Source organism: Malus sylvestris, chromosome 3, assembly GCF_916048215.2.
Source record: "Malus sylvestris chromosome 3, drMalSylv7.2, whole genome shotgun sequence".
NCBI classification, from domain to species: Eukaryota; Viridiplantae; Streptophyta; class Magnoliopsida; order Rosales; family Rosaceae; genus Malus; species Malus sylvestris.
Genome location: NC_062262.1, coordinates 332,532 through 447,921, shown reverse-complemented (window position 1 = coordinate 447,921; position 115,390 = coordinate 332,532). Strand labels below are relative to the sequence as shown.

At 38.3% G+C, this 115,390-nt stretch overlaps 10 protein-coding genes, 1 long non-coding RNA gene and 1 pseudogene across 13 annotated transcripts; 5 read left to right on the top strand and 7 right to left on the bottom strand.

The window, feature by feature from the left end:
- Positions 1–2,324: 2,324 nt before the first annotated feature.
- On the bottom strand, positions 2,325–5,815 carry LOC126614264 (phosphatidylinositol N-acetylglucosaminyltransferase subunit A-like; annotated as a pseudogene).
- A 7,589-nt stretch (positions 5,816–13,404) lies between these two features.
- Positions 13,405–19,555, top strand: LOC126614280 (uncharacterized). The gene is made up of 3 exons (XR_007620333.1): positions 13,405–13,864; positions 17,411–17,563; positions 19,409–19,555. It is a non-coding gene; the product is annotated as an uncharacterized LOC126614280 (long non-coding RNA).
- On the bottom strand, positions 19,102–21,036 carry LOC126614268 (transcription repressor MYB5-like). Its single transcript, XM_050281851.1, has 2 exons — positions 20,400–21,036; positions 19,102–20,203 (listed from the first exon to the last, which is right to left on the bottom strand). The coding sequence occupies exons 1-2, from the start codon at positions 20,756–20,758 to the stop codon at positions 19,438–19,440; spliced, it is 1,125 nt and encodes a 374-aa protein (XP_050137808.1). The 5' UTR covers positions 20,759–21,036; the 3' UTR covers positions 19,102–19,437.
- A 2,457-nt stretch (positions 21,037–23,493) lies between these two features.
- LOC126614274 (peptidyl-tRNA hydrolase, mitochondrial) lies at positions 23,494–26,448 on the bottom strand. Of its 2 annotated transcripts, XM_050281857.1 has the most exons (9): positions 26,100–26,448; positions 25,724–25,928; positions 25,529–25,613; positions 25,381–25,448; positions 25,053–25,103; positions 24,896–24,969; positions 24,378–24,436; positions 24,216–24,292; positions 23,494–23,770 (listed from the first exon to the last, which is right to left on the bottom strand). In XM_050281857.1, exons 2-9 carry the CDS (start codon positions 25,829–25,831, stop codon positions 23,639–23,641), a joined length of 654 nt encoding a protein of 217 aa, XP_050137814.1. In that variant the 5' UTR covers positions 25,832–25,928; positions 26,100–26,448; the 3' UTR covers positions 23,494–23,638. The 2 variants fall into 2 exon arrangements, with proteins under 2 accessions (XP_050137814.1, XP_050137813.1); XM_050281856.1 differs by having other exon boundaries at positions 25,724–26,447.
- Positions 26,449–27,219: 771 nt separating this feature from the next.
- Positions 27,220–35,266, bottom strand: LOC126614258 (uncharacterized). The gene is made up of 20 exons (XM_050281839.1): positions 33,835–35,266; positions 33,283–33,486; positions 32,639–32,743; positions 32,460–32,525; positions 32,214–32,378; positions 31,703–31,777; positions 31,463–31,617; positions 30,964–31,099; positions 30,816–30,885; positions 30,585–30,712; positions 30,439–30,495; positions 29,559–29,744; positions 29,374–29,466; positions 29,086–29,171; positions 28,934–29,000; positions 28,777–28,843; positions 28,562–28,698; positions 28,257–28,348; positions 28,064–28,130; positions 27,220–27,783 (listed from the first exon to the last, which is right to left on the bottom strand). The coding sequence occupies exons 1-20, from the start codon at positions 35,059–35,061 to the stop codon at positions 27,619–27,621; spliced, it is 3,348 nt and encodes a 1,115-aa protein (XP_050137796.1). The 5' UTR covers positions 35,062–35,266; the 3' UTR covers positions 27,220–27,618.
- A 14,887-nt stretch (positions 35,267–50,153) lies between these two features.
- LOC126614259 (uncharacterized) lies at positions 50,154–58,666 on the top strand. The gene is made up of 20 exons (XM_050281840.1): positions 50,154–51,557; positions 52,160–52,363; positions 52,965–53,069; positions 53,206–53,271; positions 53,353–53,517; positions 53,899–53,973; positions 54,056–54,210; positions 54,613–54,748; positions 54,822–54,891; positions 54,999–55,126; positions 55,216–55,272; positions 55,846–56,031; positions 56,164–56,256; positions 56,451–56,536; positions 56,627–56,693; positions 56,782–56,848; positions 56,928–57,064; positions 57,367–57,458; positions 57,585–57,651; positions 58,015–58,666. The coding sequence occupies exons 1-20, from the start codon at positions 50,331–50,333 to the stop codon at positions 58,177–58,179; spliced, it is 3,348 nt and encodes a 1,115-aa protein (XP_050137797.1). The 5' UTR covers positions 50,154–50,330; the 3' UTR covers positions 58,180–58,666.
- A 1,264-nt stretch (positions 58,667–59,930) lies between these two features.
- Positions 59,931–61,293, top strand: LOC126614271 (ethylene-responsive transcription factor ERN1-like). The gene has a single exon (XM_050281854.1). It carries the CDS (start codon positions 60,190–60,192, stop codon positions 61,030–61,032), a length of 843 nt encoding a protein of 280 aa, XP_050137811.1. The 5' UTR covers positions 59,931–60,189; the 3' UTR covers positions 61,033–61,293.
- Positions 61,294–62,467: 1,174 nt separating this feature from the next.
- Positions 62,468–65,658, bottom strand: LOC126614263 (tubulin alpha-5 chain-like). Its single transcript, XM_050281847.1, has 5 exons — positions 65,287–65,658; positions 64,363–64,577; positions 64,076–64,275; positions 63,308–63,816; positions 62,468–63,014 (listed from the first exon to the last, which is right to left on the bottom strand). Exons 1-5 carry the CDS (start codon positions 65,397–65,399, stop codon positions 62,702–62,704), a joined length of 1,350 nt encoding a protein of 449 aa, XP_050137804.1. The 5' UTR covers positions 65,400–65,658; the 3' UTR covers positions 62,468–62,701.
- Positions 65,659–70,464: 4,806 nt separating this feature from the next.
- On the bottom strand, positions 70,465–73,703 carry LOC126615368 (uncharacterized). The gene is made up of 5 exons (XM_050283190.1): positions 72,684–73,703; positions 72,013–72,560; positions 71,159–71,442; positions 70,781–70,836; positions 70,465–70,596 (listed from the first exon to the last, which is right to left on the bottom strand). Exons 1-5 carry the CDS (start codon positions 73,701–73,703, stop codon positions 70,465–70,467), a joined length of 2,040 nt encoding a protein of 679 aa, XP_050139147.1.
- Positions 73,704–81,110: 7,407 nt separating this feature from the next.
- LOC126614270 (mitochondrial dicarboxylate/tricarboxylate transporter DTC-like) lies at positions 81,111–84,469 on the top strand. Its single transcript, XM_050281853.1, has 6 exons — positions 81,111–81,408; positions 81,674–81,757; positions 82,231–82,292; positions 82,483–82,844; positions 83,650–83,864; positions 83,968–84,469. Exons 1-6 carry the CDS (start codon positions 81,292–81,294, stop codon positions 84,022–84,024), a joined length of 897 nt encoding a protein of 298 aa, XP_050137810.1. The 5' UTR covers positions 81,111–81,291; the 3' UTR covers positions 84,025–84,469.
- Positions 84,470–84,843: 374 nt separating this feature from the next.
- LOC126614272 (uncharacterized) lies at positions 84,844–87,817 on the bottom strand. The gene is made up of 11 exons (XM_050281855.1): positions 87,519–87,817; positions 87,399–87,429; positions 87,255–87,268; positions 87,115–87,165; positions 86,952–87,021; positions 86,584–86,653; positions 86,411–86,478; positions 86,179–86,302; positions 85,691–85,730; positions 85,516–85,583; positions 84,844–85,132 (listed from the first exon to the last, which is right to left on the bottom strand). Exons 1-11 carry the CDS (start codon positions 87,750–87,752, stop codon positions 85,120–85,122), a joined length of 783 nt encoding a protein of 260 aa, XP_050137812.1. The 5' UTR covers positions 87,753–87,817; the 3' UTR covers positions 84,844–85,119.
- Positions 87,818–88,502: 685 nt separating this feature from the next.
- Positions 88,503–104,436, top strand: LOC126614256 (mediator of RNA polymerase II transcription subunit 13). Of its 2 annotated transcripts, XM_050281837.1 has the most exons (23): positions 88,503–88,721; positions 89,032–89,175; positions 91,154–91,227; positions 91,379–91,506; positions 91,777–91,863; positions 91,984–92,071; positions 92,154–92,234; positions 92,779–92,856; positions 92,942–93,021; positions 93,290–93,368; positions 93,473–93,796; positions 94,144–94,203; positions 94,612–94,855; positions 95,517–95,783; positions 96,212–97,558; positions 98,259–98,508; positions 98,580–98,727; positions 99,598–99,685; positions 99,829–99,907; positions 100,475–100,770; positions 101,065–102,145; positions 102,577–102,948; positions 103,462–104,436. In XM_050281837.1, exons 2-23 carry the CDS (start codon positions 89,152–89,154, stop codon positions 104,061–104,063), a joined length of 5,877 nt encoding a protein of 1,958 aa, XP_050137794.1. In that variant the 5' UTR covers positions 88,503–88,721; positions 89,032–89,151; the 3' UTR covers positions 104,064–104,436. The 2 variants fall into 2 exon arrangements, with proteins under 2 accessions (XP_050137794.1, XP_050137795.1); XM_050281838.1 differs by lacking the exon at positions 94,144–94,203.
- Positions 104,437–115,390: the final 10,954 nt, after the last annotated feature.

Genomic DNA, 115,390 nt, shown 5'->3' with positions numbered 1-115,390 from the left:
AAAATGGAAGAAGCAGGATTAAACGGGGAAGGAAAGGGAAGACTCCTCATATGCCACAATCACCATTTAATTCCATTTTTTTTTTAATTATTGGCTTATTAAATGTTTTTAATTTAAATTAAATTTTGATTAATTTAAATGGTGTGGCTATCCACATCAGATACCACATGAGGTGGTATATAATGTGGTATAAAAACATGGTAAGAATAACATTACTCTAGAAATATAATCATAGAAAATGCAAATAATTCGTATCAATTACAATTCACTTGAAATAAAGGATCAAAGATACAATATAATGGTAACCGAAACTGGAACACTCTTTAAGACTATCTCCAATTAAAGGAGGGCCAGAGAGCTCGTTTTAGCCCTCTAGCCCTCCAAGAAATTAATATTTTAATGAACAGTGCATGACCATATTTATTACCGTCTCCAACTAAGGGCCAAAGGGTCATAAGGTCAAACATAATTTATTATTTTAATTGAATTACTATGGTTACTTAAATTAAATTACCTCAATAATTTTATGTTATGGATTGTCAATAATTTTCACGTTGTTAAATGTTTTTAAAAATGTTGTTTTAAGTTTTATGTTGTTAAATTTTTTTTAATGTTGTTTAATATTGTTTAATGTTGCTTCATGCGACGTAATGTTAAAAAAAATAATAAAAAACAAAAAAACTATTTAAAAAAATTTCAAATATGACTTCAACATGTGGCCCTGCCCGGGATCGACTGGTTGGCTCATTTGGGCCGGCCGGTTGGCCCTTTGGCCCTTCTTTGTCCAGTGGGGCCCACAAGCCTTTTGGCCTGACCCTCTGTTGGAGACGGTTTTCGGGCTATTTTCGGCCCTCTAGCCCTCTGCCCCTCTGGACCCTTCGATTGGAGATGGTCTGAGGCAACATCTGTGTTCAACTCTTATTAGCGGAATCTATATTGTGCCATATATCAAGTGGGGATCAAAAGCACAAGCTCTATAAAAGTACACGAGCAACTCCGGGTTCAAGTCTTACTAGAATTCCAACATGAGGCAGAGGTATCTCATCCAAGTTTCTCGTTTTTTTCCACTTTTAGTAGTTCGTATGAGCTCCACTTACCATGGTTCGACTTAGTTTGCATATGATGTTTTTAAGATTCAGCTACCTTCTGTCTCATTTTTTTTTCAGTTCTTACCGCTATGGTATATGCTGATTTTACCACAATTAAACTTAATATGCCTTGAGTATAAAGCTAACTTGGAGTATGAGTTATACCAAGTTCAATCAAAAGTTATTCAGGAAATTTGGTACAAAGGCCTTTTAGGGTCTGCAAAATAGTTGTCATACACTCCTTCCTAGGGAGGAAGGCAGAGTAACTATTTTGTAGTGCCAATTACAGCTCCCTAACTAAATTAAAGTCGTCTACTTCGATGATTTGATCCCCGAAGTTCCGTTTGGTTCCCATGAAACCGGAAATGAAGGACTTCACAATTGCTTCAGGTACTCCTACTCTCTAAAACCAAACAGAACCATGAAAAAAACGAATAAGAGAAAACTGAAAATATTACACCTGCTTTGAACTTGGACGTCAGACGCATTGTTTACTGAAGTGGTTTCTTCAACACTTGGAGGGTTGGTCTCAACAATCTGACCATTCAGAAAAGAAAACAGGACAAACCCGTTTGATTTAGTCCCTGAAAACTTGGACAACCTACGAGGAATCTTAACTTGGTGGACTTTTTGCGTGTTTCTTTGAGAGGAAAAGAGTGGAAAATCCAGTTTTGACAAAGAGCAAGGGAGCTGGTGCTTGCCATGGCTTTGACGAGAGAGAGAGAGAGAGAGAGAGAGAGAGCAATGGACTGATGAAGTTTGAAGTGAGATATGAAACTCATATGGGAGCTACAGATGGTATTGATTCTTGTGAAAGAGAGAAAGAGGTTGAAGATGAACCAACGGTTAGAGGTCAGCTTGTTTCATGTCTGGTTTGCTCCATGTACCCAACTTGCCAACTGCCATGTACCATTGTCCTTCCTTTTTATATTCTTTTTACGAAGAAACTTGTTTGTGGGCCCTTCATTTCTATCTCAAAATTTTCATTACACCATCATGCAGTGTTATTAATAAACTTTCAATACTATATAAGTTCGTAAAGTATCTATTTTATCATTTATTCATAAGTTAAGTCTATAATGCGTGAATTAGTAACATCATATGACTCTATTGATTAGAGGTTTATAAATTTACATGTGTGAATCAGGCCAATGGGAAAGGTAATGTTTCCGTCCCCTTACACCCAAGTTGAATCTCTCACCCTGTAAATTAAAGTAGCTTATCAAATGAAAAATATTGACTTTGCAAGTTTTGTGCTATATAAGATTTCAAATATAAAATTTCCACCAAAATTTGGTCGAAAGTTGCCATACAAGCGACAGACAATCATCTTTTATGTCTTGTATATTCAAAATCTTGAACAAAATTGATTACTTGCAGAATTAAACTGATGCTACCAACTGAAATCAACACAAAGAATAATCAGGTCAATCCTATGCATCCCTACCAAAAAATAATAAAGAAAAAAAGGTCAATCTTGTATGCAGTCATCTCGAGCGTTGGTTTGCATTCTCCAGCGAGGTCCCTTCATCTTGATCATGGGATAGAACAAAATCGGGCACCTCTTCAATATCCTCTGCTGGCTGATGGACAATGAAAGGAAGGTAATTAAACATGGAAATCGTGTTAATCCGGAAATTCAAAGAACATGCACAGAAACTTTACAAGCTTCCAAAGTTGCAACAGATGCCATAACAGAAAGTCAATGATCATAACCAAGCAAAAAATCTTTCCTGCCCAAGTTCCACACGAAAGGTATCTACAATAAAGAAATTAAGCAATTAGCAACCCTTGCCCCTAAGATGTTTCTGCATATCGACATAATTATGTAATGTCATGAAGTTCTAAATCCATCACCGCCTCCTGATCAAGTTTACTTCTTGGCATCCAATTAAGGCAACTTAAATAAAAATCACCGTCAAATTTTACAACAACAAAGTACACAAACGCTCCCTCTCCCCTCCATCTTGCAATAAGCTAACGGAACTAGAGATACAACAACCGGCATTCTAAATGAAAAAATAATCACCAGTGCATCCTTTTCACCCCAAAGCAGTGAGGAAAAACTCAAATTGATCACTGTGCTTTTACAGACATTGATGTGATGAAGAGAACAGACAATTCACACTCTATGCACAGTGAATTTGTTCTAAGAACCAGACTCAGGCAAACATCTGTATGAGTATGCAATTTAGAAGTAAGCTCTGAAAAACACACCGTGAGAGTCGTTGTAAAAGATTTTGATTTGAGCATTTCAAAGCACGGTCATAAACAATTTCTGTCCGTTTCGCCACATCATGCCAATTGTACAGTTCCTTCACGTAGAAACAAATAAATAAACAAAGAAGCACATTTAACCACTGCACTAGTAGTCAACTTTGCCTAAAGATCACAATTAATGACAGTGTACTCACACGACTGTGCATATCTTGTGGGTCAATTCTAGGAAGTATAGATATTGCCTTCTCTATTACTTGAACCATATCACTGGGATCTGGTTTTGCAAATACAATCATGTCATCTGGAAGTACCTATGTACAGAAATGAGGTTAGCTTAAATCTCAAACAAGCCCAGATTCCACATACACTATTCTACTAAGAGGTGGAAGATTTCACATATCATACCTCTGGGACACCTCCTACACGTGTACTGACTGTTAATAATCCACAACTTGCAGCCTCTAAGATCGCTATGCAAAAAGCTTCTGTTAAAGAACTGCAATAAGGGTAGAAATTGCATCAGGAAAAAATACAACAGAAGCAAGCATGCATGAGAACCGTACAATAAGTTGATTTCCCTATATGTTGGTACAAATTCCTGTAGTTGTTGTGATACTTTCCCCATAGTTTCAACAGTAAGCTAGTCAGAAAAAGAACCATGTAAAGATGTACATGCAAGCTATTGCACCTCCTAATTTACTTATGTTTCAAATTTTGTTGATAGTATCACCGCTTTGGTAGCACCACTGTTTAACTTAAGAATCTAATTCTTGCTGCTGTACTATTCCTATTAAAGAAAGTGAGAGCCAATTTGACCGGCAGTAAAGTAAACTACCAAAATCCAACATTAATCTTTTCACATAATTTGGTGTAGTTACAAAAGAAATTACACAAACTGTTCTCCAGTTCTTGAAAGAAGAGGAAGAAAGAAGAGATTGACAAGCACCTGTTTAAGAATATATGGCCAGAAACTAGGACAGATCGTAATTTAGAATGTTGCACGGCTCCTAGCATCTCAACTCGATCTTGAAGAGAATATTTTTCCCTCAGCTCTTCCAATCGCACATGTTTAGGTCCATCTCCTCCAACAATGAACCAAACCTTACCACATATTTCTGAATGAGATGATTGAGTGCTAATTAACTATGTCAATAATTACATCAATGATGCTATGCTTCAAACCACCCTCAACATTTTCGTTATGATAAAAGCATCCCCCTTAGGTTACGGCTTCATGCAACAAAATTATTTTACAGGAAATGCTGCCAAGTTATGCAAGCACTTAAATATTGATGCGCACATGGAAGTCCTTGTCAATATCAAAATTCATCAAACAGAAAACGCATATTAGAAATGTAATATCTCATCTAATGCTATGTCAAAAATAACTCACATTGGGGTATAAACGGCATACTTCTGGAATGACTTCAACAAGAAGATCTGCACCCTTTCGGTAAACCAATCTACTTATAACGACAATTACAATTTCATGACTACTCAGTCGTTCAGGTGCAGGCTTGATCATAGCTGTGTCAACAGCATTAGGTATTACAAAGACCTTTTTCTGGTGGCAAACCTGACCTTAGCACTGTGTTTTCCTTGCTTGTATGAGAAACACAAATAGCCTGACTTACTTCTGCCAAAGTAAACTGCAATACCTTGTTCATGTGTATGCTTCCCGCATCAGCAAAACCATAGAGTGAATGATCAGTAAATACGATTTTGTAACCCATTGTGCGTGCGTGCATCAAAGCCTCATGGCAAAGAGTTGAGAAAGCTTGATGTCAGTGTACCAGTGATATTTTTTCCCGAATAAGGATAGTCCTCACTATTGGAGGTGTCCCATAAAAGGTGGGAAATGTATTCTGCATGAGAAATGGTTTCCATGGTACATAATACACTTTCAGACCACCTGTCATATATCTCACCCCAGAACGATTGTTATAGGCATGAGTCATTACGACCACCTGAACACTCAAGCAATGAAAGTTCACCTAGTCAACAACTAATTGAACAAAGGAAGCTGACTTGTGTCATGAAAGAATTTCATTGATTTATAACTCAAAAGTTCACTTGGCAGCTAAACTGTTCCAATCACATTACAAAATAAAGAGTGAGTACCTACTAAATTATTTGGCACAACCCGCCTCCATGTTAATGATTATTACTCTAAACAAAATGGAGGTCCATCTAATGCTCCCATAACCACGATGGGAGCTGCAACATTATGTAATGGAAATGCAACATGATAGAACTGTGAAGTAATAAATCAGCAGTTGAAATTCGAACTTCCACCTTTCTGCTAAATAACTAAAGATACAAAAACACACAGACAGAACCCAGAAAGTGAAGGAGAATGTGTATACTGACTTTGTGACCAAGCTTGAGAAGGCATTGTGTGAGATAATAGATGTGATTCTATACCCCACCAAATTTGGGATAGAAAAAATCAGAGACCATCAAAATTTTAGGCCTTTTCCACTCGCCCATTTCTTCAATTCAATTTCCTGCAATGAACCAAAGAAATTCAATCTTTATGAGGAAAAAAAGCACTACCGCTTGTTGTAAATAATTGACTTTTGTTATGATCCAAACCCAGATAAAATAATGGCAAACTACATTGCAATAAAATCGAGAGTTCAATTATGTAAAATCTGAGCTTTGATTTGGAGATTCGATTAGACTTTGTTGTAGCCAATGAGCTTAAAATTTGAAATGGGATTTGTGAGAGAGAACGAGAGAGCCAAATTACTTGAAATTACAGAGCAGTTGGAAAGGAAGCTGAAGGCTTCAGTGAATTTGATAAATCGCTTATCAAATTTGAAATCCCTAATTTGAGAAATTGGAATTGGGGGCGGAGAGAGAGTAACAGAGCGCGCGCATGCGCATATGGAAGTTCAATTTTGTAGTCAAACAGCTTTTTTTTTTGTTATGACATATTTTACAGTGAAATGTAAATTGTAAAATGATTTTCTTTATTATAACAACAATAACAACCAAACTTTATTACACTAATTATGTTCAGTATAAATTCCTGAACACCACTGCCCTGGTTTTAGGATGTAAAATAATTTTCTATCATGCCGAACCATTATAAAAAAAAAAAAGTAGATCTCAATCCAATAAGACTCTCATCTTTGCGAAAGTCGAATTACTATAATATCTTAAATTTTATTTAGCGAAAAAAAAATGATATAATAATTTTTATTTTTTGGGATGTAAAATAACTTTAATCTTTTTTTCCCTCTCAACAGATTTTTTTTCCAAGTAATATTGTCACGTCCCGATCTCGACATACGTCTAGAATCAACACGTGACTTCACCAAATACTCTAACATACATTGTCTACATGATATGAATAAAGCACCACTCAAGGTCCAAATTGCATAGTAATTTTCGTATATTTTATGGTTGCATCTAACATCCTCGTTAGACTGCCTATATACCTTCAACAAGGATCAAGCTATTTGTAGTTCATCCTTTCGTAGTTCGTCCTTCGCTACAACTCAACATATATCACAGCCCGTTCAAGCCGAAAGGCATAACATTCCTCCATCAAACATATGGACTTGACAAGCATGAATTATTCGATTCAAACTGCATAACGAACCCATATAACAATCAAGGTTTCTATTTCATCTATCATATAAACCATTATGTTTCAACAGAAAATCACAATTCATAACATGTAATATATCAAAGAATCAACAAAGCACAATAGTATCCTCCAGTCACATTGATCACTGATCTAATCGTATTAATAACAATCATATTCAGCATCATTCCACAATCACCTCAAGTAACCCATTCCATGAATCAAGGAGACACGATATTAACATTTAATTATATTAATCAGTCAACCAAATCACATATCAGTGCACGAAATTTAATAAAGGAATTCTATATAATTCCCTGCCTGGATTCAAAGTAATAACCTGGTAATTCTAATTTATATTCACAAGGTCTATTGTGAGTAATTCTCATTCACTCGAACCCAGGGTTCTAGTCTAACTTATAGAAATGAGTAAGAGTAGGGATTCCGGACTACTCAACGGAATCCAAAATATCAAGCGGTTTCTCGTAATCTCCCCATATCTTTTACATGTAAAATCAATGCCTAAATCATGGAAATTGTACATTGGGCCAATCAGACACTTAGATAAACTGCGAGGCTCGAGTGAGTGACAATAATATAAGTACGTGATATTTATTAAAAACAGACCATCGATTACAATCTATAAACATCAAGTATAGAATCATGCTTTATGAAATCATAATCAAGTCGCTGCAAACTCTGAATGAGTCACCCATACATCCAATGGCTTTTCTAATTCAAACCATAAGATTCTCAAAACCATCATTCATATGTGCATTAAAAACTAGGGCTAAAGGGACGCAGTTTGGCCGAAGCCTACATAAGTAACCAAATAGGAAATGGCCCCCCAAAAGGATTAACCAAGCAAAGCCACCCCTGAGAAAGTAACCAAGTAGGCAGTGACCCCCCAACGCGGATTAACCAAGCAGAGTCACTCTTACAGCTGTTAGGAAGTGATCACCCAACGCGGATTAACCAAGCATGATCACTCCTAAGCATACACGGCCACAAGGATCGCCCAATGCGGATTAACCAAGCACGATCCATATATAGTATGGTCCCCCAATGCGGATTAACCAAGTAGGACCACTAGTGACCCCCCAATACGGAGTAACCAAGCAGGGTCAAGAAAACCAAGTATGTAGTGACCCCCAAATGCGGATTAACCAAGCAGGGTCAAGATAACCAAGTAGGTAGTGACCCCCCAATACTAATTAACCAAGCAGAGTCACACTCACAGAACTGTTAAGCAGTGATCACCATATGCGGATTAACCAAGCATGATTACCCCTACGTATAAATGGCCATGAGGATCGCCCAATGCGGATTAACCAAGCGTGATCCATAAATAGTATGGTTCCCCAACGCGGATTAACCAAGCAGGACCATCCATGTACCACTGCTACATGGTGCAGTTAGATCAACACACAAACCACTTACCCTTATCTCATCCGCTATGATTGACATCGTAATCACTTACACTATCAACTTCTCATGATCACTATCTTATCATAAAAGCATAAAAGTTCTACATAATACTTCTCATAAAATGCTGGGTTCACATCGTCATAAAAACAATCATACACATCATACTAATCATACATATCTAACCACATTTCATAAACGTTTCCAAGCTATAGTCGATTCACAATTAATAAACATAGATTGATGCTAAAAATAAAAATAGCAATTCAATAGAAAGCACATTTAATAAACAAGTATAACTCAATACGGTGCCACTAATACATATATCGAGATACACATCAACTGGAAACGACACATCATCGTGATGAGCCAACTAAGCTTCATCAAGCCTCAACAACAAACTAGAGATAAACGACACTCTAGAGTAGAGCACATTGACTAGAACGTCAACCGTCGATAAAGTAGATCCATTAAGGTTAACAATCTAAGGTTATTCAATCCGAAAGATCCGCACATCGAACTTCTGATCCGTAAGTTCTCAAAAGTCCAACAACTGATAACTAGGGTGCTCACAAAGTTGTACAACGATCCAACGATCGGATTGTCGTCAATCACACAAACAAGTGGTGGTCCAATTTGATCACCACACCAAACAATTGAATTTCAGGAAACAAAGCTAGACATAGGTTCATAGGGTCACTATAAGGTATTTAGTACATAGAGAACACTCGTGAACGGTCCCACGTACCGCCACACGCGATGGTAAGCATGGTGAAGGGTTTGAAAACCCAAATTTTCAACCTTAACCAAAAAGGCTCATATTAACGTGGTAACTAGAGCTTAACAAGGGAAACATTATTCACAACTAGGCCAACGACAAATTCTAACCGGAAACCATCCAAATTCATCGGAGAAAACCTGGTTTCAAGAGTTCTAAACACCCAACTCTAAAACGAATACAAAAGCACAAACCAAGTATACCAACTTGAAGATTATGAAGAGTAGATGAAGTTGAATACCTCACTCGAAAGAAATGGTTGCCGAAATCACCAGAAAAATGATAAAATCGCTGGAAACCCATGAAACTTTGCTGCCTCGAACTGGAAAAATGGATAAGAAAATGGGAAATCTAACACTACAGAGATGTAGGGCTCGTCAAGAGCTTTCCATGGACACCAAGATCACCCAAAACGGAGCTCAGATGAAGGAGATACAAGTGAATCAAGTTTGTGGGTTAACGGGTCTAATTCGCCCCCAAAACGGGTTAGCAGCAACCCTTTCCCATTTTTTCAGAAACCTTCCCCTTTTTAATTTGATTCCTCCTTCCTCCTTCTAACTGATTGGTCCTCTTATTTTTGTTTAAATCTAATTAGGCTTCTTCCTTGTGGAAGTTTAAATGATTTAAAATCTATAGTTTAGTAAAATAATTTCAAATGCCCGTAACTATACCGTTATAATCCAGGAACGAGATTTCACAAATACACTAATGTCGTGGCCTATATTTAACTGACCGGTGCGGCATAGAGAGAAAGAGAGTGGAGAATGGACTTGAGGAATTGTGTGTTAATTCCTCAGTCCTTGTGCCTTTATTTATAGTAATAAGGAGGAGATAAACTTGATCTCTAAGTAATATAAAGTCTATTAGGAAAGATCTTCTAAATCCCAAAGGATTCCTAATCTATCTCTAATTAGAATTTACACAATCACAATATTGATTAAAACATATGTCACAACAACTAAAATGTTTTTTTTTTTTTTTTGTGTTTGGATGAATTAAATATTAAGATAAATTACACAAAATTACCTCAATTATTGGCCAATCACAGTTTCATACCATATCTTTCAAACATTTCAATGTCATACCTCATCTTACGAATTTGTTACGATTTCATACCTTCTGTCAGTTTGTCTGTCAATTCTTCCGTTAAATAGTGACGTTGCTTGAGACGAGATCCACTTTCTATTAAAAAATTAATAAAAATTTAAAAATTTAACTAAATATTAAAACAATTAAAAATCAAATCATTTAAATATTTTATAAAACATATATGGGACCCACCCCTTATTCCCATCACACTTCTTTCTCGCTCATGTCTTCCCCCAAGCCAAAACCAGAACCACCCCAAACCCAAATCCCACCCGCGCCAACATCTCCCCCTCCCTGGCCACTTATCCCACTCCCCGGCCAATCATCCCACTTCCCCACTCTTCTCTTCTCTCCCCAGAAACAAACAAATTTTGAAATAAAAAAACCCATAATTTTTTGTGCAAGTTATTGATTCCGCTTATTCTCTCCCCACTCTTCTGTACTCTTTTGGCTAATTCTGTCGTCGCTCTCATCCCCCCTGGCGCCCCCATGGCACATCAATGTCGCTCCCCGCCTCCTCTCCCGAACCCCAAACCAAAACCTAAAAAACCCGATCGAACCCCCTCTCCTTCGACCCCAAAATCCAAGCACAGCTACCTCCCATCCCCTGAGCCAAAACCCACAAACTCTTTAGCAAAGCCTGAAGCTTTCTCTGAAACAGGCGAATTCAAAATTTAGGATTGGGGGCGAGGCGGAGATTGGGATCGTGGGCGACGGCAATGATGGTGGAGATTAAGGTCGTGGGAGATGGCGGTGGTGGTGTTGTGGACATTGCTATGCAGATGATTAGTGCTAAGAATTTGAAAATTAGGGTTAAGGTTTGGGTGGAATTGGGGTATTTTGTTTGAAATTGGTTACATGGATTAATTTGGTGAGGGTGATGTGTGTAGGGGGAAGGGGAGGGGGAGGAGCACCATGGGAGAGAGGTGGAGATGGAGGAAGAGAGGGCGGCTGCCCAGGGGGTGGGGGTGAGTTTTGGGGGTGAAGGAAGGTTGGGAGAACTAGGTGGATGGGAAAGAAAGGGTGATGGGTTTGTGGGGGTGGGTCCCTTATACAAAAAAAAATATTAAATTAAATTATTTTTTTAGCTTTTAATACTTAATTAATTTTTTAATAGAAAATGGATCCCATCTCAAGTCACATTACTATTTAACGGAAGAATTGACAGACAAACTGACAGAAGGTATGAAATTGTAATAAATTTGTAAGATGAGGTATAACATTGAAATGTTTTAAAGATGGGTATGAAACTGTTATTTGCCTAATAGTAAATGCAGTTTTATGTAATTTACCTTAAATATTAAATTGTTTATAGTTGTCAACTTGTGTGTGTGTGTGTATATATATATATATAGATATATATATATATTTGAACAAAATCAACTTGTATATTTTTTTTATTCATATAAAATTATCAAAGTTTTGCCAAATGACGTAGTGCTGGGAATTATTTGATGTAGTGACACTTTGCGGTTGACAGAGCAGGTTTGTATACTTGTGCATGTGAGATTATTTACTTTTAATTTCTTTGAAATGAGTTTATATCTGAATAGCTCCTTTAAATAATTAAGAATATTTATTTTTGTATTCGAGAATTAATGTGCGGTTTTCCTTCTCGCAGTATCACAATTTTTATTTTGGTTTTTTTTTTGGGGGGGGGGGCAATTGTTGAGTAGGATTCAAATTCAAATATAATCATAAGAATATTGGTTTTTTTAATCAAATTTTGGCATTTCCTATTGGAATGGGGAGAGATGTTTTAGTGTGACAAAGACACGACTAGATTCACCAAGTGCTACAATACAATTAGTTAAAAGCTTGAAATAAAACTACAATAAATTGTATTTTGACATTTAATATATCAACCGATGTTTTCGGCGCACTAAAATATTCTCCCAAGTGAGAATTGTATGTTGAGCTGTAGAATGGTAGGTTCTATGTCCTTAAATTAGATATGTTTGCCTTTTGAATAAAATAATAAAATTCTGACTGTTGCTAATTGGTGGTACTATGGAAGTACATTTGCATACAACGGTTTTTCATAGTGGTTCCATACTCTACTTGGTACAAAATTCTGTTTAAATCATCAACATTTGTTCTTTTTTTAAACTTTTACATCATCCACTTAAGCATAAACATATTCAATTAGTTGATCAGTTCTAAGCCCGCGACAGCATTGTTCATAATTTCTCAACCTTTTTTTTTGTTAAATCTCGGCCAAGCTATTAGAAACAAAAATCTTATATTGTTAAAGAATGAGACGGCAATATACATGAAGCTAACACTTTTCCTCATGTCTAACCCCCATTATGTATTTGGAAATCAAAACTTATGTACACAACGGAACAAGTACAACCCCACCCTTCAACCAAGAACTGAAACTATATGTGGGGCATTCCCATATTCTTGCCCATGTGCAAGCAAACCACAACATCCCTCCCCATTAACTTGGAAATTTTCTTTTTCTCTTCTTTTTGTTTTTTTTTCTTCCAAAAAATGGCACTTTGTTATAAACTTATAGTAAATAATATTGGGCACGGGGGTTGGAGGTTTCTAACCCTTACTAGAGCTCTAATAGCTTGTTATATATAGACAACTACTAATCTAAACTTCAAAAGCAAAATAACTAACAATGCGTATCAAGCTAATAACTGCTACATTTGACGAAAACCTAGTTAGGTTAACATATGCACATACTCAAAAAGTTAGGTACACACACGGAATCCATAATTAAATGTTGAGTTAAGTGTTTGACAAGTGTGTAGAGTTCATTGCATTAAATTCCTCTGTTCCCAAATCCTCAAAGTTTAGTGTGGAGAACTGCAAAGATATGCTCATCCCTCCAACGTAGTACACAAAAATACTACAGTGGCCCAATAAGCAGATGTTAAATTATATATAGTACCACAAAAAAATGCAGATAGAGACTGAGAGCTGATAGGCAGTTGGAAGAAGGGAAAGGAAGTATTTGGCAGCAAAGATTAAGATTAGAAAGTTTGGTCTGTCTAACAAAACACCATGACCTGTTTTTTCGGGTTAGAACGTTTGGTTGGGTCTTACAATTTTATCAGAAAGATTCTCAGCCGGTTATTTTCTTATAAACAATACAAATCTACCGGTCAAATCCCAGACAAAACCTTCCAACTATAAGCCCCCATTTCACTGGCTCTAGTCTAGGGAGGGAAAGGGATCCGGACACTGGCTCTAGGAGCGGATTCCTTTCCACCAAATTCACCTAATTATGAATCCGGATCGTTGAAATTTGATTCAACGGTTATAATTATTATAATTAAAGGAACCTCTTATTTATAATCGTTGGATCAAATTTCAACGTTCTGGATTCCGGATTAGGTGGATTTGATATAAATGGGTCTTCTTGGATCCCTTTCCTCTAGGAGCTGCAACTTTTGGCCACCAAACACCTGACTGACACGTGTACTTTCCTATAAAAAAACTGGGTGCGTATAGAAAAATGATATATTGCAAGAGCTTTCTACAACACGAAGTTTCTTTCTCACAACTTTTTCCAGTTTCAACCCTTATTTTAAGTTACTGAGATTTCCATGACCCCGTTTGATCATTGCGCCAGTCTCATCGAGCAGCAATGCATTTGGCGAAAAGGGCTCGAACGGCGGAGATGTACAGTTTTTCGCGGATGAATATGAATCAGTAAGTCCTGAAAAACTTGTGCTTCTTGTTTTCTGTTTACATGGGGTTTTGCTTTCATCATTTTGTGTTGATACTTGCCTTCTTCATGTTTGCGGATGTTAAGTGCTTTTTGGAGAAGTAGGTTGGTTTATGCATGGACATGGTAGCTTTTTCTTATCATCTTAGTTAATGAGCCTGGCCAAAAACGTTAATATCATGATTAAGTTAAATGGGGCTCACAGCAAATGCCTGTTTATATATGTTTTGTCTCTTTTCTCTGTTTTTCATGTTTATATGTTTTCTTTGCGACGAGAAAACTCTCACGACGCATTCCGTCTGTCTGTGTATGTTCCTTCTTCTTTCTTTTTTCACATTTTTATGATTATTTTTATTTTTTGGGATGTTTTCTTCAATTTATCATGTGAGAAAATATTATGGCATGAAAAAGTGCAGCATTGTTCCCATTGGAGACCCATTTGAAATTATGATAAAATACACGACCCACCAGAAGACAAATTCTCAAAGCTTGTTTCGGAGCCTTTGACCCACCCCTGAAATTTAATACAAAATAATATATGCACTCTTTTTTTGTTTCTTCATGAATTGGAAATGACTTGAATAAAGTTTTTAACCCTTTACTCGTAGAGTACCCCATGAAAAGAAAAAACCTTAAAATGTTTTGATGCATGTTAATCAAGACAAAGAACTGCAATTTGCTAAGAAAATAAAATGACAAACTGTTTTCTGTACAAGTCATATTAAGAATGAAAAAAAAATCCAACATGATCTCAGACGGAGAAGTGAAAATAAATTTGCTCACTCACTTGAATTACAAGTCTGTAACTTGACAACACTAAGATTATAATCATGAAACCGTGTTTTTTTCTTTCTTTCCCACCCATTAGTTGACTATTCATATAAGATTAGATTGGTAGCTGATTCGCTAGCTTGTATCAATACGCAAAAAATGTTCATACACATGGACATCAATGGAGTGTTAGATATTTCATGAGGAAATAGATAGAGAACAAAGGTTTTAGGAATATGTTATTCACACACTCATTTTTATTTTCCATACATTCTTGTTAATTTTTAGCTATTGATCTTTTTCAATTCATTCAATCCGACAATCAAAAATTAAGAAAAATGTATGAGAAATAAAAATGAGTGTACAAATAGCATTACTCAAGTTTTAAATAGTCAAACAAGTTGTAGTAGAAGCAGCTACTAAATTGATATGCAACAAACCATCTACCAATCGCAGAAGACTGGTAGTTTGATCTTTTGAGTGGAGGGTTGGATTATCAGATATATAAATATTTGGATACTCAGGTCAAACCACAACGGTCCTGAACAGTTAGAAGACAACGACTAAGGTCAACTGTAAAGTGCATTATGTTAAATTTGATATTTTTCCCCCTTATGTAGACAAAAAGGCAAGTAATATAAGCTGGGCTAATGTTTAAAGGCCCATTTAGAATTCAATATAAATTAAAATCAGGCCACATACCCAATACCACGGTAGGTTTCTTTACTAGTTTGGACTGTGTTACCTACCACTTTGCTCGAGTTTCAGTTCTACCTGGTTAATTTCTAGATTTTTTTTTTTTGGTCAAACAACTAATTTCATTAAAAATAAAACACATTAATACAAAGTGGGGCAAATTCAAATGCAATGCACAACACTAAAGTAAAAGTGCAGCCAGTTATAAAAGTAAAATAAGAAAACAAGCTCCAAAAGTGAGCACATAACAATGCCTATGTCGAAACCCTATATCTGGAAACGAGAACCAGCCTCATCCATCAAATTAGTGTCACCACCATCGCCAAGCCACCACCAAAAAAAAGAACCTACATGCATAAATGATGAACAGAAAATGGGGTTGGGCAAGCCACCCACACTTAAACCACTCCCATAACCCTACCAAATAGAGCGAAATGCACTGTAGCAGCCACTGGAACCCAAAGCACACTCAATGGACTCGAGGAGCCGAATAGCCGAACTAGTAGGTGGACAGTGGCTCGCAACTAGGAACAACAATTTGGAAAGAAAAATGCATGAAACTTGGATCAGCGACAAGATTTGCCAACAATTGAGACAAAGCTTAAGAAAACTAAGACAAAGCTCAAGGAAAATGAGACATTCTCAGAACAAAACTATCAGAAATCAAGGGCAAGAAAAGGAAGAAGATAGAGTTAAGGAAGAAGAAGAAGGGTATTAGGGAAGAAGGAGATGGGGTTGCCACCGATCCCACCCAAGAGGAAGGGCTTAGCGGCTGAAGCTGAGATGGTTTTGGGGGTTCTTGACTTTGGGAGAGAGGGAGCCGCACGTTTTTTCTAGGTTGGGAGAGCTTTCTTCAAACATTATTATAGTTACTGAAAAGGTATCTAGTTTGTAGTAGAAATTAAACACTTGAATGTGCCTCTAACAAAGTGATCAAATACCCAAGATTGTGTTTGGGTGAGGGACTTTAATCCAAAGGAATATAGGTTTTTTTTTTTTTGTAAACGATATTATCTACACTAAGGGGAAGGGGGTAAGTTTAGCCTCATAATGGGTTAGCAATAATGCGATTCAATCTCACTTTTGGCGATAATCAAACCAAAGACCTCTCACTTACAAATGAAGAAAAATAACACTAAACTATAGTACTAAATGGTAGGAATTTAGGTTAAACAAGGAAGAAATACACTAAAACATGGAATTGAAAATGTACTACATAATCATTTATAGAGACATATGTGTTCATAGTTCTCTTGTATTGCATTTGTAATACCCTTTGGCTAAATTTGGATAAGGTAGTTCCAAGTCATGGGATTAAAAGCCAAATTATAAAGAAAATGATAACAAAATGTTGGATTTAATGCATTAGGAAATGCATCATATATAGAGCAGTACAAAGACATGTAAGAGAGATTGCAAATGACACATCCCGCAAAGGGATTAGCTAATCTCTCCTATCAACATTTTGGCTTTTAATCCTATAACTTGGAAATCCTTCATCCAAATATAGCATTTATGTAACATTTTATAGTTTCATCTTTTTTACTAATTTGGCCTCGATGCCTTGAGACTTCTAAGTCCCTCATCTAAACACAACCCAACTAATTTTATAGCTCATAGTTTAAGACATGAAGTTTGTGAGTCCACATATTTAGAGGAGGTGCTCGTGAAAATATTTAGGCCTTTTATCAACAAAAAGAAAAATTAGAATTTTAATTTGTTGTAATATTTATTGTGCATCGGTCTATAAACAATATCTGTTTCTAGAGGCGAAGATGTAAATCAAGACATTTAGGGTCTCGCAAAGCAAGGCGTAAGCCTTGAGGTGTTGAGGAGTAAGCTTGTCGTGCCTTGTCCTGTTATGGTAAAATATACGATATGTCATAGAAGGAGAGAAGGTGCAATAAGCCAACAGCCTGGTGTCGTGAGCCATCTTCCATCTTAGATAATTAGAACGAACATGTTGATGTTATCCAACGGTCAGCATATGATTAACATGCATATATGCATCAAGGGCGTATACTCCGTTGATTTCATTTTATTCTCCATGCATGGTTCTGCAGGAAGCTCACACGACGATATCGCATCAGAAATGTTGGGAAACTAATTGAAATTGCTCACCGAAATCTTGTTCCACAGATATCAAGTGTACACACTCGAGAATTATTATTATCAGTTGAAACCAGATGATGTTATTTCATGCTCTGCCATTCTGAGTAAGTGATTTTCATCCTTGACACGTATGTATGCATATTGAATGATGGCTTAATTAAATAGCTTCTTGATTAATTGGTGTTTACGTGGAATTAACATAAGTGCTACGTACTGTTTCTATCTAAACAGAAACAGTGGTTTAATTAACCCCAGATTTTTCGTAGTATAAGTGTATAACTAGCTTGAGTTTAAAATTATATATAAGGTTAGAGCTTCATGACCTTAATGGAATTAATGTCTTCTAAGGTGTTATGTGTAGGTTTAAGTACTTCTGATCAAATTAAACATTATGTATATTCACATTATATATACAGAAAGCAAGAATACGTGCTCACTACTAAAGTTTGCACCAAAACATATTTCGAACTAATACCATACATTGATCTTTCATATATAAGAACTTAATTTTCTTTCTTTCTCTTTCTCTTGTTCCTTTCAACGTTAATTTACATCAGTAGTTGTGTCTATAACCTTGATGTTGTTGCCATATCCTCTTTCTGTTTATGTTTTGGAGCTATCGTATATATATGTAGGGAAATAATAAACACTACTATATATGTTTCGTGTTTTTGTCATTGCCTCAAATGTTTTTGATGATTTAGTAAAGAAACGCGGTATAAAAAAAGACCCGTTTTTTAAACTTAATTATATGAGAATCAAGAACAAGAAAATTCATAGTTAGAAATATTTAAAAAAAAATTAATACATTCTGAATGTGATATTTTAATTTCTACAATGATTATAGCCTTTCATGCACGCAATATCATTGTGCTGTAACGTATTTTGGAATCATATATATCATATAGATCATTATTTACTTATTTTGCATACTTACCCTCCATGATCAATTTGTTTAAAGCATGATTGTAGAACTAGTCTTTTTTCACTTAGATGCATTATATACTAGATGTAATAAGATTTTAGAAAGATGTCAAATATTTACCATGTTTATGCACCAAATGAATACAGATATACAAAACGGATTAGTACAAGATTTATTTGGGATTTAAGCAAAGAGGATTTATATGTTCATGTCATCTGTATATGTGTATCTGATTTATATGTTCATGATCCACGCATCTAGCTAGCTAGCTAGTAGATTTTGAATAGTGAAGCATATTAGTCTGGATATATCTGACTGACACTATATATGAGATATACAAACATCAAAGAATACATTAAGTGCCAATATTAATCATAAATGTAAAGTAAAAGCTTCACTATGTTATAGAACTTCTGGGATAATTTGCACCTTCTTCTGCGTTGAATTAACATATCGATCCCCCTCCATGAACTTTAATTTGCATGCGATGAAGATCACACTTTAGAAAGAATGAACATATATAATTTCCTTCCATGAAAATCAACTTTAATTGAGCATCTGACATTATAGTTTTGTATACAAAGTGTTTACATTATAATTTCGGTGCATTGTCATCAGGGTTATAAACCCTATACGTACATACATACATATATATATATGTATGTATGTATGTATGCAAAGTGAGAAATGTGGCAGAGGTATAAAACATGAAATTGATTCACACATAAATTACTCTCTATATATTTATAAATACAAATTAATTAACATTGATCAAATGTTTGTTTTACAATACCGGTAACATATATATATATAACATTACAAACATGATCAACCATACAGTGATATACGCCCCTATCCGTAGTGCCAAAATGATCGATGCTGAAGTAGTCGAATAATTAAGAATAGAGATACCGCGTACCCACAAAATCACATTTCATATGATATTTCAAACCCTACCTAGGACTAATTTCCACATATAAATTAACTAATTAAGCAACTGCATTGCTTGTTTCAACATGCGCAGTGTGATTGATCAATCAAACAGGTGGCTAGCTACTGCTCCGTTTGATCAGTAACCCTCTGGTGATCATTTTGGTTGAAAGCAGAAGACATGAGCACAGCAGAGTCCCAGCCAAATGTTGACGGCGCCATAGTACTAGCACTAGTCATAGAAATCAAAGGAACGTGGTCGGAACCAGCACCAGCTGCGTGTGTACTAACATTCCCATTGTGCAGTACCTGTTGTTGCAATTGGTGTTGTACAGAAAATGGATCCTCGTTGATCAACGAATTCAGAAACGAAGAGAAGACATCGTCCGCACAACAGTTGATGTCCTCGTCCTCTTCATTTCCTCCTCCCCCAAGTAGTACTCCAGCGTGGCTATTGTTGTTGGTCCTTAAACTCAAAGTGCCCATTGCTGCGGCCGAAGAAGAAGCATCGGGATTGTTAATGGACGTGGTCATGTTTGCACAGCTATGGACTATAGTGCCCAGATCATGATCATCAATTGCGATGTTTCCATCATTACCGTTGATACTGGGATCCGCTCCTTGATGGACAAGACGATCAGAAGGAGGAGGACTAGGATTAGGGTTTGAGAATCGGTTATTGGCTTTGGAAGAAGCAGCAGCAGCAGCTGATTTATTTGTGTTGCCCACATCAGCATCGGCAGCAGCAGAGTGATGATCTGGATTGAGAGGCTTGTGGGTTCTGGGATCTATGCCTTGGCTTATCAGCTTCTTGCTCAGGTGTGTGTTCCAGTAGTTCTTTATCTCATTGTCCGTACGACCTGGAATCCTCCCAGCTATCAAAGACCACCTACAGACAAACATACATCCAAAATATTAATTAAACCCTAATTCAAAATAATATATATGAACAGTGAAACCCTAACCCTAAAAATTTAATGAAATGATGATAAATTTGTAGAGTGAACATATGGATAAGATAATGTTGTCGAGGAAAATTGATAATGTGTATGTATAAATGTATGTATGTATGTATATAGCTTTACCGATTGCCGAGGAGGCGATGGAGGCGGAGAATGAGATCTTCTTCATCGGGGGCGATCTGGCCGCGCTTAACGGAAGGGCGGAGGTAGTTCATCCAGCGGAGGCGACAGCTTTTTCCGCAGCGGAGCAACCCAGCCTGCTTGGGGAGGGTCCGCCACCGTCCTTCACCTTCTTTCTTGATGTAATTGGCTAGCAGCTCGTCCTCTTCGGGAGTCCACGGCCCCCTCTTCAAACCCACCTTTACGCAACACGGCGTCTTACTCCCTCCGGAAATCCCCGCCTTGCTCGACGACGGCGATGCTGTTGTCATCGTAGCACTTGCTGCTGCTGTTGCTTTCGACGAAGACGACGGGTTCCTCATTGTAAAGCTTTTTCAGTGTTGTTTTCCTTCTTCTTCTGAGTAGGAGTGGATCGAGTGCGAAGACAAATGGAGATTTTGATATCTTGACAACCTGATCTTGTTTTTCTTTCTTTTTTTGTTTGTGTTTAAGTAGATATAGTTTTGTACTTTGGTATTGAGGAGGATGGGAGATGAGATCGAGAGATAAGAGATGGGGAGCCGAGACACAGCTCTGGATATTTGTTGTAATAATATTGTGATGGGCAGCTGAATATACTCTCACGCGCCTATCTATTGCTTTATCACCACTTGCTTTACCAGTGCTATATTTTCTCTACTGGAATTTAGAGGCAGCTGGTTAATTCCGTCTTACTCGTGTCAACGTGACAATTTCTCATTGAATGACTCTACGGATCCGACTAAGTGATGCCTTATAAAAAAAATTGCATCAATTTAGTGCACTCACAATGTTTTTACTTACAATTTCAGTATGGAGTTCTCCCATTGTGGCTATGTACATCTATATTAATTAGATACACTTGATGTATATCTCTTAGTTATTAGTAGCTTTTAAGCATTTATATGACGACTTTTAGTCATTGATTTTTATTAATTTATTTTATAATCCTGCATTTTATAATTTATTATTATTAAGAGGAGTGGAAGGGTTTGAAAATATTGCAATAATTTTAAAAAAAAATAGAGTTTCAAATCTGAGATGCATTGAGAGCAAGTCCACCCTAAAGACCTTGCGCCAACATCCAGCGCATTTATCCACTCAAGTGAACAGTAATAGACCAAAGCATTTTCATCCCTAACAAAAAATAGCCTAGTCAATTTTATAAAAATATTATTATTTTTTATTATAAAATAATAAAAATAATAATTTATATATAAAAAAAAAAGTCAGGAACCCCTTCTCTCTCAATCTATCATGCTTCTCTCTCTCTCTGGTTTCTCACATCCCTCTCACTGCCTCGTCTCTCTCGCTCTGTCGTCCTTCACTCCTCATGGACTCGAATCTACGCTCTCTTTCCTTCGAAAGGTAAGTGGCTTTCAGGTTCCACTACCCTCTATACTCTCCCCTCTACATCCCCAACCGGTTCTCTCTCTCTCTCTCTCTGTCTCTCTCTCTCTCTCTCTCTCTCTCTCTCTCTCTCTCTTCCAGCTCACTCCGGCAGTTTATAATTCCGACGTGGGAGATCGTACATGTAGACCTTGAGAGGCGGGGAGGTGGTGGCGCAGAGGGACCGGACAACCGGAGGCGGCGATGAGGGGAGGAGCGGGAGGAAGATGTCGACGGTGCCGATGAAGATTTAGTAGGTGAGGAGGAGGAGGAAGGCGAAGATGAGGGCGTCAGGCAACGGGTCACTAGCTTGATTTCGCCAGCGCCACCAGCTGCTTTTCTTCTTGCTCAGTCGTCTTGCGTTTCCTCAGCGCCATTCCCAAAAAACGCACGCTAATAGCCCGGTCCCTGGCTCTGTCAATTCTAGGCTGGTCTAGAGACATGCTTGGGCTGGGTGCCAGGCAATTGAACGGGTTGGAGTGGATTGACTGAGTCCCGGCCCCTTTTTTTGACTAGGTGCCGGCCTAATGGTGTTCTGGTGAAACTGCTCTGAAACACCATATCCACTAAAATATTAGACGATGTGTATATAATTCTATAGTTTTTAACCTCCAATATAACTCAAGTGCATGAATTAATCATCTTAACTATAGAGTTACAAACCTACAACCTCTACTCTGTTTTAACCTTATTTTTTCATATTCCTTTCAATTACGCTTTGCGTATGGGAGAGTATCGGTGTAACCTTTACTCGTATGCGCGTGGGACTGGGGAAGTTGAATCATTAAGTGCAGCAAAATTGACAGCACGGATGCCGGAGACGGGACCCGCAGAGCACTCAGCCATTATTTTCTTTTCTTTTCTATATTATTTTTCAGACAAACTTACAAATAAAACTACAACCAGCGGCAGCCACTCCCCCAGTCTTCCGCTTTATTCAACGAGTTTGACCGAAAGACGAGTCTTACGAAATTGTTGTTCTTCGAAAGATCACGAATTCGAATCCTGAAAGTAACCTTTATGCAAAGCAAAAATAAAACTCTCCACGACCATGAAGAGAGCTTGTTGACCTGAAGTCACACATTTATGATAAAATCATGCACCGGGTGCCCACCGGATCCCAACTACACCTGACATTTTAAACCCGACCTGATCCTACATGTTAATATTAGTATTTGGATAGATGCTTAACGAGTCGGATCGCTAACGGATGAACCCGTTAACAACCTATTAAATAACGGGTCATTTTGGGTCAACCCGTTAAACTCGTTAGCATCCTTTAGTTGAAGATGTTTTAGTAATTTCAGTAAAATCTTAACAACAAAAAATAAACTCTATGCAAAAAAAAAAAAAAAAAATTGTTAACGGGTGAAATAAGTGACCCGTTAAGCTAACGGATCGATCGGATAACCCGTTAACTTAACGGGTCAGATTGAACCCAACCCAAACCCGATAAACCCGATCCGTTAATAAGTCTAATCCCAACCCCTAGTCATGAGACATTGAGACTTCCGACTTCCTACTCCCCGGCAAAACTTTGAGAAATGATGGGTCAAGTTTATCGCTCTACCTTCATTGAAGAAATTTAAAGCTGATGGGTGACGGGTCACATTTATAGCACAAAAGATGATCTCAAAACAAAGGATAATCCTTTAGCCGTGATTGTTAGAACCCTACTCGATGACATGAATTGTCAACAATGCAACACCCGTACGTCCTCTTGATTTTAGATTCAACAACCGGTCGAGTTTCCATATATTCTGACAATCACAACCCAAGTGTTATCCCAAAAAACAAAAACCCATTTACTCATTTACAGATGCCACTGTGTAAATTCATGTTGGCAAGGTTTCTACTCTTAGATGCTTGTATTTCTGCTCTGAGTTGAAGCGTCTTGCACTTTCTGCAAAGCCTTTAGAAAGCACGACCTTCAATATATTAACTCCCTCTTGCAAAGCAGCATCAATCTAGATCAAACAGGCACATCATCATTATCCCTCCAAGTAATTACCAGACTTACATTAGGATATAAGGAATGATAACATAAACCAGATAAAGATTAGACATCAAATTGTTAAGCAGAAAACAAGTCCAATTACGTAAAATGCAGGATTCGATAATACTTGGCCAAATTTAAAATGAATGCAATCCATTTGGAATGAATGGATCTTACAAAGATCAGATTTCATATAGTTTTCTAAACAGCTAGGACTACCTCCTTAATTAACGTCTTATCCACAGTTGAATCAGTAAATAACAAGCAAACAAACAGTAGTATAATCCTTCAAAATATACTTTTTATAAATTCTAAGTATCTGGTAATTGTTGTAATGCAATAGGAGAAACAAACTAAGAATATGGATGTGTTAAGAAATGTTGTTTGAGACAAATACACAACCAAAATATACTTACTCGTCCTTGAGCTGTGGCATTAAATTTTTGCAGCAAGAATGCTTTCGGATCCATTTGACCAGGAGGCCTTCCGATACCTTACAAGAAATTCAACATACTTTCTAGCACTTGGAAGTGATAATAACAGTAACAGAACTATGAAATTTGGACATTCAAACTCACCGATTCTTAGTCGAGGAAATTCTCTGTTCCCTCGAAAGTGATAGATCACACTCTTCAGCCTGAATAACAAAAAAAAAATTAGTGATAAGTACCGGATTCCACATATTTTCCCTAAGTTTGAAAGCGGGAGATGGCAAAATTGAAAGGCCTTTCAAGAGATAGAGGAAAGTTAATACATTTTCAGTAATTATATGAGTGCTTAATGGTTGATGAGCCCGAAAAAGGGAAGCTTGACCAGAAGAATTCTGGTAACACCACATAATAATGGTCTTTACTCTTCATGGTAGTAGTGATGGTCTACTAATACCAAAGAGCCATCCTAATATGCAGCTACTATACAATTAGCTCACCAATTATTGTGAACTCAGCAATTCAGGCTATGTAACTACAACCATGGTAAACATAAATGTCCAGGCGGGTTCTAACATTTGGGCAAGACATTTTTCATCATTGCTTAATCATAATATCATATAGAAGCATATATGCTTAAAACCCGAAAGTAATAAGTTTGATCATACCCATTGTGGCATAAGTGACCTCCATTTGGGTGAAGACGAAGTACCCCGCATGGTAAGGTCATGTCGTCATGAAACTGCAGCCAAGAATAAAAGGAATACTATAAAGATATGTACAGATGCTATAAGTACAAAAAAGCTTAAAATTAGAAGAAATTACCACTAGCACACGATTGAGAGGTAGCTTATAATAAGCAGCAAGAGGCCCCGTCTGTTTAACAAATAGAAACACGAGTTAAACCATTCACTGATATCTCTTTTACTAACATTAGTTACATAAGCAGTAGGATTAATAGCTCTAAGCCAAAAGTGAAGCAGTTCAAATCACGAAGGAATTGCAAATGGGTTTGGAAGTGTGCTAGAAGGAATGAAATGCACAGAACAAATATCATTTCAGTAGGCTAGATCAATGAATAACGTTTTTGCAAATAGAAGTAGAATATCATAATTCCATCAAATTGTGAAAAGGAAGTATATCAGCCACTTACAGATTCACCACTCAAATTCATATAAGTTTGAGGCTTTGCAAGAAAAACCGGAACTCCACCCACGAAACCTACAATACCAAACTTCCATGAACTTCACAAACAAACATAAAAAATGACGACAAAGTAACATATGCAAAGATTCACATGCCTTGCCCAAAGATAGCTTTGCAATGGACCGTGTTCATTGCAATGCCTTGTGAATTAGCGAAAGCATCAATCATCTCAAACCCCGTCTGCTTCAAACCAAAGGAAAGTAATCTGAAACTTGTTATTAAAACAAAAAACAAGAAATACAACACATTATCAAATCAGGGTCTCTAGAATGCATGATATCGTATAGTACATTGTGTCTAGTTCCTTTGTACTTATCGCCGGGATTGCCCAAACCTACAAATAGCCATGGCCGTGGAGCAGCCGTGCAAAAGCAACGCCTACATAACCAATTAAGCATCTTCTCCCTTGTCCTCAGTGCCTCCCACTACGCCTCAGCACCATAATTCGTCGAAAAATGATCTCGAAACTCGAAAGCCCCCATCGGTCCAACCCACCTGCCACTCACAACTTTTCACAAACAGCTTGAGTGCATTCAAAATGTAAATAACGAGTGATCTTCTGAGCTGTCTGAAACTTGTAATTCGATGACGGAGTGTGCGATTACTAAAGTGACTGCAGACACAACAGAATCAAAGCCAAAGGCAAGTTTGAGATTATTAACTTGCCTCACATAACCAGTGAGAAGAGTGAGAGAGTGAGAGAGAAGGGGCGGGTTTTGGTTTGGCTTTGGCTTTGGACGCTTTAGATGCTCTGACAAGCAACCACGGCGGCGGTGAATTTGGTGAGACGGTTGTCGAGACTGCAAAAGTCACGGCTGCCGTGCTGATTCTGCTTAAGGCCCAAGCACACTCGTTTTCTTGGGACCTTCTGTTTATACCAGCAGATGACTATTCCCACCCAAAACAACAACAATAACAATGAAGTTTCTCCGCTAAGTTGTTTCAATCTTATATTTTCTTGTGTGCCCACATATCCATCAAAATATTCTCATACCGTCATAATAATTTTTTGCATGTGTTATTTTTTGACCTACCAACATTTTTCGTTATAAAACATTGTTGGTCTTCTTGACGTCCTGTATAACTTTTCTCTTGAGCTTTACAATATTCCAAACAAAACCAATGCACTCTTCCAACTTGCATTGCTGGCCTTATTGTCGTTCTCAAAAGAAAATTATTCTTCCATCCTAATCCAACTTGCATTTTCGTCCAACTGCCACAAATCTTTCAAGGTTTACTCATCTTTACGCACTTCAAATTTATAGGTTTACAAATTGTTCGGTATACGAAGGGACCTAACTTCCTTCATAATGTTCAGTTAACCAATAACTTATTTTGATGTGCTTTTAAAATGGATGAAAACATTTTTAAAGAAAATATTTTTAGGTTCCAAAAGCACTTTAAGTGGTTTTTGCAATAAACACCAGTTATGTGCTTCTTCTAGGAAACACTTTTAAGTGCTTTTCCAGGATTTACTTTCATTTTTACTAAAGATTAGTTCCAAAAACATTTTCACCAAAAACATTTTCAATTATTTTAAAAGTATATCTAAACGAGCTCCAAGTCTAGTCTAACTTTGATCGTGATCCCAATTTTGAAGTAATGACATTGAATGTAGGCCTTAAATTATAACCCAATACTCCTGGACATTTATTTGTACGAATTTGAACAGAAACGGCCCAAACACTCTTTCCACCGTTGCTTGAAGCGATTACGCGTGAAAGTAATGAAAAGACGAAAAATGTGAGAGTTGCCGAAGCTCAATCCAACACAACACATGAGCATCTACAGTCGTAAAAACCATAAAGCCAATTTATTGCCTTTTGGGATCAAAATTTCAAACAGAATGAAAGAATCAACCACTAGCAACAGACTCTCACAATATAAAACGTAGACATAGAATACATCAAACATGCAAACGAGACCAAAACTGGTACACAAATTTGTCGACCAACAACCCTCACGAACCTCAGCCACCCACAAAAAGAGCCCTCACAATTGACACTTGCATATACCCCGTCTTTACCAAAAGGAGTAGACGATCAAATCGCAACGATGACACCCACACTTGGCAAAACTAACTGCCGGGAACCATCTCAAGGAAAAGAATTGGTGACACAAATTACCACACAAGACAGATCTGTGTATCCGAAAGCAGAAATATGCACAATCCAAGCCACCATACTTATGAGGAGAGGATAGATTGCAGTGCAAGCTGTTGCTGAGGTTGCAAGGAGGACCACGTTGAGGCCAATGTAGCTGGCGGCAAAGTCTGCTGAAGCTGCTTTAATAGATTAATCATTCTGCTTACAGTTTGTTCTGTTGCTAAATCCTTACCCGCGCATAGAACCTACGAGAGAACAATCATACCCTTCAAAGTAAATATTCTCGCACTCTTGAATATGTATTACAAACAAAATCAGCAAGGGCAATGGGCAATATCATCGTGAAAAAAGTTTACAGCTATCAGCAAGACCGGTACAACAAAGCAAATTAGGCAATTGAACTTGTACTTTTATTAGTTAATGAGATGTGTTATTGAGGAAAAGAGAATATCACATATCATGATTTTCTAAGTGCGTATAAAATACTTGGTATAAAAGTGCTAAATCATTTTATGGATCACAAACCTCAGCAAACACGGCAACAATTTTAGGAAGACACTGATTGTTGAGACCCAAAAGTTCTCTGTCAGACCTGCAGATGGATTACAAAGGTGCACCTCTATAAATTTCATTGGTCATGGTGTTCTAAACGTTAATTGCATGAAAAGGCGAAAAGTAACAGGATTAGGCACAAAGTAAAAGACAGATGAAGCTCTACCTTTCCACCATAGAACAAAGTTGGTCATGAACAACTTTGGCTTCAATCAAGTCACCTTTAATTGGTAAACAGTTCAACCATGCAGGAATTACCTGCCAAATGACAGAAAGTTGACAAACCATAAAGCGAAGAAATAGAAAATTTGCAGCCAATAAAAGAAATATGTCAATAAATCTTGAAATAAAAGTTACAACAAAACAGTAGTGTTGTGCTAAAAAAAATCAGAAAACACTGTATAGTGCACACACTGCATACAGTGGCAACAAAACAAATGAATTTCACATGTCACAACAAAAATAAAGTACCTGAGCTGCATCAATACTGTCACGATGAAATTGACATATTTTTCCTAAAGCAGAAACAGCATTATCATATGCCATCACATTTTCAGCTTGCAGGGCATTAGGATGCTGAATCACAGCATTTAGCCTTGAAAGAGCCTCTGGATAAAGGCATCCGAAAGTGTTACAATAAGCAATCAGAAATATTCCAACTATGTAAGACATACAAGCAGACTTACCGCCAACAAGAGGTTTAATTACTATTCCGCCAAACTCTGAACAGACACCAAGTCCATATAGAGCTGCCTGAAAAGGAAACAAAAACAAAAAGAATCACATAAAACTTACGGAAAAAAGTACCCTTATACATACTAAAATAGATTGGTGAGATCAGACCTGTCGAACATCAGGGTTATCGTCATTGCAGGCCTCCAATAGAAAAGGAAGAAATGTGTCATAATATCTGATCCAACAACATCAGAACAAAAGATGAGTTCACAATAATATGACTTAGTTCAGCCCAAACATTTCTAATAGAACAAACATACTTTAAAGCTGCTTCACGGCACTGCTCCGCAACATCATCAAAGATGCATATTGCGATCCTTCTCTCTTCAGGTGTTTTATCCTTGGCCTGTTGGTTTGGACCCACCATTATAATTTAAACAAAGAAACTAACTCGAAAATAAAGATTGGCACAATAGAACATAAGTAATAAGATTTTCAAATGAACATTCTGGTTCCTCAAAATGACAATCAGAGGGAATGATACTAAGCAAATATAAACAAATAAGTTGGAATTGTAAAGTGGGAAGCTCCCTTGAGACGAAACTCACCCACATTGGTGTTAGATACGATGATAGCTCATCAAAGAAAGGTAAGAAAGAGGCTTTAAATGTTTTAATCAGAGTTCCTAAGATTTCCCCCACCTGGAATAAGAAAAAAAGTGTTCAAGAAAATCATGAAAACATCAGCAATAGTATTGATGGGCTACTTAAGGATTGTATTTGAGAAAACTTACTTGATCAAAAACTTCTTCCTCTTGTTCATTTTCCTCTTTAATTAGCTCTTTTTCCTCATCGTCAAAGTCTTCTGCTTTGGTCCTTTCTGCTCTCTCTCTCTTTCTACTTGAACTGGCAGTGATCACCTGCTTTATCTCCTCCACAATGGATCTGACCTGGTTTTCATCTAAAAGCGGTCCAGATATCTGAAAAAAAAAAGATGCAAAGAATGCATGAATGTTGTCTTATTCAAGCAATGATAAAGATGGAAATGCCAAAATAAAGTTATTGAATTTCGAACTAAGCAAAGTATGAATAAACTCAAATAGAACCCTTTTTTAGACAGTAGAGTAGCAACTACATAACAATTAGTATGCAGTAACTGTCTTCAATTCAAAGTTTAATACTAATTAAGATATAATGATAAACTATTATTCTTATAATTACTGCAGTTTTTTCTTTTGCAAAACGTTGAAATAAAAAGCAGAAAAACAGGGTAACTCGAGTATCCAATAGTATCCAGTATCAAATTGCAATCAAGATACATAGACTACTGGTGCCCAGCAAGATATGAGGCAACATTTCATCCCGGATCTTCCGAGGATTGGGTACCTCTCCGAGAGACCAGTCAAGCTCACCCGATTGGGCGACTCATGCTGGACAGTACCAAAGCATAAGCTCTAGCTTACCAACCATTCCAATGGGAGAGACACCGCGCACTCTAAGGAGGCAGGCTCGATCCCAGGTCAGAAGCGTAAAGCACTTTGGTGGGCCGTGCAAGGCACCCAAATCGGGTTTAGCAATTCCATCACCACAGAACTGAACTTGTGCAGAATAAGTACCACAAGTTAAACCAGGTCTCGAAGGAAATTTAATAAATTTCTTCAAAATATGGCATACCTGTAAACATTCATTTAGTGCATCCAAAATATTTGCACATATTTCTGTATCAGGTTCCTGCACAAAAATTGCACTCTCATACTTCAGAAAAACATCATATCATTACACCCTGATCGAGGAGGCTTAATTGACAAATAATAAACAACCTTGTGTAATGCTTCCACCAGAGCTGGAACAATGTAGTCAGACAATTGCTTTATATAGGTTTCATTACGACCTTGAGCTTGCCCTTTCTCTATGGCTAATTTTGCAGAAAGCAGCAGCTCCGGCATCGCTACAGACAAAAAATAGATCTTTCCTTATCAAACCTCCAACTACATCTTTATCAGAAGGGGAAACCCCAAATAAAAACGTTTAATATCAAAAATAAAAAATACCTGAAACAGCTGCCTTCCTAACTTCATCGTGAAAATAAAATTTAAGAAGTGGAACCAAAGTTGGGGCAACCTGCACAAACATTACATTTTTAAGTACCATTCATAGGAAACCGGGTAAGAAAAATAATTATGATACACTATGAAAGACCTGATCAATCCAAGGAAAAAATCCTTCTTTCAACTCGTCAGCATAGCAACAGAGCATATTGCAAGCAGTAGCTTTTTCCTCCAGGACACTAGTCTTGATTCCAATCCTCTTATCCCCAAGAGTAATTGTTTCAATACTGCAACGGAAAAGTAACATTTAGAGAAACAGCTACTAAAGAGCAGCATAATAACACTACCGCGACATGTAAATATCTTCTGCATTCAATTACACTAACTACACCTTGCAAACTTTAAAATGCTAAATTGGTACATTACACAGATAATCATCCAAAGGTTCACGAAGAGAAACATCATTTATGGATGTCAAAGCCATTATGTTTATTCATTTTGCGGCATGTAGATAATGGTGGAACGTGGTAAAAGTGAATATGAACCAACAATAAATCCAGATGCATTTATAACAACATTTAGGAAGGATAGCAAGAAATAGCTAATAATATCACATTCACATACATTAAAAAAATTGAAAAATATTCTACCTTTCATCATCAGAATCATCAATATCACTATTGTCATCTGCAGATGTAATGGTTACATCTGGCTTAAGTTGAGCAGAGTGAAGCAAAGGAGGCATTACAACACTCATGTAGGGGAGGAAATCTTGTCCTAAGCACTTGCAGAGTCTTGCCCATGCCTACACCATTGTAGATTAATTCTTATTGAAAATACTAGGTTGAAAGTATAGTAATGTTTGTGCAATTTAAGAAATAAGAACATACCTGTAGCATGTAACTTGTCGTTGGATCATCTGCCTCCATTCCAGATCCTTGTAAAGCCATCAGCACTTCCATGACCTTCAAGAATAATGGTACGATCAGTTTATGTGTCTATATAATTAGCTAAGTTAAAAGTTCAAACACACAACACAAGAAATTGTCAGCATATTCCAAACAGGTTTCTTATCTTAGATTAAGTAAAATGGTAGCAGAACTTTAACAGCTTGAAGATTCAATTTATCATTCCCATCCTAGAAACATAAACGAGCTTAAAAATATAAAACCGTAGAGTGCACAAGAAAAAGGAAAAGTTAAAATTCCAATGAAATCAAATTTCTATTGGGACGTGAGGGGGAGGTTACGAAATAAATTTAAAAAAAAAAAGCTTCAAAGCATCCAGACTTTTCCACCCATTCCATAACCAGTGGAATGCAAGATAATTATTTCAATACAAACTCAAAAACAAGGATGCTCTGATACAGTGAAAAATGGATACAAAGATATAATGTCTTACCTGCTTCGCATCATCCCTAAACTTATCCTTTCCAACAGCCATTCCAACCAAGCTAATGCACTCCATGGATTTGGCACGAAGCATACGGTTAGACTTATCAGTTGCATTCACCAAGATAGCTTTCAGGTAAGGTATAACTGCATCATAGTATTTTTGGAAATGCTCCTACAAATCCCATTACCATCAAACTTAATCATCTATTAAAAAACATTAAACAAGAGGTAATACATTACATAGAAACAATACCTGAGATGAATCTGCAACAGATGCCAAAGCAGTAAGGGCTCCCTCTTGCACCATTTGTTTCCCATTCTGCATGAGACATAAATATTTAGAAGCACGTAAACTAATACTAGTTCAACAAGGTTATTATTATGCAAGTGTTTTTATTAGACGAATATGTTATTTTATTTAGAAGCACATACCTGTAAAAGTACAAGCAGTTTACTCACTATCCCATCCAAATAAGGTGTCAAAATATCTGGAGTACAATTCTCACTGAAGTTGAGCAACGCTGAAGCAGCATGTGCCTGCAGATATCAAATTACAAAGTGGAAGCAAATGAATAGATAATGAAGCAAATGCAATAACATGGTCCAGATAATGAGCTAATAAAAAGGGCATGTCATATTATCATCCAGAGCAATCACCGCATATTACAAATTCAATACATAAAGCAACTCAAACTCACAAAACTAAAGCACATAACAAATTGTTTCCTACCGTGATAAGTAGTGCTCACAAAACTAAAGCCTAATTTTTTTTTACTTCCAGCATAAATGACTCCTCAAGTAAACGTCAATCAGATGAATTATCTAATTAGATTATTGATTTAAGCAACTTTATACATACCATAATGCTCTACAGTGCACAACTCGTAAAGCATTAAGAAGATAAACTGTCTCTCAATATTTGTCTTATGGTGACAAGGTCAACATGAACCATACCTTTTTTTGGTAAATAGTGTTAGTTATAGTAGGTTAAAGATGACACTAGCATGGCAAAAACCAAATCCTTCACCAATTCAATTAATCAAAAAGAGAACCCAAAAACACAATCAGCAACTAACCTGAACGCGGGGATTCTGATAATCATCCATAGCTGCAGCCAATGCCGGGAGTACCCTTTGGTGATATTGAACTTGCAGATCTGGACCCAAATCTGTAGACAGCTGCCCAATTGCATTAATTGCTGCCCACCTTACACGAGGATGTGGATCTTGAAATGAGTTCAAGACCATTGCCACCACTTGCTCCAAATTTTTTGTCATTACCTGAAAGACCAAACAACAGATTAACAATAAGGTAAATGAAGACTCGGCGCTAATGGAAAACTCGGCGTAAAACTGAGCTCAGTGGCATTCTAGGATCCATACAGCCAACCCCACTTAGTGGGATAAGGCTTTGTGGTTGTTGTGTTAAAAAATTTCGTTTAGATGTGTCAAGTGTGAATGTAACAATAACCATCGACAATCAAGGTGTACTTTTCACAGATTCTACCACTTCAACAGAAAAACATCTGAAGTGGTTGGACAACAAAATATCCTATAATAGTGTAACTAACCAACAACATTTAGTTAACCTGGAAATACTACTCATGAATAATGAATAACAATTAATACCTTGCCACAACCCTCTGCAATTTGAGCGAGAGCAATCAATGCAGCATGGTGCTTCTGCCATTCAGGGGCAGCCAAATAAGCAGGCAACTGCTCGGATGCCACGGGAACAATGGTATTCCCACCCAGGGATATGGCAAGCCTATCCAAACACTCCTGCCCAACACTGTAATTACCAGTCTCACCCGCATCCTCATCTTCACTCTCGGCTGTATGCCATGAGGGTTCGTCCTCAATATCCAGAAGCATCCTCATCAAAATGGCAAACAATCGGCTTATAAACTGTGGCAACTTTCTCATCATCCCTGGAGCACGTTCCCTGGCCTCAGCAAGGGTGATTACGAACTCAATTGCCAAGTGCCGGGTAGCTTCTTCCAAGGTGTCAGCCTCGGCAATCTGTAACATTGCCCCGACAACCTCCACAATCTGCCGCCTGAGGAACCTGGGCTCGGTCCCTGCCAATTCAATCAACAATTCAAGAGCGTCCTGTGCTGTGGCCTCATTCCCGTTGTTCAAAGACTCCATCAACGTCTTCATCATCGCCGGCAACAGGTCCTGAAACCTATCCCTTTCGGCAGAGCTTGTCAAACACTGGATGAAATTGATGACGGCGTTCAAAGCTGCGATTTTAACGTCGGGGTTCGGCGAGTTCCCCAGGCTATGCAAGAACACGGCGTGCAACTCCTTTATGTGCGGCACCATGGTGTCGCCGATGTACTGCGATAACTGAGCAAATATCAAAAACGCCGATTCCTGAAGCTTGGGCGAATCGGACGAGACGCATTGGAACATGAACGGCAAGAGCTCCGGCCACCCGTTATCGGGCAAGATTCCGGAGGCGAGCTCGGAAATTGTATCGCAGAGCTTCTTGGAGATAGATTTGTTGTCCGCCTGCTGAATACAGGTCAGGAGAATCGTTTTCAGCGAGGATTGGGTCGTCGGATTCAATCGGGGCCAGAGGTACGAGTCGTCGCGAGTGAGCTGCTTGCGGAGGAGAATGGCAGACATTGCTCGGGCCTCGGCGGCGGGAGAGAACTGGAGGAGGTGAGCGAGTTTGAGGCAGAGGGAGTCAGGATCGGTCTGCTTGCAGAGATTGAAGAGGAGCTCGGCCTGGGAGCGCTGCTCATTGGCGGAGGACATGAGGTGGGAGATTAGGGTTTGGAAAGGAGCCGGGTCGGGACCGAGAATCGTCGCCAGTTGAGCTTGCTGTAGCTGAGTCGACTCGGCCATTGCTGCAGCGAACTCGAGAGTTGCAGGTAGGGTTTTTGAGACTTTGGCTGTGGATGATGAGGAAGGTGGCGGAGCTATCTCCCTATCTCTCTATCTCTCTATCTCTCTCCTCACTCTTTCTCACACTTCTTTTTCGAATTTAGGGTTTTTTGGGGTGTCGACTGCGGACAGAGGGTACGGTGCGTTAAAAGTAGGAGTGGGAGTAGATGAGTGGGGCTCCCTCGTTCGGCAAGAGACCGTCCATTTTGTAGATTATATGATGTGTTTTTGATAGTCAGACCCTTTGTTTAAAAATTTATTTTTAACTGTGATTTAGTAATATGGTTTAGTTGTATTTCATATCATTTGTAAATAAAATGTCTTATGTTTGATTATCGTCAAATTTGAACTTGAATCATATTATTATGGCTCGCCTATTATGAGGCTAGCCCATTTTTCCCCAACCTTCTTAGTGAATTTAATTATAAATCTTTTCTATTTATTAACATTCAACAATAAAAAAAAATATTAAGTTTAAAAGAATTGAAGAGATGAAAATAATAAAAAAGAAATTGATTAGCCTGATGCTCCCAAATCAAACTCATATAACAAAATTAACAGACCTAAGGCAATGTAAAGCGAGTTTGAAATTTGTTGATGCACAAACCTGGAGGTCTTGGAACAACGTAAATCCGACCGTGAATCTGCGAGAAATGTAAAGAACACAAGATGTATCGTGGTTTACCCCAATGTTTGGGTTACGTCCACACTGATATTGTATTTCTCTGTTTGTGAGAGGATTGTGAGGGAGAAAGAGCTTCAGAGAGCTCTCTGTTTGTGAGGATGAGAACTCTCCTTATTGTGAGGGTGAGGAGGCCTTTTTATAAACTAAAGGCTCCTCCCCTTTTTACATATTTGCCCCTTCATTTATTACATAATTACATTTGAGTCCCCTGAGTATTTATACGAGATCTAAATACGGAGGCCCTAAGTATGATACAAACAGTAGTCCCCCAAGTGTTCAGTCAAGAAAGCTTTTTGGCTTGAGACTTGAAATCAGTCCATGTGTGGGCCAAAGTAACTAGATGTCGTCTAGAATTTGATACTCGATATAAGGTGGTGCCCAATCTGAAATGATGTTCAACTATAAGTAGCACATGTTGCGAGGCTACTCTATTTGTGGCTTATGTTGCTTTTGTTGGCTCAGCTTATGGTGTTGAAAGTGAGGGAGTCCCTTTTATAGAATAAGGGCTCGCTCCTCAATACATGAATGATGGGCTAGAGTTGATGCTCTCTAATGATGGTGAGGGAATCCCTTTTATAGAATAAGGGCTCGCTCCTCAATACATAAGTGATGGGTTATGAGTGATGCTCGCGGCGAAGCGGTTGCTCGGCTAGCAGCGATACTCTCTAATGATGGTGAGGGAGTCCTTTTTATAGAATAAGGGTTCGCTCCTCAATACATGAATAATGGGTGCTCTCTAATGAAAGTGAGGGAGTCCTTTTTATAGAATAAGGGTTCGCTCCTCAATACATGAATAATAGGTGTTCTCTAATGAAAGTGAGAGAGTCCCTTTTATAGAATAAGAGTTCGTTCCTCAGTACATAAGTAATAGGCTAAGTCCCCTAAGTATTTTTCATGAGGCCCAGTTATGGAGGCCCAATATATGGTACATAGTGTAATCCCCAAAGTCTGCAGTCAATAGAGTCTGTTGGTTGGACACTTCAAATTTAATCCATGTATAGGCCGAAGTGGCGGTTGTTTGGATGCGGTATTTGCATACCCTGCATTAAAGCTTTGTAGGTGAAGCTTTGCAAGTGAAGCTTTCAAGCTGGAGCTTTTGTAAATGAAGCTTTGAAGTCGAAGCTTCGTAAATGAAGCTTTCGAAGCTGAAGCTCTATAAATAAAACTTTCAAAGCTGATTGACATAAGTGATGCTCATGAATTTTTATATGAGTGATACTTGTGAATGTTGACATGAGTGATGCTCATGAATGTTGACATGAATGATGTTCATGAATGTTTATGTATGATTGACATGAGTGATCCTCGTGAATGTTTATGTATGATTGACACGAGTGATGCTCATGTATAATTTTGGAGTACTTGACGTACTTTTGATCACCTGGTTGGTGATAATAACAGTAGGGTGCCGAATAATTTTGGAGTACTGGCGTACTTTTCATCACCTGGTTGGTGATAATAACGTTAAGGTGCTGAATAAATTTAGAGCCATAGGGCCTGGCTCTTTTGGGCATATGGGCATTCGTCATCCACATAACATTCTAGCCCATTATTTTAGGCTTGTCGTTCTTTTTTTTTATTATTACCCTCTGATGGGGTTATACAGATGTCTCCAAAAAATAAGAAAAATAAATCACATCATTCAAAAATAAATCTGACCCTCTGCTCAATGGGTCACGCCCATAATGTCATCACCACCACAATTATGCCTGCTTTTTTATCTTCTTTTGCTTTCTGCTTTTGTTTTTGTTTTTCTGCTTTGCTTTTCTTTTTTTTTTTGCTTTACTTTTACTTTATTTTCTTTATGCTTTCTGCTTTTGTTTCCGACTGCGCCTCTTTCTTTTGCTTTTGTGTTGTAGCTCACTTGATTGCTTTTGTCTTTCCTCTGCACTTTTGTTGCTGCTGCTGCTTTTGGATTCATCGCCTTCGAGCTTTCGCCACAGAGCTTCAGTCTTGATCTCATCCAACATGTCGTCTGTAGCATACAGAGCATTTTTGAGTTCGTCGAGCCACTCCCATTTTTTGAAAAAGGCTCATGAAGTCATCACAGCACATCTCAATGAACTCGTTCCCTTACTGTCCACCTCAGCTTTTCATACACTGATTCTCTGTCAAACCTAAACCACCTTATACGACGCCTGTTCGCTTTTTGTTTTTGTTTTTTTTGTTTTTGGTTGCTGGTTGTTGCTGGTCATGGGGAAGACTAAAGCTAGACTGAAGTTGTTTCTGCTGATGTCTAATGTTGATTCCGAAGCTCAGGCTCTGGACTTGGAGACTTAAATCACAGATCTTTATTGAAGCTTCAAGCTCCAAAAGATTCGGCTGATTGAGAAAGATTTCCTTTGAGGCGGAGCCAAGCTGCAGTATTTCAGCCTTCGTGAGTTACACCTATTTGGTGGTTCGGCCATTCTTCGCTGCCACAAGCTTCCGTATAAGATCATTGACAATACTCTCGTCCATCACAGAAAATCACCCAGAATACCAAAACCCTAGCATTCTTGGTCGAGGTGAAAATTGAGAGGATAAAAGATGCGATTAACGCGAGAAACCCCAAAGACATCGAGAATCAGAATAACAGTAAGAGCGTCAAAATCAAAATAAGAGATTTTGAGATATGATATCTAGGGATTTATGGATTAGATGAATCAAAAGCTTATCACCTATCGGCCATGCATAAAATCCCAAAAGAGGCACCAAATTATGATGCCTTATGCACCCCAAAAGCCGAACAACTTCACCAAAATCTTGAACTTTTGCAGTGCAAACAGGCTTAAAAAACCTCAGCAACTTCACTAAGTTACTGCTCTGCAACAGCGCCTTAAACAGCGTCCGTAGTTCGATTTTCCGATCACTTCCCCCGGAGCATCCAAAATGTCACAGATTGTTAAGTCCTCCCCATCTTGAAAAGTCACCAGCTCATTTGCCTCCACAACTTCCTCTTGATTCAGCTCTAATTTTTTTTTTCATATCCTTTTGCTCACTCTTTGCAATTTTCTTGCAGTAAAAGTAGATGAAAAGTAGGAAAAACACCAAAGTTGATGATGAAGTCAGTGCAAGAATCAAATTTAGCACCTGGGTTTTTTGGGTGGAGGCAGGGGGGCTACAGCTGCGAGAGCTGCCATTCCGAGACGGAGAGAAGGAAGAGGTGAAAGATCTGGAACGAGATCGGGAGCGAGAAAGCGAGCTGAAGTGGGAGTCGGAGCCGGAGAATGAGCAGGAACGTGAGCGGGAGCGGGAGGATTAGCCGGATGCAGAGCTTGACGGCGAGTGACGAGCTCGAGTTAGCTTTGTCATGGCAGACAGAGACGGAAATGGCAGGGAAAGTCTCCTACCGCCGTCTCCCATGCCAAAACTGCCACCAACGCAGGATCCATCATTTTTCTTTTGAATAAGAAACAGGGTATTTTGCAAGTCTGGAAAATGGGTGTTTAATGAAAAATCGCAGAGATTTATAATGGAAACAGATAAAATGATATAATGGAAACAGATAAAATGATGTACCAAGAAGCAGAGATTTCTGTTTAATTTGGGGTTTTCTTGCAGATTCACGGTGGAGGTGAAAAAATGAAAGAGAACCGACACAACTTTTCGTATCGTTTCCCACAGACGGCGCCAAATGTTGATGCACAAAACCGGAGGTCTTGGAACAACGTAAATCCGACCGTGAATCTGTGAGAAATGTAAAAAACACAAGATGTATCATGGTTCACCCTAATGTTTGGGCTACGTCAACACTTATATTGTATTTTTCTATTTGTGAGAGGATTGTGAGGGAGAGAGAGCTTGAGATAGCTCTTTGTTTGTGAGGATGAGAGCTCCCCTTATTGTGAGGGTGAGGAGACCCTTTTATAGACTAAAGGCTCGTCCCATTTTTACATATTTGCCCCTTCATTTATTACATAATTACATTTGAGTCCCCCGAGTATTTATACGAGGTCTAAATACGGAGACCCTAAATATGGTACAAACAAAATTTATAAAGACAACTTTTGAGTTTTAGATGGTAAAATAAAATCAAAATCAAGTTATAAATGGTGTAGCTAGAAATAAGCCTTGTTCAAATCATTAATGAGTGTATCCAATCATCACCACCTAATCATATGGTCTACAAAATATTATCTAAAAAACATGATCTTCATAGTATTTTCCATTTTTTATGTTTGACAATGGGGCATCAACTGTAATCAGCATTAACAAAAAAGAGGTTGCTAAAAAACTATTACACTCAAATTGTACGATAAACATAGTCAAGCTAAACTATATAATTAACAAAGTTCTATTTACAGTAAATATGTTATATCTCATAATACACACTTTGATGCATAATGATCATGTCAAAATCATATTCAAACTCCCTAGAGGGTGATTACCACTTTCGCATTTAAAATCGATTAAACTGCAAGTATATACTAGGGGTAGGTTTTGTATCATTTGATTCAAATTTTTGCCAAAACCCAAAACTAAATCTATGGGGTATAATCAAACAAATCCCCATATGGGTACAATATAATTTCCCAAAGGAACAACCACCCACAAATGTATACTCAGGAATGGTGCGAACTAGGGGTGGGCAAACGAGTCATAAACCCACGAGTCGAGGCGATTCCATGCGGTTCGGGGCACTCACCCTCTCTATCTCTATCCCGACTCCAAAACTCTAAGTCTCTGACGACACCATTCCGAGTTTCCTCCCCGAGTCGAGGCAATTCCGTGCGGTTCGAGGCACTCACCCTTTCTATCTCTATCCCAACTCCAAGACTCTAAGTCTCTAACGACACCACTCCGAGTCTCCTCCCTCAATGAATCTCTTTTCTTCTCTCGTCTCAGACCTCAATCTTGAGCCTAGGCTCCTATCTTCGTACATCGACTCTCCACACTTGCTCGTTCTTCCCCCCACCTGTAGTGACTGAGTCGACCTCGATTGTGTCGACATCACAGCAGCCAGCCACCATCACCATCATGGCATCATGTCCTGACTCTCCATCGTGGCATCCCTAGGTAATTTATGAATTAGGGTTTCTAATTTAGGAATTTAGGGTTTTTGCATAAGCTTTTCGATTGATTTAGGGTTTCTAATTTTGTTTTGATTTTGTGTAATTTGTAATGGCGAGGTAGAGGTCTTGGATCCATGGGTCCCAGGCTCCTATTTCTCTTCTTCTCGGCATCTAATTTCAGTTTTATACTGATTTTGAATTTGGGGATTTAGGAATTAGGGATTCAGTTAATTTGCTTGAAAAATTCATAAAAATGTTGGGGATTTAGCTTAATTAGGGATTCAGTTTTATTTTTTGATGAATTTGAAATTTTATTTGAAGATTTTGTTTTTATTAATTTGTTATATTTGGGGATTTAGGTTGGGGCGTGAGAAATGCTTGAAAAACATTGGATTATTTATGAGAAGCCTGGTCTTTGATCCCATGCATAACCCAGATCACCAATTTTTCAGAAGGGTTGCAGTTGCAAATCAAATTAGATGGGAGTTAAATAATTTACTTGCATTTATAGAGAGAGAAAGTAGAAGATGAACCCATGTTTTGGAAATATGTTGTTTGTTGATCGTTGAGATGTGGCAAGCAAACGACGGCGATGCCTTTACATAGTGGACTTTGCGATGGAAAACTGGGGTCGCGGGCTGGTGGCAGTATGCCCAAATCCGAAAAGAAAAAAAAATGTAGTTGGACCAATCTCGAACCACGGGCCGGGTTAGATTTGGTTCCCAAACTCAAAATACCTCTACTTGGCCCAACTTGTACCATTACATTTTTAAAAGGGTAATGCCAGGTGCCTCCAAATTTTAGCTCGACCCGGCCCATGCCCAGCCTTAGTGTGAACAAGAGAAGAAAACATGAATCTAAATAAGAGGGGTTGAAAGAAAAGTTGCAGAGAGAGACCTGCACAAGAACTAGTCGCCCATCTGGGTTACAAAGAATTTCTATGGGCATCACTTCCTGTAATTTTTCAAAATCCCACCATTCATTCAAAGCAAAATCAGAGACCTTGCAATTAAGATCATGGGAGGAAGGAGACGCCCCTTAGTCCATTGAGAGAGAGTTGTAGAGAAAAAAAGAGAAATAAGATGAGATAGAAGGAAAGCGACATCAAAGAGATAAAATAAAGAATATAATAGGCTAAGGTTTCCCTATGAATAAGACATTTAGACTTTTTGCACCTCAAGTTGGGCTTGTGCAGACTTGTGTTGAAATTAATATTGGGTTTGGAAAATAAATACCCATGATAAATCAATATATAAAATATTAATTTAGATCTAATTCAGTTCGCTTTCTAAACTTCTAAAGTCGAAACGAAACCAATAACTTTCAATTTAGTCCAATCCAGTTTCTTTGTTTTGGTTCGATTTTTTTCAATTTTCGAATCAGTGAATGGTTATGTTTTAATTTTCTTTTTGTTTTTCAAGCCCACCTCTATTTCAACTTCATCAATTCCGTCCTTCATATATTATTTTAGTAATCAATGTTGTCCTTGCTCTTGAATTAGTTGCATAAATATAAAAGATGAAGGAGGAGAACTTTAATTAATGAATTTGGAACATAAAAAACCAAAATAAGGAGTTGGCAAAGCATAAACATAAATTAAAAAAAATCTTTATTCAATATTTATAAGTGTAAACTTTGGTATTCGGGCACACATAGAACGAGAAACGGTGTTGGCATCATCGTGGACAAAACCTTGGTACAAGATGTTGTAGATGTCAAGAGGGTAGGAGATAGAATCATGGCAATCAAGATTGTAATAGGACAAGAACTTATCAATGTGATTAGTGCGTACGCACCTCAAGTAGGGTTGGATACGAGGTCGAAGGAGAAATTTTGGGAAGATCTTGGAGACTTGGTGCAAGGAATTGCTCAGACGGAGAAGTTATTTATAGGAGGAGATTTAAATGGACACGTGGGCAGGGAGACAGGCAACTATGGAGGTTTTCATGGTGGCCATGGTTTTGGGGAGAGAAACGAGGATGGGGAAGCTATCTTGGATTTTGCAATGGCATTTGATCTCTTCTTAGCCAACACCTTCTTTAAGAAGAGAGAAGAACATGTGATCACCTACAAGAGTGGGTCGTCAAAAACACAAATAGATTTTCTTCTAATGAGGAAAGGGGATCGTATAACTTGTAAGGATTGCAAAGTTATACCAGGAGAGAGCGTGGCTAATCAACATCGCTTGTTGGTGATGGATGTACATATCAAAAGAGTGAGACAAAAGAACAAGACTTGGAAGTGCCCAAGGACTAGATGGTGGAATCTAAAAGAAGAAAAACAAGCCATTTTCAAAGAGAAAGTAATCACCCAGTGTGTGTGGGATAGAGAGGGGGAAGCTAGCCAAATGTGGGATTCCATGGCTAGTTGTATCCGAAAAGTAGCAAAAGAGGTATTAGGAGAGTCCAAGGGCTTTGCCCCACACCAAAAGGAATCTTGGTGGTGGAATGAGGAGGTACAAACAAAGGTGAAGGCTAAGAAGGAATGTTGTAAAGCCTTATACAAGGATAGGACTGATGAAAATGGTGAAAGGTATAGAAAAGCGAAGCAAGAGGCGAAGAAAGCTGTGAGAGAAGCTAAGTTAGCGGCTTACGACGATATGTATAAACGACTAGATACCAAAGAAGGAGAGTTGGATATCTATAAACTAGCTAGAGCAAGGGAAAAGAAGACAAGGGACCTAAACCAAGTGAGGTGCATCAAGGATGAGGATGGAAAAGTTCTTGCTACAGAGAATGCGGTTAAAGACAGATGGAGAGGTTATTTTCATAATCTTTTCAATGAAGGACATGAAAGGAGTGCTTCTTTAGGGGAGTTGAGTAACTCAGAAGAGTGTAGAAACTACTCTTTTTATCGTCGAATCCGGAAGGAAGAAGTGGTTGTAGCTTTGAAGAAGATGAAGCAAAGAAAAGCAATAGGCCCAGACGAGATACCAATCGAAGTGTGGAAAGTTTTGGGAGAGACAGGTATAACATGGCTCACTGACCTTTTCAATAGGATTTTGAAAACGAAGAAGATGCCAAATGAGTGGCGAACAAGCACTTTAGTGCCTATCTACAAGAATAAGGGCGACGTACAAAATTGCATGAACTATAGGGGTATTAAGCTAATGAGTCATACAATGAAGCTTTGGGAGAGAGTCATTGAGCATAGATTGAGGCAAGAGACACGGGTTTCGGACAACCAATTCGGGTTCATGCCAGGGCGCTCAACCATGGAGGCAATCTATCTCTTACGAAGATTGATGGAAAGATATAGAGATGGGAAAAAGGATTTACACATGGTCTTTATAGATTTGGAGAAAGCGTACGATAGGGTCCCAAGAGACATTCTTTGGAGGATTTTAGAGAAGAAAGGAGTACGAGTAGCATATATCCAAGCTATAAAGGATATGTATGAAGGAGCAAAGACTGCCGTAAGAACTCATGAAGGACAAACTGAAAGCTTTCCCATAACTGTAGGATTACATCAAGGCTCATCCTTAAGTCCTTACCTTTTTGCGTTGGTAATGGATGAGTTAACAGGACATATTCAAGATGATATTCCTTGGTGTATGCTTTTCGCAGACGATATAGTGTTGATAGATGAAACTCAGGAAGGGGTAAATGCAAAGCTTAACCTTTGGAAAGAAGTGTTGGAATCTAAAGGTCTTCGCCTAAGCCGATCAAAGACAGAATATATGGAGTGCAAGTTCAGTGCAAATGGAGGCCAAAACGAGTTAGGGGTGAGGATCGGTGATCAAGAAATACCAAAGAGCGATCGTTTTCGTTACCTAGGATCTATCTTGCAAAAGAACGGAGAATTAGATGGAGATCTCAACCATAGAATACAAGCTGGATGGATGAAGTGGAAGAGTGCATCCGGCGTGTTGTGTGACCGCCGTATGCCACTGAAGCTCAAGGGAAAATTTTATAGGACGGCAATAAGGCCGGCGATGCTGTATGGCACAGAATGTTGGGCGGTGAAGCATCAACACGTACACAAAATGGGTGTAGCGGAGATGAGAATGCTTCGTTGGATGTGTGGGCACACGAGAAAGGATAAGATTAGGAATGAGGATATCCGGGGTAAAGTAGGAGTAGCCGAAATTGAAGGAAAGATGAGAGAAAATCGGTTACGGTGGTTTGGACATGTGCAAAGAAGGCCTACTGACGCTCCGATTAGAAGATGCGACTATGGGACAGAGGTTCAGGGCCGAAGGGGTAGAGGAAGACCTAAGAAAACTTTGGAAGAGACTCTAAGAAAAGACTTAGAGTACTTGGATCTAACGAAGGACATGACACAGGACCGAGCACAATGGCGTTCTAAGATTCATGTAGCCGATCCCACTCAGTGACTTGGATTTTCCAAGTCTCCAACCGAGAAGTTTTCCTCACTCAGGAAATTAAGGGAACACTACCTCAACCTACATGCTCCACTCACAAAGCTCCAACAAAAGAAAATTCAAAGAACTTAGAGAAGAAGGCTTTGGTGTATTTAACACAATACGTTGAAATGAAGGAAAACTTATTTATTGATATCCCCGATAAGCTACAAATATGTACATATACATGAGTCAAAATAAACAAACAAGAGAGAGCCTTCACAAAGGTTGCTTAGGAGAAGTCGCAGCAGTCGGTAGAGCCCCAGAAAGAGAAGGCACCGGAGGGGGATCATTCGGAGCCTCAGTACTGGACAGAACCCTAGAAGTAGGAGGCATCAGAGGTTGATCATTTGGAGCTTCATTACGCGGTACAGCCCCAGAAGACGAAGGCAATAAATGCCTTTGGAACAAACCCACAAATCTCTGATGATCAAGTAAAACCTGACCATCAGATTCCTTCATCTGGTCCAGCTTCCTCTTCATGTTTGTAGCATAGTCATGTGCGAGACGGTGCAACTGTTTATTCTCATGCTTGAGCCCTCTAATCTCCTGTTTGAGACTCATCACTTCAGCCGCCAATGATTCAACTTGGCGGGTTCGAGCAAATAGGCGTTGGGCCATATTAGACACAGAACCTGCACACTGAACACTGAGAGCCAGAGAATCCTTAACAGCTAACTCATCAGATCGTTTGGAAAGTAGTCTGTTATCTTTGGGAGTGAGAAGGTTCCTGGCCACCACCGCAGCGGTCATATCATTCTTCATAACGGAATCCCCAACGGTAAGAGGACCAGTAGGGGAGACGAAGGATGGGCGCCATATGTTGTCTGGAGAAGGCGGGGCTGCCTCTTCAACAAGGTTCAAGTCAAAACGACGGTCGGAGGGGCCAGACATTTTCAAAGGTGTTGAAGAGAGAAGAGGTCGAACAAATCAAGATCTTAGAAGTGTAAGAATGGAGCTTCTACTGGTGGAGATTCAAGTGTGCTTTGGAACTTAATGCCAGCCCCTATAAAAATCTGCACTCGACGGAGCTTCAGAAATCGAAGAGGCGCCTGCTCAGAAATCGAAGAGGCGTTTGCTTTCTCAAAAGCTGGGCTGCTCAGAGACCACGAGGGTCGATCTCAGAAATCGAAGAGGCGTCTGCTTTCTCAAAAGTTGGGCTGCTCAAAGACCACGAAGGCCGATCTCAGAAATCGAAGAGGCGCTTGCTTTCTCAAAAGTTGGGCTGCTCAGAGACAACGAGGGCCGATCTCAGAAATCGAAGAGGCACCTACTTTTCCAGCCTTGGCAGCACCTGTCACACGCACACTCAGCTTTGCGGAAATTATGGGCATTCTGTCGAAGACTTCTGGTGAAGTAGAAAGCACATGAGTCTTACTGTTCAATCACCCACTTCCCACACGCAATAGTAGCTCATGTGTATCACAGATAACTTTGCCAAAGTTCTCTGCCAAAGTTGAGCACGTGAAGCTTGCAGCTTCCACTACATCGCTCTGACCAAGACGGGTAAAAGAATAGCAAAGAAACAGCACTAACAAAGTTTAGACACATAAATTTTGAAGGTCTAGCTACCCCATATTATTACCCACAAGGGTAAAGGAACAGTATCACTGCTGGATAATTGGAAAGTCCCTGTGTGTCAACCTCTGTGCTTCGTGGCAAGGTAGACTAGCAAACATGCCCAACCTTTACTCACATTCGAGAAAACACTCCCAACAAGATTGCTTGCTCCAAAATCGAAGAGGCACCGTCCTCCGAATCTCGAGAGCCAGACTCCCAACATGACTACTTTCTCAAAAATCGAAGAGAGGGTAAAGGAACAGTACCATTGCTGGATAATTGGAAAGTCCCTGTGTGTCAACCTCTGTGCTTCGTGGCAAGGTAGACTAGCAAACATGCCCAACCTTTACTCACATTCGAGAAAACACTCCCAACAAGATTGCTTGCTCCAAAATCGAAGAGGCACCGCCCTCCGAATCTCGAGAGCCAGACTCCCAACATGATTACCTTCTCAAAAATCGAAGAGACACCGCTCTCCGAATCTCGAGAGCCAGACCCCCAGCAGGATTGCTTTCTCAAAAATCGAAGAGACATCGTTCTCCGAATCTCGAGAGCCAGATCCCTGATAGGATTGCTTGTTCGAAAACCGAAGAGGCAACACTTTCCCAACTACAAGAGCCGGATCTCCTTGGATAAAGCTGTCTGTAATCTTCACACGCAACATCAGCTTTCCACATACCACAGACCACTTTTTCAAAGTGCTCTGACAGGGTAAAGGAATAGCATTACTACTTGTTGTTAAGGAGACTCCTATATATGTCAACCTCCATCCCCAACGGACAGACAGACCTGCAAAAATGCTCAACCCTTCCTCATATATGAGAGGGCACTCTCAACGAAGCCTTTCGAAATATTCAGCTTTCTTTCCCCCCGATAATACCTCTGCAAACAAGTTATACTAGAGCAAGAATATCTCATATCATCAGGGTTAAAAGCAAGAGTATCCCATATCATGCTTTTTCCCTGTCTTTTCCTTTGGACTTGTTCTTACCTGCAAGACAAGGAGAAAGAGAGCAATCAGTCAGCACTTGGAATCAAGCTTCCAGCCAGGAACTGACTGCCTGGAACTTACTTACCTGGCATTGCTCTCGAGTACTCATCTTCAACATCTTATGCTTCCAGGGAAGATACCGCATCTGCCTGAGGAACAGATAGGGCAAGTGAGAAGGATACAAGGAAGCATGTGGAGACAAGCGTAACAGCACACGTGCCGATACATCCATTACTCTGTCAAAGCAAAAGTATCCCATATCAGTAGGGTCGAACGTACTCTAGATTTGATGGACTTGTTTTGACCCTCAAATTCTTCAGTCGGCCTTATACTCTGGAGGAAACCAGAAAACCCTCCAGCTCAGTTCAAGAATAAGCCTGTGGAAAGTTACTTCTTCAAAAGCAAAAGTATCCCATATCATCTCTTCTCATTTTTCTTCTCTTTATCCTTCATGCTGCCTGCAAGATAGGGAGAATGTGAACAATCAGCCGGAGCTCTGATTGCTTACCTTGTCTGTCACCTCTTTCAGCAAATCCCCTAGCTCGGCAACTTGAGGGACTCCTACTACATGGTTTGTATCGCGCTTGACCAAGCCTGAAACTACAAGTAAGCTTCAAGTGAAATTGATACATTACCTTGTGCATCTCCACCAGTTAAAGATACCACCCCTGGATGGAGGAAGAGTACTTCCAGAGAAGATGCCACATCTACCTGTGAGACAGATAAGGCAAGTCAAGACGATACCACATTCCGATACTTAGAAGTTTCGTGATTACGAGATCATTCTCCCACAATATTTCCTAATGTCATTTGTACTAAATCATTCACCTGTACTCACTAAAGGAAAGCTTGAACCTATGTACTTGTGTAAACCCTTCACAATTAATGAGAACTCCTCTATTCCGTGGACGTAGCCAATCTGGGTGAACCACGTACATCTTGTGTTTGCTTTCCTATCTATATCCATTTATATACTTATCCACACTAATGATCGGAGCAATCTAGCGAAGATCACAAAAAGCGACCGTTTTCGCTACCTAGGATATATCGTGCAAGAGAACGGAGAATTAGAGAGATCTCAACCATAGAATAGAAGTTGGATAGATGAAGTGTAAGAGTGCATCCGGCGGGTTGTGTAACCGTCGTAGGCCACTGAAGCTCAAGGGAAAATTTTATAGGACGGCAATAAGGCCAGCGATGTTGTATGGCACAGAATGTTGGGCGGTGAAGCATCAACACGTACACAAAATGGGTGTGGCGGAGACGAGGATGCTTCGTGGGATGTGTGGGCACACAAGAAATGATAAGATTGGAAATGAGGATATTCGAGGTAAAGTAGGAGTGGCCGAAATTGAAGGAAAGATGAGAGAAAATCGGTTCCGGTGATTTGGACATGTGCAAAGAAGGCCTACTGACGCTCCGGTTCGAAGATGTGACTACGGGACAGAGGTTCAGGGCCAAAGGGGTAGAGGAAGACCTAGGAAAACTTTGGAAGAGACTCTAAGAAAAGACTTAGAGTACTTGGTTCTAACGGAGGACATGACACAAAACCGAGCGCAATGGCGTTCTAGGATTCATATAGCCGACCCCACTTAGTGGGAAAAGGCTTTGTTGTTGTTGTTGTTGTTGTTGTTGTAATATTTATAAGTGTAAGAAACAATAACTAGATTGTTGGTCCAATTAGATTGAAATTAAATCAATTAATTTTGAGCCCCCAAATACTTTTAAGCTCATTAAACAACAACAACAAACATTAAAATGGTCTTCATTACGAGACACTAGTTGGAGTACATTCATAACCATTGAATTAAGTAAATTAAAAAGAAAATAATTTTTATTTATAAATAAAGGAAAAAATAATATATAAAGTGACTTTGTTAAAAAGTTGGGCTTTGCTTTATAAACTAATTGGTCCAACTATTGTCGAGATAAATTATATTAAATAGAACAAAATTTTAAATTAAATTTACAAAATCAAATTATGTGTTATTAATGAAAAATAATCAGATTAATCGATACTTAATTAATAATTTAATCATCAACAATCATATTATTTGATTTAAAAATTAGAAAAACTATCAAAAAGTCCAAAAAACTTTATTTTAAATAAAAAATGATAAATAAAGGTGTAGTAAATAATATCAGAAAAAAAATATGATTTTTCGTTAAAAGTAAATAATACCAAAATTGTTTCGTTAAAACTCTTTTAAAAATTTAGTGTTCCTAATATTACTCTTTTGATAAAAAAAAATAAAATCAAAGATATGATTTTATACCACATTAAATAAAAAAATGAGTCCCATGTCCCTTCCCTCCAAAAATATATTTGGTACGAAAAATAGTCATAAATCATGATTGATGAGTGACCCACGCCCAGCTAATCATCCATATGCATTTCATTCCTTTTTATGTACCGAGCCCCACTCCTCTGCTCCCGCTCCTACTTTAACTCCCCCGCACGCACCCTCCTTCCGCACTCCAAAACTCCCCAAAATTCCCCACTTTTGGTTTGATTCAAAAGTCTAGAGAGCGAAAGTGAGGAGAGAGAAAAAAGACATCTTCTCTTCGCGGGCTCATCACTGACACCAATCCACAGCCAAGGCAGGCAAAAACCCTAAACAACCGCAGCTGGTTGCGATGGCCGAGTCGACTCAGTTACAGCAAGCCCAACTGGCGACGATTCTCGGTCCCGACCCGGCCCCTTTCCAAACCCTGATCTCCCACCTCATGTCTTCCGCCAACGATCAGCGCTCCCAGGCGGAGCTCCTCTTCAACCTCTGCAAGCAGACCGATCCCGACTCCCTCTCCCTCAAGCTCGCCCACCTCATCCAGTTCTCCCCCGCCGCCGAGGCCCGCGCCATGTCCGCGATTCTCCTCCGCAAGCAGCTCACCCGCAACGACTCGTATCTCTGGCCCCGATTGAATCCGACGACCCAATCAACGCTGAAGACGATTCTGCTGACGTGTATTCAGCAGGAGGGCACGAAATCCATCTCCAAGAAGCTCTGCGATACGATTTCCGAGCTCGCCTCTGGGATTTTACCCGATAACGGATGGCCGGAGCTGCTGCCGTTTATGTTCCAGTGCGTCTCGTCTGTTTCGCCAAAGCTTCAAGAAGCGGCGTTCTTGATATTCGCTCAGTTATCGCAGTACATCGGCGACATCATGGTGCCGCACATAAAAGAATTGCACGCCGTGTTCTTGCATAGCCTGGGGAATTCGCCGAGCCCCGACGTGAAGATCGCGGCTTTGAACGCCGTCATCAATTTCATTCAGTGTTTGACCAGCTCTGCGGATAGGGATAGGTTTCAGGACCTGTTGCCGGCGATGATGAAGACGTTGATGGAGGCTCTGAACAACGGGAACGAAGCCACCGCGCAGGACGCTCTTGAATTGTTGATTGAATTGGCTGGGACTGAGCCGAGGTTCCTAAGGCGGCAGATTGTGGAAGTCGTTGGCGCAATGTTACAGATTGCTGAGGCCGATTCCTTGGAAGAATCAACAAGGCACTTGGCCATTGAGTTCGTCATCACTCTGGCTGAGGCCAGAGAGCGTGCTCCTGGCATGATGAGGAAGTTGCCGCAGTTTATAAGCCGATTGTTTGCCATTTTAATGAAAATGCTTCTGGATATTGAGGACGAACCGGCATGGCATGCGGCAGAGAGTGAAGATGAGGATGCCGGTGAGACCACGAATTACAGTGTTGGTCAAGAGTGTTTGGATCGGCTTTCGATTTCCCTTGGTGGGAATACCATAGTTCCAGTAGCTTCTGAGCAATTGCCTGCATATTTGGCTGCCCCTGAGTGGCAGAAGCACCATGCTGCATTGATTGCCCTTGCTCAGATTGCTGAGGGTTGTGCTAAGGTATCGATTTTTACCTTAATTGTTGTGCATTGTTTGTGAAATTGTATATCCAGGTTAACTAATTGTCATTAGTTAGTGATATTATGCTTGGAATTGTTGCCTTTCCAATTTTACATGGTTCCGCCTTTAACCACATAGTGTAATTCCTCACCCCTTAGTGTAGATAATATTGTATGTATTAAAAAAAAACATGCCCTTTCTGTTGGAGTAATTGAGTTGAGTTTTGGTAATAAAAGAGCCTAGGTTTTTGACATGTGTTGAATGTGCTATTGTGTGAACTCGAATATCTAACATCTTAGATGTGATGAGTAACATTCGTTTGAAATTATTCAATGTTTGTACGGTTTGATTGTCACATTCACACTTGCACAAAATAAATGAAAAGCTTTCATACCAGATATAACACACTGATGTAAGATGTTTCACATAAGCGATTGTATAATCCTACTATGCAGTTTCTGAGGGGGCACTTCTGTATCCACAAATAAGTGAATAGTACAGCTATAAAGTACTTTTTTTGCAGCTTTCTAGGTAAATGAATTTCCATTTACCTTATTATTAATGATGACCGTTAATCTGTTCCTTTCATTTTTTTTTTGCAGGTAATGATTAAAAATTTGGAGCAAGTGGTAGCAATGGTCTTGAACTCTTTTCAAGATCCACATCCTCGTGTAAGGTGGGCAGCGATTAATGCAATTGGGCAGTTGTCTACTGATTTGGGCCCAGATCTGCAAGTTCAATATCACCAAAGTGTGCTCCCAGCATTGGCTGGAGCTATGGATGATTTTCAGAACCCTCGTGTTCAGGTTAGTACCTGATCGTGGCATCTGGTCCTGTTTCTAAGCGATTGACGTGATATTCAGTTTCATTATTTGGATGGTATGGATTTGTATCTTGCAATGCAGGTCAGTTTTTTAATGTATTAGAGGGTGACCATGATACTAATTTCGACTGGCACTTTCTCATCTTAAGGATTCTTTACAAGTTGTGCACTGTAGAGCATTCTAGTGTGTGTTCTTAAATCAATGTTTTAAGTTGCTAGTTCATCTTATGTCCTTGACTTCAGGAGAACCCTAATTTATTTAGTTCACTTTTTGTCTCTGGTTGATGGGATGTTTGAATGAGTCCACTCAAAAGTCATACCTGCTTGACTGTATGTTTCTAGTCGAATTTAAGTATGAACTTTTTGAAAAGTACAGTAGAAAACTAATCGTTGGGCTTTTGTTGTGACTTGTGAGCTACCATCGGTGTCTATAGTTGCATGCCATCCTCCATATGAGGTTCTTTATTTTCTGAATTTGGAGAAAAGTGATCATTGTGGAATGTGCTTTATTCAGCCCATTATCGAGTTCATGTAATTACACATGCAAGATTATTGCTTCCTTTTATGTAATTTGTTACCTGCAGGCACATGCTGCTTCGGCTGTGCTGAATTTCAGTGAGAATTGCACTCCGGATATTTTAACACCGTATTTGGATGGAGTAGTGAGCAAATTGCTTGTACTTCTGCAGGTAATGCTTCACAAGATTATGTGTATATATATTATATATACAAACACCAAATTCATGATGTAAAACCTTACTTAATTTCATGCTTTTGAACTAGTATATTTTTTTACTTGTGCCTGATTTATCACATCTCATGCAGAACGGAAAACAAATGGTGCAAGAGGGTGCCTTGACTGCTTTGGCATCCGTTGCTGATTCATCTCAGGTATTGTACCATATAATGCAATATTATAGGTGAAGTTTTGTTATTTTTTATGGATGATTAACTTTGGTGGTAATTGCGTAGGAGCATTTTCAAAAATATTATGATGCAGTTATGCCTTACCTGAAAGCTATCTTGGTGAATGCCACTGATAAGTCTAATCGCATGCTTCGTGCCAAATCGATGGAGTGTATTAGTTTGGTTGGAATGGCAGTTGGAAAAGAGAAATTCAGGGAAGACGCTAAGCAAGTAAGTCATTATACATATGAAACTAGGTTTACTTTATTGGACTTGGGATATGAATGGCAATTTGATGAATGATTGGTTTCATGTTATTTTATAAGGTGCTTGTTCATGCAGACTTATATTTTGCTATTTTGAACCATTTCCTACCTTACTCCCCCAAATAGAATTTTTATTTTGTCAAAATTCAGAAATTGACTTCTTTATTTTTCCTTTTCTACACTCTCCTATGCTCAAGTTAAATGCTTCAGCTCTTTTCTGCTTATAGTTGGGAATTTAAAAATTGAGTCTTTCAACCTGTGCATTTTGGCTAATCTAAAAACCAAATAGAAAAATGCTGCTGCCAATTTCTCTAATCACAGATTGCTGGTTACTGTCTCTCTAAAGGTCATGGAAGTGCTGATGGCTTTGCAAGGATCTCACATGGAGACGGATGATCCAACTACAAGTTACATGTTACAAGTATGCCCTATCTTATAATTGCACTAAAACTACTTTAGAAAGACTTATTATTTGCAATAAAAATTTATCTACAATGTTGTAGGCCTGGGCTAGACTCTGCAAGTGCTTAGGACAAGATTTCCTCCCATATATGAGTGTTGTAATGCCTCCTTTGCTTCAGTCTGCTCAACTTAAGCCAGATGTAACCATCACATCTGCAGATGACGACAATGATATTGATGACTCTGATGATGATAGGTCTGAAACTTATTCTCATTTCCTTTTTTGCTTAAGTTCCATACCAACAGGCATGTACGATATCTCAAATGTTGCATCACTACCTACCTATTTCTTGGTATCCTTCCTAAAATTTGATATATAATGTACCTGAATCTAGTGTGGTTTCATATGAACTTTCACTGCATGGATAACCACAATGGCTTTAAGATCCACATCAACTTAAAATTTTATATAATGTACCTAAAATTTTATATGCTTCTATACTTGATAATTATTTGGTTAAGTTACCAATGTACTGATTTAGAGTGTGTGAGGTGTAGTTTTGATAAGTGAGTGTGTAAAAGATATCAAGATCTGGAAATAGTGCTGTTATGTAGCTCTGTGTTACTTCTCTTGCTAAAAGCTGCTTTTGTGTTTCAGTATGGAAACAATTACTCTTGGGGATAAAAGGATTGGAATCAAGACTAGTGTCTTGGAGGAGAAAGCTACAGCTTGCAATATGCTGTGTTGCTATGCTGATGAGCTGAAAGAAGGATTCTTTCCCTGGATTGATCAGGTATTCGATAGTGTCACGATTATTTTTTTTGTCCGACTTTGGCTGAATACTTATTAAAGTCATATTTATGTAGGTTGCCCCCACTTTGGTTCCACTTCTTAAATTTTATTTCCATGAAGAAGTTAGGAAGGCAGCTGTTTCAGGTAGTACTAATTGTTAATACTCGTTGTTCTTATTTTGTCCTTCCTCTACAAATTTTGTTGGAGATTACTCCATTTTTAAATAAAGAGATATCTACTTTTTTTCCTAGCAATGCCGGAGCTACTGCGTTCTGCAAAGTTAGCTATAGAGAAAGGCCAAGCTCAAGGTCGTAACGAAACATATATAAAGCAATTGTCTGACTACATTGTTCCAGCTCTTGTGGAAGCATTACATAAGGTTGTTCATTGTTTTTCACTTAAGCCTCCTTGATCTAGGTGTAATGATTTAAATATTCTCTGAATTATGAGATTGCAATTTATGTGCAGGAACCTGATACTGAAATCTGTGCAAATATATTGGATGCATTAAATGAATGCTTACAGGTTTGTCATTTTTCTTTAAGAAATTGTATGAATTTTCCATTGTGGCCCTGTTTATTTTACTTTTTGCACTTACTCCGCACCAACCGACCAATTCAGTAGTGCTGGAATTGCTATATTTTTCCCTGCAAGGAAGTTGTCAATACACTTATGATTAGAAATGTTAATTGGATACTGGATACTAGTCACATTCCATGCTTTGCCACTTCTATTTTAGTTTCTTTTCTTTGCAGAATAAAAAAATTGGTTTGATTTGCAAGAACTTTTATAATTAAATATCTGCCTTAATTTTGGGCTTGAACTTGGAAATGCTGGCAGTCACTGCAGTGTAGTACTAATTAATTGTTTTGTAGTGGCCAATCCTTTATTTCAGTTTGTATGGAAACACCGAATGAGCCAGCTGCGTTGGGAGTAAATTTTTGTTGAATCAATCATACTTTGCTCTGTTCAAAAAACAAAAAATTTGTTTTTGCTTTGTTCACAAAACAAATAAATTGTTGTGGTGTTTTCATTTTTATATTGTGCATCATTTCCTGAGTATGGCCCCATTCATGCGCCTTGTATCTTTGCTTTCAGACATCTGGACCACTTTTAGATGAAAGCCAGGTCAAATCCATTGTGGAGGAGATAAAGCAGGTGATCACTGCCAGCTCCAGTAGAAAAAGAGAGAGAGCGGAAAGGACCAAAGCAGAAGACTTTGATGCTGAGGAACAGGAGCTGATTAAAGAGGAAAACGAACAAGAGGAAGAAGTTTTTGATCAAGTGAGTTTTTTTAACACAATCCCTAGGTAGCTCGTCAATAATAATATTGTTGATTTTTTAATTTGTTGGCCATCGTTTATATAGTGTGGGACTTTGTCCTGGTTCTCTAACACTTTTTTTTAATTGTATCAGGTGGGAGAGATCATTGGAACTTTGATTAAAACGTTTAAAGCCTCTTTCTTGCCTTTCTTTGATGAGCTAGCATTGTATTTAACGCCTATGTGGGTAAGTTACGTCTCACGGGTGCAGCCTTTCTTTTGGTTCCAACTTTTGGATTTTAGTTGTTTATATTTGCTTGATCACTCCCTAGAAATCTTCACTCTGTGGAAGAAGAATGTTAATTTGTTTGTCAGCCATTATGTTTGAGCTAATTTGTTTGTCTTCTGAATTATATTATTCATTTTGGGTCCTAAACACAGGCCAAGGATAAAACACCTGAAGAGAGAAGGATTGCAATATGCATCTTTGATGAAGTTGCAGAGCAGTGTCGTGAAGCAGCTGTAAAGTAAGTCTTTTTTAAATAGAACCTCAGGATTTACTTTAAGTAATTCTTGTCATTCTATACTCATATTTGGTTCTGATTTGGTTGGATCAGATATTATGACACATTTCTTCCTTTTCTATTGGAGGCTTGCAATGACGAAAACCCTGATGTTCGACAGGTCTGATCTCAACGAGCTGTTTCAATATGTATCAGGTTGCTTTTCCTCATTAGTGTTAAGTGGTTTTTGTTTAACTTTTGTTTTTCAGGCAGCTGTATATGGGCTTGGTGTTTGTTCAGAGTTTGGTGGAGCAGTAATTAAACCTCTCGTTGGCGGTAATTCTGCTTGCATATATTAAATAGATGAAATATTTGTGTATGTTTATGAGTAACATTTTCTTGTGGCTTTGTACAGAGGCTCTATCAAGGCTGAACGCTGTCATCCAGCATCCTAACGCCCAACAATCTGAAAATGTAATGGCATATGATAATGCTATTTCTGCTTTAGGAAAAATTAGCCAATTCCACCGTGACAGTATTGATGCAGCTCAGGTACTAACTTTTATTTGCTCTGTTGTCATATGGTTTGATCAGAATTTGTCATTGGTGTTGTTATGGAATATACGCACAAAAAAGTAACGATAGAGTCTTGACTGTGAGTATCCGACTACTGTGCTATACGGTACTCTCTAATACCTTTTTTGTGCACATGCTCCTCAGTTTAGTGCAACGCTATAACTTATCTTGCCAACTATCTCTTTCAAGAATTAAGATTATATCTTTTTTATTGGTTTTATTTATTTGTTACTATTTATTTCATTTTTTTTCATTGTCAACCTTTCGGAATTTTGCAGGTCATTCCTGCTTGGTTGAACTGTTTACCGATTAAAGGTGACTTGGTTGAAGCCAAAGTTGTTCATGAACAACTTTGTTCTATGGTAGAGAGGTAGAGTTTCAATTTTCTTTTACTTGTGCCTTGTTCTGTTACTTGTTGCCTTTTCATATATTTAACTTTTGGAATATCATTACCAAGCAAATTCATAGAGGTGACACCCTTGTAATCCATCTACAGGTCTGATCGGGAACTTTTGGGTCCCAACAATCAGTATCTTCCCAAAATTGTTGCAGTGTTTGCAGAGGTTTGTAATCTAGAATCTAATTTAGCACTCGTAAGCTATATTTCGCAGTGTCATATACCATGATCAAAATCGATGCTTCCTCAACAATACATTTCTTATTATTCTATTCCATCGGTTTGTTTGAATATATGTATCTTATTTAATGATTGTTATTGAGGTGAAGCAATTATAGGCACAACATTTATCTTATATCATGATCAAAATCAATGCTTCCTCAATAATACATTTCTCATTCGTCTATTCCATCAGTTCGATTATACGTATCTTATTTAATGATTTATGGTATGGTATAGATATGTGCGCAGTAACATGTATTCAAGCTTTCCAGAATATTTACTTTGAGGGGTATGGTTATTCATGCAGGTTCTATGTGCCGGTAAGGATCTAGCAACAGAACAAACTGCAAGCCGAATGATTAATTTGTTAAAGCAGCTTCAGCAGACGTTGCCACCAGCTACATTGGCCTCAACGTGGTCGTCCTTGCAACCCCAACAACAGCTTGCACTGCAATCTATCCTCTCCTCATAAGTACCTTGGCTTGCATTGCGCACATTGCTGCTTTCAGATACACTGTTCCCTGGCTTGCGTGTTCATTGTACGTCACCAATTCTTTTCCATAATATGTTTCCCATCAGTCATTTTTGCGAAAAGTTCTACAGCAACCCCTCAGCATCTGATCAAGCGTGGAAGTCATTGTTGCGGTTTGGTCAAATCATTTTTTGTAGGGTGTATATGAAAGTGTTAATTTATAGTGACGATTTTGAGTCTAAAAGAAAAGAAGACTTGCTGTTCCTGTTGGTGCGGGTTTCTTTTTTTTTTTTTTTTTTTTGTTGGTGCCCGAGGTTATGAGGGCTGTTGGTGAGAAAATTCTCGTGGGAGTTTTGGTCTCATCCTGTCTTTGTATTTTCCTATACCTGCGATGTAAGAATCTGTTGATGAAATTATCGATGGCGATTCTTTCATTATGTTTTCAATTTTGATCCCCAAAGGCAATAAAATTGGCTTTATGGTATAATTTCAACGGTATATGCTGACATGCTGTTGTGTTGGATCGATATATCCTTGAGGAGTGCGAGAGTTTTAGAGCACCCAAAGATGACATTTCTGGTTCCATTTCTTTGAGAAACAATGCCAAAAAACAAAAGCTTGGCTCCTCAACGGCATGTGGGAGTTTCTAGAATCCCGGAACCAAAGTGAGCTAGTCATAATTGGACCCGTCTCGAGGACCCTAGAGCTTGAGAGGAGGGGCCAACGACATGTAGGAGTTTCTAGAATCCCGAAACCAAAGTGAGCTAGTCTCATAATTGGGCATATCTCAAGAACCCTAGAGCTTGAGAGGAGCCAACGATGTGTAGGAGTTTCTAGAATCCCGGAACCAAAGTGAGCTAATCATAATTGGGCCTGTCTCAAGGACCCTAGAGCCTGAGACAGAAACATGACTTGGGAAGCTTGACTTTCAGAAATCGGACCTAAAACGTGGTGCACGAGGCTCGGACAAAGCAACGATCCGTTACAATCCAATCCTATCGATCCATAGCCATTAGAGCTTTGAATCTTATTTATCTGTTTGGTTTTTGGTTTGTATCTTTTTATGATGCAATGCAAGCCAAGTGTTTGGCATGTTTTACGTAAAGATTCCACCAAACACAAGAGAGCGTGCAGCATGAGATTCCTTCCCCTTTTTTTATAAGAATACATTTGGAGGGGACCAAATTTGTGCTCCATGTGTCATGCCTTCGTGCTCCCACGAATTTTGCTTCTATCTCCGTTGACCAACGACTTTGGTGGTGGTGAAGACAGAGGAGTGACCACGACAACTACTCACACCCCCCGGCCCTACCCTACTTTCTAACCGTTCTTTGACTTAACCCATTTGTTTCATTTTTATATTTTTCGTCTTCTTAACTTCTTATATTTAGAAATTCTAGGTGCAGGACGTATAATTATTCTTCTCTAGACAAGACAAAGTTTAAGATAGAGGGAACACTTAAAGATGAAAATAACTTACGTATGACATTATTATGTGGCGGCTCAATAGTTAGGAACATATTTCAGGTCTGTATTATAAATGAAACGTTTTGATTCAACTCATGATACCGGTAAATCACACGATGATGATCAGAAATCAAAAGAAGCTAAATATTGCTGTGAATCGTCAAAAAAAAAAAAAAAAACTAACGTATGATTTGGTCGCGAGTGAGCATTGAGAAATCAGCCATCCTTCAATAACGAACAAATACAAATTGACGTGCTGACAAGGGAAAGAAGAGGAGCTTCCCACTACTACCAAGTACCAAACAAAACCTTTGCCTTGTCCCAACTTTATATACAAGACTCCCCCATTCTCTCTCTTTCATTCATTCACAACTTCTCTTCAAACATTCCTACGGAACATGAAGCCCCAAAGCACTTCGAATTTTCTTTTCTTTCCTTTTTAACGTCAAATGCTGTTAAAAGCGCTTTGATTATCTGAAAGTGCTTTTAGCCATTACAGAAGCATTCTCAAACAAGCTAAGGTTCTCTCTTTCAGCATCTGCCATGGAACATCAAGCCCCGAAGCAGCAAAAGGGAGTCTTTGCCAACAAACAAGGCAAGTCCAAAGAGAGGACCAAATCCAAGTGCAAGTTTGTTGGGGTGAGACAAAGGCCATCCGGGAAGTGGGTTGCAGAGATCAAGGACACAACAAAGAAGATAAGAATGTGGCTTGGAACCTTTGAGACTGCCGAGGAAGCTGCTCGAGCTTACGACGAGGCTGCTTACCTTCTTCGGGGTTCGAATACCAGAACCAACTTCTCCACTCATGTCCCCTCCAACTCTCCACTTTCTTTGAAGATCAGAAACCTCCTCAACCAGAAAAAGGGCTTGAAACAAAGCCCTTCAAGTTCCAACCCCAACAGCTTAAATTCCACCCCTATAGCTACGACTGCTACAATTACTAACAAATATACCACTTTCAGTGACGGTTCAGCCAACTCCATTGCTACTTTTAGTGAGATTTTTCTGCCTAATTGCAAAAGCCAGAAAAATGTTCAGGTGTTCGATGATGCATATAGACCAGACGTCAGCAACTGCATCGGTGTTCTTCAACCGGGGTTGTTTCATAACCATTTCGGTCGCCAGTGGCCACTCTTAACTGGGTTTGATCAGCTTCCAGTAACCCACGAAGGGAACGATCTAGCGAAAGACATTGGTATGACATCGTCACCTAATGTTGCAGCAGAGCCAGAAGTGACAGAATTTGAGCGCTTGAAGGTAGAGAGGCAGATTTCAGCTTCGATTTATGCAATGAACGGAGTGAACGAGTACTTGGACAATGGGTACGACTCCGGTGATGCTCTCTGGGATCTTCCTAGTCTCTCTCAGTTGTTCTGCCTCGGCTGATGGCGACTCTTCATCTCTTTTTCTGAGTGATCTTATAGTTTTGATTCTTTTGAACTGAGAGAATTTTAGGGTTATTCTTGAATCTTGAGAGTTTATGTCTAGTGCAATGCTTTTGAAAGCACGAGAAGCGTAGGAAGCTGTACGATATCAATAGCTTGTACTTCCATTTAAAGATGCAAAATGAACAACATCTTCAAAGTTGCATGGAAGGAATGAGTATTGTAATGATTATAATTCTTGAGTTTCTCGCGTTTACTGAAACATGGTTATCTGAATGATTCTAATTCCTTACTTCCCTGCGTGTTTATTAACACGTATGGAATAGAAGAAGTCCGTAATTTGATAACTTAAGAATCAGGAATCATATCAACAGGGGTTGCTAGTTGATCTCATCACTCCCATTCCTTCTTTCCCTTCCTCGATTCGCGACTTCTTTCATTCTAAGTAAGTAACATGCCGTAGTATATTGATATTCGAGAATCACTTACCCGATATACAACAATTATACATGTTTGATCCACAATTTCTAACACGATATTACAAGGCATTCAATTAATACAAAGAAGCAGAAATGAGAGTAGTTGGTGCAATTTTCCAGTGTTGAGGGAAGGTGGAAAAAAATACCAGAACTAATCAACCAGGTTTATCGGTTGTTAAAACATCATATTGCTGCCAACTGATGAAAGCGAAAATTTATCAATGGACCGCATTTTAAAACACATACAAGCTCTTGATCTCTCAATGTTGAAAGATATCCTAAATTTGATTCTCTTCCCCCAAAACTATCAAAACCAAAAAAGGTAAAGACTTTTCTGGTTCACCTTAACAAGTTAACATGCAACTGCATTTCAAGACAGTGGATTGGGGTACCGATGAGTGATATTAAGTTATGAACAATACTTAGCTACTCAAGGATGAATAAAAACTCTTTACTTAAAAATTCTCAAAATTGTTCGTTGTCAATTTATAGAACTTCGTATTTATAATCATAACCGTTTATATTATAAATTACCCTATAAAGATGACTTCTGCAAAAAAAAAAATCAATTAAAATTAAGATCGATTAGTCATCAAACTATTTAAAAACAAATTAATGGTATTGGTAAAAGCATTACAAACCGTCTATATATTTGCTACAATAGATTGACTAAAAGACCTTAATTTTAATTTATTTTTAGTAGAGATGATCCTTACAATGTGATTCATAATATGAACGGTTCAAATCATAAACACAAAGCTCTATTATTACAACACTAAAAGTTTCGAGTAAGAATTCTTACTTACCTTTGAATAGCCAGGTATCGTTCATGAAACCTTCTTGTAGGAAAATGGAGAAACAACATAAAATCCATCATATAATGTGTATCGAATTCTCTTCGAAACACCTGGGAAACATATAGTGTAATAATATGAAAGAGAACCATAAACATTCAGGTTCTCAGAAATGTCACTTCATTGATACCACAAAAAAGAGCGAGAAATACATAATCAGAACTTAGTGACAATTGTGACAAATTCACAGCATGAATATGGAAAGTGTACTACACAACAAAAGGAGTGACAATTGTGACAATTTCACAGCATGAAGATGGAAAGTGTACTACACAACAAAAGGAGCACAGATAGTCGAAGATGAATGATAAAACACTGTTTCTCTCGCATTAGAACACTAGTAATCTTCACTTCCCGCTTCATCATCAACACCTTCGGCACCAACTTCCTCGTAATCTTTCTCTAGAGCAGCCAGATCTTCACGAGCTTCTGAAAACTCTCCTTCTTCCATTCCCTCACCGACATACCAGTGAACGAATGCCCTCTTGGAATACATGAGGTCAAATTTGTGGTCAATGCGTGAGAACACCTCAGCCACTGCCGTGTTGTTGCTGATCATGCACACTGCTCGCTGAACCTTGGCAAGATCACCCCCTGGTACAACTGTTGGAGGCTGATAGTTAATACCACATTTGAAACCTGTTGGGCACCTGCAGAATTGAACCACCGAACTCGTCAGATAAAACATATACGTGGACCAGAATTCAGACGGATGATGCACAAACTGTTTATCTGAAAGAAAACTGGTTATTAAAGATCTAAACAACTTGGCATCAAGATAACTTCAGCTTCATGTATACATCTCCATTCCTACTGTGTATACTGATGTTCGAGACAGTATGGCATTTGAACAAAGTAAGTTTCTTCAGATACATTGATGTGATTTAAAAAATAAATGAGTATTTTTCATCGTTTTCTTTTCCCCTTTAGGCATTGTTCTTACCAGTCAACAAACTGCACAGTCCTTTTTGTTTTGATAGTTGCAACGGCAGCATTGACATCCTTGGGAACTACATCACCCCTGTACATTAGGCAGCAGGCCATGTATTTTCCATGCCGGGGATCACACTTGGCCATCATGCTTGAGGGTTCAAAAACTGCATTTGTGATCTCAGGGATTGAGATCTGCTCATGGTATGCCTTAGCAGCTGAGATAACAGGGGCATATGAGGAAAGCATGAAATGGATGCGGGGATATGGAACAAGGTTTGTCTGGAACTCTGTAACATCAACATTAATGGCTCCATCAAATCTCAATGATGTTGTCAAGGAGGATATGACTTGTGATATCAGTCTATTCAAATTGGTGTAAGTTGGTCTCTCAATGTCTAGAGATCTCCTGCAAATATCATAGATAGCTTCATTGTCCAAGAGCACAGATACATCTGTGTGTTCAAGGAGGGCATGAGTAGAGAGAACGCTATTATAAGGCTCAACAACTGCTGTTGAAACCTGCAATGCAAGAGAATTAAGGCACACATGAGCTTCTTATCAGCAAGTCCTATTAGTCACATTATACATTATGAAATAACAAGTGCAGTTGATTTTATATTCTGATAGAAGCTAGATAAAACAGAAACGTCTTTTTCACCAGAACAATTTATTAATGCTCAAGTATATCCATTTCTAATTCCATGTTTTATTGCTATGCCAGAATAAGAAACTGCTGGAACTTATGCAGGATAGTCATAGTATTTGTAAACGTAAGTACCTGCGGAGAAGGATAGATGGTGAACCCAAGCTTTGACTTCTTTCCATAATCCACCGACAAGCGTTCTAAGAGCAAGGACCCCAAACCAGAACCAGTACCACCACCAACAGCATTGAACACCAGAAATCCTTGTAAACCAGTGCAATTATCGGCCAATTTCCTAACTCGATCAAGACAGAGATCTACAATTTCCTTTCCAACTGCAGAACAGAACCAGAAAGGTTAACTCAACAAAATTAACATAATAAAAGAGTTCATTAATGCAAGATAGAAGCAGCATCCGTTACCTGTATAGTGTCCTCTTGCGAAATTATTAGCAGCATCTTCCTTTCCAGAAATGAGCTGCTCAGGGTGGAAGAGTTGGCGGTAAGACCCAGTCCTAACTTCATCAATAACAGTTGGTTCGAGATCAACAAATATGGCTCTTGGGACATGCTTGCCTGATCCAGTCTCGCTGAAGAAGGTGTTGAAAGCATCGTGGCCACCGCCCACTGTGGTATCACTTTGAGGACACAAAACCATAACTGTCCATTAGGCACTCAAATCATCTACAAATTCAAACATAAAATTGCATGCACATGGACAAAATAAAACACATACAAGCTTGAATTCGAATTTGTCAATAAATCTTTATTATCACTATTATTAAAAGATCAACAAAGTTTTATTGTTATAACCATGTCCAGAAACCAAAGAACATCATATTTAGTTCCTTGATACTATCTCTAATCTCACCAGACTTGGGACGTATCGATTACAACAGCCTTGCAAAGAATGCAAATGCATCCGATCCAGTCGGATTCAAGCGAAATCAATTCTATTTCTTTTATGGTAACTTTTGGTTTCGCCATCGACTACTTTCAGAAAATATGTTCTTGAGTTGAAAATATTTCTGAACCCTATGAGAGTCCACACAAAAGAACCAAAAACTCCAGCAAAATACTCATGTAATCAACAGATACACCCCCAAATAAATAGATAACAACAATCAGAGATCTGAAATTCATACAAAAGAAGATCTCAAACACCAATATGTTAAAAGCAACTATTCCAAATTTCCAAGAAACCCTTGAATAACCAATAGTGATAAAATCAGAACACATTGATCCACACTACCATTTGAGAAAAAAAACCCACCAAAATAAACAAAAAAACCCACAAAAAGTGCATATATAAATAGAAATATCGACGGAGATATGAAAAAAACCTACCTGGGCATCTGGCCATCAGGTTGAATTCCATGCTCGAGGCAGTAGAGCTCCCAGCATGAATTGCCCACCTGAATTCCAGCCTGCCCAATATGAATGCTTATGATTTCTCTCATCTCTCTCTCTTTTCTCTGATAAAAATTGAAACTTTATGAACTGCAGAAGTCTCTCTCCCTGTTTTGGTATACGTGAGGGCTTTGTGTGTGTGTGTGTTGCCCTTTTTCGATAAAATGGGAATGGACAAAGATTTGAAGTCCGCTGCTAAAAAGGGGGGGAAATGAGACAGCTCATCTCTCATCCTCACCCTCCACCTGCCAGCCTGTGGTTGTCCATGTGCAGCAAGCCAAGCGTCCTTCGCGTCTGATTAGCTGTTGTTAATGCTGGATGTTACAATCCACCAACTTCTCCTCTCTCATTTTAATTTATCATTTAATTGTTTCTTATTTTTGGGCCGATTTTGATATTTTATGCTTCGTCGCTTCTCCGCTTTCTTTGGAATTGGATTCCGTCCGAATTCAAAAAGATCTGAACCCACTAATCAATGCATTTAGATCATTGAAATTGATCAAACGACTACAATTATTATAACTTTTAGAAATATCTCCTATTTATAATTGTTAAATAAAATTTTAATGGTCCAGATGCGTCCCTTGATCCGGTTTTCTTCCTTCTAAACTGTACTCTTTTTTTTTTCTTTTCCTTCTAAAAATCAATTTGTCTGTTTACAATTATTTTCTCCGCACCGGCCCATTTGGCGTTGATTGCATGGGATCGAAAGATTTTTGGTTTCGTGGACAAATAGAGCAGGTAGGTGCTCCATATCGTTCCTGCAGTGGAGTGTAGTGTAGGTATAAGGTAATTTGGAAGCGATTTTAGAAACCAATTGCAATTGGAGAAAAAAATCTCAATACCGTATTCTTCGCTCAAAAGCGAAGCAATCTCGACCAAAGGACGAGTCTGACATTTCTGCTTCGTTTTGGTTGTGGGACTTTACTAGTTATTATTGTCTTGGGGACGTTTCTTTGTAATTTTTCTTTTCGACTAGATTTATTTTATTTTCTCACTTTTATTTTCCAATAATTTGGTGGAATAATGAGTGTGTATTTGAAAGAGTAACATCAATGAAAAGGCAGAAACAAAGCATAATAATTAGAGCAGAAATGAGTGCACCTTTTGAATTATTACTAGTAAAATATTGGTTGGTCTGCAACCACAACAAATGGGACAAGTAGAGCATGTGTCTATATATGCATATTATTGCATGACATAATATTATGAAGGTTGAATGCTAGAGGCTGTCTATTCTGCTTAAGTATGCGAAATGGATATATAATTCAAGTTGGAGGAGTTTTGAGAGAGATTTTTCTTTTATATATTAATTGTATAGTATAGCCAGGGTTCCATGCATTATTCTTGTTTGGGTTTATATTTAATATTGGTATTTGTGATAATAAAGGTTAAGAGATGCAAAAGCCAATGAAGACTTGCCCGAGCCCAGTCGATAGGCCCAAGATAAATTGGAAGTTATTTCAGCAAATGCATAGGCCACATGCCTATGTTTAAAGTGATGGGCAACATATAACAACTCACCACCAGCCAAAAATCACTTTTCAATGGCATGAATGCGTAAATAGATGATGACTCACTGCCCTCCGAAAGCTATCAACTAAAGGTAAAGCTGGGACAGTCGGGCCAAATTGTCTTTAAAAGCAGAGAAAGACACCAAAGACAAGGACACTCAACCAATCAATCAAAAGACATCTCACTTTGCTATCAGACAAAGCTAGAAACTAGAAAGCCTTAGTTTGTCCAAACTTCCCCTTTTCAGTCCTAGAATCTCCATAGAAAGCTATATTTTGTCAAGTTTAGAAGCTCTACTACTTTTTCTTAGTGTTGTAGTATCAATTCCCTCTAGTAAAAACTATTTACTTTTCATCCTTCGCTGCATACAAAACCTTGTAAACTTGAAAGAGAAGTGGTTGTAAGAAGTTCAACCTTGCCTGACAATGTTAAAATATTGCCCGAGTCTCTTTTGTTTATACTTATATGTAGTAGATATGTAGTTTAATGCATTTTCCTTCATGTATTCAAGTCATTTTCAACTATTTTCTACTTAAGAGTTTCATTTGCATTCAAATTTGTTTAAGTTAGTAAGCATGTTTTCATTAAACTTTATTGTTAGGGAAGAGATCGATGGAGATCAAATATACACCAGAGTGCATATGCATGACTGATTTCCACAAGTGAGATAAAACACCAAAGTGGGCCACGGGGTGGGTGTAGTTGGGTTGGGGGAGAGATTTTTCAGTGTGACCGGTACACGGGGTGGTACACCATGTGTTACTATAAAAATGGTGGGATATGTGTAAAAGATAAAATTTTCCACAACTCCTACTAAAACATGTGGTGTATCACTTGTGTTCCCATCACAACTAAAAATTTACCGATCGGGGGTGGGTGGGTGGATATGGGGTGTGCTGCGGGGTAGGTTGATCCGAACCTTCTATTTTTCAAGTTGCACCTCATAGATAACCATTGCAAATTATTAGCCAAATCGGAAATGTTTAAGACATCTAATTGAGTTTAAAGAAATTAACGAATATTTTGTTATATAATAAACAATAAAATTTTATTTTGATAATTAAATAAGCAAATGGTTTCGGATTGAATTGAATTTTTGCAAGGATGATTTATAAATGAAGACTTACAAAATAGACAGTTCAGATCGTTGAAATTAGATGTAGAGTGAGCCTCACACCTAATCTTTTTTTTTTCTTAAATGAAGACCCCTTTACATAAGGGGCCTGTATAAACATATAATTAATCTCCATCGCGATATCACGCATCACTACAGATCCAAGTGGTTGATGGTCACTTGTGATTAGCATAGACTGAAAACTTCGATTCTAATTATTTTATTCTAGTAAATTCGTATTTGCTTCTTAGTACGTTGAGGTTTCACTAACTAAATAGTAATATAAAAAGTCGTCAAACTTTATAAGATTTCTTAATTTTTTGAGGTTGGATTTACATTTCCAACACGCTCTTTACGTATAATATGTGCACAACATGTATATTATATGACATTTGAACATGTGGATTGCTTTGAACTCAATACGTGATTTAACTAAATTATTCTGATATCACGAAAAAGTTGAGTCTTCATTATAAAACCAACTACGAAGTGTTCCCACTTGTTATAAGCACATATTGTTCGTCGCAAGAATCTCCTGGCGGACGAGCACACAGCTCCCCTAGGAGAATGGCGTCGGTTGAGGGTATCTGTCGTACTTCTGCTTTCTTCTCGGGCTCGCTCGGGCAAGCCTTTGTCGGGCAGATCTTGGTCGGGCAAGACACACTTCGGGCAAGGCTCGTCGGGCAGTTCTGAAAGAGAAGGACAGAGTTAATTTGAAAGGGTGCCTTTGTGGGGCCTTAGATGTAGGCCTTAAGGCTCACAATCAAGATTAACTTTGTCGTGCTCAGGCGTGCCACTGCCATCTTCAGTATGGCAGATGTTGAATGGGTGTTAAGCTTTGATTGAATATGTATACGCCCGAGAAACCAAGTTAGATATAACAGGTGCCTTTATGAGGCCTTAGGTATAGGCCTTGAGGCTTCCTGTCAAACTAAACCAGCGCTTGGATGTATCATATTTGGTCTTTTATGGTTGCCAGAGTCTTATCACTATTATACTTTTGATTATCTGAATCCAAGAGGTAGGACGAACCCAAATGAGTGCCTTTGTAGGGCCTTAGGTATAGGCCTTGAGGCTTCCCATCAGAGTTAATCCTTATACTCGGACCAACTAGACCACAACATGAAATGAAGCTAAATAGATGCCTTCGTGGGGCCTTAGGTGTAGGCCTTGAGGCTTTCTATCAGAATTCACTCCCTGCTTAAGCCTTTTGCTACGAATCAAGATATAATAGCAACAAAACGGAGAAATAGATTGATTACTTGCGCCCCAAGTAACTTCGGACTTCTCGCTTATCAAGGATTGTCGTGGATGGGTTGAGTCCACATAGAGTTCTTTTTTATGCCTTGAGGCCAAGGACTTTTAAACTGATCTTTAAATTACACGCCCGCCGGGCTTAAGACTTAGATCTGATTTGAACTCTGACACGATTCAGATCGGATCCAAGTGCTGAAGACTCATTTTCATTATGACTTTGCTAGAAATAACTTGTATATAACTGGGAATATATAACATGTTATTGTGCTTTTAAAAGAAAGAAAAGACAAAGACAGAGCAAAGATAGTCGGGTAAGTTTGAACCTTATCGGCCAAGGCTGAACTTCTTACAAAATCTATCTTTGTGGCTCTGTCAGAGGTCTGAAAGCTTTTAGAGGGGTTGACGGGGGAGAAGAGGATACAAAATGAATCGATACCACCATGAACAAGGTAGCATAGCTATTACAGGGGTTTGGGAAGGTTTATCCCGAATGGGATGAAGGCTTGTGCTGACTACAGCTTCGTTGAAGGCAAATCTGGCTTGAGCAGAGTTTTGGCTTTTGTTTGTTTGAGTGTCCTTAATTCTGTCTTCTCTTCCTCCTTTTATAGACGAATTCAGCTTGGGTTCCTGTAGCAATAGCGGTTGCCCGAATGCGGTTTGGTGATGACTCACTAGCTTTTTTACATGAATGCCACCAATAAAGTACTTTATTGGGCTGTGTAGTGACTGAATAACCTACCCCCTGTGGTCTTTGAGCAGGTAAGCAGGTGGCCTTTGTAACTTGTGCCCAGCCGAAAGCCTCTTTCCTGCCTCCTAAGTTTTCCTCTGGGCTTTGGGTTTGGGCCGACTTTCTCTCTGGCCCAAAGTTCAGATTTTATCCCAAACAGTGCCCCCTTCAATTGATGTTAAGGTTGGGATCCCAAGCGCCAACATTAATTGAATAACAGCATGCGTGCCCTTTGAGCTTCTTGCGACCTTTAAACTGCCTTCTGGTTCTCTATAAATTCTGGCTTTGGAAACCCTTTTCAAATCATCACCTCTTCTTCATTTTGGTCTTCACCCTTCATCCACCTTGAATCCTTCCGTCTCCTCACTGAGAAATGGGTTCCTCAGGTTTTGAGTGGAGTTTCCTGAAACTCCCATTTCGTGAGAAAAAAGAAAGTTTTCACCTGATGATTGCTACCTCCAACACCTTTGGTCGATCACCCCTCTACCTCCAACACCCTTGGTCAGGAGGTCTCCTCTTGATGACTGATCTTCCCACAACTTGTGGTGATAAGTCGGGCTTCATCATCATACATGGTGAAGATCTTGTGGGAGGGTCCTTTACCAAGCTCATGTTGGCCGCACAACCCGATCACCTGATTGGGTTCAACCAAGAAGATAGCGGGAAACCAGTTGAAGACACCAACACTTTCAGAGAGGATCAAATGTAATACATAAGATTTGGTATCTTGTAATCTCATCAATTTGTCGACATGAAATAAGTATTTTTATCTATTTCTGCATCTCTGCCTTCTTTAAATGTTTGGATGAACAAAATACCGTATGTGAATTTCTAAGGTCCGTCCCAATCTGCTCCCTCTTCGATATAACAATCCCTAACATCCCATAATGTAGGACAATATTTCTTCAAGAATTTTGCATTAATAGGGTGTTTCTGCTCATTGCCTTCGAGGTCTGCTAGATAATATCCTCCTTTGTTCAAAACCCGACTAATAATAAAAGGACCTTCCCATGTCGGGCTCCATTTCCCGAAGCCACGCAGCTGAGCGCCTAGCGGGAGGACCGTTTTCCACGCTAAATCTCCTTCCTTGAAAGACTTTAACTTCACCCTTTTGTTATAAGCTCGGGCAACAGCAATCTTTCCTTCTTGAATCTGGTTCAAGGCTTCAATTCGGGCTGCATCCAGATCTTCAATACCTTGACACATGGCTTCGATATATTCTGCACTATGCAACCCAAATTGGTTTTGAATTCTTACGGAACTGACGTTGATTTCCATAGGAAGCACTGCATCTTGCCCGAAAGTCAAGGCATAAGGAGTCGTGCCTGTCCCCGCTCTTTTAGAAGTCCGGTATGCCCACAACGTGTTCCCTAGCATCTCATGCCACCTTTCTGGACTATCAATCACCATCCTTTTAATAATGTTGACCAAGATCTTGTTGCTAGCCTCTGCTTGCCCATTTGACTGAGGGTAGTATGGACTGGATTGGATCATCTTTATTTTGTACTTGCTTGCAAACTCTTCAACCTCCTTTGAAATAAAAGATGGCCCACGATCCGTTACTATAGTTTCAGGCACCCCATACCTGTGCAGGATCTTGGTCTCAATAAAATTCTTGACCACGGCTGAAGTTATGGATTTTACTGCCGATGCTTCTACCCATTTAGTGAAGTAATCCGTTGCCACAATTATGAAAGTATGTCCCTTACTAGAGGCCGGATAAATCTGCCCGATGAAGTCCATTGCCCATCCTCGGAACGGCCAAGGCTTGACCACTGGATTGAGAGGTACTGATGGTACGTGCTGGAGAGGTCCATGTCTCTGACATTCTTCACATCCGCGGGCATATGACTTACAATCTTTTTCCATGTCGGGCCAGAAATAACCATACCTTCTGAGTAGCCATCTCATCTTTGTTCCCGCTTGATGTGCTCCACATATTCCCTCATGTACTTCGGCCATTACTCTCATGGATTCCTCTAGGCCTAAGCATTTTAATAGCAACCCATCTGGGGTCTTTCTCAACAGATTTTTTGTCCACAAGACATACTTGGTTACTTGCTGCCTGTTCTTCTTACTTGTGGGTGAAGAAGGATCTTTCAGATACTGAGTAATAGGTGTCCTCCAATCTTCCACCTCGGTCTCTAGAACCATTACATCCAGACTGAACCTCCGATCTAAGATAGAGGGAAGGTTTCTTGTTTGGATCTCAACATCAACACCATACCTCCTTTCTTGCATTGGCACTCCTGAAGCTAGTTGCGCCATTTCATTGGCTGCCAAGTTAGATCCCCTAGGAATGTGATTGACTGATATCTCAGACTCCCACAAACTTAGCAGTTGTGTTGCTGCCATATAGTACCCTGCCATAGTGATATGTCTGCATTTGAACTCGCCATTTAGTTGATTTATCACTAACTCTGAATCACCAAAGATCTCTACTTCAGTTGCCCCCAAGTCCATCAGGATTTCCAGGCCGATAATCAATGCCTCATACTCCGCCCGATTATTGGTATTTTCTTGATAATCAAGTAGGAAGGAATAGTAATGATAAACCCCTTGAGGGTTTATAATCACAATTCCAGCTCCTGCTGCCTTCTAAGTGTAGGATCCATCGAAATATAGCTTCCAAGGTGTAATCCAAAGACCTGCTACTCTCCTTATCTCTTGCTGGATCCAATCTTCTTTGCCCGAAACATCACTTCTTGGTGGGATCCATACATTAGCAACTTCTAAACTTCCCGGGATATTGATTTCCTCGCTTTGAGACTCCTGATGTTCGGTCAGGAAGTCAACAATTGCCTGGCCTTTGACTGCCCTCTGGGGTATGTACTGAAAACTGAATTCTGATAATGCTAGAATCCACTTCCCAATCCTCCCTGCTAGCATAGGTCTTGACAACATATACTTTATCACATCTGTTTTGGCGATAATGTGCACATGACAAGGTAGCATGTAATGCCTTAGCTTGCTGGCAGTAAAATATAGAGCCAAACACAGTTTTTCCACCGGAGAATATCTTGTTTCTACCTCGGTCAGAATTCTGCTGAGGTAATACACAGCCTGCTCTTTTCCTCCTTCATTATTCTGGGCTAGTAGACTCCCAATTGATCTTTCCGATGCAGAAATATATAGTTTCAATGGCTTTCCCCTTTGAGGTGGCACCAGCACTGGTGGGGAAGTTAAGTAAGCCTTGATGCTATCAAATGCCTGCTGGTGGGTTGGCCCCCACTCAAAATTCTCCCTATCCTTCAATCTCAGTAGCGGAGTTAGTGGCTGGATTTTGCCCGCCAAATTGGCAATGAATCTCCTTAAGAAGTTGATTTTACCTAGCAATCTCTGAAGCTGTACTTTGTTGGTAGGTGGAAGTGACTCTAATATTGCCCGAGACTTATTTTTGTCCACCTCCACACCTCTCCGATGCACCAAGAATCCCAAAAAATTGCCCGCTCTTACTCCAAAAGCGCATTTCTTTGGATTCATCTTCAACTTGTGGATCCGCATCCTCATCAATGCTTGCTTGAGGTCCACGAGATGCTGCTCTTCTGTCTTAGATTTCACCACAATGTCATCGATATACACCTCCATGCTTTGGCCAATTAAATCATGAAAAATGGCATTCATTGCCCTTTGATACGTGGCGCCTGCATTTTTGAGCCCGAATGGCATGACCAGATATTCATATGCCCCTACATGACCAGGACATCTAAAAGCTGTCTTATGAATATCCTCTGGCGCCATCTTTATTTGATTGTAACCGGCATTTCCATCCATAAACGATAAAACTTTATGCTTTGCTACAGCATCTATGGATAAGTCAACCATGGGCATGGGATATTCATCCTTTGGTGTGGCACTATTAATATTCCTATAATCAACACAACACCGTACTGCTTTTGTTATAGCTTTTAAAACGGGTACAATGTTGGCTAGCCACTCTACATATTTGGCTGGTCTAATAAAGCCAGCTTTCACCAGCCTTTCAATTTCTTCTTTGACTTTTTCTTCTATCTCCTTTGACATCCTTCGTGGTGCCTGCTTGACAGGTTTATATCCTTCCTTGATGGGCATTCTATGTTCCACCAAGGCTGGGTCTAATCCTGGCATCTCGGTGTAATGCCAAGCAAAACAATCTTTGAATTCTTGCAAAAGAGAGATAATCTTGGCCCGATCCTCAATCCTTAATAAACCGCTGATTTGAATTGGTCTCGGATCCTCTTCTGTGCCTAGATCAATAACTTCCAATGGATCCTGGACTTCTGGAGGTGGCTTATCAGGTTCTGCACACAAAAATTCAACTAACTCCGGGTTCTTGGGCAGACCGTCTGGCTCGTCTATATCGTAGACGCATTCGGCCATTTGAATGGCCTTATCTAACTCCTCTGTGCAAGATTCTTCCTCATTTTCCTGCTGGCTGGTAGAAACTTTCCCCTGCCACTCCTACTCTTCTTTATCCAAGAGCTTTTCTTCCTGTCTTCTTCCCTTTCCATACACCAACAGTCTTTTAATCAGGGATCTGACTGCCATGACCTGATCTTTCTTCTTTTGTTCGATCATTGATGGTATAGAGAGTTTGGTATAAGACAGGGTCTCTCCCACTCCTCCTTGGTAAGGAGCATCCCTTGTTCTAGAAGCTTTCGGGCCGTCACCTTGGTAGGGCGGCCGTTCTCATCAGCTCCTAAACATTTCAAAATTCCCACGTTGGGATTGTAGAAATTTGCTTCTGCAACATTAGCTGAGGGGAGGAACGGCCGTGATTCGGCCTCTACCAACTCCCAAAAGCTTGATCCTTCAGTACTTGCCTCGTGGTATACAGCCACTTGTTGATGAAGAGTAGAAGGTATGGCTAAACTTTGATGAATCCAATCTCTTCCAAGTAGGGCCCCGTAAGTGGAAGTGCAGTCTACTACAAAGAACGCCAACATTATTTTCTTGGACCCCAGATCTACCTCCAAAGGCAATATCCCATGAGTCCTGATGATGGCACCTGAAAAGCTCGAGACTGTAAGGTTTGTGGGAATAAGATCGTCAGTGCTTCTCCCCATCCTCTTCATCTGCTTGGTTGGCAATATGTTAACAGCCGCTCCTCCATCAATCAAAATTCTTTTGAAAGGTACACCTTCCAGATGAGCTGAAACGTATATAGGCTTCAGGTGGTTGGCCAACGAAATACTTGGGCGGCTGAACACCATTTTATCTGTGTAAATCCGTAGGGGACCACCTTTAGGTACTTTTGAGGATTCAACCTTGCCTGAGTCTTCCTCTGTAACTACCTCCACATTGACGTGAGCCATCATCGGCTCAGTTGTTAAATAATCACCTTCCATGGTAGCGGGCTGGTCAGGCTTGGCGCCAAACATGGCGGATAATACATACGTCATGTTGATGTGGAAGTTGCTAGGTTCGAGCAAGTCCTCATTCTTGCTCCCAATGTGATCCATGAACTCGTCTAACCAGGCCATTGCATCGGCTGGTAGTAAGGGCTCTGGTATCCCTTCCTGTTGTGGTTGATTTATGTCTCCGTACAGCGCTTGCTTTGGAACTTCACCAAACGGATCCAAAGGCAGAAAGGTTGGTCTCCTCTCAGATGCAACAGTTTCCTCATGGGTGGGCCCTGGCCTCCAACCAGGTGTTGGCATCATAGTCAAATCTTCCTGAGCCCTTCTTAAGATCCTATACTTGCCAGGATGTTGGCTTTGTGGCACATGATTCCCCATACCCTCCGTCTTGCCGTTGGCCCTTTCTACTTCCTTCTTACTTCGCCAACGAAGCTGACTACTACTTCCAGATGTTGCCCTTTCTGGCTTTTGATTTTTTGAGGCTTCAGAGGTGATGGGGGTCATCAGGGAATTCATGTAGGCTTTGTGCTGCCTTTGAACCCTTCTGACCATGGATGCTCCCATTGGTCTGGTGGGCTGCCCATCTTTTCCAACTACATACCATTTCCGCCCACGATATGCAGGAGTTGCTTTCTTAACAGGATTAGCTATCCCATCAGTTATTCTGACTTCCTTCCCCTTTTGGCCATTTTGAAGCTGCTCTGTACTTCTTTGGAGTTTGGCTTCCATGTCCTCTGCCTTGTCAGAAACTTCATAGTTTCGAAACTCGTCAGAAACTTCATAGTTTCGAAATACTTCTGACAACGCCTTGGGTTGGGAATCACCTCCTAAACGTTGAAAAACGCTTCGGGAAGTATTTTTTTTTGTTGCCTGCTTAAGCCTTTCGCGGGCTTCTCTTTTAATTAACTCGTGATCAATAAGGACTCCAGCTGGGGGAATCTCGAGTTCACATTCACACTGGCATTTACTGCACATAACCAGCCCTTTGATTATGGCAGCCTTTGGGTACTCGGATGGTTTGCCTATCCCTTCCGTAGGTCGTTTGGCTAGTTTCCCTTCTTCTTCTTCCCTTATAATTTTCCCTTTTCCTTTCTCTGCCCAGGTTATGTTGAGCATGTTTACCGGGGCTTCAGAAAAGGGCAACACAGGGTTGACTATGACTACCTCATCTGGTTGGGTAGTCCTGTGTCTTTCTCCTTTGGGAGGAGCCAAACCTGTCTCATTTCTAGAGCCTAGGGAGGCTTCATTCAGTCTCTGTAGCATTTGAAACAATGTATTCTGTAAATCTTCTGGCATGTTTATCTTTATCTTCAGATCAGTGGATCCCACCGGGCGTGCCAAAACTATGTTCGTCGCAAGAATCTCCTGGCGGACGAGCACACAGCTCCCCTGGGAGAATGACGTCGGTTGAGGGTATCTGTCGTACTTCTGCTTTCTTCTCGGGCTCGCTCGGGCAAGCCTTTGTCGGGCAGATCTTGGTCGGGCAAGACACACTTCGGGCAAGGCTCGTCGGGCAGTTCTGAAAGAGAAGGACAGAGTTAATTTGAAAGGGTGCCTTTGTGGGGCCTTAGATGTAGGCCTTAAGGCTCACAATCAAGATTAACTTTGTCGTGCTCAGGCGTGCCACTGCCATCTTCAGTATGGCAGATGTTGAATGGGTGTTAAGCTTTGATTGAATATGTATACGCCCGAGAAACCAAGTTAGATATAACAGGTGCCTTTATGAGGCCTTAGGTATAGGCCTTGAGGCTTCCTGTCAAACTAAACCAGCGCTTGGATGTATCATATTTGGTCTTTTATGGTTGCCAGAGTCTTATCACTATTATACTTTTGATTATCTGAATCCAAGAGGTAGGACGAACCCAAATGAGTGCCTTTGTAGGGCCTTAGGTATAGGCCTTGAGGCTTCCCATCAGAGTTAATCCTTATACTCGGACCAACTAGACCACAACATGAAATGAAGCTAAATAGATGCCTTCGTGGGGCCTTAGGTGTAGGCCTTGAGGCTTTCTATCAGAATTCACTCCCTGCTTAAGCCTTTTGCTACGAATCAAGATATAATAGCAACAAAACGGAGAAATAGATTGATTACTTGCGCCCCAAGTAACTTCGGACTTCTCGCTTATCAAGGATTGTCGTGGATGGGTTGAGTCCACATAGAGTTCTTTTTTATGCCTTGAGGCCAAGGACTTTTAAACTGATCTTTAAATTACACGCCCGCCGGGCTTAAGACTTAGATCTGATTTGAACTCTGACACGATTCAGATCGGATCCAAGTGCTGAAGACTCATTTTCATTATGACTTTGCTAGAAATAACTTGTATATAACTGGGAATATATAACATGTTATTGTGCTTTTAAAAGAAAGAAAAGACAAAGACAGAGCAAAGATAGTCGGGTAAGTTTGAACCTTATCGGCCAAGGCTGAACTTCTTACAAAATCTATCTTTGTGGCTCTGTCAGAGGTCTGAAAGCTTTTAGAGGGGTTGACGGGGGAGAAGAGGATACAAAATGAATCGATACCACCATGAACAAGGTAGCATAGCTATTACAGGGGTTTGGGAAGGTTTATCCCGAATGGGATGAAGGCTTGTGCTGACTACAGCTTCGTTGAAGGCAAATCTGGCTTGAGCAGAGTTTTGGCTTTTGTTTGTTTGAGTGTCCTTAATTCTGTCTTCTCTTCCTCCTTTTATAGACGAATTCAGCTTGGGTTCCTGTAGCAATAGCGGTTGCCCGAATGCGGTTTGGTGATGACTCACTAGCTTTTTTACATGAATGCCACCAATAAAGTACTTTATTGGGCTGTGTAGTGACTGAATAACCTACCCCCTGTGGTCTTTGAGCAGGTAAGCAGGTGGCCTTTGTAACTTGTGCCCAGCCGAAAGCCTCTTTCCTGCCTCCTAAGTTTTCCTCTGGGCTTTGGGTTTGGGCCGACTTTCTCTCTGGCCCAAAGTTCAGATTTTATCCCAAACACATATAGTGTTATTAACTTTTTACATCCTCACACTATCAACAACACCAATACCATCTAAATCTGTTTTATATAATAAATATGTGATTGATGTTCTAAACAATGTGTAGATTTTTAATTCTTAATCAGTCAACAATAAAAGATTCGAACTTAAAACATTTTTATATAAAAAAGAGAAGGTACCGTTATAGACTAATCGACTTAATTTACATTTATAAAAACATTGATATTAGATCCTAACGTTTATTATAAAATAAAAAAAAATAAAAAAAAGAACAAGGACGAAAGTTTATGAGGATATAACTGAAAGTGACATGAACGATTTTCACAAGGTTGGTATCAAATGTTATTCCCACAAAAATCAAACTCCTCACGTTGGCGATGACTGGTTACTAAATCCTCTAATATTTCACCCATAAAATGAGAGAAACAGCTCCAAGATCCTGACCTGGACAGTTTTGTAATTTTATGTTTGTGAATAATCCTTTGGCTGGTTGGATAAGCTGAGGTCCTCGTGAGGCGGATAATGGGCAACACCAATCTTGATTTTGAATTTACCGAAATAGCCTACCAACACTACGTCGTTTGGAGACATCGAATTCCCCTGAAAATATCGATCCTTTAGTAATACGAGTGCATCTGTGCATGAAAAAAATATTCTTAACGTCCATGCCAATAGACATGCTTAAGTTAATTACTTATTTGCCCTTGGAATTGCTTGTATTTATATCTATATTAAAGTGGGAGTGCATGCAGTCTAAGACAAGCAAATATGCATCGAGTTTCCCTCCTCATCAAACTCTTGCCAGAAAGTCAATGTTGCCACACTCAACTCAAACTCACGACTCACTGAGGTTTCTTTGAAGACAAAGAAAGGCAGCAACAACAGCAAACAACCACAACTAGGGAACTGACTGCTCTATCCATGCTTAACATGTGAGCTAGACCTAGATCTCAAGGTCATATTATAGTTTGACATTTGCCAATGTATGATCTCATTGTCAAACATGCATGCATAACAAAATTACTACCTTACGTCACTTAAAGCTCACGAGTAAATCAGTCAAGGACGGAATCGCTTTAGGCACATGCTGAGCGGATGCCCCCACTTAGTTTTTTTTTTTGTTGGAAACAAATGTACTTTTTCAGTTGCTATCATTGTTGAACAAATATTTTCAGCCATAAAATTTATGAGGAATGGATTAAGAATTCCGATGGGAGATCAATGGATGAATGATAACATGTAATTTTTATAGAGATATATTTGATGGGATTGGTAATGAAGTTGTTATATAACGCTTTCAAAACATGAAAATTCGTTGAGGGATACTGTATGTTAGTATGAAAAACTTTATGGATTAATATATGTACGTGTTTTGTTTATTAGATTCTTAAGCTTTTTAGTTTTTGACTTTATTGTTTGAGAATGCCCTCATTCATACAAATCTTTATCTTCGCCTCTGGAATCAATATAAGAGTTTCATAACCTAAATCAATTATTTTGCACATATCTTTATGTCCAAATAGATCCTTGCAACTATTTTGACTTGATCAATTTTCTTCTATCATCTCATAACATCTCCAAAGGTTTAGGGAGAACATTTATTAAAATGTGGGAAGGGAGAAAAAGCGAGTTGATCATGATCCCAATTCTCCTCGGTTTGGCCAGTCAAATTTGACTCCCTAGCTACTCTCTTTGGCCAACACATTAGCACTAATTATTTTATTACAAGCACGTTTTCTTTTAGTTAACAAAACAAAAAACCACACTGATATGGTTTTATTTTGAATTCAAAAAGTAATAAAAGTTTAGTTGAATATACCCCTAATAGAAGATTTTAAGTTCGATATCCATAAATCGCGAGTTAGATATTAACATTTTGCATAAGAGCAACTCCACCCTTGGAGCCCTCCCCCTGGCAATCCACTATTCAATCCACCTAGTAAACAGTAATTGCCCTTAATAAACAGTAATTGTCATTTGCATCTCCACCATTGGAACTCTCTCCCCTGGCAATTAGTAATAAAATATTAATATTTTTTTTTCTCACCCAATCCATAAAATATTATTATTTTATTTATTTCTCTTATTTTATTTATTTCTCTTATTTTATTGATTTCTCTCTCTCTCTCTCTCTCTCTTCTCTTCGCCGTGGCTCCTCTTCTTCTTCACCTTCTTCACCCTCGCATTCACCCTCACCTCATCAGCACCACCATCCCCCAAACCCTCCCCGCCTCCTCCCTCACCCCCACCTCCGTACTCCCCATCCCGCCCGCTGTCCTGGACACACCTCCGTACTCCCCATCCCACCCACCTCACGCCTTCACCCGCCTCACCGCCCTCACTCGCCTCACCGCCGTCCTGGACGCACCTGCAGAACCTGACAGAAAAAAATATTAAAAAAGGCGTCTGACGTCAGCTGACGTCAGATCCACCTCAGGCGCTCGGGCTGGCACGAATCCACCGGCATGCTCGGGCTCCCTCGCCAACCAACGCTGGACTTTCTCCCACCAGCCCTCGGGCCCTTTCCTGAAGCCTGTCCCTCGAGCAACCACCAACGGTGGACTTGCTCTAAGAGTGTTCAATCTTACACTAAGAGACGCACTTTTCTGTTTTCTCTATCTTTTTAAATATTGATCATCTCAAAAGACAAATACCATTTCTTTTAGTTATTTTGTACAAATGGAAAATTAATTTTTATTTAAATTTAAAAATAAAGAATAGAGTGGGCTTAAATCACAGTAGGCCTGAAGTAGTCCTACCATTGTAATTTGGTAGACATCTGAGGTCATAGAACAAACTCCATTTTCATTTTCCTCTTTTTATTAAAGGAAAATTTTTCAGGTCGTGAGGAAAGCAAGGAGGCAGAGGAGGGTTTGTTGGGAGTGCAAGACAATCAGTCTAGCCTGTTAAGTTGCCTCTTTGTTTTCTCCTCTTCTGCAACTTCAAAGCAGAACCAGCCCCCGCACTTTCTCTCCCTTCTTCGAGCACCTCATTTGTTCATTTCCAATCCAAATAATGGGAGACAAAGGTACGCCCAAATCTGGTGTTTGGCCCACCGTTAAGCCCTTCGTCAATGGCGGAGCCTCTGGTATGCTTGCTACCTGTGTCATCCAACCGATTGATATGATCAAGGTGAGTTTTTAGACTATAAAGTTTGAATCTTTCTTTACAATTTTGAGATTTGGATTGAACCCATGTTTGTTTTTCGTTTTTTATTGATTCTCACTTCCATTTTTGAGCTGAAATCGCGTTTCCTTGATGATTTATAGATCTGGGATTTTTTTTTTCCTGAAAGTTTTTGTTTTGATTTGTGCTGTAATGTGGTTCATTGGGACTCACACTTTCTGGTTCATTGGGACTCACACTTTCTGGGTTCTTGTTAACTTGGCTGGAACAGGTGAGAATTCAATTGGGTCAGGGATCAGCTGCCCAGGTCACCAGGACCATGATTAAAGAGGAAGGCTTTGGTGCTTTGTATAAGGTATTGATCCAGTGTTGAATGACATTTCAAATTAAGTGATGCTTGTAGGGTGTTTAGATTTGAATTTGTATTGGTAAAGATGTTTCTAAGATAAGTTCTTTCAGTTTCGACCAAAAAATGTAAGTTCTTTCAGAAGTATCACTTGATATAGGCTTTCGAATAACACATTTTACCAAGCCGTTATCAAATTCATCATCACTTAAGTTTTAGTTCATCCATGTATTTGACTAAAAAGTGTTGTCTTTCATACTACATCCAACCAATTTAAACTTAAAATTGTATTCCAAATCCTGTCTCTCTGATTCCTGGATCCTAGTGCAATCTAAGGTCATTTTATTGTCAGATTTGAGGTTCGAAATGTGGAAGAACGTTTTTTTATTGATTTAAAGTTCTTGATGTTACGTGTGCTGATTGATTGACTTAAGTTAATGTGTTACAATGATAGTTTATCTAAACTTAAATTCTATGAGCAGGGACTCTCTGCTGGGCTACTAAGACAAGCTACATATACCACAGCTCGTCTTGGATCATTTAGGTGAGTCTTTTGCAAAATCCAGACTTAAGTCAGCTTTTGAAAGCTTTTAAATTTTTTAGTGAAAGATTTGCCTTTGTTTAGTTTTATTTTCTAGATCTTTTTAAGTACTTTTGTCATGTGATATTGTGATTTTATATGTACATTGTTTTTTAGATCATCTTGTTAATCTGAATCTGATAAACTTGTTCAGGATTCTGACAAACAAAGCAATTGAGGCCAATGATGGGAAGCCTCTACCTCTATACCAGAAAGCCTTGTGTGGGCTAACTGCTGGTGCCATTGGAGCATCTGTTGGAAGTCCAGCAGATTTAGCACTCATTCGTATGCAAGCTGATGCTACTTTGCCTGCTGCTCAGCGCCGTAACTACACAAATGCTTTCCATGCTCTATATCGTATTACTGCAGATGAAGGGGTTTTGGCACTTTGGAAAGGTGCAGGCCCTACTGTAGTTAGAGCAATGGCGTTGAACATGGGAATGCTTGCCTCTTATGATCAAAGTGTTGAATTTTTCAAGGATTCCCTTGGATTTGGTGAAGGTGCTACTGTCTTGGGTAAGGTTCTTTGCAAGTAGTATAAAAATGTGATTCTCTTCTGTTTTAAATTATTTTGGATGTGATTAAAATTAGGCTTGACTTTGTTCAATCTACTCTTTATACGACCGATCCTTTTTGTGAGTAATGAAAATATCCAGTATTGTTAACATGGAATGAAGAGTAATGGACTTCATATATTAAGGCAGGTTTTGCTTTATGTGAGGAAAGATTTGGAATGAACAATGAACATTGTAGAGTTAAACCTATATAGCCAAAACATCTCTCTTTTTAGTCCAGAATTTATTATTGAACAACATTGTCATCGGCAACTATGAATGGTGATGGTTGATCTGTAGAGAAGTTGGACAGATTTTCCTGAGTCTTATTATGACCCTAGGCCGGTCCACGTCAGATTTTGAGTTCATCTTGTTTAAGATTGTGAATTTTGATAGTTGAGGGATATCGATGATATTTTCTTTTCCAGTTATTCTATTTGAATGTTGATCTCTCTCTCTCTCTCACTCTCTCTCTCTCTCTCTCTCTCTCTCTCTCTTTCATTTGTATCTACATTATCAAATTGAAATTATATTTTATGACCAAAAAGTGAAACTATATTGTTGTTTCCTTTTAATGAGTTGGTGGCATGCCATTAAATAATTTACATGGTATTTCATCCAACCCTGTCCTGCAAACAGCAGTAAATAAACTCTAGTTTTGGCCATCAACATAGTAATGGAATGTTAACTCTTATTCTCTCTATTCCGTGGTTAATATTAGTCGTATGATTATCGTTGAATTGACATGTGCTTCCTTTATCTTGTAGGTGCCAGTACCGTTTCAGGGTTTTTCGCTGCCGCTTGCAGTTTGCCCTTTGACTATGTGAAAACCCAAATTCAGAAAATGCAGCCTGATGCTGAGGGAAAGTATCCATACACTGGCTCTTTTGATTGTGCCATGAAAACCTTGAAAGCAGGAGGACCATTGAAATTTTACACTGGGTTTCCTGTATATTGTGTTAGAATTGCCCCCCATGTCATGGTACTCTCTCTTTCTCACATTGCAAGTGGCCTTTCATTTACTTTTGAATGCATCAGACATTTTTCTCGATGATATTCTAATTGTTTGGTTTTTGATTGTGCAGATGACATGGATTTTCCTCAACCAGATCCAGAAGTTGGAAAAGAACTTTGGGTTGTAGTTTTCTTCGTGGACGGATATTTCTGCTGGAGTTCAGTTCAAACTTCAAACAATAATTTTTCTAGTTGTGTTGTAGTCTTGTTCTGTGAAAACACGCCTACAAAGTCGAACTAATTATTGGGAATTCTAATATCGGAGTTGGGAGTAGGATTTACTGGAATTTATGATATTTGTACTAGTAATTTTTCGGGTGTGACTGGAATTGTAGGAGGATTACACCCCGTCTTATTGATTCTGAAGTTGAGTACTTGAGAGGGATCCTCTCGTTAGGAACAATTGGACAAGAAATGAATGTCGAAGCGAAATAATGAGTTTTGTACACCACATTAGAAAGCGGGGTTTGGCATTTTGAAGCATACTCTGCAAGTTTATAGTTTGTGTTCCTTGTAGTGCATGATCATGTTAAATAATTATGTTTTTGATTGAGGGCGTAAATCCCCAGTGAATTTGTTTGTTGGAATGAATTCTAAAGCTTAAACCACTTGGGTAACCAAAATTATATCGACATCTTCGATCCCTTGTGTTGGAGAGAACTTTGGTGCAACGTGGTGTATACCCAATCTGAGCTCATCCCTCTTCTCACGTTGCACATCAAATGAGGAGAGAGCTATGCATTCATTAGTCATAAAATTACTGTCTTATGAAGCTCCTTATGGAGTTTTCTGGTTTAGTCTTACCAATTTCACTCTTCGGTACTTTATGATTTCCATTCCTAACCCCAATCCCATTTGGGGTCGGACACCTATTCCATTGAACTTGCGCTCGACATACTCAGTCTTTAACCTACTTAGGCGAAGACCCTTAGATTTCAACACTTTCCGCCAAAGATTAAGGTAAAACAGTAGTTTAATAAAAATGCGAAACTTTTTTCCTACTGATAAACTAAACTGCACCAAGAAAACAATTGTTCATCAAGTCAGAGCAAAACTATCATCCTGCCTAAACAGCGGTATCATTTCCGCTGCCAAACTATGTTGAACGAGTAAAAGTACATCACTTTGAATCAGCTACGTCAAGATGGTAAGAAATCAGTCATCGTGGAGTTGAGCAATTGAATCTCCACCTCTCCATCCACTTGAAGCTATGATATTAAGCATTATGGCTTGGCCCTGATAGCAAAACGAAAAAAGAAACGAAATAAGGGAACAGACTTGCTGCAAAATCCAGAAACGCTTCACAGTGCGCGAGGAGAGTTACGATTATACAGGCATTAACTTCAACATATCAATCATCAGCATCATTCTAGTTACAAAGCAAAACTAACTATCTTGTATGATATTGTTGCCCCAACCACCACATTTCCGAGCGAGCAGAGCCCAGGAAACTGGGAGCCCGTCAAAGCTAGCCGCTGGCGGTTGAGTATGAAGACGAGAAATCCTGCTCTCACTTCAAGAAGATGTGAAATGAAATGCCGATCTTATATTTAACTGTGCAAGTAAATAGAAACTTACAAGGATGTGAAACAAGCCCGCAGAGATAATTATAAAATTACCTTATAACATAAGAGTCGTCACCGGTGTCAACCACCACAGCTTCACCTTCTACGACGTGAGGTGGTACCTAGGAGAAGTTCGAAAAGAAAATTTACAAAAAACATTAAACACAAACATTAGCTACGAAGATGAGTAGATTTAAATATCGAATGTATTCAGAAAAATGAATCTTACTTTGACAGTGAAGCCCTGTTCCATCACGGCTAATATTTCCCTGCATTTGAGAGAGTTATCAAGGGATAGCACAAGCGCACAAATGATATAATAATATTACAGTGTACACTAGTGTCAACATGGGAACCGAAAACCGCTTCAGAATTTAGCTACAAGATTCGTAGGAGAAAAAAAGGAATGCGAAGTACACCAGATAATCAACAACCCGATTGTGATCAACTGCAGCAAAGTCCTCAAACCAGCACACATAAAGGTATCACTTGATGCCTTGATGGAGGCAAGTCCATGATGATTAAAAGGTCTTATGTTAGCAAGCTTTAGTTTCACAGGTCAATTGAGAAATCAATGGTTTAGGAATTGCAGGGTTTTTTTGTTCAATCGCATACTCACAATGTACCAACTTCCATAAATACAGATACTGGAAGAGAAAACAAGAAGTAGTGATATGAAGTCTGAACAAGCAATAATATTTCATAATGAAAACATACTTAGGTGCTTGTGCAGTCCCCCTCACAGGAGTTTGTGCTTCCTTGACAACGCACGTAACGTGTTTTGGAACTTTAACAGATAAAGGTTTATCGTTGTACAGCTCCACTGTCACTTTCATTTCCTCTATTCACAGTGAATAACATATTTTAGTCACTTTCATTTCCTCTATTCAAAGTAATATCATGGAAAATAGCTGAACAAAAAGGAACATGTACTATAATAAGTGTCGACCTTGTAGGTATTTAGCCTTCTTTGCAAACAAGTCCTCCGGCACATCGAGTTGATCAAGTGTATCAGGGCTGATAAGAATTACAAATAGAACACATTATTGAAGGGAAATTAACAGCAGAAGGTGAAAAGGAAGGTGATGCTAGAAGGAAGTTTTGATAACATATACTACTCACTCTATCAAACATACTATGCCATCACGATCTGTGCACATGTAAACGTAAGTTTTTGATTCAACAAACACCTCTGCAGCAAATTTATGTGAGATTTATCATCTTACGCACCACATGCTTAATAGCTCAAACAATGGCACATGACTAGGATTAAAGGAACTCGGCCAACTGGAGTTCGTCAGTATTATCAAAACGGACATTAAAAACGGCGTGAAACAAAAAAAGAATATTGACGGGCAATGCATAAATACATATCCAAGAAACTAAGATGATACGACAACCAAATAATGGTAAAATTGACCGTCCATTTATGAACATTGTAGACAATTAAGCAACTAGTAATAGGAATTTACAAAGTTAAAGTTTCGTACTATCGAGTTGCTCATCCGTCGACAATCGTAGGGATGTCTTGTTCCCCGAGTCAAGATCACGAACCTCCACCTGCAACGAAAACACAGCTTAAGATATCAGCTTGGTAAATTACAATCACAGCTTGTGAGCAATATTCTAATAACGATAAGGTCAGAAACACACCTTAACAACCGCTTTTCCCCTTCCTTCATGTGAATGCTCCGCCTTTAACACCTAAATAACAACAAATTATGCAACAATAAACCCCATTATATTAATTAACAACACCAATCACCATTAAAAGAGATAATAAGCAAACTCACCTGATAAATACGATCTGAACAAGGTATTGCAAACCATAACCCCGACCGCGACAGCAATATTTTTCAATATTCACAAACTTGGTTAGTAAAAATTTAAACTTTGAACGAAAAATCAAACTGAACGCAAAGAAATTCCAAACCCACCATTCCTTTCAATGATATTTCCAGGTTTTACCTGCAGAATCAGGAACTTACAAACAACAGTTACAACTCAAAAAATTCGTATACATAGTATGAAAAACCAAAACGGATTCAGGAACTTACATCAGCGCCCTGGACAACGGCTCCACGGTGTTGAATGGCGGACCAGGGAAAACGAAGCAGAGTTCTTCCGGTGAGACACGTGTTTGTGGTCTGCATGATGGCGGAGTCACAGCCCGGTGAGGATAGCGAGTGTGATAAAGAAGAAGAAGAAGTGAGGGTGGTTAAGGTTCTGGGAGCGAGGAGGAGGAAGAGAGGGCGGGGGAGATTCTTGCTCAGTTTTGCCACTGCTTGCATGGTTTTTTGATTTTTTGCTACCGTGCTGGAGAAATTTGAGACTTTGAGAGAGTGAGAGATTATGGTTCACAGCATAAGAGCCGCGCTTAAAGTGAAGGGTTATTGATATGTGCTTAAATTACTTGGAGGCTACGCAAAAATTTGTATTTGAAGTAACTTTGTGATGTGCAAGAAAGGGTTTGTAATAAATTTGATACTGCATATCATCAGCCCTAATGATGGTAGATATGGAGAAGTTTGGTGTAACAAGATGTCACGAGGACGGTATTTTAACTTTATCAAACACTTTTAATCAAAGCAGCTCTGATACATAATAGTATTTTTTGAAGAAATGATACATAATAGTTGAAGAAAACATATGAAAACAAAATTGACTTGAGATAACTACAACGTAACATCTGGTTTGTAATTGACTTGTTGGATTTTACATAATTAACTTGAACTTAATAAGTTGATGCGGGAAAAGGATCCTGAACCGAAGTTTGAATCATCATCTCGTAGTTTAAAAAACCTAAAATTTCATCCATCCTTTTCCCAATGCCATTTGTGGTAACTCTCGAGCTTGTGGTTATTGTATGGGGCAAAAGTGTCTGTGTGGTCCAAAGAAATTTGAAGTTTCATTTGGGCCTTGTGCAGTTTTAATGGTATGGAAGAGCCTTAATTGGATCTTGTAATTGGACAAAGGGTAAGGAACGAACCAGGATCCGCAACGTCAACCCATCGGGTCGCGGACAAATAACAACAAACATTCATATTTTATTTCTACCGCAGCTCCCGTAAGATAAGAGTGACATAAAGGATCCGAATGAGTGTGTAATAGGATCCGGACGAGATCCGACGCTCTACACTTCTTACTTGATTCGATCCAAAATTCATTCCACTTGGACTGTTGAGACTTGAGTGAAGAAGAAAACCCCTCTGTTAGAAAATCCCCGATTGAATTTTCCCGGTAACCAAACAGCACACAAGGTACGCTTATGTTCTATTGCAAATTTTCTTCCTTTTTCTCTCCGTCTTTCCGTTGCCAAGAAAATCTTCGGAATTGGGAAAGAGATGCATACGAAATCGAGCAGCTTGTATCTGAAATTTCAAATTTTCAATTTGTTTTCCCTCTCCATTTGTTGCCACCAAACGGGTTGTTAGGGTTTGTAGCTCTTTACACAGAGATAGGGTTTAGAAACGTGTATGAAGTTTCATTATGGATACAATTTTCTTAATTTGCTATATTTCTCTCTGCGTTGGAAACGTGTATGAATTTTAATTGTGGTATTATTTGCAGAGGTGAGAGATGCTTGGGGATTGGATTTGATATGAGTTTAGTATCATAAAAGAAGGGTCCTGAGTAGTGAATAGCTGAGGGGCAAGGAGCTTTGCAGCTTTACCATCATATTCACAAGGAATGTGGACGAATGTTTTCAAAATCGTATGTTCATTTACCCCCGTTCTCTTCTCTTCATTCGTTTTGTTAGCTTTGAATTCTTAAAGTTTCGTTTATTGAGTTCATTCTTAATATGGCATACTTGCATTGCATCATGGCTTGAATGCAGTTACATTTTATAACTTTTCAAGAGAAAAAGAAACGATTAATACAAAGAAAATATCGCCTAATATAATCCTAAATGCTAACTAAATAAAAGAGAGAAAAACCCTTTATTACTGTTAGCATATGGATTCTGTTCAGGAGCCACAAATACAAGTACAACCACATAATTGAACACAGATGTGTAATCCTTAAATTGTTTTACCATCTAACGGCTGAAATGCATCTGACATAACTAGAGAAACAATTGCTTTATATTGCATAACATACACTGTATGTCTTTAATTACTCTCTATGTTAGTTGTAGCTTCCTTACTAACTTTTTTTATTTCCTCTTTTAATCGATATCGTTATTAGATCCTAGGGTTGTAATAATTTTTCGAGACTATGAGAGGAACCAATTACCTTTTTAAATGATCATGGAGAGAGGAAAAATGGACGCTGTGCATTTTCTCACCTTAACCAATCAAGTTCAATCGCTTCCCTCTGTTCATCAATCTAACCTGCTGGATAAGGAAAGCTAATAATAACCTGACACCATTATATTGGGAGTTAGGGAGGTAACCCTGTTGTGATTTACGGCTCAAAATTAGGATGATGCATAAATTAGGTTTGTGTTACCTATTTCGTTTTGGTGTCCTATCTGTTTTTTATTTTGACTTCTTGGTTGGATTTCCTTGCTTGGTGGAGAGATTTTGTTGATTAACTATTTGATTAGGATTTGGATTTACTTCCAATTAGGATTAGGATTCTTATTGAAACCTAAGTCCTATGCACTATAAATAGGACCTTGGGGGTAGTTTTATTTTGTGTGTTGGCACCATTGTTCTAGGGAGTTTTCTGTAATTGTGTTTTGGGTGGAGGTCACCGTTTGGAGTTATGAGAGTGTGGCTTATTTGCGTGGCAATTTGGTGAGAGTCAATTTGTGAGTTTGAGAGTTCGAGAACAATTTGGGAGAATCTCTTCCGTTTGTTTGGATTCTCTACTTGTTTGGTTTAGGGTTTGTAATGTGTGGGATTTGGGTTGTGAGAGTAAAACACTCTTTTGCAATCTCCGTTTGTTTAGTGAAATTCCTCGTCGTACTTTACCCGTGGACGTACGTAGGCTTTTACGCCGAACCACGTTAATCTCTTGAGTTCTTATTTTGATATTGTTTGTTTCTTCACTTACGCCGTAATTTGTTAGAACTGTTTCCGCTTGTGCATAAAGGTACAACAAAACCCACTTTGATGATAAATGGAACCATGATTGATCATTTGCAACCATGTATTTTGTCAATCTATTATTAATTCTTGTTGATTAATTTTGTACTTGGACACCCCTAGAGAAAAGGTTACATTTATTGTGATATCTGAGGCTACAAAAGACAAGCATTTGGCTGTTTTGTTGCAAATCCTTCTTTATTATATTGTTGTTGTCATATGGTAAATTCAATCATGATGATAGGTATGAATACTTCTTTTGTTTGATTCATTGCTTTCTTACATTATAATTCAAAATGGATCTTAATAAAAAATCTGTGTGAGGAAGTAAAACATATACATGCAGAATATGTATGATTGTGATATTAACATACAAAATAAATCCCCATTAAATTTACCCTGTTTTTACCGCTGAAGAAAATAATGTGTCATCGTCAAGAAAGCCGTTTATCTTTGTACAGGGAGAGAGAGTAGACAGTCGGGTTTGAAGGAGATTTCCTTTTTCGGTGGGTGTCAGAGAGAGAGAGAGAGAGAGAGAGAGAGAGAGAGAGCTATATTTCTTTAGTTCTTATTTGAAAAGAATATAATCCTCCAAAAATATTTGCATGATGGCTATGCTAGTTAATAGAATTTTTAACCAGTATTGATTGCTTCAACAGGGTGGTTTTCATCAAGTATCATGGTTTCAGTTTCTTCCCCATGAGTCTGAGTTGATCCCACTACCAGATAAAAGGTAAAAATCCACCCCGTATCTTTCTTCCTAGTTTCCTAATAGTTAGGCAAAAGGCTCTCTGTCATGATCTCTAAGCATTAGCAAAGCTTACTCTCCTTGTCATGCTCTCTAAACATTATCAAAGCTAACTCTCATTCGCACTGTTGAGCAGTGCGAAAGATGCTGCCACACGGCTGGTACTTTCATCACATGTACAGTTGCAGAAGGATGGATTTCTCAGCACATGGACCAATTCCTTTGTTGGGCCTTGGGATCCATCTCAAGGTGTGCACAATCCAGGTGAGAAATGGATCCTTTAGTTCCTTAGTACACATAACTTTTTGGTTGGCAATGTTGAAGAAATAAATCCCATACTGGTTGTAGATATAATATAATATAAGTACAAATATGAAATGGTCTTGTATACCTAATGGCTTAGTTGTTGGGACTTGGGGTGGATGCTCATTTGATACTTGTTTAACAGAATAGGGAGAAAGATGCCATAAATTCCGTGTGCTATGGGTGACAAAAATTTGGTTACTTAACTGCTGCTTTATACAACATGCACAGATGAGAAAATTAAACTCTGGCTTTTTCTTCCTGGGCGGCATTCAACTGTTGCTGACTCTGCTCAAGCTGCAGTCTCTAAATTAAGAGGTACTATGTGTTTGGTTTTTGTTATCACGGTTTTGTACAATAGCCAAATAGTAGATTTATTATGGTATAAAATTGTATCTGCTAAGTTATATGTTAATTTTATAAATTTTTGGTGAGAAGTTGTTGCATCTGGACTTTGGATGTCCCCTGGGGACTCAGAAGAGGTTGCAGCCGCCCTTTCTCAGGCTTTAAGGAATCGTATAGAAAGGTCAGTGCTTATCAATCAGCGAAAACCCAAGCAGTAAAGTCCTCTCACTAGTATCTTGACAATGATTTTTTGGTATTTACAGAGCACTATCTGGACTTGCCTACATGAGATTTGGAGATGTATTTTCAAAGTTCCACCCATCAGAAAGTGAAGAGCTTCTCAGGTAATTTATGCATTCAATTTTAATTCCTGTGGTAGAAAGGCTTTATAAAGGTCGTACCCAGTGCACAAGGCTCCCGCTTTACGCAGGGTCTGGAAGAGGTGAATGTCGGCTAGCCTTACCCCCATTTATAGAAAGGCTTTATAAAGTTGTATTTTTCAATAAGAACGATGGCAGTGATAACCAGCATTTAATGACAATGATAAATATTTAGTCTGGTATTCAATGCTTTATTATTTCATCTCAAATCATCATAGCCTTGGTTCCTTAACTTAATTATATATAAGTTATTTTCAGATAAATCATCTGACTGCCTACATCTTTTTGTTGGTGGTTGGGGGGGTGCGGGTGCTACTGTTAAAAGGTTTTATTATATTTAACATCAACTTGTTCACAAGTAACAATCTTCCCAAGTAAATGATCTTTTTTATTCCATTCTTGGTTTGTGCATGCATGTATGGGCGATTCTACAATAATTAGTTGCCAAATAAATTGGTACTTTCATGATGCTTGTTGAGTTGCCTAATGATTGATTTATGTTTTTCAGGAAAGGGCAGCCTACAGTTGAATTTATCTTTGCTGCCACTGACGAGGGAATCTTTGTGCATGCTTTAGTATCTGCAAAGTATGTAAAACTACACCATACTTTATACTCGCAAATTTTGTGTGATACTTGTTCAAGCAGATTCTTTTGTGCTTTATGTTTATAGGCATGTCCGAGCACTTTCCAATGGAGATCTAGAGAGAAGACTAAAGCATTCTTCCAAAAATAGTGGTTGTGGGCTTCCAGGTTGGTCTACTTTCTATACTATGCTTCTGATTCCCAATTTACTTTGAGGTGTGTGCTAGAACTCTTTAATGTTGTCCTTTAAATTGCGATTTGAGTTTGAATATAGGGAGATGGATCTACTCAGATTTTCTAATCCAGTTTGCATTTTGTTAAATGGAGTACAAAATCAGATTAGTATACCAAATTTGACCTGAAAAGGCTGTTGTTCTTTATGTTATCAACTGACAATCTAATCATCATTGATTGTGTATTGAATCGGCGGTCGCAGTGATTGTTTCTCCTCATGGAATGTGTGGTAGGCTAACTGGATGCTGTCCAAGTGATCTTGTCAAACAAGTGTATTTTAGGTTGAATTTACTCCTTTATCATCCTGCGCAACTATTCTTACTATTTTCTTCCTTTATAAGAAACAAAATATTATTATATTAATGATTATGTTTTGTTCAAGCAGTTCTAGCAAGTTTAAGACTGGAAACGGTTTTATTGGTTTGGCAAACCATGCCTCACAAGGTTCTGGTTGCCAACTAAGGGGTCAAAATTGCTATGTTGAAGTTACCCTTGGTTGTCCTAGACCTGGAAGTGACAGGTCCTTGCAAGCAAACTCAAACTCCTTAAGAAATACAGGAAAGCATAACCTTTCTGAATCTCCTGCTTTGGGAAGAGGTGATCAGAAGTTGGCATTGGATAATTCATCCGTTTATGAAAAAACATTTGTATATCCGGCTGAGGCAGTGCTTGTCCCGGCCCTGCAAGTGGCCAGATCATCTCTGAAGAGGTACCTTTAGTTTTTCTGTGCCTGGTGTTGCTGCAATTGATGAGTTAAATTTCTTAACATGATATAGAGCTTGGCTCAAATTGGAGGCAATTGTCTAACCCCGCGGGGTGTTTTGTGTACATATGTATGTGCTAAGATATTTTAGGAGCTTAGGAACTTATGCAAGAAGAATAACTTGGATGCTTCGCAAGCACCGATATGAAATATGATTTTATTACTATATTATGCGAGGTTCAAAACTGTTTAAAACTATAATATGTGGTCCAATTATTGCACTGCTCATTCTTATTTAGCTCCTTATATGTTAGCATGTTACTTGACCTAAAACTGTTGATGTAAACATGTAGATTATGGCTACAAAATTGGATTGGACCCTCCATGGCTGGCTCATCTTTCTTTATGCTTTGGTTAGTGATTTATTGTTTATATTTAAGTGTTTCTCGAGCCAAGATAATTTTATTTTCACATTGCGACTCTTTTAGTATATTTATTTAGTTTATTTTGAGGTTCGCTCTACTGCTTCAATACACAATACACACTCACATGTACACCTAAATTTGCAACTTTCTTGGGAGATTATAGTGGTTGTTTCCATTTCCATCAACACACAAGTTAGATCAAGAATATTGCTTGTCATTCTTTTGTCACATAATCTGGTTTGATTTTCTAAACTATATGTTCTACCTTTGCCTATAATTTAAGTCTTTCCTAAACTTCTGTATTACTGATGTTCATTATGACAATCACTATAGATAGAGTCAAAATACGGTGGCTGAATTGTATTTTCTCTTACTTCTGGCTGTTGGTCTCTGCAGTTCTGAAAACATAGAACCTGTGGAGGACTGGAATGAAACCGATGGGATTCGCACTCAACGTTGGTATAATAGTAGCAGCAACAGTAATAGTAGCAGCATTAGTAGCATAAGCAGCAGCTCCAGCGATAGTGATTACACGATGGCTACAGGAGCCAGCGAACTAGAGGCAGATGCCGATTCTTTAACCTGTAGACAGTCTGGGTTATCTTTTAATGATCGGTTGGGAAATGATATCTCCAAATCGGTATCACATCTATCCATTAATCAGGCTTTTTATTAGCAATTTTTATTGTCTGTTAAAGAAAAAAAAAATCAAATGTAAAAAAATCACGGCATTTGCACACTCGTTTAGGAATTAAAAAAACAAAGGATTTTTAGCCAAAATGGTCCCTGAGATTGTCAAAACTTCTCACTTTGGTCCCTGAGATTTAAAATCGATAGAAGTGGTCCCTGAGATTTTCCACCATCAATCATTTTGGTTCTCCTTTGAAGGATCTCCGTTAAATTGAAGAAACCACTAGTTCAGGGGGAGGGGCTGATTTGACAAAAATACCCTCAATTTAACGGAGATTTCTCATAGAAGGACAAAAATGATTGAGGTGGACAATCTCAGGGACCACTTCTTTCGATTTTAAATCTTAGGGACCAAAATGAGGAGTTATACCAATCTCAGAGACCATTTTGGATAAGAAGCCTTAAAAAAATGTGTACTCAAATGTATATCAATAGTTAATGTGAACTTGACTGTATCAAGACGTAGTACTTCATGTTGATAAATAGTGAATGGGAATATGACTTTGTATCAGAATGTATTTGCTTCAAAGTTCTTATTACAGATTCCCTAATATTATTGCTTGTTTATGTGAGGTGAGTTTATGGGATAAATGATTATTATTTATCTACAGGGTTTTAAGCGTCCGCGAGCTGGAATGGCAGATTCATTTGCTGAAGTAGGTACAGCTACAAGTGCTTCTCTGCAGGATGCATACAACTCTGATTTTAGTTCCATGGAAGTTAGCAACTCAGCAATCCCTGGACTTGCAAATGAGCAGATTGGATCTCATTGGGATTGGGATGTTGATGACAGAGATGGCACTGATATCCATGCTTTGATTAATGAATTTGGAGATTTCGGTGACCTCTTTGAAGATGATGTTTTGCCTTTTGGGGAGGTATTTTCTTATCCTGTCTGACATCATAAAGCAGTGCATATTTCCAGGATTTTCATTTACAAGGCTTCTTGTTTGCAGTTGGTGTTGCAATATGTTTTTGCTTGATGTATATGTTAATTTATTGTCTTTGACAATGATGAGGTCAAGCTTTATTTGACGGTGGAGGATAGTGTTATTTATCAGTAAGTTGATATTAAGATCCGAGACCAGATATATGGACTTTAAGGATGACATTCATATGGATTGATATATGCGACTCAAGCCTTGTATATTACTTGAATTGAGTAATAAATTTTTTTCTCGCCTTTTCTTACACCCCTGGGTGTGGGGGAGGTGTTCTTAGACCTGCATTGTGTTGTCCCTGCCTTTCCTTGTATTGACATGATTGTGGTTCTTTTGATCTGATCCCGTTTCTTTGTTTTGTGAAGCCCCCAGGAACTGCCGAATCTCAGTCTCTCATGTTTTCTGCACCAGACCCTGGCGATGTAGTTGACAATCCAGTTGGGATGATGGATGTTTCTGATCAGTTGCTTTTGTCTGACGGCTTTGCATCCTTTGAAAGCTTTATTCCACCCCCTCCAGCAGCCATGGAAGAGCCGCTCATTAAAAATCAAGAAGTCATCAATAGTGTGATGTCCTCAGCTCCAGTCAACTGCTCTTCAGCATCTAATATAAGTGAATTTGATCATATAAGAAAAGCTGAGGCACTGATGACATTTGCTCCTGAATATGGAGCTGTTGAAACACCTACAAGTGAAGTTTCATCGTCCGTTTTTAGAAGCCCATACTTGCCAAAATCTCGAAAAGCGGAGAGTTCAAATTCAAACTCAAGCATTTACACATATGGTCCAACACCACCTTCTTCTTGCTTTGATGGATCTGATGAGAAGACTGGCATGCCAATAAATTCAAAATCATGTCCTGGAAAGAAGGATGCAAGCAATATTATCCGGTCGAAGAATTATTACACTCATGTGGAGAGTGGAAAAGATCAACAAGATGGAAGATTGCTTACAGGTAGTAATGGAATTGTGCTCGCCCATGATGGTGCAGCATCATCTCCTTTCCCAATTCTCAATTCTACAAATGCTGTTAAAGTGGCCCAGAGGAAAATCACTGAAGGCAGATTTGAGTCAGAAAATCCCTTTCTGTCTATGAGGACCATTCTTGCGACTGAAGTTGAGTGCATTCTATTTCAAACTTCAATGTGTAGAATACGGCACACCCTATTGTCTTCAAGCAGTCTCTCATCTACTGGTTTCAGTAGTCTGCCAGGTGACCAAAGTGTCATGCCAGAAAACATGTCTGGAAAGTATGAGGCTAAGAGGAAAGAATCGATACCCGTTAGAATTGCTGGTGATATTGATAGAGGAATGACAGATGGGCATCCTAATGCACCTGTGGGTGTCTGGCGCACTGTAGGAGCTCCTAGAGCCCCTAAACCCACAAGTTCATCTAGTAAAGAAATTAGCCCGTCTTTGCCTCATTCTTCCTTCAATGAAGAAAGTTTACTATCCTATGGGCAAAGACAACCACTTCAGGAACTTCTGGATGGATTTACATTACTCGTACAGCAAGCTACATCCTTTGTTGATTTGGCCCTAGACTCAGATTGTGGTGATGGTCCTTATGGTTGGCTGGCATTACAAGAGCAATGGAGGAAGGGATTTTCTTGTGGGCCTTCTATGGTCCATGCAGGTTGTGGGGGCACACTGGCTTCTTGTCACTCCCTGGACATTGCTGGTGTGGAGTTAGTTGATCCACTCTCTGCAGATGTAAGCTTTTGTTATAAACTTATATATGGTGTTCTTCTACGCCGAAAATTGATGTTCTTGTTCCAGTAGCATGCTCATGCTGATCTTTAGTATAGAGACTTTGAGATTGATTATATATGAACCTTGGATTAGTATATTATTATTAGGTAATAGTTATTATAGGAACTGCACTAAATTAAATTTACTTATGCCTTACAAATTACGGGTACAGACTGCTATGGAGGTGAAGATTTATTAAAGTCTAACTAGATATGTCAGAACTTTCTTGGATAATGGAGCTAGATTCCTAACAGACTGATTGAATCAATGGACATGCAGTGCTTTGGCATCTATACTAGGATTTAAGTTGAGTTACTTACTGTCATGCTTTTAGTAGCAGTGTTAAATGGTTCCCTTTAATCTTGCAAGTCCTTTTCTTAAAGATGTCCTCCTCCAAGTCAATATTAATGTTATTTTCAAAGAAACCATGTTATGCCAGTTCCAGTTCTTACTTGTTTTGTAGAAAAGCAACCTCGTGGTTGGGTTTTAAGTACCTTCTGAGACAATGATATTATATGACAGTCTATTAGGTTTGCCAATTATTGTATTCTGTATGTTACTCTTTTACCTTGTAGATTCTTTTTGTGACCTACTTTCGGGTTATGTTTAATATATTGATGAAACAGATATTAGAGCATGACTCTTGTTCACTCCATTTCAGGTTCATGCTTCATCTGTGATTAGTTTGCTGCAGTCTGACATAAAGACGGCACTAAAGTCTGCATTTGGTATTCTGGATGGGCCAATGTCAGTCACTGATTGGTGTAGAGGTCGCAACCAATCAGGTGAAAGCACGCTTGATGGATATTCTGCTGAGTCCGCTATAAGTGAATGTAGAGATGTTGCACCTTCTATTGGAGAACCATTGAGCCCGTCTCCATCTAGTTCTGCTGGATCAACTTACATTAAAGGTATTGTTTGCTTGTATGTACCTTGATGAGGTGGTTGATTTTAATATATTTAACAGTTTGAAGTTCAACAGTTTCCAGTGCAATGGATGGAGTAAAAGCGGAAGAGACATCCCAAAGAAGATCAAACCAAGACAACTGCACTTCTGAGTCTGACCTGCAGACATGCTCCCGGCTAAGACCTACACTTTTTGTTAATCCGTTGCCTGCTATACTTGTTGGGTATGTGTGTCCACAACTTTTTTTACAACATCTGGAAGTGAGATTAGGCATTGATTTTGACTTGTTTAAGAGCAAGGATTCATAAATAAGGAGGCATATTCAACATAGTATGGAGGATTCTATGACCTCCTGGATAGAGAAGGTTGAGAGTTGAAATAGCCGAGTAACATCATACTAACCCCAAAGATAATTATCATTTAGCTGCCTTTTTTTTAATCAACTCATAGCTCCCTGCAACCAGACAAAATTATATAAATACACGAGAGTAAATCCCTCATGAGTGCTATTTCTATCAAGTGCAAATGCGACCAATGCAATCTCCTTTCATCTAGGTGGACCTCAGATAAAAAAAAGATCTTGCATTTTGGTAATGTAACCATACATCTCAAAAGGTTCTTGTTATATGATTTACTGGTGTTTTCAAAGGATTTGGTGAGGTGTGCACTTCTATCCAAAAGGCTTAGGCTTTGCTTCGTGGTGGGTGGTAAAGCCCTCATTGACCAGTAATATGTATATGCGTAGTTTCAATATACCAGACCTTTTGAAAAGTGTTCAGCCTAGGAAATATGTCAATTGTCCCCCTTGTGCAATTATTTTGGTTCTAGCCTTGTATGAAGTCATTAGACATTGAATGCCCATGAGAAACCACCTCAGGATTCATGAAACTGTCTGTAGTTCTGTATTAAACTTATTGATGGTCAAAAGAAAAGGATAGTTAGGATAGAAAAATAGCTTGTTGAAATGGTTGTGGCATCTTCGTACTGATTTTCTAGAGGATATGAATTTGTTGCCATATTTGGAATAATTATTCTACCTCTTTTTGCGTGAGTCACATACAGAGAAATGTGCAAATGATCATTTGTGTATTAGGTATCAGGATGACTGGCTTAAGACATCAGCAAGCTCTCTGAAACATTGGGAAAAGGCTCCGCTTGAGCCATATGCTCTACAAAAACCTGTAAGTTCATCGAACTGAATTTGCAACAAATGCCAGATAGAAATGATCATGCTGTTATCTCTGTATACCAATTGTTGGAAGAATATTTAAGATGCTTGTAATTGCCAATAATTTCGTCACTTTCTGTTTATTTATTGTTGCAGATTACTTATTCTGTTGTATGTCCAGACATTGATCCCCTTACATCTGCTGCTGCTGATTTTTTCCAACAACTAGGAACTGGTAAGTGGTATTTTGCTTCAATTGAGGTTATTATCATCCGCTTTTTGGGTTTACAAGATTTGAATTGTTATTGTTGTCTGTTACACAATTGCCTGAAGTATCATAGCAAAGAAACTAACAATCTGCCTATACAAAAATGTAGAATTGTAGATCCTACTTTTAAGTTTCTCTTGGTTCTGCATCATCATCTTAGTGATAGTATCCCATCATTAGATAAGGATGAAGAAGCTCTAACATTTTAACTCAAACTCACAATCACACAAGGGAATACCTAATGTTACGAAATAATTCTGCCACATAGGCTTTTAAACAGTATAAATTATGTTGAAGTCATACATTGACTAGTCAACCCCTGAAAATGTGTAAATTCAAATTTCAAAGAGACATTTAGGAGTTATTACTTGAATGGAAAATAAAAGTTTGTGCATAATTCAGTTATCTTTGGTGAATCTGCATGCTTTCAGATGTTCTCTGTTTAGAAAGAGAAATATTTGTCTTCCACCTGATCTCTTACCCCTCCCCTTTTTCTGTGTGTTTTAATTCTACCTTTTGCTTCCTTTTCTCCAGTCTATGAAACATGCAAACTGGGAACTCATTTACCCCAGATTGTTGGGAACCAAATGGAGGTGGACTCTGGGAGAAGGCCATCTCCTGGGTTTGTCCTACTTGATTGCCCTCAAGCAATGAAGATGGAAAGCAGGAATGCATCTTTTGTGAGCTCAATAAGTGATTATTTTCTCTCTCTTTCGAATGGATGGGACCTGACAAGCTACCTTAAGTCTCTCTCAAAGGCACTCAGAGGTTTGAAACTTGGTCACTGCTTGTCCACAAACGCAAAAGAAGGAAGTAGTGGTCCTTCAACGGTGAGTAAAGTAGGCCTTCAATTACTGTTGTATTTCGACCTGTCCTTTTTCTTTCCTGATTATGGAAATTTAGTGGTGTTCCTATATCTGGATAAATTTTTTATTATCCTAAGTTGCAAAGCTTTCTTAACTTAATTCATTTGGGACTCTGTTGAGTACGCTGGAAAGCCAATTTAACCTTATTTTGATAGTTACTTGAAAAATGTATTTTCTGCTAATTGCTCAAGATAATTATGAAACTATTTTAACTGCTTGTGATTGACATCCTATATTATGTTGGTTCTTTGTATCCAGGTGATTTATGTTGTGTGCCCCTTCCCTGAGCCTATTGCAGTTTTACAGACTGTCATTGAGTCTTCTGTTTCTATCGGATCGGTCATTTTCCAATCAGACAGAGAAAGGAGATCTCTATTGCACAGTCAGGTTTCCAAGGCATTGAGCTATTCGGCAACAGTGGATGAGGCATCAATATCAAATATTTTAGTACTTTCTGGTTTTAGTATTCCTAAATTGGTACTGCAGATTGTGACAGTGGATGCCATTTTTAAAGTTACAAGCCCATCACTGAATGAGCTTGTAATTCTCAAGGAGACTGCTTTTACTGTTTACAACAAGGCTCGCCGAATATCACGAGGAGCATCTAGTGATGCAGTGCAATCATCATCACTGTCTAATAGACCACATGCTGTCCTCACACAAATGTCGTCTCCTACTCCGGGGATGTGGAAGGATTGTGTTGGCTCTCGAATTACTGGGCATTCCCTTCCAAGAGAGGGTGAAATTGATGCTAGTTTGAGGACTGGTGGCTGGGATAGTTCATGGCAAACAACAAGAAGTGGAGCAGTAAGCTGTGATCCCAACAGAATTGGAGATTTTTTTCCGCAAGATGAGACTCGCTACATGTTTGAGCCACTTTTTATCCTTGCGGAACCTGGTTCTCTAGAGCGTGCATTGTCACCCTTAGCTTTTGGTAATTTGTCATTAGAATCTTCAAAGCCATTGTCAGATGACAGTAGTGGAGGCTTTCTGCAGAATGCAAGTTTGGGTGGAAGTGCGGATTCTGGATCAGGCTCTCAAGATGGATCTGAGCTAGATAAGACTCCAAGCCTGCATTGTTGCTACGGATGGACAGAGGACTGGCGTTGGCTAATATGTATCTGGACAGATTCAAGGGGAGAATTACTTGATAGCCACATATTCCCTTTTGGTGGAATCAGCAGTAGACAGGACACAAAGGGGTTGGAATGCCTTTTTGTGCAAGTTCTGCAGCAAGGCTGTCAGATACTGCAGGCATGCTCTTCTGATACCGGTGTTGCCAAGCCAAGGGACTTTGTGATTGCACGCATTGGAAGTTTCTATGAACTTGAATACCAAGGTATACTGAGTTTCATTCCCATCATTTTATGTTTCATAGTTCTTATCTTCTCCGTTTAAAGTTGACGTTGTGTGTTGGTGCGGTTACAAAGCTGCAACATATTGAGTAGATTAATAATTTTGAAGATGAACTGTGATGGAAGATGAAATCTACATTAGGGATTTTAGGGTGACAATTGTATCATGAGATACAGTGCCCAAATGGGTGAGAAATAAATTATGAGATAAAGTGCCCACATCCACATGCATTTAGAATTCTTATTAACCTCTTTTTCTGTTGGTAATTGCAATCAATTTGGTTATTATTTGTACATCTTATATGTTGAGATCACTTTCACTGATGCAGTAAATTTTAATTCACAGCTTTTATTCTCTTTTCTCAAATTGGCATCGGTGTTGAATTTTCAAATTTTCCCATCTAATTGTGAACAGAGTGGCAGAAAGCAATTAATTCAGTTGGGGGTTCAGAAGTGAAAAAATGGCACTTGCAACTGCGGCGATCTGTGTCTGATGGGATGTCTGCTAGTAGTAATGGGCCTTCCATGCAACAGCAGGAAATGAGTATGATTCAAGAAAGAACCCTACCTTCTTCACCTGGCCCTCTGTATGGCAGCTCTCACTCAAAAATGTCTGGATATATGAAAGGTGGCTTAGGACAACCTTCTGTCAGAAAGCAGCTCATGGGCACACAGTTAATGGACAGCTCAAGGAGTTTGCTTCAGTGGGTGCAAAGTATCAGCTTTGTTACAATTGCAATTGATCACTCTTTGCATCTTGTTTTTCAAGCAGATACACAATCTCCGGGTCAGTTATATCTTCCAGTCCTTATTTGTACATTTTTTTACACTCTTTGTATTTTCTGTTAATTTATATCTGACTGATAAGGAAAATTTAATACCCAGCACCTCTGTTGTGCTTTGTTCTTTAAGGGGGCCAATACATGAACTTGGTATTTTTGGAATGATAGTTTTACACTGAACTGAACAGCACCGTACACATCTTTTCCGTTTGCTTAGCGAAGTGCTCTTTCTTCTTTTGTTTTCTTTCTTTTGCGTGTCTTAAAAAAGAGGGGAAAAGAAGTATTGAGAACAAAAGCTAACAGCATTAATTGGGACATTTTTTTTATGCGATATGAACCAGGGTTCTATAGATCCACACAAACAAGAGAAATTTTCTTATGAAAATAGTTCCGTTAGCTAAATCACGCGAGTTTGTTTCTGAGACACTTCAAACCTTTTTTCTTTTATTAATATGCCAAGCGGATCAGAGAAGTTATTGTGAAATTTGATTATAATATTGACTCCAATTTCTAAGCAGGTGCTCAAGGTGCTGTCGGTATGGGCTCGTCAGCATATCTGGAAGGCTTCACACCTGTGAAGTCTCTTGGTTCCACACCTGCTTCTCACATTCTGATCCCATCACCGAGCATGCGATTCCTCCCGCCAACACCTCTTCAGCTGCCCACGTGCCTCACTGCCGAATCACCTCCACTAGCCCATCTCCTTCATAGTAAAGGCTCTGCTATCCCCCTTTCTACTTGTTTTGTGGTTTCCAAAGCTGTACCTACTGTGAGGAGAGATCGTAGGAGCAACTTGAAAGAAGAATGGCCTTCATCTCTTTTGGTCAGTCTTATTGATCATTATGGAGGTAATAGCTTTAGCCAAGACAAACTCATGAGGGGTAATACCAAACAAGCTGGAAGGAGTCCAAGCTTGGAAGCTAGAGAATTGGAGTTTGAGACTCATGTCATTCTGGAATCCCTGGCAACCGAGCTTCATGCGCTCTCATGGATGACTGCGAGTCCAGCGTACCTGGAGAGGCGAAGTGCACTGCCGTTTCATTGCGATATGGTTTTGAGATTGAGGAGGCTTTTGCATTTTGCTGACAAGGAGCTCTCCAGGCATCAAGAGAAGGCTTAGAGAAGGTAAAATCAAGTGATCACTTGGCCATGTATTGGTAAATATATATGTATGTTTAGGTATGAAATCCCCAAGTGAACTGTCGAAGGCCGTGGCACAGTTTAGTACGATTTTTGTAAGATGGGGAATCCTAGATGTAATTTTAGCCTGCTAATTCATAGCCATCTTTTTCCAGATGGATGTAAACGAAAATAGGCGGTTTGGGAAGAAATAGTTAGATCTGATAGGTGTAGATTATCATGATGTATATCAACAGTTGGAAGGATAGATTAATATGAAGATTAAGGTGGTTGGAAGGAGATTATCAATGTGTTCCTCTTGTTCTGCATGAATAGTTTGTAATAAATGAATCAAGGCGTGATTACAGTTTCAATTTGTTTATTTTTATTCCACAACACAGCAAACTTTGGAACATGAGATTTTGAACCTACGACCCCAACACAAACCACGGCAGTTTATTGCACAATGATTATGTCACATGTATGTCAAATATGCCTTGTCGTTGGTTCATAAGACTCGGATAGGCCGGCAGCATAGGAAAAGGGCACTGCAACTGCAACATGATACTCTCCATTTTCGGTTTAGCTGTCCTTTATCCATACCATCCCCTTCGATTACTCTATTTTTCTCCGCATGGGACCAAAACTGATACTTTATTTTTGCCAAATATTTTTTGTAATGATTAAGAATTTTTTTTTATAAGGCATTTATTGAGTCATAAATGTATTTTTATAATATATTTAAGCTGAAAACTGAAAAATAAACAAAGAAATAACATTGCCAAAACATTATTTCACCCTCAAGAATATCAACGAATAGTATTACATGAATTCTCAAAACCTCACGCTGCTATGAAGGTGAAAGTAAGTCGATTTTATGACAACTTTTGTCCAAATTTGCAAAACAGACTAAAAATTGTCAATTGTCCCCTTTTTTTTGTTGAGAAAAATGCAATTTTTTTTTTGGCGAAATATTTTTCATCATGATCATGAAAAACTTTATAAGGAATAGGGAAGTAGTTTATCATTTATTGAACCACAAATGAATTTCTTATAGAATATTTAAGCAGAAAATTAGGAAAAAGAAAATAGTGGGGGCGAAAATATTGCCGAAATAGAGTTCCAAACTCAAGAATATCAACGGAAGGTCTTACATGAATTTTCTAAACCTTACGGTGCAACAAACATGAAATAAAATAAACTTTATGACAACTTTTGTACAAATTTGCAAAACCTTCTAAAAACCGTGATGGTTAGCCCATATTTAAAAAAAAAATGAAAATTTTTTATTTTTGCGAAATTTTTTTCCTCATGATTAAGAAAATTTTTATAAGGCACTTGAAAGTGGGTTTCCTGTATATTGAGCACAAATATATTTTTTAATAGAACATTTAAGCCGATAATTGAAAAAAATAGTAGTGCTCAAAACATTGCTGAAATGGGTATTAATGAAAAGTCTTAGATGAATTTTCAAGAACTCATTGTGCAGTGAAGATGAAAGCAGATTTTTTATAACAACTTTTGTACAAATTTACAAAACCGCCTAAAAACAGTGATGGTTAGCCCACGTCTTATAGAAAAATGCAAATTTTTTTATTTTTCTGTGATTTTTTGTCATGATTAAGAAAAACTTTATAAGGCAGTTGAAAGAAGTTTTACCATATATTAAGCCAAAAATATATTTTTAATACAATATTTGAGCCGAAAACTGAAAATATAAATAAAAATAATAATAAGGGCCCAAAAAATTTCCGAAATGGGACTTCACCCTCAAGATTATTAACGAAAAGTCTTAGATGACTTTTAAAGACATCACAGTGTGTTGAAGATGAAAGCATACAGACTTTACAACACTTTTGGTTCTATTTTGCAAAACCGCCTAAAAATCATGTTGGTTAGTTCACGTTTTTTGAGAAAATTAAATTTTTTTGTTTTGTTTTTGCCGATCCCTCATAATTAAAAAATTCTTTATAAGGCATTTGAAAATGGTGTTACCATTTATCGAGCCACAAATGAATTTTTAATATAATATTTAAGCTGAAAGTTTAGAAATAAATGTAAAAAAATAGTTGATGGCCCTGAAACATTGTCGAAATGGAACTCCATCCACAACCATCCACAAGAATATAAACAAATAGTCTAACATTAATTCTCAAATCGTCACGGTGCGTTGAAGGTGAAAGCATATAGATATGACCTTTTTTTGTACTATTTCGAAAAACCACCTAAACACCGTTATGGTTAGTGCATGTTTTTTGAGTAAAAATCTTTTTCTTTGTTTTTTTGCCAAATATTGTCCCTCATAATTAACAAAATCTTTATAAGATATTTGGAAGCGTGTTACCATTTATGGGCCATAGATGAATTTTTAATAAAATATTTATGCCAAAAGTTGAAAAATAAATGCAAAAAATAGTTATTGGCCCTAAAACTAGAAATGGCATTCGTGTCGTGTTTTCCGTATTCGTGTCATACCCAATATCTTAACGGGTCGTGTCGTGTAACACCTGTTAAAATAAATGGGTAAAATGACCCGACCCGAAATCGACCTGATAATATTAACAGGTAATATGACCCGACCCGTTACCCGTTAAGGAAAATATATTTTAAACTAATAAATAATCAAATGAAAAACATAATACTAAATAAGTATATACATACCATATTGTCACATCCAAAACATAAAAACGCATTTTTCTTTTAAATATATTTTCACTTACCTAAAGTCTTTAATAGTTTTTTAATTAATGTAGAAGAAGTGTCAAAAAATATAGAAAAATATATATAAACGCTCATAATGACAATCTTTACAACTTTCATGAAGAGCTTAACTTCGAAATTCGCCACTATAATCATATAAATCATACATCAAAAGTTAACCGTTGATTGTTGTTTACATTTATGCTTCATTATTCTCATCAAATTTTGTTTTTTTAGATTTTCCTTTTTGAAAACTTGATCTATTAGAGGATGCATGAAGATGAATGGTTTGGATCATTTATATTATATTCAGAGTTTTACGGTTAGTGAAAATATTGCTTGATGTTTATAAAGTTTCTACAAACTATATGACATCGATTCATATTTCAGTTAACCGTAAATATCGAAATGTGATATCAAAGATCTGAACAGTTCATCTTCTTACATCCGCCAGATGATCATGTTTTCAAAAAAGAAAATTTTAAAAATGAAATTCAATAAGAAGAATAAAACGTAAATAACAATCGACGGTTAAATATAAATTTAAGGTTTATGAATTATAGTGTTGGATTTCGAAGCTGACCCCTTCATGAAAGTTGTAAAGTTTGTCACTATGAGTGATTGTATATTTTTTTTACATTTTTTACACTTCTACAATAATTATTATTAATTTTATTTATTTTGCCCTCAAATAAAAAAAATTATTCATGAAGGTTTGGAGGATTTTAAAAATCTAAACGATAATGTAAGTGTAACCATTATCTACTCGTGGAGGAATAATGATGAATCATGAGTGTTTATATATTCTTTCACATTTTTCATACTTGTATGTAACAAGCTGAGAGAGGTGCTACCTAATGATATTGTGGAAGAGATTATTGGGATCCCTGCTGGACTTATTGATTCTGATGATGATAGATACATCTGGCAGGGTTCGACTAATGGAACCTTCTCTGTTAAAACTGCTTACAACCTTGCAGCCTCCCTTGATGTACAAACTGACTGGGAGGGAAGTCTTCTTAGTTCTTGCCTATACAAATACTATATTAGTTTATTTTAATTTTGGACAACATGTTAAGGAAAATTTATCCTAGTAATGATAATAAGGAACTCTCATAATAAAAATAAATAATGACTAAAACTTTTTTTTTTAACTTATATAGAATAATAATAGAAAAAAATATATTTAATATAGAATATATTGTATATATTAATATGGCTATTGTATTTTATAATAAATCTTTTAGTAATTAAACTTTAAAATTATCAAAATTTTTTTTTTCTTAACGGGTCGAAACGGGTTATCCTCATGTTACCCGCGTGTATACCCGTTATTAACGGGTTCTTAACAGGTCACCTGATAATGATCCAATAAGTTATCGTGTTGACCCGAAACCTGTTATTTTCGTGTCGTGTCAAAAACTGCCGGTCTACCTAAAACATTGCCAAAAAAGAACTCCATCCACAAGAAACAAAAAGTCTAACATTGATTCTCAAATCGTCACAATGCATTGAAGGTGAACGCATATAGACTCCATGCCGATTATTTTTATACTATTTTGCAAAACCGCCCAAAAATTGTGATGGTTAGTCCACATTTTTTGAGAAAAATTCAAAATTTTTTAATTTTTGCCATATATTTTCCCTCATAATTTAAAAAATCTTTCTAAGGCATTTGGAAGGGTGTTACCATTTATTGAGCCACAAATAAAATTTAATATAATATTTAAGCCAAAAGTTGAAAAATAAATGTAAAAGAAATAGTTTGTTGGCACCAAAACATTACAGAAAAAGAACTCCATCCACAAGAATATAAACAAAATGTCCAACATTAACTCTCAAATTGTCACGGCATGTTGGAGGTGAAAACATATAGACTAGACGATTTTTGTACCATTTTGCAAAACTGCCTAAACGCAGTAGGTATACGTTGTTTTGTCAAAAAATGCAAATTTTTTATTCGTAAAATATATTCCGTGAGCATTAAGGAAAACATTATAAGGAAGTGGATTTATGATTTATTGAACAACAAATGTATATTTAGTAAAATATTTAAGCTAAAAACTAAAAAAATAAGTGAAAAATATACCAGTGAGGCCCAAAACATTGTCAAATGGGGTTCCACCCTCAAGAATATAACTAGAAAGTTTCTACCTTAATTTTCAAAATGTCATGGTGAGGTGAAGGTGAAAATAAATAGATTGAACGATGATTTATGTATGAATTTGCAAAACAAACTAAAAACCATTAGTGTAAACCTATGTTTTTTTGTTAGAAATGCAGATTTTTTATTTTCGCGAAATATTTTCCGTGAGAATTAAGAAAAACTTTATAAGGTATTTGGAAGCGGATTACAATCTAATGAGCAACAAATATTTTTTTAGTAGAATATTTAAGTCGAAAACTAAAAAAATAAGTGAAAAATATACCAGTATGGCCGAAAACATTGTCAAATGCAGTTCCACCCTCAAGAATATCAATAGAAAGTCTTACCTTAATTTTCAAAACTTCACAGTGCAGCGATTGTGAAAATAAATAGATTGAACGGTGATTTATGTACGAATTTGCAAATCTGACTAAAAACCGTGAGATTAACCCACGTTTTTTGTCAAATATGCAGATTTTTATTTTCGTGAAATATTTCCGTGACCATTAAGGAAAACCTTATAAGGCATTTGGAAATGAATTTTTGATTTATTGAGCAACAAATGTATATTTAGTAGAATATTTAAGCCGAAAACTAAAAAAAAAGTGAAAAATATACAAGTGAGGCCCAAATTGTTATAATGGGGTTCCACCCACAAGAATTTCAAAGGAAAGTTTTACCTTAATTTTCAAAATTTTACGGTGAGGCTAAGGTTAAAGTAAATAGATCGAACGATGATTTATGCAAGAATTTGCAAAATTCGACTAAAAACCATGAGTGTTAACCCACAGTTTTTGTCAAAATGCAAATTTTTTATTTTCACGAAATATTTTCCGTGAGCATTAAGGAGAACTTTATAAGGCATGTGGAAGCAGTTTTATGATTTATTGAGCAACAAATGCATATTTAGTACAATATTTTAAGCCGAAAACTAAAAAAATAAGTGAAAAATATACAAGTGACGCCCAAACATTGTTAAAATGGGGTTCCACCCACACGAATATCAATGGAAAGTCTTACCTTAATTTTCAAAACTTCGAGGTGAGGCGATGGAGAAAATAAATAGATTGAATGATGATTTACATACGAATTTGTAAAACCGACTAAAAATCGTGAGTGTTTACCCACGTTTTTTTGCCAAAAATGCAAATTTTTTTTTTTGGGAAATATTGTCCCTAAGCATTCAGGAAAACTTTATAAGGCATTTCGAAGCGGATGTATGATTTATTGAGCAATAAATGTATATTTAATAGAATATTTAAGTTGAAAACTAAAAAAATAAGTGAAAAATATACCAGTGAGGTTCAAAACATTGTCAAATGGAGTTTTACCCTCAAGAATCTCAAGGAAAGTCTTATCTTAATTTTCAAAACTTCACGGTGTAGTGAAGGTGAAAATAAACAGTTTGAACGATGATTTATGTACGAATTTGCAAAACCAACTAAAAACTGTCCACGTTTTTTGTGAAAAATGCAAATTTTTGTTCTCTAGAAATATTTTTTGTGTGCATTAAGAAAAAATTTATAAGGCATTTGGAAGCGGTTTTATGATTTATTGAGTAACAAATGTATATTTAGTACAATATTTGAAACCGAAAACTAAAAAAATAAGTGAAAAATATACTATTAAGGCTCAAAATATTGTTAAAATGGGGTTCCACCCTCAAGAATTTGCATTTTTTTTTTCAAGAAAAGTACGATATTCATTAAGCAATGAATAATATGTACAAACTGAGGATAGTATGCATAATGGGCCTAAATTTGTATTTTTCTTAAAAAATGGTGGCTAACCATCACGGTTTTTAGATGGTTTTGCAAATTTGCACAAAAGTTGTAATAAAATCTATTTGCTTTCACCTTCACGCACTATGAAGTTTAAAAAAATCATGTAAGACCTTCCGTTGATATTCTTGAGTTTTGAATTTCTTTTTGGCAGTGTTTTGGCATTTTTGAATTTCAGTCTTCAATTTAAATATTCTATTGAAAATATATTTGTGGCTCAATAAATATTAAAACACCTTTCAACTGCCTTATAAAGTTTTCCTTAATCATGACAAAAAATATTTCGCAAAAATAAAAAATTTGTATTGTTCTAAAAAAATGTGGTCGTTATCACTGTTTTTAGACAGTTTAGCAAATTTGTAAAAAAAATATCATAAAATCTATTTGCTTTCACCTTCACAATGCCGTGAGTTTTACAAAAATTAATGTAAGACTTTATGTTGATATTCTTGAGTTTGGAATGGTGAACTTCTTGAGTTTGGAATTGCGTTTCGACAATGTTTTCACCCCACTACTTTTCTTTTCAATTTATTTTTCAGTTGTCGGCTTAAATATTCTATCAAAAATTTTTTTGTGGCTCATTAAATAGTAAAACCGTCCAAATTCCTTATTAATTTTTTTTCTTATCATGACGAATATTATTTCGCAAAAATGTTTTTTTTTTGAAAAATATGGGCTAATGACACACCCCGACCTAGATCGAGGCATGCTGGTCGTCACATGAGGGTAACGTAGTCATATGCACAATGCGGAAGAAATATTAATATAAGGAAATGCAAATAAAAAAAACAAAACCAACTAGAGCACTAAATAAGATAAGGTGCAAGTGCGATATTAAGTGTGATTGCACAACCAGAGCATAAGTAGCCTAAGTGCAGTCCAGCATAACGAATACTAATTATACAATCCCCAAAGATGATCCTACATTGGTGATAATCTGTCAGATATGCCGTGAGTTCCTCGAGAGCCACCAATAAGCACTCCTACCTAAAAGTTGGAGGGACGCAAAACATAAAGTGTGAGTGGGCAAAAACAAAGCTTTTCAAAACCATTTCATTTCTCGAAAGTTCTAACCCCTCGCCGTAAAACCTTTATAATTTCCCAGAAAATAGAATATATATACATATCTCAAAACCATGCTCAGAAAATGATATTCATAAATATGTCGTGCCAAATATCTCAAAATAACAGAATAAGTAACTTAGGTAAAATAACTCATGAGAAATAACATATCAGCCGGATCCACCTAAAGTGGCATGTACGGCTGAATCTATAGCTCAACAAGTATGCCAGCACACAAGTCGGAATCACCTATAGTGGTCTGTACGACAAGACTAGGTGTAAATAAATAAGCTCTAGTGCTACGATCATGTGAAGATTGTTCGAATAATCGCAGGTCACCTATGAGTCAGAACCACCTAAAATGGTCTGTATGACAGGACTGTGCACCTAACTTGGATCTAAGGTAAGCGTGTGGTGCGGGAGGTGAACATCACGTGAAGGGCTGTGCCCTAACCACGGGCGGGAGCACGAACGCCGGGGTGCAGGTTTATGAGCTCTCAACACATCTCACATAATCATCCATTCATATAAACAATCTACAACTCACTTGGTACTTACCTGAGCGTCCACAGCGTTGAACATAGATATATGCAATTTCTATACTAATTCATAGTCTAAGCATAAATCAATAGGCATGACATTTCAAAACATAATTTCATTTAAATAGATTTTCTGGGAAAAATACCAAGTATATAAGTATATACTGAAAACTAAAAGGCCACTCACTGATATGTGGAAGGGTCGTAGCCCCCGAGTCTCAATTGATTGCGCTCGTCCTCAGGATAGGTCTCACCTATATGCGAAACAACTATATAAACGTTATTTTAAAGCACATACACAAAACTAGGTAATAACTTCTCATACATTGCTCAATTGGGGTATTTGAATATACCATTGAGACCTACACAACCTCGGGAACATCCCCATATTTTTAGAAAAATTTTCTAAGCACGCACGCGCCCTCACGCGCCGGCCAAGGCATGGCCAGACGCTAGGCCCACACGCAAGCACGTGCCTGGCACACTGACGAATTCCTTAACGCCGTTTAAAAATATAGAATATGCCATTAAAGATACTTGACGCCGTTAGTCGCCGTTAGGAATATTCCGTCAAAATTGACAGAATATTCGTCTTTTTCTCCGGTGAGTCATCGGATTCCGTCGCCGTCGTCGGAAACTGGGAAAAACTTTAAACTTCAATATCTTCTTCATTTCTCAACCAAAATTCACGAAATTTATACCAAATTGAAGCTTAGGACTAGAGGAACATATCCTTACCAATTTTACGTCCAAAATCCAACGTAATCTCGCCGAAAAAATCTCGATAATCCGGCCACCCCTGCAACTCACTAAACCCGAGAGTTATAACGTCAAAACCACTCCAAAATTGATCCAGCGTGCTAGGAAAGCAAGAATAATACCTTCTTAAGTCTCAAATCTACCTGAAACCTTCGCGATCACGTCGAGTCACTGTGCACCTCTTCGGGGGTTTTTGGTTCTTAGGTTTTTGAGGGCCTCACGTCCAACCAAAATCACTACTCGACTCCTGAGGTTGAAAGGAGCACAAATACGACTTCCACAACTTCGATCCGTGAGTGATGAAGTTGGTTGAAAGCTTGTCCGTACAATTGTACGGAAATGGAAAAAAAATCCGAGAGAGAGAGAAGTCAACGGGTTTGTGTGTGTGTGTGGTCCAGCTTGGGCTACCAACCAAAAACAAAGAAAAGCTTAGTTCTAATTGGGTCCAAACAATTAGAACTTAACATATTTTGTCCACATCCAAAACTTAAACCACACAACACCACATAACGCTCAAGGGTAAAATGGACATTTCACACCATCGACAATATATTTCAGGACGGGCTATCACTGCTAACCTACACGGTTTTAAGGCAATTATGCAAATTTATATAAAAGTTATAAAATCTTTTGGCTTTCACCTTCACCGCATCGTGAGGTTTAGAAAATTCATATAAGACTTTCCATTGATATTATTTGAGTTTGGAATTGCGTTTTCACAATGTTTATGCCCCACTACTATTCTTTTCAATTAATTTTTCCATTTTCGGATTAAATATTTTATTAAAATATATTTGCGGCTCAATAATTGGTAAAACATCTTTCAATTGCCTTATAAAGTTTTTTTTTAATAATAGAGAAAAATATTTCTTAAAAATAAAAGTTTGCATTTTTTTCAAAAAAAACATGGGGCTGTCACTGTTTTTAGGCGATTTTGCAAATTTGTACAAAGTAGTCATAAAATCTATTTGCCTTCACCTTCACCGCATCGTGATGTTTAGAAAATTCATGTAAGACCCTTCTTTGATATTTTTGAGTTTGGAATTTCATTTCGGCAATGTTTTCGCCCCACAACTTTTTTTTCCATTTATTTTTCAGTTTGTGGCTTAAAAATTCTTTTAAAATTTCATTTGTAGCTCAATAAATGGAAAAATCGCTTCCAAAGTTTTTATTAAGTCTTTCTTAATCATGACGGCAAAAATTTGGTAAATTTTTTTTTAATTGGTCTCCAAAACCGTGTACTAACCATCATGATTTTTAGGCGGTTTTTTGCAAAATATTACAAAAATCGTCATAAAGTCCATATGTTTTCACCTTAATAGACCGTGAGGTCTTGAAAATCATCTAACACTTTTCATTCATAATCTTAAGGATGAAGTCTTGTTTCAGCAATGTTTTGGAGTGCGCACTGTTTTTTTTTTCCATTTATTTTTTCAGTTTTCGGTTTAAATATTATATTAGAAATATTTGTGGCTCAATAAAGTTTTTCTTAATCATGACGCAAATATATCGCAAAATTAAAAAATTGCATTTTTTTTCTCAAAAAGGGGTCTAACCATCGTGGTTTTTAGGCGATTTTGCAAATTTTTACAAAAGCTGTTATAAAATCTATTTTCTTTCACCTTCACTGCACCGTAAGGTTTAGAAAATTCATGTAGGACCTTTCGTTAATATTCCTGAGTTTGGAAATTCTATTTTGGCAAAGTTTTCACCCCACTACTATTTTTTTTCCATTATTTTTCAGTTTTCAACTTAAAAACTCTTTTAAAATTTATTTGTAGCTTAATAAATAGTAAAACTGCTTCCAAATTCCTTATAAAGCTTTTCTTAATCATGACAAAAAAATTTCACAAAAACAAATTGCATTTTTCTCAACAAAAAAAAAACAAGTGCTAACCACCACGGTTTTTTGGTCGTTTTGCAAAATAAATCGTCATAAAGTCTATATGCTTTCACTTTCAATGCACCATGAGGTCTTGAAAATTCATCTAAGAATTTTCGTTAATAATCTCAAGGAAGAAGTCTTGTTGCGGCAATGTTTTGGGTCCCACTACTTCTTTTTCCATTTATTTTTCGGTTTTCGGCGTAAATATATTCTATTTAAAATTCATTTGTGGCTCGTATAAATAGTAACACCGGTTCCAAATGTCTTATAAAGATTTTGTTTTTTTAATTATGAGGGATAATATTTGGCAAAATACAAAAATTTGAATTTTTGTCAAAAAAACTTGGACTAACCATCACGGTTTTTAGGCGGTTTTGCAAAACAATACAAAAATCATCATAAGGTCTATATAAGCTTTCACCTTCAATGCACAGTGAGGTCTTGAAAATTCATTCA

What these genes read in the sequence shown, in the direction of transcription:
- LOC126614258 (XM_050281839.1), bottom strand. Translation starts at nt 35,061, where the DNA reads ATGGCCGAGTCGACTCAGCTACAGCAAGCTCAACTGGCGACGATTCTC. An exon ending in GATGATTCTGATGATGAAAG is followed by an intron (nt 31,100 to 31,462) that starts GTAGAATATTTT and finishes TTTCCGTTGCAG; the next exon opens with TATTGAAACAATTACTCTTG. An exon ending in TTTTTCCTTGGATTGATCAG is followed by an intron (nt 30,886 to 30,963) that starts GTCTTTCATAGT and finishes ATGTTTGTGCAG; the next exon opens with GTTGCCCCAACTTTGGTTCC.
- LOC126614271 (XM_050281854.1), top strand. Translation starts at nt 60,190, where the DNA reads ATGGAACATCAAGCCCCGAAGCAGCAAAAGGGAGTCTTTGCCAACAAA.
- LOC126614274 (XM_050281857.1), bottom strand. Translation starts at nt 25,831, where the DNA reads ATGCTTAATTGGTTATGTAGGCGTTGCTTTTGCACGGCTGCTCCACGG. An exon ending in ACAAAGGAACTAGACACAAT is followed by an intron (nt 25,614 to 25,723) that starts GTACTATACGAT and finishes GGTTTGAAGCAG; the next exon opens with ACGGGGTTTGAGATGATTGA. An exon ending in GGTCACTTATGCCACAATGG is followed by an intron (nt 24,437 to 24,895) that starts GTATGATCAAAC and finishes TTTGTTATTCAG; the next exon opens with GCTGAAGAGTGTGATCTATC.
- LOC126614263 (XM_050281847.1), bottom strand. Translation starts at nt 65,399, where the DNA reads ATGAGAGAAATCATAAGCATTCATATTGGGCAGGCTGGAATTCAGGTG. An exon ending in CCATCTATCCTTCTCCGCAG is followed by an intron (nt 63,817 to 64,075) that starts GTACTTACGTTT and finishes CTTGCATTGCAG; the next exon opens with GTTTCAACAGCAGTTGTTGA. An exon ending in ACTGTGCAGTTTGTTGACTG is followed by an intron (nt 63,015 to 63,307) that starts GTAAGAACAATG and finishes TCAATTCTGCAG; the next exon opens with GTGCCCAACAGGTTTCAAAT.
- LOC126615368 (XM_050283190.1), bottom strand. Translation starts at nt 73,703, where the DNA reads ATGGCGCCAGAGGATATTCATAAGACAGCTTTTAGATGTCCTGGTCAT. An exon ending in TATCGAAGCCATGTGTCAAG is followed by an intron (nt 70,837 to 71,158) that starts GTATTGAAGATC and finishes ATGGGATGTTAG; the next exon opens with GGATTGTTATATCGAAGAGG. An exon ending in ACCTTAGAAATTCACATACG is followed by an intron (nt 70,597 to 70,780) that starts GTATTTTGTTCA and finishes GAACCCAATCAG; the next exon opens with GTGATCGGGTTGTGCGGCCA.
- LOC126614256 (XM_050281837.1), top strand. Translation starts at nt 89,152, where the DNA reads ATGTGGACGAATGTTTTCAAAATC. An exon ending in TTAAGGAATCGTATAGAAAG is followed by an intron (nt 92,072 to 92,153) that starts GTCAGTGCTTAT and finishes TGGTATTTACAG; the next exon opens with AGCACTATCTGGACTTGCCT. An exon ending in GAAAGTGAAGAGCTTCTCAG is followed by an intron (nt 92,235 to 92,778) that starts GTAATTTATGCA and finishes TATGTTTTTCAG; the next exon opens with GAAAGGGCAGCCTACAGTTG.
- LOC126614268 (XM_050281851.1), bottom strand. Translation starts at nt 20,758, where the DNA reads ATGAGGAACCCGTCGTCTTCGTCGAAAGCAACAGCAGCAGCAAGTGCT. An exon ending in CATCGCCTCCTCGGCAATCG is followed by an intron (nt 20,204 to 20,399) that starts GTAAAGCTATAT and finishes GTTTGTCTGTAG; the next exon opens with GTGGTCTTTGATAGCTGGGA.
- LOC126614272 (XM_050281855.1), bottom strand. Translation starts at nt 87,752, where the DNA reads ATGCAAGCAGTGGCAAAACTGAGCAAGAATCTCCCCCGCCCTCTCTTC. An exon ending in GGCATAGTATGTTTGATAGA is followed by an intron (nt 86,479 to 86,583) that starts GTGAGTAGTATA and finishes AATTCTTATCAG; the next exon opens with CCCTGATACACTTGATCAAC. An exon ending in GAAGGCTAAATACCTACAAG is followed by an intron (nt 86,303 to 86,410) that starts GTCGACACTTAT and finishes CACTGTGAATAG; the next exon opens with AGGAAATGAAAGTGACAGTG.
- LOC126614270 (XM_050281853.1), top strand. Translation starts at nt 81,292, where the DNA reads ATGGGAGACAAAGGTACGCCCAAATCTGGTGTTTGGCCCACCGTTAAG. An exon ending in GCTTTGGTGCTTTGTATAAG is followed by an intron (nt 81,758 to 82,230) that starts GTATTGATCCAG and finishes TTCTATGAGCAG; the next exon opens with GGACTCTCTGCTGGGCTACT. An exon ending in GAATTGCCCCCCATGTCATG is followed by an intron (nt 83,865 to 83,967) that starts GTACTCTCTCTT and finishes TTGATTGTGCAG; the next exon opens with ATGACATGGATTTTCCTCAA.
- LOC126614259 (XM_050281840.1), top strand. Translation starts at nt 50,331, where the DNA reads ATGGCCGAGTCGACTCAGTTACAGCAAGCCCAACTGGCGACGATTCTC. An exon ending in ACAGTATTGATGCAGCTCAG is followed by an intron (nt 57,065 to 57,366) that starts GTACTAACTTTT and finishes GGAATTTTGCAG; the next exon opens with GTCATTCCTGCTTGGTTGAA. An exon ending in CTTTGTTCTATGGTAGAGAG is followed by an intron (nt 57,459 to 57,584) that starts GTAGAGTTTCAA and finishes ATCCATCTACAG; the next exon opens with GTCTGATCGGGAACTTTTGG.